This window comes from Semicossyphus pulcher, unplaced genomic scaffold (genome assembly GCF_022749685.1).
Source record: "Semicossyphus pulcher isolate SPU_LCO1_2020_fin unplaced genomic scaffold, fSemPul1.0.p SCAF_5, whole genome shotgun sequence".
In the NCBI taxonomy this organism is placed as follows: domain Eukaryota; kingdom Metazoa; phylum Chordata; class Actinopteri; order Labriformes; family Labridae; genus Semicossyphus; species Semicossyphus pulcher.
The window spans coordinates 1845842-1989057 of NW_027211726.1; the positions used below are offsets into that span (position 1 = coordinate 1845842).

The following is a 143216-nucleotide window of genomic DNA, read 5'->3' on the forward strand; positions in this document are numbered from 1 at the left end:
CACACAGAGACAGACAACCTTTCACGGGCAACTTAGAGTCACCAGTGAACCTAACAAGCATGTCTTTGGACTGTGGGAGGAAGCCGGAGTACCCGGAGGGAGCCCTCGCACACACGGGGAGAACATGCAGACTCCACACACACTAACCCCACTACGTCTGAACCGGGACTCAAACCAGGAACCTTCTAGCTGTGAGGCGACAGCGCTAACCACTGCACCACCGTGCAGCCCTTGTATTATTATTATTTAACAATATGATTTTCAGTTATGAATTTTAAAGGTTAATAACAAACAGAACATTAAAAATGAATTACCGGTAAATAAATCAAATCATTTTGATGATGTAGTTTATAAAGATAGAATGGTGTCAGGGTTTACACATTTATTATTATCACCACGTTCAAAGTTTACATACATCATTTTGTCCTAATATTGTAGAATTTAAAACCTTTATGATGCACATGAACCAAACCTCAGACGATGGCGCAGTCTCTGTTTTATTGTTTTTATATCAACCCTCAGGTTATTTATTATTTATTATTATTTATGTTTGCTTTCATCAGATTTGATCTCGTGCAGCCTCTCTGTGATTTTACAGAAAGTCACCTTGAACATGAACCAGCTGAGATCGAGCTGTCGTCTTTTCATCCTCCTCCCAGACGGCCTTTTAAACAACCTCTTTTATTTTTAATTGGTCCCAACGGTGCAGTCACTCTCACCTATCTGCTCACCAGGCAGCCAATCAGATCACTCCTTACCTGCGCTCTGAGCCACCTGGGCCTCTTGTTTACAGGTGTGTGTCTGGACGTCTCCAGGGACGGGTGCTGATGCTGCTGTCAGTTCAGATGCTGTGATTCTGATTGGTCGGAGGATGAGGTGGAAACAGATCTGACCCCAAAACCAGACGACAGGAGGCTGCAGAGACACCTGGAGGAGTGAGAGCGCCCAGGTGAGCTGTAAATCTGACAGTTTGAGACGAATGACAGGAGGACGTTCAAGAGAGGCAGAGGGACGCTTTGAGAGTTGATACAGAGCGCGCTCAGAGGAAAACCAACCAGGAGTCTCTCATCAGCACAGGTAAGCTCCTCCGTCTACCTGGATAAAAAATATAAAAGATATGTCTCTTTATTTAATTACCTTCTGTATACATGGCATCAACTTTAAGACTGCAACTTCATTTTCCTGACAACCTTTTAATTTCCCTCCTACACGTCAACATTAATCTCCACTTTTCCACATTTCCAAAACAGGCTTGTTACTAAATCTTAATGCTTTTAAGTTCTAGTTTTTTTCCACTGATTCAGGTTGTTATTCTAAGTGTGTGACAACATCACAGAAAGGATCCCTGCAGAGATAGACCTTTCTGTTACAGAGGAAGATGATTTTAATTAACCACAAACAGCTGCTCTCATGAAGCCACCAGACTCCATTCACAAAAACAGTAATTTTACCTTGCAGAACACAAGTATACTAACTTGAGCAATTAGTTCATCTGTGTTGCACAACTAATATGTTGGATCAGAACAAGATCAAACTTAAACATTTTAAAACACCAAAGTCAAACAATACCACAAACAAACATACTTATTAAGGCAGCGGTAGACTAGAAACTCCTGTGTTCTGTGAGGTAAAATTACCATTTTTATGAATGGAGTCTGGTGTGTTTGCAGAGAGCGACGTAACGTCTGTTTGTGGTTAATAAAATCATCTTCCTCTGTAACAAAAAGGTCTATCTCTGTAGGGATCCTTTCTGTCATGTTGTCACACACTTAGAAGAACAATCTGAAGAACTTTTTTAAGGACCATCAAGGATTATATTGCAGCCATTACAGCCTGTGATGCAGCTGCAGGCTGATGGACGTCATACATCATCCACAGCTTTTTGAACGAGCAACACTTTAAATGGACTCTTAAAGATGCTATAGCAACACAATGATGTTTAAACGTAGGTGATGTTTTGCATTTAAATGTATTATTGTTTCTTTTCATACTTACTGTAACATGATGCAGAAAAACAACACGTCTGTGTCTCATGTGCTACAAGTCTGCTCTGGATGTCTCTGTTGTTGTTGTTGTTGTTGTTTATTAATAGAGGCTTTAAATGAGTCTGTTTTTAGTTCCCTAATGAGGGCAGTGATTACCGAGTGGACTGATAATTACCCCCTCCTCCTTCTCAGGACAATCATGATGTCGCCAGACGACCGAGCCCTTGAGGACCTGTTGTTCGGCAGTGACCTTGGTGACGAGGCGGAGGGGGCGGAGCTGAGCGCCGGGCGGGGGGGATCAGAGGAGAGTGCTGCTGCCGACAATGTGAGCTTAAAACACACTGTGGAAACACTCCAGCACGAGTCGAAGTCTGTCACAGTGCAGCAGAATGTTCCCTGTCAGTGTTTCTCGATATGTAGGATGATTTTAGAATTATGTTTCTGTTGCTTTAATGTGTATGTTGCATTTTGTAGCATTTTGAGCTAATTTTAGCTACTTTATTTATGTCTGCTAATTTAATCTGCAGCAATTCATCTTATTTCATTAGAGCATCAAATGTTTGTAGCTTTGCTGTCCTAAGAAACAACCTATCTATCGCTCTGTTGTGATGATGCATTTTACAGCTGGTCCAGGGGTTAAATAGGACATTTGTGCCTGAGTCAAAACACATATTTTTAGTTGGATGCATTAATCTGTCCATGGTTACGTCTCAGAATCCTGCAGCCGTGTCCGTCCAGGAGCCGATGACGTGTGCCGGCTGTGGCGAGCAGCTGTGCGACCGCTTCTTCCTGTTGGCCACGGGCAGGGTGTGGCACGGCGCCTGCCTCCGCTGCAGCCAGTGTCACTGCGAGCTGCAGACGCACCCCTCACTTTACTGGAGGGACGGAAACATCTACTGCCAACAGGACTACTGCAGGTCGGAGAGGGTTTCTGTTTCTCAGAGTGTTCTTTGAGTTGGGATAAAAAAAGATGGCCGACGTGACAGCTCACCAAAAGTGAAGCCAAGCCCTCTCTATCGCCCCCTGCTGACTGGCTGCAGTATAGGTCATAAAGCCCGCCTCCTCCATGTTAACAGATGGGACATGAGTCAAACTATAAAATCAAAATACATTTTTCTCCAACATGGTTTCTGTCATTATAGTTAGTTCTTATCCTGCTGATTTATGTCCAAGTGTTAATTTTTCTGACAAGTTTACTTTTAATTAGTTATTTGATGCTATAAAAAGAGGGTGTGGCCTCATGATTGACAGCTCTCTTGACAAATGGGGCTCCTGCAGCGTTCTGTTCCCGAGTAGCAGAGTAGAGGAGGAACGGCGAGAGGAGACGTAACTAACACTAACACTAACACTACAGTCATTGAACTTTCCATCAGCGTGAATATCTGCTTCAGACCGACACAAGAAGCTGTTCTGCTGCAGACTGAGCCCACCTGAGGGCTCCAACACGCCAAGGACACCTGAGGGCTCCAACACGCCAAGGACACCTGAGGGCTCCAACACGCCAAGGACACCTGAGGGCTCCAACACGCCAAGGACACCTGAGGGCTCCAACACGACAAGGACACCTGAGGGCTCCAACACGCCAAGGACACCTGAGGGCTCCAACACGCCAAGGACACCTGAGGGCTCCAACACGCCAAGGACACCTGAGGGCTCCAACAGGCCAAGGACACCTGAGGGCTCCAACATGCCAAGGACACCTGAGGGCTCCAACACGCCAAGGACACCTGAGGGCTCCAACACGCCAAGGACAAAGGGGAAAGGTGTGTGTCGGGTAGAGGAAGGGGCGGGACGCCGATACTGCGGCTCCACCGATCTCTACTGCACACACTCTGGATACAGAGGAGCAAGATGGCAGCGCCCGCTCCGGGGGGATTTAGGCTTCACTTTTGTACAACGAGAGGAGGAGGAGACGCGTCGGCCATCTTTATATTCAGTCAGTACTTCAGACTTGTGACCCTTTTTTGTCTCTCCTCACGGTCAGGATGTTTGGAGGCGGTCAGTGCGCTCGCTGCTTCCAGCCAATCCCCGCTTCCTCTTTGGTCATGAGGTCTGGTGAGCTGACCTTTCACCCTCACTGCTTCTCCTGCCAGGTACATCAGAGATTAGATTCATGAGACGTATTCATACAATTATTTTATCTTCCGTTTTAAGTAGTTTGTCCTGTTGTTATCAAATGTACGGAAGCCCTGAAAGCAGATTTTTTGTCTTTGTTTTCTACACAAAGTTTCCCTCAGAATGACTAAAGTTCTATCTTAACTTTATTTTATCTGATCTTAAATTCAAATGTACGTTTTATGACAATTAAAATGTTTTGCAGGAGTGTGATGTGAAATTAATACCAGGGAACCTGTACTGCATGCAGGGACAGAACCTCTACTGTCAGTCCCATTACCAGGATGACGGGAACGTCCCGGTGTCGCACGATCTGCAGCCCGAAACAAATCTGAAAGAAGGTGAGAGGTGTGTGTGTGTGTGTGTGTGTGTGTGTGTGTGTGTGCGCATGTGTGTGTGTGTGTGTGTGTGCGTGTGCGTGTGTGTGTGTATGTTTGAATGTCTGTTTTAATAACAAATAAAAACGAGATTTTTTTTCTTCATGGACCATCAGGAGAGGAAGAGCTGAGGGATGTTTACTTTATTTATGCAGTCTTCGTTTCAGACTTTCAGCTTGCTAACGCTCCTGTCTGTGTGACAGCTCAGAATCAGGCCTCAGGTGAAGGGGAGGAGTCTGTCAGCAGCCCAGAGCCGCGATTGGATGACAGGGTAACAGGTGGGCGGAGTCATAGGCGGACCAAGCGAATCAGGACGTGTTTCCGCAGCGAGCAGCTCCGAGCACTGGAGACGTATTTCGCCCAGAAGCACAACCCTGACGGTAAAGACTGGACCTGCCTCGCACACAAGACCGGCCTGCCCAAGAGAGTCCTGCAGGTAAACACATGTTACCACGGGCTTTAGCTGAGCGTGTGTGTTGGTACTGCAGCCGAGTCCCCTTTTCTGTAGGCCAAAAAATCCGTACTATCCCTTTAACAAATACCTTTATGTTTTTCTTTCACCTTCTAAACACACACACACACACACACACACACACTGTCTCTCAGGTGTGGTTTCAGAACGCTCGGGCCAAACTGAGACGCTCCCTCACCGCAGACGACTCTCAGGTGAACTCTCCCTCCGCTCCCTCGAGAGGCGTAAACATGGCGACCGAGTCCCCGCCCCCAACCTGCTCCCCAACCGACCAATCAGGGCCCTTCCCCACCAGCACCATCGACCACCTGCAGCTCTCTCTGCTCACCGGCCCACTAAACGACCCACCTGCGAGTCCCACCGTCGACCAGCCACATCAGCTGCTCCAAAACCCCGACTTCTTCGTGGACTACGACTCCCAGAGTGCACCGGGGTGTGTCTCCTCCTCTCTGGAGGCCTACGAGGACTTTGGAGAGGCAGGAGAAGTCGATCCTGATAGTTCTTTTACGCCACATTACTGCTAGTTGAGGGTCCTTACACTTCCTCCAATCTGTGAGAAACTTAAGGAAATAGATTTTCAAAATAAGAGAAGAATGAGTCTTTTCTTCACTGATAACCAACTCTTACTACATTTTTAAACTGTTGCACATCACCTGAGCTCTTGTGTGTCTTCAGGTTCTTCTCTTCTGTGTGACGCCTGAATGATGAATAAAGCATCCACTGTCCCACCCACACGTCCGTTCTCATAGTTTCCTCTTTGTGCAACACAGTCAGAGACTCATCCTTCTTTTTAAACAATTATGCAAACTGTCTGACAACATTACAGAAAGGATCCCTACAAATATAGACCCTTTTGTTGAAGAGGAAGATGATTTCTTAACCACAAACAGACGTTAGATCGCTCTCTTCAAAGCCACCAGACTCCATTGACAAAAACTGTGATTTTACCTCACAGATCGTTGGAGTTATCCGTCTACTGCTGCCTTGACTGGTCAGTTTGTTTAAGTTATTGTGTCACTTGTGTGTTTAATTTATTTAGCTCGGATCCAAAATAATATTTGTGTAACAGAATGAACACAAACAAACTAACTGATCAAGGCAGAGAAAGACCAGCAACTCCCGTGTTATGCAAGGTAAAATTACTGTTTTTGTCAATGGAGTTTGGTTGCATTAACAAGGGTGATTTTAACGGCTGTTTCTGGTTACAAAAACAAACATTTAACTCTTTCAATTGGACTCAAAATGTTTTCCTTAGTGTCTGAAAACATAAAGAATATTATCTTTACAGAGGACCTTCAATATATATTTTTTTCAAACCAAAATCAGCCACTAACATCACTTTCTTCAAAGCCACCAGACTCCATTTACAAACACGCCCATTAAACCTTGCAGTACATTGGAGTTGCTTGTATACCGCTGCCTCGACTAGTTAGTTTGTTTGTTCTAATTTTTGTTGCAAAAATATTTTATTGGATCCCAACTAACTATTTAAAACACCAAAGACACACAATGACCCGAACAAGCAAACCGACTAACCAGCAACTCCCATTTTCTTCAAGGTAAAATCACTGTTTTTGTCAATGGAGTCTGGTGTGTGTGCAGAGAGCGATGTAACGTCTGTGTGTGGTTAAAACAATCATCTTCCTCTGTAACAAAAAGGTCTATCTCTGTAGGGATCCTTTCTGTCATGTTGTCACACACTTAGAATAACAATCTGAGCCTGTCAGTGGAAACAACAAGAACTGTTAGTGGACGACCTTTGCATTGCAGCCATTACAGCCTGTTTCATGGCTGCAGGCTGAAGAAATCTACTGGAGCAATTCCAAAACCTTTTGAACCTGTTAGTCATTCAGACCCCTGAATATGTAAAAATATGGCGTCAGGATTAAAAATACGTGAGCCTTTATTTACTGATGAACGTAACTACATAAATAAGGCCTCAATCGCAATAAACCAGATATGAAGCCTGTTTCTCTGATCTTAAGAAATGTGTCCTGCACAAAAACAACATGCATGAATCTTGAAAATAGCCTGAAAGTAGAAATCGTTACAGAGTCGACACTCGGACGACGCTGCAGAGCCTTTGACAGATAATTGGTGGCAAATTAAGTTGGCTAATCGCATCATTTGGTCGGAGGTTAAGAGCGAGTGATGGTTCGTCAGTTCCTCCGATCCCGGCGCTTGAATGAAATTCTTTCAGGTGTGTTTGTGTCTTCCCAGCGAGACGACCTTCATGATGACAAAAGAAGCCGCAAACTGCCCTCGTCTTCCTCTCAGTGTCACCCCCTCCTCCTCCTCAGAAACATCTTAATGAATGAATTGCCGCTCCTTCTTTGTGAATTGCCTCCCCAATCAGGCGGCGATAATTGCGGCGACACTCTGCAGTTTCTCAGCTGAAAGAATGAAGGTTACGATGGCCGGCGCTGACTTTGTGTGCGTCAGAGGAGCGAGGGGGCCAATGGGGTGACAGCCCCCTGTGACCTGAGGGGGGCCGGGGAGGGCGGAGGGCGGGTGGATTTTAAAAAGGTCGACAAGTGTTTGAGAAGATACAACAAGTTAGATCGCGACGCAAGGTAAGACGTGAATTTGAGCTGAATTTTCATGTTTTTTCTTCTTCTTCTAACAGATATAAGTCACGTATATCTCCGGGTTTTCTAGTACAAATATTTTGTGCCTTTAAAAGATTTTTGTTCCAGATATTTTGTGTTTAAAGCAGCCAGGAAGTGTTAATTCTGAGGAGGAGCAACAATGGTTAAATCTGTTATTTGTTGGACGTCTTTATGCAGAGTTCATCTTTGAATTTGCGCCTTCTGCTGTTTTCAGTTTGCTGTTTTTCCTAAAGTCCAGACTTATGTTGTTAACTCTTGAAAATTGTTGATATTTTTTGTTGTTTTGATTTTGCTGTATTGATCACTTTGTGCTGCATATTTAGATTGAGCTGATTTAATATGTATTTTTATTATATAGTCTTTTTTTCAGTGGTTTGTGTTTTTCTTTTAATTTAGTTAGTTTAGTTTTTTTAATTTTAAAGGACATCTAGAAAAAACAGAAACCAGATTTTAAGACAGTTTGGTGGAAAGTTTGGAAGTAGAGGAGGCGAAAGTGTTCGAAGCTCCCGTGAGGAACTTCTGGTTTGTGTTGAGGTTGGCGCCCCCTGTGGACAAAACCGTACGTCTCATCTCCTTGCTGATTTTGTCCTGTACATGCTTACATTTTTAATACATATGACACATTTATCACTCACGTTAAATTTTGCCCTGGAAAATGTAAACAAAGGCAGCGTGCAGTTAATCACTTTGTCTGACACCTACCCCCCCCCCAGCAGTTTCAGGCATTAAAGATAACTATAAGAAATAATCAATCTTGTCGCTGATGGTCTGGTTTGCTCTTGCAACCATTAAAAAACTCCTCACAGGAGCTTTTAGTTTTGGTGTGACTCACTGAGGTCCTTGAGGTGCAGAATCCGACAGGTATATTTTTGTTTATACGTTTATGACACATGTAAAAACACCATTAATGGCAAAGTAAAATATTAACATAGAATATGAAATGATTGAACTATTTTGTGTACAAATAGGGTGAAAATGATCCAAAGTGCAGGTCTTTATTAGGAGGACAGTGGATAGTGTTGGAAAGAGAGAGTGGGGACGACACGGCAAAGCGCCGAGGGCGGGAGCCGGATCCCGGGCTGCCGCATCGAGGACTGTGGTCTCTGTACAGGGGCCGCTGATTTAACTGCTGAGCTTGACGGGCGCCCCCTTTGACTCTATCAAAGAAGCAACAAAACTGAAGCTGCATGCGTTGAAAACACACTTTTACTTAATTTAAGCTGCATCTTAAAGTCTTCGCCTGTTTTATCAGAGCAAATTTGACTTCTTCGTCTGTTTGTGTCTTTAATTTTCTTTATGTGAACTTGTTTCTATTTCCAGATGAGACCTTCTTTCTATCTCGGCGCCTCTCAGCTCACCCTCCTCTACCTCGCTCTCCTCCTCTCTGTCCCACCCACCGTTACATCGTACCCGCACTCCCCCACCGCCCTCCTGCCCACGGTGGATGGACCCGAGCTGGAGTCCGCCCTCCTCCAACTCCAGGCTACTCTGGACGACCCGAGTGACGCCTGGCTCGTCCAGCCTGAAGCCTGGGCCAAGACCTGGCCTAAAGACTCCCGGCGAGGCCTGCTTGAGCCTCGGGAGGAGAGGGAGGAGGTTCTGCTGAGGACCCAGAGAGGAGACCTGATGGCCCGGCTGCTATCGCCCTTCCCCGGCGGTCACTCTCTGGAGAGCATGCACTATCAGGACGGAGGAGAGGGGGAGGATGGAGGGAAGAGGAACGAAGCTCTGACGTTCATCGCCGGAGGACTCCAGGCTGTCAGCAGGGAGAAAGGAGGATTCGGTTTCCGCTTTGGGAGGAAATGATGGACTGATGGAAGAAGGGAGGGAGAGCACAGAGGAGGGAGGTGTTCACACAGGAAGCTTTGAGGAGGTGATTCAGGCTTCTTTCCATATCAGAGAGGTGATACACGCAGCAATTTTCTTGGCAATGAAGATGGCTCCCAGCAACGGACAAGACATAAAGGGTGTTTACATGCTTCATGGCAACCAAATGTTGCTGGAAAAATTGCCCAGTGGATCACTCTATTTAAAGGAGCAAAGCAGCACGAGGTTTAAAACAGAAGGCACCTCGAGAGGAATTCAATGAATCTGGCCTTATTTTAAAATCGTTTGAGTCTAATTGACTAATTGGTGCAAAAAGTTTTAGAACTGCTCCACTAGATTGCTTCAGCCCGCATCAGGAAACAGGATTTAATGGCTGCAATGTAATCCCTGCAGTAAAATGCTTGTTTGAAAAGTGTTTGTTGTTCAGGCTCAGGTTGTTATTCTAAGTGTGTGACAACATGACAGAAAGGATCCCTACAGAGATAGACCTTTTTGTTACAGAGGAAGATGATTGTTTTAACCACACACAGACGTTACATCGCTCTCTGCAGACACACCAGACTCCATTGACGAAAACAGTCATTTTACCTTAAAGAAAATGGTAGTTGCTGGTTAACCGCTGCCTCAGTCGGTTTGCTTGTTTGTGTCATTGTGTGACTTTGGTGTTTCAAATAATTAGTTGGGATCCAACAACATATTTGTGCAACATAAATTAGAACAAACAAAGTAACAAGTCGAAGCAGCCGTAGAAAAGCAGCTCCTGTGAACTGCAAGGTGAAATGGCCGTGTTTGTCAATGGAGTCTGGTGGCTTTGAAGAAAGCGATGCTAACGGCTGTTTTTCGTTTGAATAAAAGGTCTATCTCTGTACAGATCATTTTCATAATGTTGTCAGACACTTAGAATAACAATCTGAGTCTGTGGCACTTTTAGTTGACATACTCGGATTGGGTGCATTTGCCCACAGGATTACGTAGCAGCCGTTACCGTACACCTCACGGCTGTCGGCTGAGACAATCTACAAGAGCAATTCTAAAAAAACTTGTTCCTATTATACACTTTTACTTCAATGATGAAAAAAACTGAGCCCAGGTTTAAATAATACCAGAATAACATATAAAGGTGGAGGAAGAAAAACAAAGGTTTAAACATGACAGCATTAAAATACATTTGAATATAAGAGCAAAGAAAAAAGAAAAACTGAGTAATTTATGGTTTCATCCTGAACTTTCCTCCCAGTGTGAAACGTTTTATTTCTACTGACTGAATGTACATACAGAAAGACAGAATAACAGATCACTCATCGTCAGCTTCAGATGTTAAAGCTTCTCTACAACAGTGAATGTAAATGTTAAAGTATCTCTGTCACATGCAACGTCTGATAAAAAATATGTACATATATATTTCTATATATATTTATTGGGAGTAAGCCTTTGTAAATGTGTTGATTTGTTGGCTTGAATGTGAGAAATGAATAAAAGAATTTGGGAGATGCAGACTGTAAAAAACAGAACAGATTTGGGGGTTTGATGTTTGATTCTTTAAAAGCCATCAGAAGCAGATTTCTACAAAGATCCTGTCTGCCTGTCAAACGAGAAATGTTCTCAAAATCATGAGAAATGTCACAGTAGGAAAAATCGTTCTTAAAATACGAAGTTAGCGTAGCAAAATGTGCTTTAGTGTTGAAATTACTTGCTACACAAAGTCATTATTATCTGAAAGTTTATTTAAAAAATGTCATGATCATGAGACACTTAAAGACCTTATTTTAAGAAACGTCTTTATTTCAAGTATTTCTTCATTTTGAGATAATTAGTCAATATTTTGAGACTGCGATTTCTGTGGTGTGTTTAACTTGAAACACACTGAACATCCTGGCACACAAGCTTTCACATGGTTTAAACCCGATGGTGCAGTTAAAGCGAGATCCGATTTTTGGTTAGTGTCAGACAACAGGCCAAGTCTGGAATCCAAATCTACCATTTCTGCAGCACCTTTAACGGATCCCTGTGATCAAACTTACTCTGAAACCTACTGACACAAACCCAAGGAAAAAGGGATGTTAATTCAAACCTTATTGTCAAAGAATTACAGCAACAATACATGATGTAATCAATGATTCATACTTCACGACTCATAGAGACAGATGGGAATACTAAAAATATAAGGCACGTCAGATCTCTATGCTAAGTAACAAATTAGCAATCCTCTCTAGACAACATCTTTATTACTAAAGCAAAGGGAGCATATATAAGGTCAAGGGTGAAACGGATCGAGGAGGGCGAAAGGGGTTCAGCATATTTTTGTAGACTGGAGAAAAAGAGGCGAGAGCGAATGCTGTAAAGGCACTGCTAATCGATGATAATGACGGTACGGATCCTACAAAGATCTACCAGTTCTACAGTAAACTGTACTCCTCCTCTTACTCATGCACTGATGCTTTCTTTGAGCACATCAAAGATCACAGTCCTGACAGAAGTGGATGAGACTTTCAGATAAGTGTGCGACGCTGATATCACTATGGATGAAGTGGAAAAAGCCATGAAATGCTTATCCTCAGACAAATCTCCAAGCTCAGAATGACTGACCAGTCACTTTTTTAGACATTTTTGGGAACATCTTAAAGACCTAATTTTCAGTATGTTAAAAGAAATAACTGATAGCTTAACTCTCCCAACGACTATGAAGCAAGGCATCATCACTCTTATCCCTAAACCGGGTAAAGATCCAACTATTAATATTTCCTATCATTAAAATTCACGGGGAAGAGTACACTTGATATACACCCCTAGGGCTATTGTTTTCTGTCGCCCCTCCCCCAAAGTTCTGTGCGGCCTGAGACGAGGACGGACGCGGTCCAGAAGTTGGACAAAACACGAGTTTTAGAGACGAGGAGGGAATCTGGTTTGAGGTGAAAATGTATTTCCTCGCAGTATTTGTCCTTCTTGGGACAGCACTGACGGTAAACAGCGGTAAGTTCGAGTTTTCGGACACGTTTATGTAACTCAGGTCAAAAGTGAAAGTAAAACGTTGTGACGTCTTTAAAATTTGGACTTTTGCTTTGAAGTTTGGTATAAATTTGTTGAAATGGAGGTAGAGTGTTTTTAATATTGGAAATGTTACGCTTTTTTTTTTACAGTCTCAGCAGCTTCAAACGAAGAAGAAGGCGTTTTAACTTGAATATAGTTTGTTCGTAATTTAGTCCTGTTTATGACATGGCGTCAGTTATGCATGTAGGCCTTCAGCAGGAAACGATTCACTGGCAACATGTTAAACATGTCTTCTGTGTCCAAAACTTTCTGAAGTGAAATAATCAGGCTTTATTACAAAATGATATAAAAAAATATTATTAATATCACCACCCGTGTTTTTTAAATGACAAATGTTTGACTACAAGGTTAAAATAGTTTTGTCGAAATAGCAATCTAAAAACTAAAAGAATGTACATAACGTAAACAACATGTTGCTGCGGGTGATGCGTGAGTCCATCGCCCTCACTTTTTATTGACGGTCCTATTGGTCAAGTCAGATTGACTGAATGGCAATCCAGCCAAACACAACCGTCTGACCATCTCACCGGGCCAGCGACGAGTAAAGAGCTGGAGCAGAGTAAAGTTACGTGAGTGCAGGAACCTTGTCACTCATTGCTGGCTGTCAGAATAGGGGTAAGAGCCAGACCCAACTCAGTGCAGAGGGTTAGAGGCGCGCAGGGCGCCACGCCATCTGTAAACAAGGTTGATATATGGATTTAGGTGGAGAAAAAAAATCAGGTTTATTTGAGTTAAAGAGCAGTTAATCTGTTGTTACAGCCTTATTATAGTAAATAAAAATATTCTTTTTATTCGTGTAAAATATGAATACATTTACTTTTGAAAAAGTAAGGCACTAACGGTAGGCTAAGTTTGTGAAAATAAACTTGTTCTTGCAATGATTACTGCTGAAATGAAGATTGATCTCACATTGTCTGGGATTTTAATCTTTTACAGGAATTACAGCCTCCTTCCCAGAGATATAAATGGTTGGTAGACTATTATGAGTGTTTATTGCTTATTGATCTTTGGCTCCAAGCCTGAGAGGCGGGGGGCTGCTAGGGGAGTCCACAAGACTGACCCCAGAAGCATAGGCAAGGGCCAAGCAGGACGCAGAGGCCAAACCTATGAACGGCGCTCACTTAGCCTGCGACGCTAAGCTGAGTAGGAGACAGTTCGAGGAGATGTCTACCGACGAGTTACGCCCATCACCCGCTCCCCGAAGGAAGGGCTGCCGGCTACATTCAGACAGTAGAACCTGGAAAAGGTAGACTGGGATGCCCACGTGGCTGCTGCACATATATTAGGCAGCCACACCAAGAGGTTATTGTATCCTGAACCCCAGACAGGGCAGTCACATCCGCAAGCCCATAAGCCTGTCGGATAGTGTCACTGACCCAGTGTGGTAGTCTAGACTTCGATAAAGGCTTGCCCAAGTGCACAGAGTCAGCTCAGCTGGTCAGTTCTCCTCATGGCCTGAGTGTGCTGGATGTATTCTGTCAAGGCCCTGACAGGGCACAGCACAGACTGGCACTGCTCGACGTCCTGGTCTGCTCCAGAAGAAGAGGGAGACTGACTGGGACAGGTTGAACAGGATCTTTGGCAGGATTGCCGGGTTGGGGGTGGAGGACCACGCTCGAACCATTCAGCGAAAACCTGCAACAGTCCTTGTGTACTGACAGGGTTCAGAGTTCGCTAATCCTTCTGGCAGAAGTCACAGCAAGCAGAAAAGAACCCCTCATACCTTGACCTGCCATTCCTGGAGGGGCAAGAGGCAGGGACCAGCAGCAACCCGGAAGCACTTTCACTTCCTGTTTACTTCCTGTTTAGCACCACTGCTAATGTTAAATGTTAAAACAGCTAATGTTAAACTCTTTCTTTATTTTTTTTATGTGTGTGGAGAATGCTATGCTAAAGTTACATCCACAGACCCTGACGAGCAGGGGGATCATTCATATGGAATATGTAACGGAGTGGAGAGATCGTCTCGAAACGACATTGTTAAGATTCTCTGATGTGCTGAGCTGAGTCAGAAACGGCTCATAAACAAAGCGGGTTAAAGTGCAGAACTATTTCCTCAATCTGTCCTCTGTTCTCTTTTTAAGCAGGACGTGATGCTGATAAACAGAACAGCTGCAACTAACTTCACAATTAATCCAGTTATCCTTCAGTTATAAAATGTCCAAAAATTGTGAAAAATGCTCGTCACAATTTTCCAAATATTTTCTTTTGTCAAACCATCAGTAAAAACCAGTCCGGTAAAAATAGTCTCATTTATACAGTCTATGTATATAATATGAATATTAAGCATTGTATAATAAGTATATGTTCGTCTTTCTACCTGTGTGTCTCAGAGAGACATTCCCTCACTTACATCTACACGGCCCTCTCCAAACCTGTCGGTCTCCCCGGCATCCATGACTTCACGGCCATGGGCCTCCTGGACAACAAGATGATCGACTACTTTGACAGTGAGAACAAGAAGAAGGTCCCCAAACAAGACTGGATGGAGCAACGACTGCCGGCAGATTACTGGACCAAAGGCACACAGTCCCGCCAGAGCAAGCAGCAGTGGTTCAAAGTCAACATCGACATCCTGATGAAACGCATGAGGCAGAACGACACGGGTAAGAGCCGTGAAACGTCAGGACCATTTTAGGATGGATCGATTATTTTCAAAAAGTTGTGTTCTTGTGACGAATGCTGTGAAGTTTCTCTTAAAGCTTCCGGAAACACAATCTGTAATAGTAATAAAACTGTGTCATTTAGGCTCTCATAGAAAGCATCTGTGAAGTATTAGAAATTTAATCCACATTTGAAATATTGTCATAAACTTTCCTGATACTTGGTTTGAATTATCGAGGTTGTGCTTGGATATTCATCAATTCTGCAAACCAATTTCCGTACAGGGTTTTGTAATAGTAATGAAAAAGTAATTTTTACTTTTTCAAGCCAAATTTCTGTGTTGGCTGTCGTTCACTTCACTAACCTGCCCTCACCTCCGGTTTCAGACGTCCATGTGCTGCAGTGGCAGCACGGCTGTGTGGGCGACACGCAGCCCGACGGCTCCATAAAATTTGTTAGCGGCAGGGACATGTACAGCTACGACGGACAAAACTTCCTGTTCTTCGAGGACGCCAACGAAGTCTGGGTCGCAGCAAGTGCGGCAGCAGAACAGACCAAGAGGAAGTGGGATAATGTTGAGGTCCTGAAAGAATACACCAAAGGCTACCTGGAGAAGGAGTGTATCGATTGGCTGAGCAAGTTCATGAACTATGGGAAAGAGGAGCTAAAAAAAGCCTGTACGTATGACAGGAAAACTTAGTTTTAATGTACATTTTTAGTCTTTAATGAACTGAATAACTGTGAGGTCATGCTAACAACAACAACTGGAACAGATGAAGCTTTGTTGAATCTGCAAACTTGTTGATTTCTGTTGACGTTTCAGCCATAACAATGAAGCTGTATTTGTTTTATGCCTCGCAAAATGTGTGATGAACACTTTTATCCTCAGAAACAGGAAGAAATGAACAACAACACTTTTTCATTTAGAAAAACACAACTGCATCTTTAATTTGATTTCAGTTTGTGGTATTTGTAGCTCTTTTTGAGTTTAAGTGAAGACATTTAAATAACCGCAAACAAAACAACAACAAGCACTAAAACGGAGAATCAAATATGAACTCACTTTACTGTTTCTCTTTGCAGCGCCTCCTACTGTTCACATGTTTGGAAAAAACGCCAAAAATAAGGAACACGTGATTCTGAATTGCCATGCCACAGGATTCTACCCAAAAGACATCGTCCTGGAGATCAAGATGAACGGTCGTGTTCTGACCAAAGCGGACGGAGTGCAGTCCACGGGCGCCCTGCCAAATGGTGACGACACCTTTCAGAGGAGAGACAGCATTGAGATTTTTAGGCATGACTCCAAGAAATACACCTGTGAAGTGTCTCACTTTGCGTCCGACTTTACTGTTTCGAAGGAATGGGGTAAGATGCTTTTTTAAATTGTTTATAACATGAATCTCAAATAATTGAAAAGACCTTTCTTTTTAAGAAATCCCCAAGACAAGCTGACCGTGAGGGAGAACTCAGGCTTATCTTTGTCCTTCGTTTCTGTCTGTTATGGTTACACATTTCAAATCAGGGAACACAGAAACAAGTTTACAAGATTCACTGGGGCAATTATTGCTCATTGTAAGACAAGTATACGATTATAAACAGGGCAGCTGTTACAAGGTCTTGGAACCAATGACTGTATATAAAGATGGCCGACACGTCTTCACCTCCTCTCGATGTACAAAAATGAAGCTAAACCCTGCTGTCCCTTGCTGTTCCAGATCAGAACTTTCTCTCCAACTATGACTAACTTCAAGTTACATTAAATTAGCAGCATTTGTAACACTTCTCCAAACAAAAACAAGAACAAATGTTCAGTTACTTTTGAACATGAAAGTAATGTGAGTTTTTTTTGTGTTTCAGATAACATCTGTCCTCCTCCTGAAGACTCTGGAAGTTCAGTTCCGATCGTTGCTGGGGTGGTGGTGGTGATTCTGCTCCTTGCTGGGCTCGGTGTGCTGCTGGTGTTTGTCCTTCGTAAGAAAGGCGTTATTGGTAGGTGACATTTATATGAACATTATCTCCTCCTCTAAACAAGATACCAGATTTCATTATTTAATGTGATATTTTGTTGAAAAAAATAAACATTTTTATCCACAAAAAAAGGCCGTCCTCCGTTAGAAGGCTGGACAAGAAAATGCACTTGTAAATCCTTTAAAATAAAATAGTTTTTAAGGTTTATACATGCATGTATTTACATATTAGGTAATGAAATAATTCTATGTTGAAAATGTTTTTATACAGTTTGAACATGGTGCATTTTCAGCAGTTATAGACGACTTGATGTCACACTCTTTTCATCTGTAGGGAACGATGTGGTGCGTCAGTATGAAACCGTTGTCGGTTATCAGGTGCAAAGGTGTGTTATTATTTTATGGTGGACTTCAGGAGCTGTTCAGAGGTCACACTGAATAGCAGTCCTGTTGATCATTAAGGGGCAGTTCAGTTCTTTATCCTTACATAAGTGAACTAAAGCCCCGCAGGCTGTGAGCTGCAGTTCTCTGTGTTTTCCTGCTTGGTACAAAAAGCTATACTCTGATTAAGTAATTAATTAAAGTTTATTTTCTAACTGATAGCTGACCATCGTTAATTGACCATTAGGCTGGACCAGTGGGAACAAAACATGATTTCATTTATAACAAATAAACCTTTTTTTTTTAAACTATTACAATTACATTTTTGCACTTTTTGCTGTAATTTGATTTATGTGGATCAGGTAAGATAATTAAGATTTTGCTTTCTAACCAATAGTCGACCGTCATTCCAGCAGGACGAAGAAAACCTGATCTTTTGATTTTATTCATTAATAATAATTAATTAAATTTTTAAACATCATTGAAGTTAGTCCTGCTCAGCCTGCTTAACCTTTTTACATCGACCTTCAAAATAAATAAAAAAACATTTTATACGTTTCAAAAAGGACCGAAGTCACTAGTTTCTGTGTTTTTAATGTTGTGTTTGTTTTAACAGATACACCACCCATGGATGTTACTCCACCAGGTCAGTGTTAAATGATCTCAAGTGTCTGTTTGTAGTCGTGTCATTTAATGTTTGTGTTCACATTTTGGTAACAATGAAATAGAAATAGAGGAAGCTAGTTAAGCTAATAGTTCAAGCTAATTGTCAACTACGTAAATTAAATGTTCTTTTTTAATCTGTTTGTGGAAACTAGACAACTTTTTAAACTGTATCAGCCTCTATGTTTGTAGTATAAACTGTGAAGTAAAACATTTCATTCATCTCCGCGGATTCCAGTGGCAGCAACGGCTCTAACCCAGAGACCCAAATCTGAATCTGAGTGAATAAGAACGGAGCGGTCTGAAGATGCAGATTAAATGATCCCATCAGAGATGTCAGGAGTTACAGATCTACTGGAGCAGAATGGAGCAGAACTCTGGACCAAAACCTCCCGACACAAGAACAGTTTATTCTCTTCTGTTGCCAGCCTCCTTAACAAGGCCCCAGCACCACCCCCCTCGGGACATGGACTCTCATCCAGCCCCTCAGTCATTTAACACAAACCAACATTCATTTGGACTATGCGTTACATAAACACACACTGGACCTTATATTGTCTGTGCTGGACTATTTTTAATTTATACTGTAAGCTCTTTGCTCTGCTCAATATCCTGCACATCTGTACAGTTTTTAATCTCACCTGTTGTACATGTTTTGTATTATACATATTGCTTTATATATTTTATTCTTATTGCCTATTTTCTTTATCTTATTCTATTTTCTTATTTTTATTTTAGTTCTGTATTAATTGTTCTGCACCAATAATAATAAACCCCGATTCTGATTCTGATTCTTATACAACCATTTTTGCCGCAGTTGATATGAGAGGAGAGCTGAACATCGTCAGCGATGTGTTTGTGAATGTGTGGCGAATCCGGCGACCGAGGCAGAAAACAACTGCTGCTGTTCAGTAAACACAGAAACAGCTGTTACGCCAGTTAGGGTAGCAATTAGTAGGGCGATAGCACCAGCAAGTCGATTTTTTTCTCCCACAATGTTCCCCCCTCATGTTCCTGGTGGCTTGGCGGCCCACTACATGGCATTTGCCAGAGTTGCCAGATTGCCAGTCCGAGCCTGGGCCAGCTGTTCAAAATTAATTGAGCTTTCATTTTGGGATTAGGTCTTCGGTTTTTGGACCCAGCACCGCGCTATGACACGTGTTTGTGGATTACCGGTGGGTTAACAAATACATCAGGACTATGCTGTTCTTGCTAATCTTTACAGTTGTGTATCACTATTATTGGCATCATAACCATAAGTATGTGTTACCTGTTTTTGTTGATGTAGCAAGGACATATGTTGTTGTTGCTCTTTTTGCCTGTCTCTATCCTGCAAGTCCTTCAATCCCACTTTTCGGCCCATCCAGTCTCTTCATATGTTCAGCATGAGTCTGGTTCTGTTCGAGGTTTCTGCCTGTTAAAAGGAAGTTTTTCTGCCAATGTGCCGAATATTGCTAAGTGCTACTCATGGTGATTCATGTTGGGCCTCTCTTTAAATAACATAACAAAGAGTCGGTCTAGGCCTGCTCTTTCTGTAAAGTGTCTCGAGATAACTTTGGTTATGATTTGATAGGCTCCTATTTGTAGCGCTATGTGAAGCACCGCATTGAAGCTCGCCCTGCAACAGGTGCTAATCTCTTTCCTTCTCTGACGTCCTCATAATCGTAACACCAATTAAGCATATGCTTACTAACATTTGCACTCTTAGATGCCATTGAAACTAGGGCTGGGTAATATTACAATATATATCATCAAATGATACGATATAGAAAGGCACATACGATACACATTTTCGTCTCTATCGTGATGTCACAAAACCAGCGGCTGAACTGCTTTACGGCATTTTCTACATCATTTTGACAACGCTTTACCTTGTAATCCTCGCACGTGGGAGGATTGGACAAATAATGTGGTTTGCCGTGTGTTTATGGAACTTTCTGGTCGTGGAAGAAATATGTGATCCAGCTTTGATGAGTTAATTTCAAGATGATACGCAGGTCATATTATTAATTTATATTATTATTTTATTAAGCAATTTTTTCAGATAGTAACACATTGTTTTGAGAGAAAATATAGTACAAGAGAGTCTTTTTTTCATTATAATGAGGCACTGCCAATAATTAATTAGTCTCCTTATTTTGAAATACTTATATAATTTTTTTCATTTTAAGAAAGCATGTCATGATCAAAATATATTATGAAATCATAAGACTTAATAATAAGAGGATGATTAATCATTATTTTTTCAAGTCTCATTGAAAAAGTGCTTTTTGATGCATTAAACATTTTAAAAAGTATTTCTCAATTTTTAGATATAAGCCTTTTTCCAGATAATAAGTCATTGTTTTGAGATAAAATATTTATTTTTTTTGCATTGGCTGTAATGGACATCAGAAGACATTTTTTTCTACTTTTAATACGATAAGCATCTGTTGCTGATTAAGCTTATAAACTGTTATTTACATATGATTTCTTTTTTTAAAAGCAGGGGTATACACCTACATACACTACACAAAAATCATTATTAATATTTCGGTAGATCTTTCACGTGGAGTTAAATCAGTACCACAAGTTCCACCACTGACTCGACTGACTGTACACTGCAGCTTTCTGACCAAACCTTGTTTGCTTTAATCTGCCTAGCAACAAGTTCTGAGTAATCTGATTGGGTGATTCTCGCACTGCAACAGTAGAGCTTGCGCAGGGTTCTGATGTCCTTTGGATATTACTCTGTTCGTTTTCATGTAACGTTTTGCCGTTTTGACACATGAATGACCAAAAACATGAATATTCTTGTTTTTGGCATTAATGGGGATGAATTTAGAGCCAACTGTAAGCGGTAAGTTTACTGTCGTCGGTAACATTTGTTAAGTAGATGAGGCTGATCATGTTCCGTCAGCCAGGCCTACACACTTATTGCAGGACGATGGATGAGACACTGAACTGTACACATCAACAACAAACCACAAACAGATCATATAACCAGGAAGCTGCTGATGTGGTGCGTTCACAGGCATCTGTAAACTAAGGACGTGGTAATTTGTTAAGTACAACGGAGGGCTGGGAACTCTTACAATCCATCGATTGATTTAATGAATGAGCCAAATTCATCCAGATAAAAAATATTACAAAAGCATCAGCACTTTTTTTTTTTTTTTCAAAATAAATTATTATTTACTTTTCCCCCTTTTAAGTCATATTTTAGCATCTCCAAATGTCCCCTCCATACTTTTGATGTTATAAATGTACATAGTTGTTTTTTAAAACATCAACTATAAAGTAGGTCAACTATGAATTAGGCAATTTGTGTTTGACAAATTTGACAATACAGAAATAGTGTATTTATATAATAAAGTGTTATTGAGCAAAATGTGCATAAACTGTTATGTAAGCAGCTTAAAATAACAAAAATCTATATATTTTTGACTCAATAAATGCTGACAATATGTAAATGTTTTGTAAATTTGTAGAACTTGTTTTTAGTGTTTAATTCCGTGCGTCAGTCACGTAAATGAAAAGATGACAAGGAGAAAAGTACTGAAAAGTTGTATATCTGTAATTTACGAGCTTCATTGAATGCACCGCATGCCAAGGCGAGACAGTCGACAGAAGCAGGAAACAGCATTCTTGTGCGGGCTGAGACGAGGACGGTCGCGGTCCAGAAGTTTGACAAAATACGAGTTTTGGAGGCGAGGAGCCATCTGGTTTGAGGTGAAAATGTATTTCCTCGCAGTATTTGTCTTTCTTGCGACAGCACTGACAGTGAACAGCGGTAAGTTCGAGTTTTCTGACACGTTTATGTGACTGTGATCAAAAGTGAAAGTAAAACGTTGTGACGTCTTTAAAATTTGGATCTTTGTTTTTAATTATGGTATGAATTTGATTAAATGGAGGTAGAGTGTTTTTAATATTGGAAATGTTACACTTTTTTAATGGTCTCAGCAGCTTCAAACAAAGAGGAACACATTTATTAACTTTAATACAGGTCGTTCGTAGTTTAGGCCTGTTTATGACATGGCGTCAGTTATGCGTGTAGGCCTACGGTAGGAAGCTATTCACCCCCTGCTGGACATGTTTTCTGTGTCCAAAACATTATAAACTGAAATAATTATATGCCAAAACTGAAAATTTTGAAAATGTATTATTTACTAATTCTATATCACTACCCGTGAGTAATTTTAAAATGTTTTGAAAATGACAAATGTTTCATTAAAAAATGTTAAAATAGTTTGTTCGGTCGAAATGGCAATCTAAAAACTAAAAGATGTTAAATATACATTACGTTAACAATACGGTGAATTTTTTTTTGAGAACTTTATTTGTATTACAATATCTACCATGAACATTTTTACAGTATATAAGAGACAACAAAGATCACCTCCTGTAAAGATTAAGCAATTATTTATTAGGCATATTTAGTAAAAAAATAATAATTAAAAAACAAAAACAAATAACAAAATAAAAGAACCAGTTAGGTCGTAAAATAGTTCTCTTCAGTTTAGTTAGCATTAGAGTGATAATCATGATTTATATCATAAATGTATTTACTGTTTGATTAAACCGTGTGCTGTTTTAGCTGTTAACAACACAAATACACATTGTTTGATTTTGTGAAAGTATCTTTGTCAAATGTAAAGAACAATGAATTATCTATCTATCTTATTATAGTAAAGAAAAATATATTTTTAGTCGTGTAAAACATTTATACATATACTTTTTAAAACCCAACATAAGGCACCAACAGGAAGTCATTTGTAAAAAATAAACTTGTTCTCGCAATGATTACTGCTAAAATGATCAGGTTGATCTCTCATTGTCTGTGATTTTAACGTTTTATGGCATTACAGCCTCCTTCCCAGAGATATAAATGGTTGGCAGACTGTTATGAGTGTTTATTGCTTATTGATCTTTGGCTCCATGTATGAGCATGATCCCTCTGACTGTCTCACGGATCTGGACAGACGACATTGTTAAGATATCTCTGATGTGATGAGCTGAGTCAGAAACGGCTCATAAACAAAGCGGGTGAAATTTCAGATCTATTTCCTCAATCTGTCTTTGGTTCTCTTTTCAAGCAGGACTTGATGCTGATAAACAGAAGGCTGCAACTAACACATTTTTAAGATGTCGATTCATCCGCTGATTGTTTTTACAATTAATCCAGTTATCCTTCAGTTATAGTCATTGTTGCAGCTTCACTTGCAAACTTCCGTACCTGGCTTGTTGGCTTGTTCAGTGTCATACATTGTTTGATCGTTGGTCAGGATGGCTGTTCCCTGAGAGAAGACGGCAGACTTTGCTTATTTAGTCTAATAAATAAACGACTCTGCTCAGCCACCATAGATAGAAACTGTGTCCCGATCCAGGGGCCGCAGCCTTCAAAGGAGGTGGTCCGCGGAGGATTCTCCATTCATAGCCTATGTAGACCATTAAAGCCGAACTGAAATGAGACGGTCTGGTCCTGTAGCCTAGCAACAGGTAGCTAGCAGGCTAGCATAACTAACATCGAGTAAGTTCACCTCTTATTTGTTTCAATGGCTGTTTCGTTTTCTTAAACATTTGTAACGCTAGCTATTTGATTGAGTTGAAACCAAAAACGTTTACATTTTAAAGTGTATTCCTCGGCCGCGTAAAAGTCCGCCATTACGTTTAAATTGGTGCGAAATGCATCTCAGGATACGTTGGGCCGCGAAGGCTGCAGCTACTGGATTGGGACACAGCTAGAATTTCAATTTATGGGAAGCATGGTGGTAAACTAGCTCGTTCACCAGCTAATCAATAAGCCACAGGCCCATATTGATTACCTTTGACCTCTCGGTGTTGGCCAACCCCGTCACTCCTCTCCAGCTCCACCCTCTCTTTCAAATATGGTCACGTCTGGATGCAGGCGTCGGCCAAAAAGCAAACTCGCGGCTTCATTTGTACAGCCGAGAAACCAATGTGTGACGCCACAGTGGCTACGTTTTATTTATACAGTCTATGTATATAATATGAATATTAAGCATTGTATAATAAGTATATGTTCGTCTTTCTACCTGTGTGTCTCAGAGAGACATTCCCTCACTTACATCTACACGGCCCTCTCCAAACCTGTTGGTCTCCCCGGCATCCATGACTTCACGGCCATGGGCCTCCTGGACAACAAGATGATCGACTACTTTGACAGTGAGAACAAGAAGAAGGTTCCCAAACAAGACTGGATGGAGCAACGACTGCCGGCAGATTACTGGACCAAAGGCACACAGTCCCGCCAGAGCAAGCAGCAGTGGTTCAAAGTCAACATCGACATCCTGATGAAACGCATGAGGCAGAACGACACGGGTAAGAGCCGTGAAACGTCAGGACCATTTTTGGATGGATCGATTATTTTCAAAAAGTTGTGTTCTTGTGACGAATGCTGTGAAGTTTCTCTTAAAGCTTCCGGAAACACAATCTGTAATAGTAATAAAACTGTGTCATTTAGGCTCTCATAGAAAGCATCTGTGAAGTATTAGAAATTTAATCCACATTTGAAAAATTGTCATAAACTTTCCTGATACTTGGTTTGAATTATCGAGGTTGTGCTTGGATATTCATCAATTCTGCAAACCAATTTCCGTACAGGGTTTTGTAATAGTAATGAAAAAGTAATTTTTACTTTTTCAAGCCAAATTTCTGTGTTGGCTGTCGTTCACTTCACTAACCTGCCCTCACCTCCGGTTTCAGACGTCCATGTGCTGCAGTGGCAGCACGGCTGTGTGGGCGACACGCAGCCCGACGGCTCCATAAAATTTGTTAGCGGCAGGGACATGTACAGCTACGACGGACAAAACTTCCTGTACTTCGAGGACGCCAACGAAGTCTGGATCGCAGCAAGTGCGGCAGCAGAACAGACCAAGAGGAAGTGGGATAATGTCCAGGTCCTGAAAGAATACACCAAAGGCTACCTGGAGAAGGAGTGTATCGATTGGCTGAGCAAGTTCATGAACTATGGGCAAAAGGAGCTAAAAAAAGCCTGTACGTATGACAGGAAAACTTAGTTTTAATGTACATTTTTAGTCTTTAATGAACTGAATAACTGTGAGGTCATGCTAACAACAACAACTGGCACAGATGAAGCTTTGTTGAATCTGCAAACTTGTTGATTTCTGTTGACGTTTCAGCCATAACAATGAAGTTGTATTTGTTTTATGCCTCGCAAAATGTGTGATGAACACTTTTATCCTCAGAAACAGGAAGAAATGAACAACAACACTTTTTCATTTAGAAAAACACAACTGCATCTTTAATTTGATTTCAGTTTGTGGTATTTGTAGCTCTTTTTGAGTTTAAGTGAAGACATTTAAATAACCGCAAACAAAACAACAACAAGCACTAAAACGGAGAATCAAATATGAACTCACTTTACTGTTTCTCTTTGCAGCGCCTCCTACTGTTCACGTGTTTGGAAAAAACGCCAAAAATAAGGAACACGTGATTCTGAATTGCCATGCCACAGGATTCTACCCAAAAGACATCGTCCTGGAGATCAAGATGAACGGTCGTGTTCTGACCAAAGCGGACGGAGTGCAGTCCACGGGCGCCCTGCCAAATGGTGACGACACCTTTCAGAGGAGAGACAGCATTGAGATTTTTAGGCATGACTCCAAGAAATACACCTGTGAAGTGTCTCACTTTGCGTCCAACTTTACTGTTTCGAAGGAATGGGGTAAGACGCTTTTTTAAATTGTTTATAACATGAATCTCAAATAATTGAAAAGACCTTTCTTTTTAAGAAATCCCCAAGACAAGCTGACCGTGAGGGAGAACTCAGGCTTATCTTTGTCCTTCGTTTCTGTCTGTTATGGTTACACATTTCAAATCAGGGAACACAGAAACAAGTTTACAAGATTCACTGGGGCAATTATTGCTCATTGTAAGACAAGTATACGATTATAAACAGGGCAGCTGTTACAAGGTCTTGGAACCAATGACTGTATATAAAGATGGCCGACACGTCTTCACCTCCTCTTGTTGTACAAAAATGAAGCTAAACCCTGCTGTCCCTTGCTGTTCCAGATCAGAACTTTCTCTCCAACTATGACTAACTTTTATCAGGGCTCCACATAAGCACTGGCCCGGTGGCCCGACGGTATGTTTGTAACCCCCGGGCCAGTAGATTAACTATTTAACTGGCCCGGTGTGCCAGTAGGATCCACAAGCCCACAATGTAGACAATACAGTAGCCCTCCCGAGATCCACAGTTCTGATGAACGGGACGAATTACTTTCTACGCAGAACTCCGCGGTAATCTCCGTCCGATGTCAGCATCACTGCAGGCACTTTGGCTGCTGCTGTCAACAACACGTTACACACTACTCGCTGCACTCGCAACAGGTCAGCTGTCATTCTAGAACATGCTAATTGACGTTAGCAAGCTAACGCGGACTCGTATAAACAGACACGTTTTAGTTTTCATACACACGCGAGGGAGATTTACTTCCCCCAGCGCTGATGAGCCACTTTACACCCATAGCAGTGTTCCCCACACATAGAACAGGAAAAGTCCATCTGATATCACGTAGTGCAGCTTTTAATGAGAGCACAGAGTAAACTGACCGCTGTGCATGCAGAGTCTGTGTGTCAGTCACCTGCCTGTAAACTGTAAACATGCACGCGACGCTCCGGCCATCACAGATGCGCCTGCGGGATGATCGAGGCAGACGGGCAGTTACGTGAGGCGGCAATAAGTGTGTGTATTCCCGTTATCAGCGGCACCTCGTCCCGGTGCACGTTAGCGCTGTGGCTACATAAACAGACCGTTCACAGAGCGGACGTGCCGCGGACTGTTTACCTTTAACGGCTACAGGAAGTAGGAGACGGTAAGATTTCGTTTCAAAAAGTTACTCTCACGGGCTGACCCCTGCTTTAAGTTACATTAAATTAGCAGCATTTGTAACACTTCTCCAAACAAAAACAAGAACAAATGTTCAGTTACTTTTGAACATGAAAGTAATGTGAGTTTTTTTTGTGTTTCAGATAACATCTGTCCTCCTCCTGAAGACTCTGGAAGTTCAGTTCCGATCGTTGCTGGGGTGGTGGTGGTGATTCTGCTCCTTGCTGGGCTCGGTGTGCTGCTGGTGTTTGTCCTTCGTAAGAAAGGCGTTATTGGTAGGTGACATTTATATGAACATTATCTCCTCCTCTAAACAAGATACCAGATTTCATTATTTAATGTGATATTTTGTTGAAAAAAATAAACATTTTTATCCACAAAAAAAGGCCGTCCTCCGTTAGAAGGCTGGACAAGAAAATGCACTTGTAAATCCTTTAAAATAAAATAGTTTTTAAGGTTTATACATGCATGTATTTACATATTAGGTAATGAAATAATTCTATGTTGAAAATGTTTTTATACAGTTTGAACATGGTGCATTTTCAGCAGTTATAGACGACTTGATGTCACACTCTTTTCATCTGTAGGGAACGATGTGGTGCGTCAGTATGAAACCGTTGTCGGTTATCAGGTGCAAAGGTGTGTTATTATTTTATGGTGGACTTCAGGAGCTGTTCAGAGGTCACACTGAATAGCAGTCCTGTTGATCATTAAGGGGCAGTTCAGTTCTTTATCCTTACATAAGTGAACTAAAGCCCCGCAGGCTGTGAGCTGCAGTTCTCTGTGTTTTCCTTTGCTTGGTACAAAAAGCTATACTCTGATATAACACTGGTTTTTATTGTAGACTTGATGACAGTGCATTCCCAACTGTTTTAAACCTAAACACCACAACTTTTGTATTTTTAAAAAGACATTTTGTAATCAGTCAAAGATCAAGAGACGGTGAAAGCAGATAAAATACTCTCTTTCCTGTCTGCTTGTTTCTTTGCACCCCCTAGTGGTGTTTTGTAGACATGGCATGCTAAACCTCAGTGTGCTTCCATGTGAATATTCTTGATTTAGCATGGCGCTAACAGTTTTTTTTTTATGTGACTATAAATACCAATTGGGAATGCTAATTCAGATTTTTTTTCTAACATTGGTGAGCAGGTCTGAAAGAAATGTGACATAGTTTTATTTACTCTTAAATACGCTGGGTTTTCATCAGAAAGACTCACAATACTGTGTGCTATATATGTAAACAACAAAGAATTAGACCATGCCAATGACTCAATCCATGATCAATAACTGTGGTAATGTTGTCTTTTATTTACAGGAGGTGGATCCTCAAAAGGTAACTACTTAATTTCTCTAAAATTATATCTGGTTTTATTTTGTGTACTTTTAGTTATGAACTGCATATTTGATTAAACCTATTGTTTAGTTAAACATCTGCAAATATTAGCATTCAACCAAGTCCTAGCGAACATTACTGCTCGAAGTCTGTGCCTTTTAGTATCGTTTCATAAAACACTTTCAAATCATAAGGTTAGCATTCCACCACCTCCTACAAAACATTTGTTTGCTGATGTGACAGGATAGGATGAGATCGGCATACATTCCTTGCCAAGTGTAAATTTAGCCAGGAAGTGGTTGTATGCTAATATTTATGTGACATCTTTTATTTTGAAAGTGTAGTGTCAAGGATCCTCACTCTGAATGCAAACACAGAGAAATGTATTCGCTTATTCTCTTTAAAATTTGACATTTTAGTTTGACATCATTTTGGAAATCAATTTGAAATTAAGGTGTTTAGGGAAAAAGCTGTTCAAACAGTTTTTTTACTGTACAAAAAAACTCCAAAAGCCACATATTATTATCAAATTAAAGTTGTGTCAATTTCTTTCCTTTCCAAATGTAGTCGTGTTAGAGTGGCTGGTTAAACTAACTCGAGTCATTAAGGTGAAAAACCTGAGCTGATTTTCTTTTCTTCACAGGGTCTGTCATCAGTGATGAATCTGATTCCTCCAGTAAGTATCTAACTGCGCAGGTTTACACGTCCTGTGACATTTAGATTTAAACATCAGAATCAGTTGATAATAAATATTTAAGTTATCTTTTGAGTTTATTTAGTACTTATGATAATAAAAAATGAGCAAATCCAACCTCATCCTGTAAGTTAGTCCTGCTCAGGCCTGAACCTTTTTACGACCTTCAAAATAAAAAACGTTTTATACATTTCTAAATGGACTAAAGTCACGAGTTTCTGTGTTTTTAATGTGTGTGTTTTACCTTTAACAGGTAAACCACTCACGGGTAACCCTACTTCACAACCAGGTCAGTATTAATTTATTTGATTTTTAATAAAATCATATATTTTGATATTCACATTTTGGTTATTTCAAGTTATTTCAGCTGATAGCTTAAGCTAATCGTCGACTCAATTACATTTTGTTTTAAATATTTTTGTGAAACACCGCCCAGGTGGAGTTTTTTGAGGGAAACACTGAGATGTAACACGGACGGCAAAATATTTTAGTTTGTTTTGTGAGTTATCTTTTAATTGTCAAAATTCCTTGTTTGGAGGGGCTCCTTTTGGAATGGTTGCCTTAGACGATGTATGATTGAGCTAATAAATACTATTTTTCCTATTGTTTTTTGAACAGCTAATTTAGCTTCTTAAGATGATACAAAGTGAGAATAGTCTTACTGGAAGAGAGAGCGGTCGACATGCAACAAAGATCCTCTGACAGGAATCAAACCAGGCTAAATTGTCCTATTGTGATGCTCTACAGTTGTAACCCTAACCCTAAAAGCAAAACCTCTCATTCATCTCTGCAGCTACAAATGGCACGGGCAGCAACAGCCCCAACCCAGAGCTCCAAACTCTGAAGGCGGATGAAGAGGTCTGAAGACTGCAGATAAAATGATTCCATCAGAGACGTGAAGAGTCACTGTTCTATTGGAGAAGAACTGATAAAACAAATCTTTATTCAACCATTGGAAAGAAATTTAAACAGGAATTTGAAAACCAACAACAAAGCAGAACATGTAAGGGGTCAATGTGGTCTTCTGTTGAGGCTCGTTGTAGGTAGGAATAGTTCTGCTTATTTTGTTAATCTCAGGCGAGGTGGCGATTCAGTAAAAAGAGATTAGAAAAGAAAAAGAAATTGAACAAATAAGAATTCAGATGGTCTGAACAGATCAAATCTTGAGAATGGATTCTGTAATCATATTAGATCAGCTAATCCAGTTTGTTTTTGTTTGGATAAAACATCCAGTGTGTGTTTAAAACTTTTGAGGAGATTTGGGAAAACTTTGATTCAAACATCAGGATTATCCTGACCCCCACAGGGAGGATTCAGGCTGGATTACAGGAACCAAATGTCATAAAACTTTTTTATGACATTTGTTTCCTGAACAAAGTATGTAACGTAGTCTCATTTAGAGCTTTTGTAATCCAAATTTGGTCATCTTGAAAGGTCTGTATCAGGGCGTTCCTATCCACTTTTACTTTGGAAAACCAGGATAACAGGAAGATGGATTAGCTGATCCTGGATAGCAAAAAATGGGACTTACAAATCCAGATAAGACATTTTCAACAACTGGCCCCTTATATATGCAAGAGGAGGAGATTTATGTTTTGTTTTTTGTTAAGCAAAGGAGCTTATTTTCACTTTCTGGAATTGGTAAAGACCAGTTTACCTGTGAGAAATGATGCAAAGTCAGAGGTGAAAGGCTCGTAGAACAGGTGCTGGACAGGTGTTTGCTCATTACACTGTCAGATCAGTAAAAGAGGTGGGTGGGACATTGGGAGGGATCAAATTGTTGGCGTTCTCTGAGAATATTGGAATGGAAGTATTTCACAAAAAGCCTCCTAATATATTGAATGAAAAATACTCAGAATAATGAAGTGAATTGAAACTTCCTTTGTTAACACTTACAAAATCCCTGATGATGATCAGTAATCCACGATGATGGAGGATAAAAAAACACAACTAATCCAGGTAATTTCTCAAATGTTTTGAAGGGAACGACAAGAGAAACTCTTACATAGGCGATGATTCTTTTCAGAAGGGAGTTAAAGCACGAGTTTAGGGGGTCTAGTTTCCTCAGGCAGGCTGTTCCAGAGTGCAGGCGCCCTAATAGAGAAAGCGCAGTCATCTTCAGTCATGCTTGATGATCTTAGGCTGCATGCTGGTCCATAAGAGTTAAAAAGTCAGCAATATACCTCTGGGCTTGACCTTTTCGTACCTAAAAAATAATAATCAAAAATCAAAATGTAAATCTTACTGCCGCTGTGCTGAGACAGGTCGTGACAACATGGCATAGTTAGTGTCACTTAAAATTCTCAGAGATATGTGATTGATCTTTCACTAAGGCAGGTGTAACCAAAGTCTTAATGAGGTGAAATAAAAGCACAAATTGAAAGTCGCTAAATAAAGCATGAGATAAAGAGGAATTTATTGAACCAGACCACAGAGCAGCTTAACTCTCTGTACCTGCTCCTCCAGGGTCAGGTGACTATCCCATTAACTAATGTGTAACTTTGTCGACAGCATAGCACTCAAACAATATTCTGCTTCTTCATTTTAAGACTACGAATAGAAATATGGGCACAGGAAGAAATGGCTGTAAGAAATACAATGCTTAAGCACTTGTGAAGGGTGAAATTGATTCATTTGCATTATTATAACCATAAAATAAAAAGCTTTCTTTTAGCAATGAGCACTTAGAAGTGAATGTGATTCTTAGTAAATAGGCTTAAGGTTGTAAATACACTGGAATCATGTAAACAGTGAAGTAAAACACATCAGGAAGCAGTGACATTTAGTGTTGTAACTTCTACTGATTTATTGATATATTTTATTGAAAATTGTACATTTATAAACGTGGAATTTCATCACTTTCTAGCTAAAATTAGATTAGGATTAAGTGTAGATTGTTTCGTTGTTGAGTCCAGGAAAAATTTCCCCAAGGGGACAGTAAAAGTTTATCTGATCTATCTTAAAAGATTAAATTAAAAATGTCTGGTGAAAACAGAAATTTCACGTCAATCTGAATAATTAGAAATTGACTGATAACCAGTGGTTATAGTGTGTCTGTAAATGGTAGGCTTTATAAATACAATCATGATTCATGAAATATTTTCTGTATTATCTCTGCTGAGCTAGATATGTTTTTGTTTTTACTCTTGTGCTTCTTGAGCTCAAACAGTTAAAGACAAAGTATTGTACTCCAGCTTTTTGTTTTTTGCTGTGATGACAAAAATATACTTTTCTGTGATTAAAAATGTGATGATGAATATAGCTGTCTGTACACCTGAATATTTCTACAATACAAATATCAATTTGTCTTTCTACAAAATTTCCTCATTACGCTCGTCTGTAATTAAAGTATTTAATTGGTCAGCGGTAACATGGATGGTAGGATGTCAGATATTTGCAGTTTGCACTTTGACTCCCGTGTGCCAAATATTAAGAAATTACATGAATTTTTATATTTTTGCGTTGTGTGTTTTTAAAGAGCAATAAACATTTGTTAATCTTTTGTCTCAGTATGCCTTTAATTTTTGTGTGTATGTGATCTTATTTAAATGACATGCCCTTTGAAAATACATAAACTATATGTATTATACTGCCTTTACTATATCACCTACTGTGCCTTTAAATAATCTATAAACAATTAAAGATTAAACAAATGAGGCAACAGTAAACAGAAGCGCCTGCACCCTGATTTAATGGAATACCCTCCACAGGAAAAAGTAGTAGTTTGAAAAAAATGCTAGCATCACAATATTTAAGTCACAAGGGCTACAGAAGGGTACATTTTTAAAACTATTTAAAGTCAGACTAAACCTGAAAAAAAAATCAGTTCATTAAATGTAAATGGTGACTTTCTTTGTTTTTGTTCCTTTTATTAACCTTAGTAAAAGGCTAACATTAGCTTAGCTGGTGCTTGTAGCACTAGCTTCTGTGTGCTACTTTACTAAGTTAGAGGAACGCTGCCGTGTTGAACTGCAGTGCAATGTGAAATGTTTTAATTATTTAAACTACCCTCACCTCACTGATACCAATTTGTAATAATGGATTATAACTAAATAATCAATAATAATGGAGGCTGGTAAAAAGCCCCAGTTTGTGCTTCTCATGTATTATGTAGCATACATTTGGTAAACCTAGCTAACACAGTTCCCAAACTTTCCAGGCTGTGCACCGCTATGTTCAAGACTACATTGCCTATATAACACTGTAGATGCTCGTTGTGACAAAGTTGCCCTGCCTATAATAAATTGTATTCGTCTTTGACCGTACATAAATATGGTTAGCCCATCTCCACCTCCTCTTTTTGTATTGGTATTGTTTATTGAATGAATTTACTGCATTTATTTGATCTGGATTTACTTCAATTTTTACGTATATGTCTTTTTTTTTTTTTTCAGTTCTTTACTTGTTTATTGAACATTTAAAGTCAGGACGATCAGTACATTATAGACATACAATTAAAGCTGTCAACATATAAATGAACATACCGGTAGGCAATTGTAATCAAATTAATACCAGAAATAAATAAAATAAAATGTCAATGTTTATTTTATTTAGTCTTTGTTTACATCCATAACTGTATATATAACATATATACAGTATATTATATTTCATACAGTCTGTGGTTTACACTCGCAACATGCGTCGTGACGTCACTGGGCGGCGGCAGAACACGACGTTTTTTAAAATGTTTTGAACCCTCACAGCAGCAGTTTGGCGGTGGGCTCTTTGTATCAGTTCATCGAGTGTGTGTTTGGGTGTGTTTGAGTTTCAGCTCTGCTCACACGGAGCAGCAGCCCGGACATCTGAGGAAAACAACCGGCAGAGACGTGAGTGTGTTCTCGGTACGCTGCTGTTTTCCCTTTTCTTTTCACTGTTTATTAACGTTAGCAGTTAGCTTGTGTGCGCGGTGTTGTCATGGTGACGCTCCGCGGTAGAGGCAGAGGGGACGCGGATCACAGCAGCGGAACGTCGGCGCAGAAGCAGCAGAGGCCGGACGGGAGCTCCAGGTCACCGCCGCGTACCCCACCTGAGAGCCGGAGGAGGAGTACGACCATCCGGCTGGAGGAACACGGGTCGTCCAATGTGAGTCTGTTTGGGTTTCGGACATAGAAACGAGACTTCGCTGCTTCATTTCAGTTGTATAACGGTTGATTTTTTAAATTCTGATATCATTATTGAGTTTTTTAAACTGTAAAATGAAACACAAAACATACAACCTGCAGCTCTGTTAAAGGTTTGCTATAAATTATAAAGATAAAAGGACACATTAAACTAGAAAACCACAGATTCTACACTTTATAGAGTAATTACACTCACTGTTTCCGCTCCTCTACACTATAATTAAGCACAATTTCACCTTATTTTATGTGTGATATCCCAGTTTTTTGTACTTCACAAAAATATACTGCATTATTTTACAAATGTTTATGTTTGAAGACAGACAAAAATGTCATTACTAACAAGTATTACTCTTTATTTTTCAGCTTTTTTTCACATCTACGTCACTCTCTCCTTGTGATTTTGACAATAAATCAGTTATATTTTTATTCTTATTTATATTTTACATACTTCTAGGTATTTAAAAATACTACTTTCTCTATTTACCTGTACTTATTTCTGTCCTTGTGCGGTAATTTCTCCTCTTATATTATTTTATCTTTGCACATCTTTGAAATAAAACAAATGTTTTTTTCTATTCATGTCTTTAAAAGTGTGAGTGTCACTGAATTCTTGTAAGATGCTGGCAAATAAATAGCTTCTGAACGGTTTGATGCACGTTCAGGGATTTAATACAGACGACAACGACGAGCAGAATCACACTGATTCAGACACACGCGAGGAGGAAGACAGGAAACGAGACAGAGGCATCATCAGGTCGGATTAATTATTTTTTGATTATCTCATTTACTTAATTAATCATGAGCTTGAAATTAAATATGTGTGATAAGTAATGTGATTTTCTTGTTTTGTGTTTACAGGAAATCTCAAAGGCTTCTGAACAGCACAGGTAATGACAGTGACATCGCCACCAGAGAGCACTAACTACGGAAGCCCTAAGCAGACATGCATCACATTTAGTTTCAACATATTGCAGACTTGCATAAACACATCTCAATCAACAAACATAACAACGTGTTTGTATGTCTATGTGTGTTTACAGATGGCAGGAGCAGTGGGCTGAGGAGAAGCACCCGGACGATCAAACAGACCAGCAGGTACGAGGCCTCCAACATGTTCGATGGCATTAGCACCAAGTAAGACAGCAGCTCAGAGCATCATAAAAGTCTTTGAGAGTGATGGTGATTGTTTTACAGAACAAAAGAGTGAAGCAAACTACACCTGAAAAGGGGCTTTGGGTATGCTGCTCAAATCAACAAACAAATATAACAAAAGGAGGAGCTACAGAACGTCTAATCTTTCTCAGTAACTTACCTAGCTAACCTGCACCTAGTGTCTATAACAATATAATCCTAATATAAGTGAATATGTAACCTGAAAAATAAACTAATCCCTGGCTCAGGCAAGGTAATAAATAGTACCTCAAGAAAAAATAGGCCAATCCGACTCCTCCAGCCGGCAGCAGAGGTGGGCGGGACATCCTGCCCAGGGGGACACACTTGACTCTCTTGCACACACACGATTGAAAGTTCACTGACTGTAGGGTTAGTGTTAGTTACATCTCCTCTCGCCGTTCCTCCTCTACTCTAGCCTCTAGATATAGCCTCTGGGGACACCGGTGAACGTGCCGTCAACACTTCCATTTCTGCGTGCTGCATTGTTACAGAAAGAGAAACGGTTTTCTTGTGATTCACTTGTTATTAACGGGTTTCACCTTTGCTCATATTTCAACATCATGGTGCAGATTAGTAAGAAGTAAAAATTCAAGCTTTGTCAGGTCTGTCCTCAAGAGGAGAAGAAAACTTTTAAAATGCTTGTTGAACGGAGGTCGGATCGATCTGATGCATTTGACGAAGTCGGGAAATCTGAACGCTGAACTATTCTCGTGACACAGCGTCAAGAGAATTTATCTCAAGTTAAATTTTAGATCTAGAACAGATTGTTAGCTGAATTGTTAGCTCGTCGTCAAATGGCGCTGATGGGAGCCGGGATGGCATTACGGCGGATTATGTTCCACCTGCTTTTTCTGTCCTCACGGACTGTTTTTCCTGCATACGCCGCAGCCTGCTGATACATGATTGGACAATATTACTCGGACTACAAGCGCAGTTCAAACGGAAACCAGAACACTTGCCTTCCCGGAAATCCACGTTCTGCCTACATATTCTACTATGTAGACTATTCTACTATGTATAATCTGTAAATAAAGATTATAAAACTGTTAAATCTCCTGTGAGGAAGTTTTGGGTTGTGTTGGTTTTGCCGTAGCTCCGTAGGCGGCTTTGTAGAGCCAAGGAAACTCTTCCTATGACCCGGCATGCTGTTGTCCGATGAACATCTACCACTGTGTTTCATGGGGGGCGGGGCTCCATTGGCATTAAACTGAGCGCAATCAGCACCTGCAGAGCGAGGACAGCGCCTGCAGGGCGGGGACAGCGACGTGATTTTGTCCAACACGTGCCGTAGCTGAGGGGAGACCTTTTTAATTAATTAAAAGTGCAAAAACAAAACGTTTCCATCAGCTCGCTGTCTGAGTAGATCTTCAGTGGGTTGGTCCGATCACGGATGACTCTCTCTCTCTCTCTCTCGTCTTAACGCCCTTTCATCAATCATCCTGTAAGTAAGTCGCACTGCTATTGTGTTTAGTTTTATGACTGTTACTTTTACCGTTTGTTTTACCTACGATATCCGTCTGACTTTCTAAACTTACGCCTGCTCCATCCTAGGTGGAATAGACACACCTGGCTGCAACACAAGCAGGTGGTGCACAGGACGTAACTTAAGAGCTTTAGGTTGGACTTAACGTTACGCCCAAGCGTACGCCACCCGGCTACTGGATATGTTGGGCCTTTCAGCGATGCTCTTGTGTAGCACAGTTTTAGAATCATCGAATCTAGAAAACTTAGTAGATTAGATTGATATAATAAGATGCAACGATTTATCTTTTTTACATAGGTACATTTAAATTCCTTTGCTTGGACACCACTTTAGCAAAACAAAACACATTTTAACCCCATTTGTTTGCTGATTTAACCTGTTTTTGATGCGTTGACTTCTGCAGGACAGCGAGTTTCATCCCAGCTTCGTGTCTTTGCAGCGATTTTGGTCCTGTGGATTCGCACACACTGGGGCTTTTATTTTCGTAATCTAAATTTCCTCTCAGATACACACTTTTGAGGCTGTGAAATAAAAGTGGATTTAATCTGAATAATGATTGTGTAACACTGTTCTCTCTGCAGCGTGGCCCGGTCGGTGCTGAAGAGGATGGACACCATGAGGAAGAAGAGGCGGCTGAGTAACAACAACGAAGGAGTGAGACATTTCTCTTTATGATTCCTTTTCAGACTGCAGTTTGATTTCTGTCTGCAGACTTGGTTTGTGTGTCTGCATGTCTTTCTGGGCTTTAAATCTCTTTATATTCAGGATATTTGATGTGTGCAAAATGAAAAAACAGGAGTAGTGTTATTGATACAGATACACATGTTGGTTTGATTTGTCCAAGTTTTCACAGATGGACTGTATTTTGTGTTGGTGTTAAAAACAGTGTTAAATAATTACAGATTAAATAATCGACAGTTTGTGCTGTTTGTCTTATTGTTAAAATATTCCCAGGGTTTCCAGCAGACAGCACCCTTTGATATGATTTGACCAGACAAACTGAACACACAGAGAACTGTCCTACAGTTTGAATAACATCCTCTACGTAGACCTTATTCCTGCGCTCAGACCGTGTTTACACACTCTATGCCTCTCAGTGGGTGCTGCCTCTCTTATCAGGCCGTGGCGAGGGCGGTGCACACAGCTGCGCCCTGCTTGGGTAAAAAATCTCTATCAGCTGGCACCACATTGGAAGGCAGCCGAAGGCCCGAGAAGCACCAGCCCTCATTTTAATGTTTATATGTTTGAGTTGAGCTCAAACAGATTTTTGTTATTGTAAGTGTCTGACGACATCACAGAAAGGATCCCTACAGAGATAGACCTTCTTGTTACAGACAAAAACAGAACAGGCGTTACATGTTTTTAAAGCCACCAGACTCCATTGACAAAAACAGTAATTTAACCTTGCAGAAAACAAGGTGCTGGTCTCCTGCTCCATTAGTTTGTTTGTGTTGTTGTGTTACTTTAGTGCTTTTACGTGTCTTATTCACATCCAAAGCAATAGCAGTGGAACACACATCACACAAACAAACTCGCACATCAAGGCAGCAGTACACCAGCGTCTCCTGTGTTCCTGAGGGGCAAAATTACTGTTTTTCTGAATGGAGTCTGGTGTGTGAAACAACAAGAACTTTTACAAGATGTGGTTTGATTACGTTGCAGCCGTAACAGCACAGTTTCACAGCTGCAGGCTGAAGAAATCTACTGGAGCAATTTCAAAACTTTTTGTAGCTTTTAGACAATATGACCCCGAAATATATTTAAAAAAAATAGGGTCCAGGTTTAACAATATTATATATTTAACAGTATTTTCTTCTGTTCTGCATGTACAAACAGTTATTGTGTTGTTACAGGGTCGTACAATTACGGTCATGTTTTATTTACCCTGTGAAAATGGCCTCTATTTGGAATAACAACCCTTATTCTTGTTCATCAGTGTTTTATGTTTGATTAATTGTAGAAGATCTACTCCAAAGCCCAGAGGAGCAGAACTCCGGTGCCACCACAGAGAGATCCCAGCGACAGCGAGGATGACGAGGGTTGGTAACAACATTAAGACTACGGACTATGAGAGAAGAGAGATGTGAACTAATGTATCCCTCTGAAAGCATCTCTTCCATAATCTGATCATTTCAGGTGCAGCTGACGAGGACGAAAGCCGACAGGAAGTGGCTGTGGATGAGGACAGCAGCTGCAGCGCCAACCAGAACTTTGATGCCAAACTGAGCCGAGCCTCGTCGCTCTACCAGGGACCCAGCAGCGGTCAGAACTGCACCTAAAACCAAAAACACAGTTACATTAACGAGGCAGAACACTTCACATAAAGTTTAATGATACTTTTGGTCCTCGTTGTGGACGTAACACAGGTATATTTAGCTTCCAGGGCCCAGTTCTTCAAAAGTAATCTGATCAGATTGGATGAAATCTTGAGAAAAAAGTATTCCGAAATGGGATCAGATCAGGTAATCCAGGTCGTTTTTATCTTAATAAAACCTCCGGTTTGTGTTAAAAGTTTAGAGCAGGATTGGGAAAACTTTGATCCAAACATGAGGATGATCGTGATCCCAGCAGAGGGAGAATTCAGGCTGGATGACAGGAACTAAAAGTGATAAAACCTTTAAACAGGTAAAAAAAACAGCATTTTTACAGTGTAGTTTAGACTGTAGACATGTTTTTTATTTATATTTAGATAAAGTCGACATTAGAGTTGTAATAGCCACCAAATAGCATCAATATCCAACAGAAAGTATTTAATTCAAAGCAGCTGTGAGGAACTTTCTTTGTGTGGATCTTGGCGCCCCCTGTGGACAAACTAAGTAGTGTGTTGTCCCTTTAAGAACACCAGTGTTGGTAATCTGTGTGGATCAGGCTGATTCTATCCAGTTTTACTTTGAAAAACCAGGAAAACAGGAAGATGGATTAGCTGATCCTGGTTTCCAAATCCGGATCATTCTAGTCAACATTAAACTCTTTGAACAGCTGGGCCCCGATGACAGGAGGCGGCTTAAACAACACCTCTGAATTGAAAGTTTTTTATGAGTTAAATTGACACAGCGTTAAGGATGTTTAATAAGTATAATGTTTCTTGATGATCTTAATTTGAAGTCCTGTTGTTGTCGTTTCCTCTTGTGTTGTTCAGAGTTCCCGAGAGGAACCTTCAGGATCAGCGCCTCAGGACCAAACACGACCCGCAGAGGAGCGTTCAGGTCAGACTGCTGGTGGTCAAATGTATTTTTCTCTTTGTATTAATGTTGTTTATAAACACCGTCTGTTTACACGTTCCTGTTCTTGACATTCTGATTAACATATTACGGGTGGGATGTAATCCTAATGCTCCCCCCTCACTAGTTTGTTTCAGATTTCCCAACTGCCCCCACCTGAGCAGCAATCAAACAAAAAAACAAACATATACAGCTGTAAGACGGCGTATCAGGGCGATCAAAAAACAAGACTAGGTCAAAACCTCGTATGTGGCTGACCGCATCAGGTCAGTGTGCGCTTTTGTGGGCAATGTGTACGTAACGTAGGTGAGGACAGTGGACGAGCAGCGGAGGAGCAGCCCCGCCTACTCCCTGAACAAAGTATCCAGAGCCGTACAGACAGAGAGAAGTGTCAGTGGAAGTCCAATATGCTCCATGATCCACCATTGCGATGTCGCAACTCTCTCTCTACGGCTCTGAAAGTACCGTCACTCACTCAGTCACTCAGTCACATACAGACCCGTGGGTAGGGCTGAGCCCGGCGGTCAGCCAAAAAGGAAACTGAGCCGGAGGAGAAGAGAAATATTCAGGAAAAAAAAGGCAAATGTACTTTTTCTTCCTCCTCTAAGCCAGAGACTTAAAAACTTTGTGCTTTGGACCAAAAAAGGACAGTTGAGGACGCCATCTTTGACTTTTGGAAACATTGATTCGAATTTTTACAAACAGCTGATGGATTAGTCCAGAAAAACAATCGACAGATTAAAGAAAAAAGAACGGCTCTATATGTTAAAATGACATCTATGACCTCATGCTGAAAAGATATTTAGTTTAGTTTACTGGTTGCTTTGAAATGAGGAAATAAAGAGTTCCAACTAGGCTGTGAAAGAGAGTTTAATGTCTGTTTCTTTTCTTCCTCCAGACCCACAAAGAGCGCCTGGTCCAATCACTCTGATGAAGACAACGACTCTGACGATGACGTGCAAAACTCGGAAAAAGTCCCTGGAAGGTCAGTGTGTTGTCTTCTCACTCAGAGAACACAACGTGAACTCTTCCTGCACTTTGCAAAGGACAAGCACACCTCCTGCTACGATGTTTTCTTGGCCTGGTCCCTCATGAGAAAGAGTTTAATGAGACTTCTTGTTAATTGACTTCTTGTAATGAGAGTGGCGTCGATCTTCTCATCCAACTCTTTGAAAATGACGCTCTCAGGATTTATGTTGTTTAGTATAACCAGGTCTGCCTTCCTCGCATGCACACGTTCATCAGCTTGTTCTCGTTCCGGTTCTTCCTGCCAGCCGTCGCCCGCTCGGCCTGCGCACAGACGATCTTCTGGGGACTCGCAGGGACACGATGAGGTTAGGAGCCGGTCTGGCCGACATCGATCCGATGGCCATCGACCAATCAGTGAGTGCCGTCGTGTCAGCATCCAGAAACCTTAAAGTGATGGTTTAAAGAGAAGTCGGCTCATGGCAGCGTCCTTCTCTCCTCAGGTGGGGTTCGATAGCATCGGGGGTCTGTCGGGTCACATCTCGGCTCTGAAGGAGATGGTCGTCTTCCCTCTTCTCTACCCCGAGGTCTTTGACAACTTCAAGATCCAGCCTCCCAGGTGACTCCGACTGATAACTCAGACATTTACAGAGGTTATGAGCGTTTTTTGAGACTCAAGGATGAAGAAAACATTTTAGTGTTTTTGGTAGCTTCATATTATGACCCTAATATTTGGTTTGCAAACCTGTCTGAACAATCTGACATTCATTTCCTAGCTTGATTAATTGACAGGAAGTACACAAAACATTTATTTACAGCAATAATTCAGAGAAAGACAAACGTTTCCTCCCTCTCTCCGCTCTCCAGGGGTTGTCTCTTTTACGGACCTCCTGGGACGGGGAAAACGCTGGTGGCCCGGGCGTTGGCCAACGAGTGCAGCCACGGCAGCAGGAAGGTTTCCTTCTTCATGAGGAAGGGAGCCGACTGTCTCAGCAAGTGGGTGGGCGAGTCAGAGCGGCAGCTGAGGCTGCTGTTTGAGCAGGTAAATTACATAGAAGAAGAAGAGCTCCCCAAAAATGAAGCCAAACCCTCTCTGTCGCCCCCTGCTGACTGGCTGCAGTATAGCTCATAAAGCCCGCCTCCTCCATGTTAACAGATGGGACATGAGTCAAACTATAAAATCAAAATACACGTCAAATACATTTTTCTCCAACATGGTTTCTGTCATTATAGTTAGTTCTTATCATGCTGATTTATGTCCACGTCTTCATTTTTCTGACAAGTTTACTTTTGATTAGTTATTTGATGCTATAAAAAGGGGGTGTGGCCTCATGATTGACAGCTCTGTTGACAAATGGGGCTCCTGCAGCGTTCTGTTCCCGAGTAGCAGAGTAGAGGAGGAACGGCGAGAGGAGACGTAACTAACACTAACACTACAGTCATTGAACTTTCCATGAGCGTGAATATCTGCTTCAGACCGACACAAGAAGCTGCTCTGCTGCAGACTGAGCCCACCTGAGGGCTCCAACACACCTGAGGGCTCCAACACGCCAAGGACACAAGGTAAAGGTGTGTGTCGGGTAGGAAAGGGGCGGGACGTCAATACTGCGGCTCCACCAGCCGATCTCTACTGCACACGCTCTGGATACGGATGAGCGAGATGGCAGCGCCTGCTCCGGGGGGTTAGGCTTCACTTTTGCATAACTTTATGAGCTATACTGCAGCCAGTCAGCAGGGGGCGATAGAGACGGTTTGGCTTCACTTTAGGAGCTGTCATATTGTCCAACTTTATAGTCTATTGGTTATCGTGATGGCTCCTTAAAAGCCTGATATGATACGTACAGTGTTGTTTTCAAAGCTTCTTTTATTAACCATGACGTTCGTGTGTCGGTACGTGTCGTCCTCAGGCGTATCGGATGCGTCCCTCCATCATCTTCTTCGACGAGATCGACGGCCTGGCTCCGGTGCGATCCAGCAGACAGGACCAGATTCACAGGTCAGACTTACCTCCTCACAGAGAATCGACCAAAGCTGAGATGATGAAGGCCGAGTGGTTCAGTTGGTTTGTCTCGCTCTGCAGCTCCATCGTGTCCACGCTGCTCGCGCTGATGGACGGCCTGGACAGTCGAGGGGAAGTCGTGGTGATCGGAGCGACGAACCGACTGGACTCCATCGACCCAGCGCTGCGACGGCCCGGACGCTTCGACAGGGAGTTCCTCTTCGGACTGCCAGACAGAGAGGTGATTTTATATGTTTTATGACATTTTTATTTATTTATTGTTGCAATAAATCAGAGGAGCGATGTTTTTATGTTATTATGAATCCTTTTTTAGTTGTCCCACATGTTAGAAACTCTATGTCTGTAATTTTTGCATTTTTTCCTTTTCTGTCTTTATTGTTTGTCACTGTTTTTAAAGTTATTTAATTTCTGTTTTCTCATCTGACTGTTTAACTTTGTTTGTGTTTCAGTCACGTAAAGAGATTCTGAAAATCCACACGCTGCAGTGGAAGCCTCCTCCGTCTGAAGACTTCCTGGATGAACTGGCTGAGAAATGTGTCGGTAAGAAAGACTGAACATGACTCCAAATGAGGAGATTTACTCTAACTGAGGATATACAGATGACCGGCGAGGAAACAACACAAAACAAAGAGCAAAATCACATGTTGTGGTGGTGATTACTCGTTTGTTGACTCTGTCTGTCAGGTTACTGCGGCGCTGACATCAGAGCCGTGTGCACCGAGGCGGCGCTGTGCGCTCTGCGGCGCCGCTACCCGCAGATCTACGGCACCTCCCAGAAGCTGCTGCTGGACGTCTCCTCCATCACTGTCAGCAGCTGCGACTTCGTGGCGGCCATGAGGAAGATGACGCCCGCCTCCCACCGCCTCGCTGCCTCACCCGCCAAACCCCTGTCCGCTGTGGTTCAGCCGCTGCTGGGCGCCGCCCTGTGTGACATCCTGGACGCTCTGCAGAGGCAGTTTCCTCACGCAGAGCAGGGGATGAAGAGGAAGAGGGAGCCAGGTGAGTCAGAGCTGAAGACAGGAGATGCTCCTGCTGTGTTTCTGATGAAATAATACAACATCTGTCGTTTTCTGTACGTCAGATCTGACAGCCGGTGTCCTTGATGACGGCCTGATGTGTGGAAAAGATGAGAGCTCCTGCACGTCCAGCATCTCTGTCCCCTCCACCTCCGAGAGCAGAAAGTTCTTCCACTTTGCCAGGTGAGACGGGTCAGCTTTTCACCTAGATCTGGATCTGTAGTTCGGGTTTAAAGGAAGAGTTGACTTATATAAATTTTCATCAACAAAATAGAAATGTATAGCTTAAATTTCTCCCACAGGAGTGCAGTCAGACACCCGACGTCCCACCGTCCCAGGATGCTGCTGGCGGGTCGTCCCGGTGCCGGTCAGACCTCCCACCTGGCTCCTGCGGTTCTTCACGCTTTGGAGCGTTTCACCGTCCACAGCCTGGACTCTGCCGTGCTGTTTGGAGTCAGCAGCACCTCCCCGGAGGAGGCCTGCGCCCAGGTAACTCCTCTGCATCACCACACTGAAATATATGACTTCAAATGGAAATTGAAGGGGATTTCAAGTCATTTTAAACCTAGTCTGTCCTCTAAAAGTTCTTTCCTCCAGCCGACATGCTCAGATTGTTCTTCTAAGTGTGTGACAACATGACAGAAAGGATCCCTACAGAGATAGACCTTTTTGTTACAGAGGAAGATGATTTTTTAACCACAAACAGACGTTACATCGCTCTCTGCAAACACACCAGACTCCATTCAGAAAAACAGTGATTTAACCCTAAAGAACACAGGAGTGTCCGGTCTACTGCTGCCACAATCTGTTTGTTTGTTTGTGTCATTGTGTGTTAGAGAATATTGAGTTGGATTCAAACTAATTATTTAAAACGTTAAAGCCACACAATCAAGGCAGCAGTACATCAGCAACTCCTGCGGTCTGCACGGTAAAATTTATGTTTTTTTCAGTGGAGTCTGGTGGCTTTGACGAGAGCGCTGTAATAGCTGTTTCTGGTAAAAATACAGAACATTATTAATATTTATTATTTCTGAATTGAACCTAAACATTTTTCATGTTTAAGAATACCCTTTAAATCTAATAGTTTTGACCAACTCGGTGGTGAGTGAAGGATTTCAGGTATGACCGATAATGTAATACAATTCAAATGCACAGGGTGACTTCCTGTGTTACGTGTTACCTTTGTGGTGTGTTCAACATGTCAGTTTGTATATCCAAGTAGAGGAAAAACACTACAGTTTAAACATTAATTATCAATTCAGAGAGATTAACATAGAACTCTTCTGTCCTTTGGGGACATCTAGTGGTGAAAAACAGCAACTGCATATTCATTTACTCCACACTCTGGGGGACGGTTTTATTTACTTTTATACTCAAATTGTTTCTGTCAACCGCTGTCCTCACCTCCTCAGGTGTTCCTCGAGGCCAAGCGGACGTCTCCCAGCATCCTCTACCTCCCCCACATCCAGCAGTGGTGGGAGACTGCGGGGCCCGCGCTAAGAGCCTCCTTTTTCAGCCTCCTGGGCAGCATCCCCTCCTTCTCCCCCGTCCTCCTCCTGGCCACCTGCAGCCTCCCCCCTCAGCAGCTGGACCCTGAGGTGAGCAGCTGGATTGATGATGATAGCAAAGAATGCATATCAAACATTTTTCCTCTATTTTATTTCTTCAGATTGTAGTTTTATGCATTTTTTTTGGTATTTCTGGAACAAGAACTCCTGTGATCTGCACGGTAAAATTACTGTTTTTGTTAATGGAGTCTGGTGCTTTAGATTTTCGTCTTTTTGTCTGCAGGCAGACATTTTATTTTGTCTTTTTGAGACAAAAAAAACACATTGAAAGGACAAAGACATCGACAAAGTGCTCTGACTTGTGTCCTCAGATTCAGTCTCTGTTTCGGGAGGAGTACGGGGAGGTTTACACCGTCAGCGTTCCCACCCGGGAGGAGAGGACCAACTTCTTCCAGGACCTCATCCTGAACCAGGCGGCCGAGGCTCCGCCCACCAAGACCCAAGCACGTATGTGACCGTCACATATGGACCATTCCTATTGAGAGCATAAAGGGGATATTTATTTCACCTCGTCCTCCTCCTCTCAGTGACTCAGGCGATGGAGATCCTCCCCCTGGCTCCCCTGCCTCCCCCACGCTGGCTGCCGGATGAGGAGCACCGCCACCTGGAGGAGCAGGAGGAGGACGTGCTGCGGGAGCTCCGCCTCTTCCTGCGTAACGTCACAGAGCGTCTGTCTCTGGACCGCCGCTTCAAGGCCTTCACCAAACCGGTCGACATCGAGGAGGTGAAGTCATTTCTGTATATTTGGGTTGTTGGAGTTGATCATGTGTTTTAGTAATTATTAAATCTGAGATTTTATAAGATGTAGTTTTTTAAAATGTTTATAGTCATGAAAAATGAGAAGAAATAATATTTTAATCTGACCACACTTAAGATGGTCGTTACACAAATATGCATATTAAAAGGAATTAAAATCAGTGCATTGACTGTGTGATGGTCTGGATTACTCATTGTTGGTCTTATGTTCAGCACAAACAGAATATCGTATAAGAGTGTCAAACTGAGCACAAACTATGCACCACCTCACGCCTCCTCCGGGTCTCCTGCAGGTCCCCGACTACCTGCTGGTGATCAGGAAGCCCATGGACCTCTCCACGCTGCTCACCAACATCGACGAGCACAAGTACGTCACGGTGGGAGAGTTCATGTGTGACGTGGACCTCATCTGGCAGAACGCCCTCGAGTACAACCCCGACAGCGACCCCATGGGTGAGACTACAGTTTACAAAATAACGCCGTGTCCTGAAGAGCCAAAAAGGGAGGACCACGAGATAAAGATGATTCTTTATTTTGGTCTCCTTTAAACACACTGAGCAGCTGAGTCCAGGTGAAAGCTGAATTTCAGTTGTTAACTTGCACTCGTAGACTTTGTGTTTGCTTCGCTCAAAGTTCAGCAGAATTTATTTCCTGATGAGTTAAAACAGAAGCAGATCTTTCACCTGGATTCTCTGGATTCATCTTCAGCTATTTTGATCATTGATAATTGACTCTGTGTGTGTGTGTGTGTGTGTGTGTGTGTGTGTGTGTGTGTGTGTGTGTGTGTGTGTGTGTGTGTGTGTGTGTGTGAGTGTGTGTGTGTGTGTGTCAGACCGTCACATCCGTCACCGTGCGTGCGCCCTGAAGGACACTGTGCGCGCCATCGTCAGGGATGAGCTGGACGAAGACTTCGAGAGAGTCTGCGAGGAGATCAGAGAGTCCCGCCTCCGGAGGGGTGAGACCACTTCCTGCTTCTTATGTGTCCTCATGTCCCGTCTGTCTATCTGTCTGTCTGCCTGTGTGTCAGTTTGGTATCTGGAGAAGCAGAAACAAAGGTTCAACACCGACTCTGTTGAACCAAATCAGCCTAAAGGAAATGAAAGAGCAGCCTGTAAATAAGCTGCTAATCAGACCATCAAACCGACTTTTTAAAGGCTAAAAAAGACTTTTATTTTGCTTTCAGCTTCTTCCTGCGGGACTGAGACCACCTCCGAGGAGGCTGACGGCGTCTGCAGCTCGGCTTTCAGCCTCAGACCTAGAGGTAAGTCCACCATGAGGGGTGACATGAATTTAAGTGAAAAAGTAATAACGTCCAGCATATTTGATATATGATTGTTTTTATTGCTCAGATTTATGACTTCAGTATTTATACAATCTCCTCCACAGACAGCCCTGATCGCTCTGTCAGATTGTCTCATTTACAAACATAACAAGTATGTTTTAAAACTGCGTCTAAGCGTTTCATTCAGCCGATGTTTTAGCTACAGAGAGGTCAAGATGTCCTCGTGTTCATAAAACAAGCGAGTGTGAGTCTGAGGTGAAGCTACACAGACAGGAAGCTGCACATTTTTTTATTTAACCATCAAAGTGTCGGAGTGAAAGAGCAGATGAGGAGAGGAAGAGAGGAGGGAGAGCAACGAGAGGGAGAGCGCAGATGAAACAAAGTCAAGAGAGGAAGAGGAGGAGATCAAGTGGAGAGACGAGGAGGTTCGAGTGCACTCAGCATCCTCCAGCTTTCACTTCCTGCTCTTTCCAATCACCTTTCCTCCTCTCCCCTCTCCTCCTCTCCTCTCTCTTTGCAGCCCGGAAGAAAAAGCGTTACAGGCGGCCGAGGAAATCCAAGTGGAGCACCGGTGTCATAAAGAAAGCTAAGAAAAAGAAGCCCCCCGTCCCTCCCTCCTCCTCCTCCTCTTCCTCCTCGATCAGCAGGGGCAACTCTGAATCAGGCCCGGAGGAGAGCGGCTCATCTGAGCTGTCGGAGAGCAGCTACGGGGAGCAGAGCCGCCTAACAAATGGATATCAACATGACTCAAACGGCGTCACTGGTATCCAAAATGGAGTCCTTGTGAACGGGTACCACCATCCAGAACAAGAGAGGGTCCTCAGGGTTCCAACCCAGACCTCAAAGACCCCCCCAAACGTGAAGAGGATGGTGAACGGGGTTTGTTTGAGGACAGCAGGTCTGTATGTGTGAGACGATGCTGTGAAATGGAGCGCTCTGCTAACTGCTCTGCTCTGGACCGAGGCTCAGCTTCGCCTCTGCAGCTTCAAAGCTCTGCAGCAGTATCGTGTGTGAAACAGGAAGTGAAAGTGAGCGAGCTGCTTCTGCTTCTGCTGACGAACAAGCTTCAACTCGCAGAGCGCCCGGGCGTCGAGCCAAGCTGACACGAAGCAGAGCTGAGGACACGAGGAGAGGTTTAGTCTGTATATGATATATGAACATTTTGGTAACAAATACGACATCAAATTCAGGATTTAAGATCTTCTTAACTTGAAGGACTCAGGGGCTAAGTACACTGACTTACAGTAAACACATTCCTCCTGCATGAACCCACCTTTATGCCACATTAGGAGGAAACCTTTAAGGGTATTTTGTGGTTTAGATTGACACAACTGCAGAGAGTCAGGTAGAAAATGTGCCTCTGTTACTGTCCGTCCGTTAGCTTTACCCTGTAGAGGGTTGCAGGCAAGCTGGGCTAGAGGTGCGGTACACCTTGGGCAGCTACTAGCAGCATATAGCCACCAATTAACCCCGTGTTTGTGGCTTGATGGCTTTTAGGAAACCAGTCTAAATGGAGATGGGTTCATGATTAATGACCTGCCTATACTGTCTGTAAAGGACTGCTAAGTTTGAGCACACCTAAGTCACCCAGTCTTTCTGAAAGTGAATTCCCCGTATGAACATTTCCTCCTCCTCCTCCTCCTCCTCCTCCTCCTCCTCAGAGAACCATCACAGGCCCGAGAGCCGAGCCAGCAAGGCGGCCTTGGAGCAGATGCAGATGTTCAGCCGATCTGAGGCGATCCTCGGCGAGGAAACACCGCGGTTGGTCATCGATCACAGCAAGCTGAGGGTGAGTCCTCTGGTCTGCGTGTGCTTGAATGGTTCAAACAGCATCATGTGTTACCTTCTGTTTCTAAGGTGTTTTCATTATATTTAGGTAGAAGTAGTCGTAGTAGTATCACAATAGACTCTATGAAAAGATTGCCGACATGACAGCTCCCTCAAAGTGAAGCCAAACCCTCTCTAACCCTGCTTGGCTTCACTTCTGTACAACGAGAGGAGGTGTCGTCCATCTTCATATTACTAGGAACAGCAGTAGTGGGATGAAGGGGGTCATTTTGATTGACCAATAAGTGGAGCCAGGCTGCAGAGGTGACCTGGTGGTAGAGGTAAAGGTTTAAGAGGCATCAGAGGTGTGATAACTGAAGGCGGTGGAGTAATTGTTTTCGCCATGTGTGTTTCAGGACCTCCTCAGCAGAGCCGTGTCTAAAACAGAAGGAGTCGAGGTGGAGCCGCTGGAGAAGCTTTACGCTCTGCTGGCTCAGTGCATCTACAGACACAGGAACAGCTACAACAAGACAGAGCTCATTCAGGTGCCATGCACAACATACTTTGCTACAGTAGCTAACGTGCTAAGTTTTTTTGTGTGTGTGTTTAGTTTGTGATCACGTCTCTTTGATATAAAGACTTGATATTGATATTACCATAAGTAAAGATAATTTCATCTGATAGAAACACTAAATAAAGGCCCGTCATGTTACAAATCAGTGTCAATGCTGCTAACTTTAGCTCAGCTTGTTTTTAGGTTAGAATTCCTTCACTGTGCATCAGTCACAAGGTTTTTATACGAGCTGATTTATCCGCAGAGTGGTCCTCCTCTTCAGAACAAACAGACCCGGATATTAAAACTGGTAAAAACACTGAAGAAAGCAGTTCCACCTTAAAATTCAGCAATGTTAGAGATGCTAACATTAGCTGCTAACATGCCTGTTTCTCTGATAACTTAAGTTAAGACATCTAATGATTAAAGTCCTTCATCTGTTTGAAAGATTTGGTTTAAAAAGACCAAGATCTAAAAGTCACAGTGACAGTGTTATCATTGTGATTGAAATGGTTTTATTGCCCGTCCGTAGCTTTAGATACTAGTCTTCTTTTTTAATCGACACACGTGAACAATGATGCCAATCATGATTCAAATGTTTCTCTGTGTTTTTAGCGGGTGTCGTGTTCATGTTATAATTTTTTTATTCTTTTGTTTCCAGGAAATGAAGAAAGAAATCGACAGCTTCTCTTGATCTCCCACACCAGAGCTGTTTAATAAAACCTCAGTGCATTCAAACAGGAAGTTCTTTATTCCTCATTTCGACATGTTTTTATCACATTCTGTTTGATGTTATTTAAAACACAGATTTTATTTCATTATTATTAGAAAGCATTTATACATGTACATTTAAAAAGAAAAAAGTGTACAGAAATATAATCACTATGACTATGCGTTATTATTTAATTTATCATGAATAAAGGTGCTTTTGAAGCTTCATTAAATTGTGTGTGTTTTCTTGATAACAGCCAAACTAAACTATTTTATTATTTTCAGGTCAGAGTGTTTTTAACTTATCTAATTCTTAATATTTTCAGTCAAATTTGACATTAATATCCAACGCTTTGTTTATTAAACTGTCAGAAAGTGACTGTATAAAAACTGTTGTACTGCTGTACAAATAAATACTGCAGTTCTGCTCATATATGAATACATCAGTAACAATATGATGTGTTTATACTTGCATATATAATGTGTTTTGAGTATATAAGAGTATGTTTGATACTTCAGGGATACTTTTCTGATAATATTGGTGCACTTTTAATTGAGTATCATTTTTATACCACTATTATAGAACTTTTACTTGTAACAGAGTATTTTTAGCCTTTAGTTTAGCTTCAGAAATAGATCTAAATTCTTCTTCTTTCAATGTGAAATACTACAGGAGGGCTTCCGTGTCCCCGGTACAGTGTGTTACTAGAACTTATTGCATAACAACATGAGTACACGGCCTACTTCAGTTTGAGAGAACACAGTTGGAACACGCTCCTGTCGGCTGTCTATGACGCAAAGGCGTACGTACGCGAACCTTTAAAAGTTTGTCAAACTTACGTCAGTACATCGACGGCCGTTTCCGCTTTACAGCAACACCTTCAAAATAATTGATTAGGAACTGGTCGCACATGAAAAAAAATTTAAAAAATTTAATTAAACAAAAGGCCAATAATATATGATTTAAATTGAAAATATATTGTATATTCCAATGAAAGAAGGACCTTATTAAAAATGTTAACAATTTGATCAAATAGAATACATAATACATGAGTACTTTTCATTTAAGTAAAATAAAACTAATACAGAATATTTACATATCGAAATAGCAGGGTTATTATACTAAAATAAAAGAAAACTAAAATAAGAAGAACTTCTAAAATATTAAAATATGGTGGTATCAAAAAAGCAAAGTCAGGTTTTTTTTTTTAAAGTCAGGTTGTTTTTGTGAAACGTTATTGCACTTTCCATCACTTTTGTCTCATGTTACTCTCTTCAGTGAGATGTTTGTGATATTTTGTTTTATTATTTGTAATTGTATATTTATTGCATAAATATTCTTTTCATTTCGGTTATATTCTTTTGTGGTTTTTCATCTGTATACTGCTTATTCAGCGAATACTTTCGTTTAAGCTTTTATTTCGAAATGCTCCATCCGGATATGTATCTCGGCCGTTGCTCGCTTGTAGCGGCGGTATGAAAAATGGCCATCGTCAGACTCGGTGAACTATCGGTGGCTTTTTTATTAAACTGTCCCCTTTATTAACAAAGCCACAGAGTTAACAATGCTAGATCTTAGCGGTGCTAGCTAAACCCGGAGTTAGCGGGCGGTAGTTGGCTTGTCCCCGGCCGTTGAAGACGCTCCGTGTCCGGCTGAAGAAGCAGATGGGATCCTCGGTGTATTTGGGTAAAAGGCGGAAGACTGCGTATCAACACACCAAACCAGGGATGCTACGAAGCTACAGCCGCTAGCCAGCTAACTATTTGTTGCAGGATGCGGGTGAACGGCTGCTGATTAACCAGGTAAACACACACCCAGCTGACAGCAGACTAATCTGTGTGTGTGCACGGTTACAAACAGCCTCATGTCTGCGGCCACTTGTGGAGAATTGACCCGTTAAACACAACGTCCAGCTAGCTAACGTTAGCTGAGGTGATGTCTCTGTTTGTTTCTAAGCTAGCTGGGGAGACACAGGACATTGTGCCTGGACTCTTGCCTGTGGGTTACATCTCTCTCTCTCTCTCTCTCTCTCTCTCTCTCTCTCTCTCTCTTTCTTTCTCTCTCTCTCTCTCTCTCTGTGTACAGGAAGTGCTTTTTCTGCTGCAGCCTCAGAGGTTGATAGCAGGAGTAGAAATAAACAGCAGAGGATCAGTTGATTCAGTTTGCTCAGAGGCTGCCAGCATCAGCACTTTTATTTTGTTTCTCTAATAGCTTATCAATTGATCTTCAAAGAAGTAAAGATTTTAGTGTCCTCATTTGCATCTACCTTACTCACCTGTAATTTACAGTCCTAATAAAGCATAAAACTGAAGACTGATAAGATCCAGCACGATTAGAAGACCAGCCAGAGGAATGTTAATATAAACCATAAGATAGCAATTGTGTGTTACCAGCTGGAAATTAAATTGTCACAGTTAAAAGATCTGGTACAGAACAGATGCATGGTATTAATGAGATAATCGAGCCAAAAATAGGATGGATACATGAGCAGCATGGACACAGAAATAGAGCCACTATACTCACTACCAGAGAAAAAGAAGACCTAAAGAGTTAACTGTAATAACTTGGCCCTGGTCATCCCCATTGTCACAATGCTCCATCCCAGCTATTTGTGTAAGTATTGAACAATATCCAATATCAGTTATCAAATGAGTGCTTCCCTTATTAATGTTTTCATTATCACAGATTCCCGTTATGGCGGCTCGTACAGTGAATGTTGAGCTGCAAAGGTAATTCTGCAGAGGGATACATCCATGTAAAGACACTATGAAGGCTACTTAATGACATAATATTATAAATTGTCTACTGATTCTTCTGCGGACCAGCCTCTGCTCAGCTGTGTTTCTCTGCCACAGGTGCTGCAGACTACGGAAGCCCGAAGCAGACATGCATACATTTTATTTTCTCAGTTTTCCCATGATAAAGAGTGATTTCTTTTCTTGAGATCTCGAGAAACAACGCTGCACCAATGTAACGTCAGATGATCTTAACTCACATCCGCAGAGTTGCAAAACAAACATAAGCCTTTTTTACAACGCGGTTCTGCCTCAGCGCCGTAACGAAGCTCCGTGCTCATGTCACCTTTGTCATTCTACACTGGACCACGCAACGCGTTGGGGAAGCAAAACGTGTGCAAGGTGTAAACAAACAGCGCATGCTTCAAACACACACACACACACACACACACAGCGCTGCTTCATCCTGCCGGCTCTGCTGTTTACACAGATGCTGTTTTGCCGGCTCAGAGGCAGAACGACTTCACCCCACCATCACGCCTCTGTGCGTTTTACATAGAAGACGGAACGTAACAGAGGCGCAATAATCCCGCCTTAAACTGGCAGTGTAAAAAGCCCAATAGAAACTTAACTGACCTCATTAGAGTGGCCGATGGCAGCATGTCCTGCTCTGTAACGTCACAGTGAGCAGCCTGTTGTTCTGTTGTCTCGAGATAAATACGTCGAGTTCTCCAGAAAACAACTGAAATGACTCGTTATCACAGGAAAACAGAGTAAATAAAACGTATGGATGCATGTCCACTTAGGGCTTCCGTAGCAGACAGTGCCGAGCTGATTGTAAACTATGGAGTCAGAGCGCCCTCTGCTGGACGAGCTATCTTATGACCCCATTCCTAAATGAACTCGAGCATTGTTTTCAGCATTTTATTTCTTATTAAGAGTTTGCATGATGGTGCATATCGGAGAACTTGTGCTGATAGATGATAGAACATGCTGATAGATACCGCAATAAAAAAACATTATATATTTATGTTTTTAAAGCTTATAAAGACATTAGTGTGACCTCAAAAATCTCTTAATTTCCTGTCTCCTACTTCCAGGGGCGTCAAGTTGTTATTTCTTCAGAGTAAGACCCGACTGATCTGAACATTGAACTTCCTGAAACTGAAGTTTACATGTTGCTTTCTTGTCTTCAGGGTTTGAGGATAACAGGAAACGTTTTGACTGAGGACATCCTTCTTTATGGAGCCACGACAGGACAAATTGAACTGAGAACGTGTTTAATACTCGGCTAGACAGCGCTCAGCGGACGTCACGATGGCGAGCAGGAGGAAGTCCACCACCCCCTGCATGGTTCCTCCTCGAGAAGCCGTCGACTCGGATCAGGAGATGGAGGACGTGACGGAGGAAGTGGAACCAGAGGACAGTAACGGCGTGGCGACCGTCTCCTCTGAGGTCTCCGGTCTGTCGGAGGAGCGCGGCGAGGACGCAGACCTCAGATCGGTGCCGGACCCCTACCTGGACTCCAACATGGCGGAGGGAGGCTACGAGTGCAAATACTGCAGCTTCCAGACGTCAGAGCTCAACCTGTTCACCATGCATGTGGACACGGAGCATCCCGATGTCGTCACCAACACCTCCTACGTCTGCATGGAGTGTGACTACCACACCAAGAGGTACCACACACGTGCTGCTGTACTTTCTGTGTGTGTATTTGTTGAACTCTTTCAGTACTTATTTGTAACTACATTCCTACATCTCTTCTCTTCTAGCTATGACACGCTGCTGGCCCACAATGCTCGGCTCCACCCCGGCGAGGACAACTTCACGAGGACGATGGTGAAGCGAAACAACGAGACCGTCTTCCAGCAGACGGTCAACGACCTCACCTTCGACGGCAGCTTCGTCAAAGTGGAAGACGACGAGGGGGAGGAGACGTCCCGCAAAGGCATCGCCCTCAGCAAGACGCCCATCATGAGGATCAAGAGCCGGATGGAGCCCAAGAAGTTCACCGCCGCGCACAAGATGGCCGTCGACGACGTCATCAAAGTGGAGAGCGACGATGACGAGGACGACGAGAACAAGGAGCCGCCCACGCTGTCTCCTGCACCCGTGACCCCCATCGCTACCCCCCGCCTCATCTCTGTCTCCACGCCGCTGCAGGTGCAGGCCGTCCCGCAGAGCATCGTGGTCAACAGCCCCAACGTGCTGCACATTAAAGGCGGGTCGGGCGGCGCCGTGCTGCCTCCCGGGACGCTGGCTCAGGTTCTGTCGGCTCTGCAGAACCAGCAGAACTGCACCCAGACGCAGACGCAGCTCCTCATCCCAATCAGCAGCATCCCCACCTACAACACGACCATGGACAACAACGTCCTGCTGGTCAGCGCATACAACAGGTGACAGCACCTGCAGGGGCGGGGCCTAAACATCTTTTGTGTTTTTTTAAATTGAAACGTGTCCTTGTGATGGATTCACATCAAGTTTTTCTGACAGCTCAGGTTGTCGATCACTCACGGTTACACTCTGATTTCCTGTCGCAGGTTTCCGTACCCGTCGGTGTCGGAGATCATGGGTCTGTCGTCTCAGACGAAGTTCAGCGAGGAGCAGATCAAAGTCTGGTTTTCTGCTCAGAGGCTGAAACACGGAGTCAGCTGGACGCCGGAGGAGGTCGGTGCTCCACAACACGACATGTCCACACCTTGTTTACACTTTACACTGTCCCTCAGGTGGCACACAGCTGATCAAAGAGGTGCTGCTACTTAATTTGATTAAAACTTATTTGTCACGTTTTATTCTGAGACGGCTTCATGCGACGAGGATAAGAATAAAAGCAGTAAAAGAAACCCTGAAAGACGAGTTCCCTCAGTGTGTAGTTGAGTCATGTTGGCAGCAGATATGAAGTGAATTCTGTAAAACGTTTGTTGGATCGTCCAGTCGACTGTGTTTAATCAGAGACCCTTTAACACCACGAGAGTCAGATAACAACATAACTCTCGTTTCATCTCTTCACACTTTGAAAGAATCCCTCTGAAGCCGGCAGACGAACATCGCTCTGCTGGCTGTAATGAAATGATCTCTTTGATAACGAGCTTCTGATTGGCTTTACTTGTTAAACACATTTAGCTGCTCATAATTTCATCTGGTGTTTGATACTCCATCAGTTCATCTCATTTTATAGTGTTTATCCCAACACAGGTTCTGCACCTGTTTCCAGAGATAACCAGCCACAGACCGAACACCATCATGTTCTGTACTTGTCTGCTTCACAGTTCAGATGAAATGAATGCATCAGTAAACTCTCTCTGCAGGTGGAGGAGGCGAGGAGGAAGAAGTTTAACGGCACGGTGCAGACCGTCCCTCAGACCATCACCGTCATCCCCGCCAACCTCGCCGCAGCCACAAACGGCCTTCAGTCCATCTTTCAGACCTGCCAGATCGTCGGCCAGCCGGGGCTCGTCCTCACTCAGGTGGCCGGTAACGGCGGCACCCTGCCGGTCGCTTCTCCCATCACGCTGACAGTCGCAGGCGTCCCCGGCAATCAGCCAAAAGCCGCCGAACCGTCAACGTCAGAATCAAAGACTGAGCTGTCGGCCTCGTCTGCGAGCACGGCGCTCAGTTTGGATTCAACAGCGACCAAACCGAAGAAGTCCAAGGAGCAGCTGGCGGAGCTGAAGGCGAGCTACGGCAGGAGGCAGTTCGCCACAGAGGCGGAGATATCACGACTCATGCAGGTCACCAAACTGTCCAAACGAGCGATAAAGAAGTGGTTCAGCGACACGCGCTACAACCAGAGGAACTCCAAGGATCACCACGGAGTCCTGCTGAGTGAGACCTCACCTGGCAGAGCTGCAGCGCCCTCTGCAGGAGGAGGCAGAGGAGGACGGAACAACAGCGGCAGCCTGAACGACAGCATCAGCAGCGACACCACCAACACCACCACCATCGTCATCGACTCCAGCGACGACGCCAGCGACTGCTCCCCGACTTCTGCCAACGCCCCGGGGTCATCGGGCTCCTCCAGCGACCCGCGGGTCAAATTCCGTCACGCTTTCCCCGACTTCACGCCTCAGAGGTTTAAGGAAAAGACTCCGGAGCAGCTGCTCATCCTGGAGGCCAGCTTCCAGAAATCAGACACGCCCTCGGACGAGGAGCTGAGCCGCCTGCGAGCGCAGACGAAGCTGACCCGGCGAGAGGTGGACGCCTGGTTCACCGAGAGGCGGAAAATGCCTTTCGGAGCGCTGTTAAAGGAGGAGGACGGCGAGGGGGACGGCGAGAAGGTGAAACCGGCTGCTGTTTCTTCGTCCTCGGCTTTGGAGCGGCAGACCTCTTCGTCTGTGGGAAGGAAGACGATGAAGAAGACGCCGGAGCAGCTGCACATCCTGAAGAAGGCCTTCGTCCGCACACAGTGGCCCACGTCGGAGGAGTACGACCAGATGGCGGAGGAGAGCGGTCTGCCGAGGACGTACATCGTCAACTGGTTTGGAGACACGCGCTACGCCTGCAAGAACAGCAACCTGAAGTGGTACTACCTCTACCAGAGCGGGAAGGTACGCATTCTTCTGAATGCAGAATTTTAGAACCACTAATATTTGTACATTTATGCACTTTGACTTGGACTATAAATAAATGAATGAATGTCTGTTTGAAGGTGGACGAGGCGCTGAACGGTGGAGCTAAGATCCAGAAGAAGTCCAGGAAGCGTTTCCGTGGTTGGTCCAGGAGGACACGCCGGCCGTATCCATGCAAACGCTCCCCACAGGGGGGCGCCAGCGCAATCAAGGTCTGTGTGTGCAGCATACACTCCGTCTACAGTGTGTTAGGCACATACAGCTTAAACTAAGACAGTCCTGCAGCAGCTCAGAGTTACCCTTACACTGACACTGTTGTCCTGTTTGTGACGGCTCCCCCTGCAGGTGAAGTCCGGGAAGACGTTCCTGAAGGAGTACTACCTCAAACACCGAGCCCTGAGTGAGAGAGACCTGGACGACCTGGTCACAAAGTCCAGCATGAGCTACGAGCAGGTGAGGGACTGGTTCTCGGAGGCGGCCAAGAGGGTGGAGGAGGGGAAGGAGCCCTTCAGCGACGAGGAGGTGGAGGGAGAGGATGGGGAGGAAGGGGACGAGGAGGACGAGGACGAAGAGGAGGAGGAGGCGACGGTCGCGGCAGCAGAAGAGCACGCAGACAGCGAAGGAGAGATGGAGGTGAAAGAACAAGGAGAGGAGGCCACTGATGATGACTGCAACGAGGAGGACGAAGAGGAGGAGGAGGAGGAGATGGCTGAGGAGGAGGAGGAGGAGGAGGAGGAGGAAGAGTTGGAGGACGAGGAAACGATCCAGGAGGAATCTGAAGGTGTCAGCCAATCACAGCCCGAGGCACAGGAGCAGACATGAGCAGACAGGTGAGCGTCTTCTGCACTTCCTGTATCTGAAAACGGCTCAAATGCAGCCAAACGTGTTGGATCAGGTATCAACGAGTCAGTGCGTTAATCTGATACCCGAATTAAAGAGACTCAATTCACTGGAAATAATTATTCTTCCCTGCTCCAAAACAAAAATCAGGTTGTTTACCTGAATGTGATGCATCATGGGTAATGTCAGTGTGTCTTTGGGAGCTGGGTGGATAGGGTGTCTCTGTGCAGCGTCTCTGTTCTGGATGTCTGACGTGACGCTGGAGGACGGGCAGCAGCTCGTTCTTCCTCTCGGCCTTCACACACTCATCATGCTGCACTTTGTTCTTTCAGCTGCTTCAACAAGTTAGTCGTGTTGCTTTGCGGCGCAGACGCAGGTTTCATGACCTCTCTACTGATCATTGTTTCTTCTTCACGTCACTTAAACCTGAAACACCTCCAAGGGAGCGCTTGATTTGATACGCAGCACAGTTTTCTACGGGCGGAGCATTTAAACGTCAACATCACCGTCAGTCATGTTAATTTAATCGTGGGACAAAATCGTGATTAATGTTCAATTAATTGTGCAGCCTGAGCTTCAGCAGACACAGCAGGTCCTAGCAGCTGCAGGACTAGCCGCAGCTAACGTTAGCTTGTTTGTAGGGGGGTTAGTATCCAGCTGTTACCGAAACATCTGTACTTCCTGTTTATTAACGTTTGGATTTGCTTTATTTAGATTTAGCAAACAAGGCAAGCACACAAACGTAAAATGAACATAAATGATAAAAGAAAACTTTATTTATACTGATTAAAATATAAACAGCTTTGTTTCGCTGCCAGTTTTCAAAAGGTAAAATATAAATAAGACGTTTTATGCTCACAATGGTCTTTTTTCTGTCAAACTTTATTGACAGATGTTGAAATCCGTGTTAGTGAGCATCATTTACAGTGTTTCTCGGCTGTTCAGGAGGAGCTGTTTTATTGTGAAAATCTGAAGGCACACCTGTGTAATAAAGAAGCTGTTCATCATTCAAGTATTTTTTGAAAGGACATTTTACAAACACTCACTTTGTCTTCTCCTCCGCAGCGTGGACGTCTCCCCCCACCGTCGAGACAACATGGAGGACGATATCAGTGTTTCTCAGCTGGTGGCTCGGGACCCAAAGATGGCCGCAGGACGCTCAGACGGGGTCACCGCTCAAGACGGATGATGACGTGTTTCTTAAACGACATGTTTGTGCCTTCGAGATGAACTTTGGGTCCTGAAGCAGCTGAGAAGCACTGAGCTGCCTAACGGACAAGAAGCTTCATGAACTGTGGGGACCAACTGTGCAGGACGACGCCTCCCACCCAACGCGACACCGCCAGAGTAAGTTCCAGCTCTGCTCCTGCACAAACAAGGCTTTTATTTTGGTGGGAATGACAGGGCTTTTATTTTGGCCTTTCTTAAAAAAGAAGTTTTAAGGTAAACTTTGTATAAAGAAAAAAAAATCCAAATCATTTCTTAGAGGTGAGACCTCGCGTGGATTTCACATTTTTCAGAATAAAGGACCATCTGAGCTTTTCTCCAGGGAGCGTCCTCCCCCCCGAACCCATCGACGAAACACTTTGCTGTTCTGACGAGAGGTTTTTAAAACCCTCCTGTTGTTTTCTTGTGAATAGAAAGCTCAAATTAGTGCCATTCTGTTTATAAGATTTTGTTTAAAAAAGAATCAGAGCTGGATTGAATTCCACGTCGACATTTTAACCTTTTTGTATTTTTTTCATTTGTTAAAGTCTGAGTGACATATAACATAATGGGGACTGAATCCATTATACTGTTGTTATTATGCTATTATGAGTTACTTTGAAGATGGTGATAATTTCCATGTTAGCAGGTGTTTGGGTCCATTCAGTTTCAACGACATCAGTTTGTGAATTTACCTCCAAACACACCAAACAGGTGAAGGAAAAATCCACCTTAAAACTCCTCATTTAACAACTTCTGCATTTAGGTCAATATCACAGATATGTTTGTGTTTGTGTTTTCTGATTTTTGCCAACATAACGTATAAAACAGAAAACAATGCTGGAGCTGACTCAGAAATGGTGTCGTTACATAGTTTGTCCAGCAGAGGGCGCTCTGACTCCATAGTTTACATCCTCTCCACACTGTCTGCAGCTCATGTAGCAGAGCATCAGGTGCTGCAGATGCTGGTCCACACTAGAATTGTTTCACAGTCTGTAATCATGTTAAATATTCTTTAATAAAGTTATTGATGGTACCTTTTATAGTTGGAGCCGCAGTATTGACATCCCGCCCCTTCCTCTACCCGACACACACCTTTACCTTGTGTCCTTGGCGTGTCGGAGCCCTCAGGTGTCCTTGGCGTGTTGGAGCCCTCAGGTGTCCTTGGCGTGTTGGAGCCCTCAGGTGTCCTTGCCGTGTTGGAGCCCTCAGGTGGGCTCAGTCTGCAGCAGAACAGCTTCTTGTGTCGGTCTGAAGCAGATATTCACGCTGATGGAAAGTTCAATGACTGTAGTGTTAGTGTTAGTTACGTCTCCTCTCGCCGCTCCTCCTCTACTCTGCTACTCGGGAACAGAACGCTGCAGGCGCCCCATTTGTCCACAGAGCTGTCAATCATGAGGCCACACCCCCTTTTTACAGCATCAAATAACTAATGAAACACTTGGACATGAATCAGCATGATAAGAACTAACTATAATGACAGAAACCATGTTGGAGAAAAATGTATTTGACGTGTATTTTGATTTTATAGTTTGACTCATGTCCCATCTGTTAACATGGAGGAGGCGGGCTTTATGAGCTATACTGCAGCCAGTCAGCAGGGGGCGATAGAGAGGGTTTGGCTTCACTTTTAGGAGGCTGTCATGTCGGCCATCTTTTTATACAGGATATGCAGTTCAGTTTGTGGTGTCAGTCCTTCAAAATAAAACGATGTGATTCCTTCTGGAGCAAATTCTTTATGGAGAATTTTAAATACGATGATTTCATCCGACAAACCCGACTAAAAGTTTTTAAAGCGCTCCAATAAAACTCTGTTACATCACCACCAGCTGTCTTCATAACAAGATCAAGAGTCTCTGATTGTTGCTGAAAGGCATTCTGGGAAATGTAGGAAGTCAAGTGAAAATAGAATATGCACAAGTCGTGAACTTTTACAAAATAAATGACGAGTTTTTTGAAGGTGGATTTTCCCTTTAACAAGCAGGTGATTCTTCAGTTTGTTACAGATTGAACGAAAACATTCTTATTTTGGGTCTTTTTTAAACGACTTCTCAGAGTTGATCGACTTGAAAAGGAGATGAACCCAAATACTGTTTGTGTCCAAAAAAAAAGCAAACAAAGGCATGTGTGCTCTTCTTCAGGAAACAGGCAACTTTACCTCAGTCAGTTAAGCTACAAACTCGGTAAGATTGTGACATTTACACTTTACGACAGGTTTCTTTTTCAATACTGTATGCATGAAAATACAAGTACACCAGAATAATTATGTCTTTAAGATGGCGTCTCGTTTTGTTCTGTCCTCGCCACCAAAGTAAGTGAATCACTTTAAGAAGAAAAAAAAGAAGACATAGTTATTAGTGCTTTTATTTGCTTCAAATACGGGTGAACTAGTAAACAATATCTTTCAGGTTTTCATGAGAATTACAGACGATATTTTAGGGACAAGAAACCACAAGCACTTGGTTCCTGCAGGAACTTTTTAACTTTTCATACGTGGGGTAAAAAAAAAAAAAAAAGCTTTTATTTTGCTTTTTTCTGCTCTCTTCCTGTGTGCACCGAGCATAGTCGGACTCTGTTAGCATATGCAAACATCACAGAACAATCAGCAGGCGGAGCGGCGTCCAATCAGAGTCTTTGATTTGGGTTTTTGATGAGTTCAGATCCTTTAACGAGCTCTGTAATTTTGCCTTTCTGCCGTCTTTAAATTGCTTTAACAGCCAACAGTTTTTAGTAGTTAATTTATTTATTATATCTGGACTTTCATGGATCTTTTTTGTCTGCAAGCAAAGAAATAAAAAGTGAAAACTGGTTTGATTCAGAGGCTGTTGTTGTTTATAACCTTTATTATCGTGTTTTCACATTTGGAGCAACATCAATAGAAACCTGACGAATTTATTCTAACTTAGATTTTAAGGCTGTTAATGTCTGAACTGTATCATTCATCATTTAGTTATTGATCAACACAAACACCAAATATTCTGTTTTGCAGTTTTTCTTTGTTTTATGAGAATTAATGAAATCATTTTTAGTGGGGATGCACGATATTGGATTTTCTGCCGATATTTTCCAATTTTGATACCGATATATTAGGCACGTTTTTTTCATCGTCCAGCCTCCCCTGCAGTGGAGTTGATATCATGCCTGCTCTTATTGTCGTGGACACATTCACTGGGCAAGATCGAAGCGTTGTTTTATCGGCGAAAAATATCGGCCGAAAAATGACGATAACGTGCCGATAATATCATGCATCCCTAGTTTTTATAACATTGACTGTTAGGTGACTTTATATTATCTGAAGATCACATTTGAATAAGTCTGGATATTTCTCACTTTTTCTCTGATATTTAAAAACATATTTAATGCAGAAAATTTGAGCAGATTTCTCAATATTTTAAAGTTTATCCTCTTTGAAAAAACGTTTTTGTATTTTCCAAAAATCTTCATGTTTTTATATGAATTGTTTTAATTTCTCTGATTTAAAACAAAAGAAACAGCAAACACATCTAAACACACAGAACGTTAACTTAAAGGTGTTCAGTATTTCTAAAATGCTTCTTTTATGTTACATTTATTTAAACATGAAAGTACATTAAAAATAATAAATAACCGTGATCATCGTCTTGGCCGTAACGTGCAGCCCTCGTTGCATCGCTCTCTCAGTGTCAAAGATCAGAAAACATTTTTCATTATTTTATCACAAATTAATTGTAATGATTTGCTGATCATCACCGGGTTTGACATTAAATAGTTTAAGTTCTATAAAAAAATAACGGTAGAACAAAACGTCCTCTGAGACGTGGTGAAGTTACGAGCCGACTGTTTCCACTCTGTTGTTTCCCACTAAAGCAAAGAGTCACATCCTCACTGTTTTCTGGCGTTATAATAAAAGTACTTTTAACACAACAACGACACCTGTAATATTATAATCAAAACATAATATAACAGTGTGACACATGTTAATACTTTTACACAATACATTTTTAATACAGGACGTTTATTTGCACTAGTGTATTTAACTTTATTTTTTATTGAGCTCATATTTAAAATTATACCAATAATTTTTATTCACTATTTTCTCACATTTTACGACAGGATTATATTTTAAATATGAAATGCGCATCATCCAGCTGCTGTTATTTCGCTTTAAAGCGTGATAAACTGTTATTACGTCGACCTTTGACCTCCGTGCAGGAGCCTGTTTATAAACGGTGACATTAGAAGCTGTATTTTTCTCTCCTGCTGCGTCACAACCTTTAAATATTTCACGTTTTGAACATTTTAACGACCTTTTTACAGAAACATCTTCGTCCTGTTCAAACACCTTCAGTTTGTTGCTCTGCAAACGTCCGCAGCAGCTTCGTTCCCACACTGAGCCGGTATTTCTTCGTCCTCTGTGACCCGCCTCAATCATTCAAGGTATTCAGAGCCTTCGCCAACTGCGCCTGGTGAAATGCCATTGAAACCAGCAGCACCATAGAAACCAGTCTAACCAGTCCAGGGAACACACTGTTCTCCTCCAGATTAACACCGCTGCCTTTGAAAAGCACTCTGCACCTTTTTCCCGGCCGATTAAACACACTCAGCTTCTCATTTTGGTGCCTTTATTTTGGTGTTTTAATCAAACTGAGTCTTAATTTGAGGGTGAATTTTTCGGTGACGCTTTCAGACATTTCGGGAGCCATGTTGGGGCGTTTTGGCACGTCTGTGTTGAAATAAGGGGTTTAAAATGTTATGTGTTCTTTCTCCAGCAGGTGGCAGTGTGAGCTCACACTCCCGCCTCTCCTAATTCTACTGTAAATCATGTAAAGCTGGCCGGGGTTAGGTAATACACCATTTGTTCACAGATCTGGGCATTATCCAGCTTTCCTGGAAGTTCACTGGCTGGAAACCCGCTGAGTTTTCCCCCCTGTTCCTCTTTTTTTGTGCATCTGTTTGTGGATAAAACATCAGGGGGAAAAGGTTGATTTATGTCCTTTAAAGCGCCGAGCTCTGCCTCATTTTGTGGCGTCGGGTCTCCCTCAAAAACACCAGTTACACGCCGCAAATGGTCTGGCAGCAGCCTCTGTGGAAACACGAGCAAACCGCCGGCCTCAGGGGAGAGAAAAGTTGACTGTTTTGAGGATAAAATGAAGGAAGAGAGGCGGCGAGTGAAGAGTTAACCTGCACAAGACCCGTCTGAAGCAGGGGTGGGACCTGCTCCCCTCCTAATCAGAGAGAAAGAGATGAAGAGGAGGAGGAGGAGGAGGAGGCGGAGGAGGAGAAAATGAGAGTCGACACGAGTGGTGTGACGGCCGAGCAGAGGCCGTGTGAGGACAGCAGAGAACCCTTTCACTACTGACCTACTTCCTCTCACACACACTCTGCTCACGTGTGTTTGAGTCTATATGGCAGCTCGATGAGACTAAATCTCCTGTTTAATGCTTCACACACACAAACACACACACACACAAACACACACACCAACATGTTCTTAAAAAAAAGGGTTGTTTATTGAATGTTTTAAGGTTTTACCGTAAACCCTGGTGCATGTAAACACTGCTGCCATGAGTTTACAGTCAAGTAAAAGAAGCAGAACAGCAGTGTAGAAACACTCGGATGGATGAAAACTAACACTAATAGTTATGCAGAATAATGCATGTTGTATACATTGATTATAATTATTGATGCACTGATGTGTTGGGATCATTGTTACTTATTTATGCAGTGTGTTTCATCCCAAAGTGAAGCTACTTTCTGCTCAATTGTTGCAATTAAACACCAAGTCGATGTGAAAATACAGGTACACAAAAGTAACGTGAATCACATGAGATTAATTTTGTCTTTCGACTCAAGTGAGAAACTGAAGTGATGCCGTGTCCTGAAAGTATTAGCTTGAGAATCTTCTGACATCCTGAAGTTGCATCAGAGATCTGCAAACCAAACCCCATTCAAAAAACAAGCATTTTAAACGTTGTTTGCTTCTCCTCTTGCAGACCAACCTGACAAAGCTTGAATTCAGACTTTTTACAAATCTGCATCATAACGGTGATAATTCAGCATCCTTTGGACACGTTTATTTCAATAAAATCTGTTCATTTGGGGTTTATAGCGCTGTAGAAGCGCTTAAAATCCACTTTACTTTCAGTCTGGGCACAGAAGGAAAAAACATACTCTGAAGTTCAGGTTTAAAGTGGCAAAAAGGGGAAATACCAGTAAAATTTTAAGTTAATCATTTAATACATTTGTGCAGTTCATCCACCGCTGCATTCATGGGACCCTGTAACGGTCCAACACAGAACCGCTTCACTAAATTCTTCCTGGAGAACCTTTAACCTGTGCTTTAATGCCACATTTCTGGGAACAAAAACAACAGAGGAGTAAATATTGTGTCCGTGCAGCCAAACATACTCAGGCTGGTTAAAAAACAGTCAGAGGCGGATTTTTCTCTGATGTGCATTTTTTAAGAGCGATCGCTCTCGACACTGACGCGTCATACTTCCTGTCAGCCGGCGTATAAAAACGTTCAAAGTCATAACACCCTTAAAAATCTGATGTTGGACTTTGTTTGACTTGATTGATGAAACTCCTTTTTCAACCTTTGCAGGAGGATTTTTTAAGAGTGCAGACGTCCCGGACATGCTTTTCTCTTTTCCCCTTTTTTTCAGATGATTACGCAGCAAAGAGCGAGCGAGCACACACAGAGAGAGAGAGAGAGAGAGAGAGAGAGAGAGAGAGAGAGAGAGAGGCCGAGCTGTCTGGTGCTGCTGTGGGTCGTTCTGAGGACACTCTCCTCTCTTCACCTCGCCTCTCCACCCCTCTCTTCATCTTCCTATACCCTCCCCTCAACCTCTCTCTCTCTCTCTCTCTATACCTCTCCACACACACCCTCCTCCTCCCCTCCTCCCCCGTGTCTGCAGCTTGAGCCGGCGGTCCCTGCGTGCTCGCTGCAGCGGCCTACATATCCAAACGCTGGATGACTGGATGACTGACTGCACGCGATGCATAGCTTTTTATTTGCAGCTGATCTGACAGTTCATTCAGGCATTCATTCATTTTGTATTATGGAAACAGAGAGACGGTCACTGAGGACCTGTCTGTCTGCACGGGGATATTACAGGTGAACATTAATGTTGTGGTTATACCATCATAGCTCCTTACAGGTGTCACGACAACAAAATGACCCACAGGGGAAAAAAAGTAATATAATTATTATTATTATAATATAATACACATAATAAGGATCTTTTATTAGACTGCCAGTGTCAATCATAGCCTGAATAAAAAGATGGCCGACATGACAGCTCCCTAAAAGTGAAGCCAAACCCTCTCTGTCGCCCCCTGCTGACTGGCTGCAGTACAGCTCATAAAGCCCGCCTCCTCCATGTTAACAGATGGGACATGAGTCAAACTATAAAACCAAAATACACGTCAAATACATTTTTCTCAAACATGGTTTCTGTCATTATAGTTAGTTCTTATCATGTTGATTTATGTCCAAGTGTTCATTTTTCTGACAGGTTTACTTTTAATTAGTTATTTGATGCTATAAAAAGGGGGTGTGGCCTCATGATTGACAGCTCTGTTGACAAATGGGGCTCCTGCAGCGTTCTGTTCCCGAGTAGCAGAGTAGAGGAGGAACAGCGAGAGGAGACGTGACGAACACTAACACTACAGTCATTGAACTTTCCATCAGCGTGAATATCTGCTTCAGACCGACACAAGAAGCTGCTCTGCTGCAGACTGAGCCCACCTGAGGGCTCCAACACGCCAAGGACACCTGAGGGCTCCAACACGGCAAGGACACAAGGTAAAGGTGTGTGTCGGGTAGAGGAAGGGGCGGGATGTCGATACTGCGGCTCCACCAGCCGATCTCTCCTGCACACACTCTGGATACAGATGAGCGAGACGGCAGCGAACGCTCCCGGGAGGTTTCGGCTTCACTTTTCAACAACGAGACGTTAAAATTCTGGACTGCAGGACTGATGTGAACCCTGATGCACGAGGAGGCTTCTTATTGTGTTTTATTTTGTTGAATTTAACTATTTATGAGCCTTTTTGCAATCTCTTGTTAAAAAAAATATTGCTTCGCGACTCCACTTTGCAGAAACTTTTAATTTAATGTTATTGTTTTTTATTTCAAATGATGGACGCGCCTCTAAGAAGCCAACACGCTGCTGCGACCTGCTAACAGTCGTCACACCTCTCGCTACATCTATTCAATCGGAAAAAAAGGGATAAAACAAGACGTTCTCTCCCCCGACCCTCCACAATAAGACTCCCCGGTCTTCTAATAACTGTCAGAGTGCTCCTCCTCCTCCTCCTCCTCCTCCTCAGTTTGCTGATAATCCTCCAACATGAGAATAAATAATTCACCGCTGTCGGCTCACAGCCTCATCACTGCGGCTTTTTTGTGTTTTCTCCTCCCTGGATTTGAAAGTTTACATCCTCGAGTTATGTGCGGCCTTCCGACTCGAGAGGAGGAGATAAATCTTCCTCTCCTGGTTCCTAAACTTAGAGGGAAAGGTTTGTGTCCCTCCGCTGTGAAATATAGTCCCAGCAGGATAAATGAAATGTCAGAGGTGCTTTCCGTCCTCTGTTCTGTGTTAATCCCTCTAGCATGAGGACATTTGCTGAGTCAATCCCCCCCACCCTCACTCTTTTCATCTGAACCAACGGCCTCCTGTCTCGGATGCCTCGGCTCTGACGGATCGGTTAGTTGGTCGCACGTGTCCCGAAAATCCCCTGACAGGTTGCGATCGCACAGACGGGCCTCCTGATCAAACCTCTGCACGTGTGAAATGTTTAAACTCAAATCTGTGTGTGCAGTTTGTGTCCGTCTTCTCACATGCAATCTTTGGACTTATCGGCTATTGTCTGACGGCGATACATCCTTTGGGGCTTCCGGTGTAGCCAGCGGTTAGCGACTAACGACTTCCGGCCAAGACTTCCTTTTACAACTTGTCCGACTGGCAACTTAAGAAGTGAGAACGGAGTTGAAGTTGAGTTACGACGCCTACGAGCAGATTGTTAGCTGAACTGATAATCAGATGTCCGTTTATAGAGAGAAGGCCGCGGTTCGGAGACGGGATGTCGTTACGGTGGATCGTGTTCCGCCTCCTTCGCTCTCCACACGGACTGTTTTTCCTGCATACAACCAAAGCCTGCTGATACGTGATTGGTCAATACTACTTGTGCTACAAACGGAAACAAGAACACCCGTACTAAAATCTGTTGTGCATTTTAAAGCAGAATTATCTCACGTACCAGCGCTGGGTTTACTGTTACTTTTGTCTGTAACACATTGCTGTTTTAAATTCAGTTATCACATCACCGTTACTGATCAATCATGTCGTTACTCGTTACTTGTGCTGCAGAAGTTCTTGTGCCTTTCATGCGCATGTCTCCCACAGTGCGCTGCACGCTCGACCTCACGTCACGACTTGGCTCGAGTCCAAACAGGGATAGGACAACATGGCAGAGCGACCTACAACCTTTGAGGGATGGAGATACTGGATGGACTGTGTCCAGGCCAGGAGCACCCATCCACTGCTGTGAACACCCCGACACTCGTAATAACATGTCAGAAAAACAAAGACATTTGTCGGCGGACCTGGAAACCAGATGTTTCAGAGAAAGGTGGAAGTACTGAAACCCTAAACTCAAATAAAAGCAGAATTACTCTGTTAAAGGAACATCTTACCGTGGACGCACAGGTGACTCACCTGGTAGAGCGTGTCGCATTAACACACGCTTCCATCATCAGCTGTCCTATAAAGGCATTACAATGACCCTGATCACCTCGTCACCGGCCAACCTATCAAGTTTCACTTTACATCCATCAGTGTTTCTTACAGAACTAAAATGTAGCTGTGGCAACGACGGAGGAAATATTTGTATATTAAAAATGTTTCAAAGAACACTCGACCCTAAAAGTCGTCTCATAACAGAGGAAGGAACAGCTCTGCGAGAGCGAGCGATTGTCTAATCCTGGAGGGATGGCATCGTTCCATCGGACGATTAAGAAAATACAAAACATTTCCTGCAAGAGTTGCTGAGATGGCACGTTCACAAGAACGGGACGGACATGAGGTCACAGTCACATTGACCTTTGACCTTTCAACAAAAGTTTAATTAGTTCATCTTGCAGTCAAATTTGAAGATATCACCGTCGAGAGATGTCAGGTTCACAACAATAACAGGAAGTAAAACAAGACGTCTCTGTGCTCTCAAGTTTTAATATATTTTATTCACATTAAACATCTAACAACACGAAACATGCTCTCTGACTTTATTATAGCACATAATCACGCTCCAAAATCTCCTTTAGTCACTTTACACCTTTAATCAAACTGTTTGAGATGCTTTGATTTAACTTAACGTTAAGTTTGAGTTAATCTCAAGATTATTTGTGACAGAAACGTTACATTTGTCATCATTTTACAAAGTTTGTAACATGAAGTTTTTGTTCACAGGAAGTTAAAAGATTTAGTTAAACTTTGAGCCTCAGTGAGAACAGAGAGCAGCGTCAGGTCACAGAGAGAACCTCGTACATGAACGTCTGTTCCTCACCCACACAAGACCGCACAACTCCTCTGTTTGCCTCCTCTAATGCGGTGGAAAGCACCGTGTGTGTTTGTGTGTGTGTGTGATGTGCTGGAAACCCGGCCTGTGTGACGGGTCTTCCCAGGATACCAGGCAGTCAGCTGAATGTACACACCGCCTCGTGTGCTCTCACGTTTGAGCGGGCAAACACACTCCGGGCCGGCACGTGTGCTCCCGCCGCGGCTATACGACCCTCCTGAGAAAAAATAAAGAAATATAAAAAGCCGGTGAGTCACCTGGTCAGAAGAGACACGTATGCATGAATGCAGGTGGAGACGCACGCGTGAACGCACACACACACGCTCTGATCCGGCAGGGTGAGTGGGTGCGTGTCCTCCGGTGACCCCACAAACGCTGCAGCTTTAAATAGAAAAGCTTTTATGTCAGTGACCGGCAGACTGACACGCTCATCACACACGGACTGATTCAGTGACAGGGCAGAGATATTAGGTGCTCTCACCACAGACTGTATGTGAGGAGGGGAAGGATCCACTGGGACATCACGTAATGGTTTGTAGGCTACTGTTCTGAAGCCTTGTGTTCGGCATTTTGACCCCCGCCATCTTGAACCAGAAGTGACCATATTTGGACAAGAGGGTGAAAAGGTTCTGCTATGCTATCCCTATCATGGCAACCTGTCAATCACAGGTAGCCCCGCCCTAAACCCTCCCCTCTTCCTGGTCTGTGTGACTCTCAATGGGAGCATCAGTGACTAAATGAACATCATGCTGTGTTGAAGAAGACTTGAAACTAGAGACTGAGACCATAAACTCATGAGGAACATGTTTACTGAGGGGATACATCAGGAGAGGAGGAGGAGCATTTTCTCATAGACTTCTATAGGATCAGACTTCTTTTAGCAACCAGTGGCCCAACACTTCAAAATATGAAGATCTTGTTACCACTGTAGCACACTATGAAATCCAGAATATAAAGCCCTATTCACACGGGACTGTGAGCCCGTCACGTTTGTGTTTCTCGCGGCGCATTTGCCGGGATAAACAAAGTCTGTATTTTACCACAATTTACAGACACGATCAAGCCGGATATGATTGATTTCAAGGCTTCTTGCAACATCTGCTTAAAGCCTTGAGCCTGTTTGAAAGATAGAAAAACGTCCTGCCACCGTCTGTCCAGATTTCGCTCATGTGTCTATGCTATGTAGCGACATGAGCCTCCTGAATTTCTGTCAAAACTTTTGTTCATAATTTTGACAGCCTCTTAATTCTCGAGGCAGGAAAACGGCACAGAGATAACAAAACATTACAATAAGAAAAGAGATTCATTTGAGCTTTTAGCTCTTTTTTAAAAGATCAACTTTAGCTTCGTCTCGCCGACTGGCGACAGCACATGTCCGTGACGAAGCTTTAGCTAGATTATAGCGCCACAGTCTGGGTAAAATACCGTCACATAATAAAACACCTCCCTCTGCATTTTATACCGGTAAGTGCGTCTTACACACTGAATTCAACGGTTATTTCCAGACACTTTCTCCTAGCTCACAGGGTTGGCGGAGGCCGGCGATGTTTTATACAGGAGACAGTTTACTACTTTAAGTTACTTAATCTATTTCATGTATGTGACATACAACATTAGGAGCATATCTAATGTATGCTCATTAGCTGCTATTAAAACCTTAAACACAACCTTTTTCCTTAATGTACTCTTTGTTGCGTTCAAACCGTCACCATGTGTTAATTGTTGTTTCACATCCAAAACTCAAAATGTGAAATGTTAACAAACAAGATGTTTCTTTTTTTATTTGCATGGATGCTTTATTTTGAAAGGCTCTGATAGGAGGAGAGCTCTGCTAAGGTTACCTAGGTCCTCAAATTTGAAGGAATATGGCCACCGACCTGCACCTGTGCAACTGGACAATATAGCTTAAATAATTCATGGATTCATTGATAATGAAGTCTTCATTACATGGGCTGCATGTGGTTAGCGCTGCCTCACAGCTAGAAGGTTCCTGGTTCGATCCCCGGTTCAGACGTGTGGAGTCTGCATGTTCTCCCCGTGCATGTGTAGGTTCCCTCCGCGGTCTCCGGCTTCTTCCCACAGTCCAAAGACATGCTCGTTAGGTTCACTGGTAGGGGTGAACGTGAGCGTGTGTCTGTGTGTCAGCCCTGTGATTGACAGGCGACCTGTCTAGGTGTAACCCCGCCTCTCGCCCAATGACAGCTGGGATAGGCTCCAGCCCCCCTGCGACCCTGAACAGGATAAGTGTTATAGATAATGAATAAATGGTTCTTCATGACAGCGTTTGTTCTAGCAAAATGAAAACGTTCTGGTTGATAGCTGTAGAAAAGGACGCGACTGAACAGAAACCGTCTCGACTTCCTGCTTCCTGTCTGTCATCTAAATTCATGAAGTGTAGAAGCTGTCGCCTCTGATCCTCCTCCGCTGGATCTCCGTCTAATTTCTGCAGCCGAGAAAGCAGGACGACAAAGATCAGGATGATGATAACCTGTCATACATTCTGTACATACACACACACACACACACACACAGATATATGACCTCGATACAGGACGACATGTAAAGACCTCAAACACGCTGAGGAACTCTGGAGTGTGTGTGTGTGTGTGTGTGTGTGTGTGAGTGTGTGTTCAGTCACATCTCTCATCTATTAGTATTCTTTTTGTTTCTCGTCTCGCTTCATCGTCTCTCCCTCCGCTCGGGTTTGTTCTCCCTCCATCCTGTCTCCTCTTCCTCCTCCATCACTCGCTCTTTTACATCCTACACTCCTCCCTCCCTTCCTATAACCTGATCTCTCTCTCTCTCTCTCTCTCTCTCTCTCTCTCTCTTTCTCTCCGTCTGCCCTCATTCTCAAACCTTTCATTTCACTTTAGCTCACTTACTGTTTTTCTGACACCGAACACGGCTTTCTAAAAGTTTGGTTCATTTCTTACCAAAGCAGAAGTTTCAGATTAGTTTCAAACTTCCCTGAAAACTGATGTTTGTTTAAAAGTCAAACATCAGCAGATTAATTGAGGCGATCGAAGTCAGCTGCTCCATTTAGTCCTACCTTTATGTGTTGCTTCCTTTTTAAAGGGATAGTTGAGCAGTATGGTAGGAGGTACACAGAAGCTAAGCTAAGCACAGCTGCAGACGGGGCCACGAGTACCACGTACTTTAGCCACTTTAAAAAGTTCTACATTCAGTTGAAGTGTATTTTTTACACTTCAACTGCAACTGTCTCGCTCTGCACAACGACCCTGAAAACCTACGCATGCAGCTCACGGCATCACAACAGCTGTCCGAGCAGTTCGGTAGCGACTCCTTCCTCGGCACAAACTCTTAAATCTTCAGCTCTCTTTGCACAGGCAGAAGAGAGTCGCCTTCTTCTCTATATGCCAGGAAGCAAACCAACAAGTTGCAAAGACCAAAAGTCCATGGAAGATAGGACTTAAAATTCTGCTACATTTACCGACAAGATCTCGACTTATTCATCTCGAGATAACAACGCTGCACCACCGTAACGTCAGCTGATCGTAACTCGTATCCCCAGAGAAAACAAGCTTTGTTAGAAAACAACTGAAAATTAATCGTTATCACGGGAAAACACAGTAAATAAAATGTATGGATGCTCGTCCATTTAGGGTTTCCGTAGACAAGAGCTAAAGCTAACCATAGGAATAAGACTGAATCTTAGAGTGTACTCAGTAAGGATGCTAACCATGGGTACACACTAGGCCTGTATGTTCAGAGTGACATCATCTACTTTTCAAAGTTTGTCTCAGAGGAGACTTTAGAGACTTTTTTACTGGTTACACTTTTGTACAACGAGAGGAGGTGGAGCCACGTCGGCCATCTTTATATTCAGACAATGGGCTGCACATTGCGATTTGTGCCTCCTACAAAATATGGCCATTAGATCTCTATAAAAAGAACTATTGTGATCATATTTTTTGCCAGCCCTTATGTCGGATGCTTCTTAGGCTTAGTGCCCCCAAATTCCATCGTGATTGGTTTAAAGAAAGTGTGCTTGTCCCCTTAGTTTGGATCCATGACAGGTTGAGCCAGAACTTTCTGCAGCATCGGCTATACAAGATTAGAAACACCTTGACCGGCCTGCACAGAGCCCTGATGTGAGCCTGACTCTGAATGGGAGCAAATCCCTGCAGCCAGGATCCAACATCTGGTGGAAAGACTGAAACCAGGAGAGCGGAGGCACACATGGGTGTAATGTTCCAGTGTCCACATATTTTTGGCCGTCTTACTTCCCCAGCTCTCTCCTCTTCCTCTCGTTTTCAACAATTCCTTTTTCTACTTCTCAATCCAGCGTCTCTTTCCTCAGTTATGATTTTTCTTTAACCTCCTCATTCTGACTTGCTTTCTAGTTCTTCCTCTCTTTCCTTCTCTGACTGGATCTCCCTCCCTTTCTCTCCAGTTACTCTCTCTCTCTCTCTCTCTCTCTCTCTCTCTCTCTCTCTCTCGTTCTATCGCACTGAAAGGAGGTCCGTTACACAATTGTATCGAGGCTATTGAGGCCTCGGCCGCACAAAGACTGTATTCAAACCTCTGTGCTATTTTTCAGGAAGGGGGCTCGGTGTACAATCACACTTACCATCTGCTGTGTGCACTGTGTATATGTTTGTGTAATGTGTGTATATACGTGTGTGTGCCCTTTCTCACCTGAATACAGACCCCATTTATATCAGACGTGGACGTATGCAACGGGGTCGAACCCTTTCAAACAATCATGAAAGAATTGTTCAACGTTAATGAAAAAGGTACATGGCTGTGAAATTGGGATGTGCTGCGCCTTTAAGTGGAGCACTTAAAGGCACCCCCCCGCACACACACATTTATATGCACACACATTTCACCCTACATTTCCTTTTTTGTTTTTGCTCCTTTTGATCTCAAGCAAACCTTGTTTCTAACCTCAGAACAACAAAATGTTTCCTTAGGATGCAAGACCTCACAAAACCAGTAAAAACATTCAATAGACGTCAAACAAACACATATGCACACATTTGTACGAGGACCTCTCTGAAACTTAGAAGTATAAAAACAGCCTCTGGAGGCCATAACAGTGAAAAATATAAGGACCGGCCTGAATGTCCTCACTTTGCAAAATGGTCCTCACTCCAAAGGTTAATAGCTGTAGGTGGTCCTCACAATGATAGCTGTACAAACACACACACATGTTGGTGCTGTATCTCCATCTGCAACTGCATTTAGTACCAGAACACCTCACCTTCATCCTAAACAAATCTGTTCCTTATCTCAGACCTTCAAAATAAAGTGATTTCTTTGCTCTTCACTCATACACACACACACACACACACACACACACACACACACGCACATAGAAACCCAAACACACACATTTTGCAAGTGAATTATGTACCCAAACGCCTCATTTTCATCCCAAACAAATCTGTTTCTAACCTCAGACCTACAAAATAAAACATTTCCCCAAGCTGTTAGACCTCACATATTGAGTAAGACTATGGTCATCACACAAACACACACATACACACACATGGAAATATACATTTTTTCCCATTTTGGCATTTTACTGGGACCTCTCTGAAACTTTAAGGGAAACATATTAACAGCCTCTGGAGGCCATAACAGTGAAAAATATGAGGACCGGCCTGAATGTCCTCACTTTGCAAAATGGTCCTCATTTCAAAGGTTAATAACCCTCGGAGGTCCTCACAATGATAGCTGTTCGAACACACACACTTTGGACCCATATGTCCATCTGCAAATCTGTTCTTTATCTCGGACCTTCAAAATAAAGCGATTTCTTTGTTCTTCACTAATACACACACACATAAAAACTCAAACACACACATTTTGGTATTTGGTCCTGCCATTTGCAAGGGAATTAAGTACCTGAACGCATCATTTTCATCTCAAACAAATCTGTTTCTAACTTCAGACCAACAAAATAAAACATTTCCCTAAGCTGTTAGATCTCACTAATTGAGTAAAACTATGATGGTCACACACACACGCACACATAGAAAAATATATGCGTTCCTACTTTTTTCATTTTTCAAAAGGACCTCTCTGAAACTTTAAGAGAAGCATATAAACAGCCTCTGGAGGCCATAACAGTGAAGATTATGAGGACCAGACTGAATGTTGCAAAATGGTCCTCAGTCCAAAGGTCAGTCCTCAGTGAGGTGGTCCTCACAATGATAGCTGTACAAACACGCACACAATTGTGTACCTGAACGTCTCACCTTCATCTTAAACAAATCTGTTTCTAACATCAGACCTCCAAAATAAAACGTTTCCTTGGGTTGTTAGACCTCACGAATGAAGTACAACTTTGTTGTTAATGCACACACACACACACACACACACACACACACACACACACACACAGACTGTGCCAGCCATGTGGGTCTATTTGGGTCAGAGCTGAAATGAAAGTGTTGTCGCAGGAACAGACAGTTACACTAGCACAGCCTCCCTCTCGGTGCTCCTCTCACTGTGTATGTGTGTGCATATATATTTACATATTGTGTGTGTATATGTGTCTCTGTGTGTGTATATAAGTGTGTGTGTCGGTGCTCCTGTCAGCTCCACTCCTCTTGTCAGGCCACATTTGGACAAGTGCGTCAGCGTTCGGCTCCTTTCTTGCTGTCATGTTGATTCTCGGCTGTATACCTTTATGTTCTGCTGTCGTATTAACCTATATTAACACCGCACAGAAACCATCTGACTCCTCATCATCAAAAGACGCCGCAGCCGTTTGAGTCTGTCACTTCTAACTACGCTAACGTGTTTTCCTTTACATTCCCAGCGCGCTGACGGGTCGTCGGAGCAGGATGCAAACTCCCCTGTGTAATGTCTGCCAGTTTGAAGAGCGGCTCTGCCGTGCGACGCTGCATTAAGGAGGCAGATCTGTGAGTGCTGCTGCAGAGACTTTACACTGTATAATGTTTGGTTTTAACCTCAGCAGCTTGGCAGGTGGGTGCGGTTCAACACGCCAAGACAAACACAAACATCTGCTGCTTAAAGGAGCAATACATCAGCTTTTACTGCTGCGAATAAAAAATGTTTCATCAGTGACAAAAACACTTCAGTGTGTGACTCTGAAAATGCATTTTTTAAGCCTGGATTCTGTTCTGGAGAAACAAACACTTCACATTCGTAGAAGTGTCGACACTCTGCTTTGTTTGAGAGATTGAACACGGTGCTACAAGTGAGCAGCTGCCATCACAACACATCTGAGCTTCAAGGCCTGAAATCTAAATTACACTTCTGTCACAGTGAGGCTGCATGTGTACTCAGGTCAATGTTAACTATGGCACTTGATTCAGTCAAAATAACAAAATTGCACATAGACAGTACGCACATTTTTACAGGTGATTAATTACCTTTACAAGGTCGGTGCAAACAGCTATGACACCACTTGTCATGCCGAGGCAAGACTCAAAATGTCTCAATCTAAGTGAAATTTTTGCCGCCAACCCCGTGGCTTTATCATTCATGAACATAAAGCACTAAGAAGAAAAGGAAGAGGCCTGACAGATCACAGGCATACACATCCATCCATCCATTTTCCTTCGCTTATCCACAGCGGTGGCAGCAGGTTAAGCAAGGTGACCCAGACATTCCTCTCCCCAGCAACATTTTCCACCTCCTCCTGGGGGATTCTGAGGCGTTCCCAGGCCAGACGGGATACATAATCCCTCCAGCGAGTCTGCCATGGGATCTCCTCCTGGTTGGACGTGCCCGGAAAACCTCCACAGGGAGGCACCCAGGAGGCATCCTAATGAGATGCCTGAACCACCTCAACTGGCTCATTTTGCTGCAAAGGAGTAACACCTCCGAGCTCCCTCCGCATGTCTGAGCTCCTTACCCTATCTCTAAGGCTGAGTCCAGCCACCCTGCAGAGGAAACTCATTTCGGCCTCTTGTATCCGCGACCTCATTCTTTCGGTCACTACCCAGAGCTCGTGACTACAGGTGAGGGTTAGAACGTAGACTGACTGGTAAATCGAAAGCTTTGCCTTCAAGCTCAGCTCCCTCTTCAACACGATGGTCCGCTACAACGCCCGCATTACTGCTGCCGCTGCACCGACCTGCCCGAACACAAATCTGTGTTATTAAAGATACTTCATTCTCAGATTCATGTAAATACTTTTCAGCTACTTTTCACTTACTTTACTTTTTATTCCAGACTTCTTTTACTTCCACGTAGGTGATTGTCTTCCTGTTCTGACATTGACTGTCTGTTAGTCGAACATTTCACCTTTTACTGAAGCTTTTTTTTTTCATCCAAACGAGACAATTCAGCTCTGAAAAGTCTCCGAGACAAGATTAACAAAAGGTGCAGGTGCATTCAAACAGCCTTCACAAAGCTTTCCTATACACTGAGGTAAAAAGAAAAGAATCCGTCTGCAATCCAACACTGCAGACCTGTAATGAATCGAATACATTTACAAGCCCTGAAGGCTGAGGAGAACATTTAAACAAATGTGCAGTGACTGGCATTACGTGTGAATTTCTATTTTTCATTTGTCGAATATATTGTGTGCTTGTAATTCTTTCTAAGGAAATGTCTTCTTCACAAACGTTCCCTGTGCGATCACTTATTTTGTTTTGTGTGCACTTAAAACATTTCTATATTTACTTGTGTTTTCTCACTTTGAAGCAATTTTCTGCTTAATTTTCTGTCTTTAATTCTTAAATTAGAGTGTTTTACAAAACTAATAAATAAGCTCTCAACAATTGATTTTATTTTAGGCTGATTTATTCATCATCGACTTGTGTTTCTATGTTTTGTGTTCTCAGTGTGTGATGGCATTCGCTTTCAACCCTTAAAAAGATAAAGCGGAGCATATGACACAAAGTGTATTTTAATGCTTTAACAGGACCATAAGTTGAGCCATTGATCTTTAACAGCGACAGACTGAAGTCTTCTTTAAAGCAACTTAAAACAAACCATAGAGAGGAGTGTTTTCAAAGAGTATTTGATCAGAGCGCGAGACATTTACCCAAATCCCCAAATATAGAAAAGTTACTGCAGCAGTATGGGACAGATAATCCTGTGAAACCTCGAAAATCAGCAAGTTCAGCAAACCGAAGAGTAAATATGTGTGTGTGAGCGTTTGCACTCCTGTGTGTGTTTTCTTTTTTGGTGTTTCTGACACCTTCTGCAGCGCCGCAGCCTGTCAGATGTCTCGTCTTCAGATACTCTGACAGATTGGGATGTTAAGACTGTGATTTCAGCGCGGTTACATCAACACCCCTCCTCCCCCTCCTCCTCCTCCTCCTCCTCCACCACCACCCTGTCTACGCGCTGCAGCAGCTGAAAAAATCAGCCACAGCCATTTAAAGATGTTGTCAGAGGAAATTATAGCATATCCCACCCCTCCCCCTGCTACCCCTCCCCCCTGGCTCACCTGGGGAGGAGCGGAGGGAACTACAGGAAGAGGTCAGACGACGTTTCGCAGTTCACTTTACCGTACTTTCAAATCAATTCACATTTGTCTCAAGAACAGAACTGACAAAAACGTGTCTGTCTATTCCTGGAAACCTGCGATAAAAGCCATGTGATGTTGTTTTAAACGACTTTGACGGAGCAGGTTCGAGGTCAGGCCGATTCATCAGGGCTGATGTTTCACCTCCTCACACTCACAGTGTCACAATTTGTCATCAATTTGACGGAGGTGAGAAAAGCAGGTTTTTAATCTTAACTCTGACAAGAATACCGTTGTAAAGTTTAATCACTCATTACTTTTAATTCTTTTGGATTTGTTGGGAGTGAATATGAATACGTTTGGTGCCTCGCTCTTAGCTTTCGACAGACTGGAAAGAATCAGAAGAATTAACTACATTTTAGAAACACTAAAGGTCATAAATCCAAGCAGCACACCACCCACGGGTAATTTTGACGTGGCAGTAAAGTTATTTAATTTTGTAATAATTTGTGCATTTGTTATTTTCATTTTTCAGCTCCTCTCAGATGTTTCTCCTCTACTCTTTAATGAACCTGCGCCCTTTCACCCCCGTTCAACTCTCTTGATTGCAAAACTTTTATAATTGTCGTATTGTTGTATAAGAGTTCTCCGTCTCCACCTAACTTATACGTCCAGTGTTCTTTTTTTGCTCTGTTTTTTGTCTCTTCCAACTCGGAGGGCATTAACAAGTTCATAAGCTCTATTATGTTCACAGGTTTAAAGGGGACGTATTTTAGCTATGCAGTCAATTTTCTATTATTCTAACGTTTTTGAATCACGTTGGTAAAGTTCGTTTCGTTTTAAAAATTGTGTGCTGATCAATCAGATAACTGTGAAATTAAACTATTTGATCAAAATCCAACGTTTTTACTGTTTGAAAACCTGGTAACATTTCAGCTTCTGTGAAAGGGAAAATGGCCGCCATGGAAGCTCCGCCCCCTTTCAATTCTACAGGAAATTTTAAAAAATCAGCTTTCAGAATGTTTCTACCTGGAGTGGGTCTGATCTATTTAAGCTCTGATGTAAGATATGCCGTGACATGACCACACACCATAACTACTATCAACCACACGTGATCTCTAGAGTCAAGTGGATCTACAAGAGACAACACAGTCTATCACAGACAACCAGAGTGTTCAACAGACAACCAGAGTGTTCAACAGACAACCAGAGTGTTCAACAGACAACTACAGTCTACAACAGACAACCAGACTCTACTGCAGTCTACTACAGAGATGGACCTGAGACAGAATCTAGGAACAGAGGCTGGACGTGCTGCTTCTCAGAGCACTCCAAATCCTCCTGCTGAGGTCCGCCAACTCAAGAATCCCTTCAAGGTGCTCACAATGTGATTGATAACCTACATGAGCAGATAGGCAAGGATGGCGCGGCATGGGTACATGAAAGGCTGAAGCTGTGCCACAAGATTCATAACGGACGGTACTGGGTGAACAGGCTGGAGGGGCTCAGGGAAAATTGGTTCAAAGATGAACTTAAGAGAGCATCGAGACTGTCTCCAAACAAATGTCTGAGATCTCCCGCCTCCAGACCAGGCTCAAGTTTAAGGAGGAGCAGATGGAGGCCACCCAGCGCTTGAGCCAGGAGCAGATGGAGAAGATGGCAGCCCGTCTGGAAGCACAGAAGCAGAAAGTCTCTGAGCTAAAAGATCAGATGTTTAAGGCATCTTTGGAGAGCCAAAGGACTGCTTCTCTGCAGAAGGAGAACCAGGTGAAGTTGGAACACCTGAAGCAGCAGCTTCAGCAGAGGGACACATTGATCCTGGACCTCAGGAAGAAGAAGGCTGTCTCCCAGAAGCTCGTGGAGACATCAGCCCAGCTGAGGAGACAGGAGAATGAAGTCCTCTGGTTTTCCTTCCTTGGACCACTTCTGGTAGCTTCTGACCACTGCGGACCGGGAACACCCCACACACAGCAGATTTGGAGATGCTCTGTCATCGAGCGTCACAATTTGTCAAAGTCATTCACATCCTTACTCTTGCCCATTTTTCCTGCTTCCAACACATCAACTTCAAGAACAAAATGTTCCCTTGCTGTCTAACAGATCCCACACACTGACAGGAGCCGCTGTAATGAGATAATCAATGTTATTCACTTCACCTGTCAGCGGTCATCATGGCTGATCGGTGTACGCTCTGGATGGGAATTGTTGGGAAGTGTTTTAAATTTTCTGTATTTATTTTTTCCCCAATTATTAAAACAAATGTGATCAAACCTTTACAAATATTTTAAGACCCTCAAAATAGTTGCATATAAAATAATAAGTTGCATGATTTCTAGCAGTACTGCTTGTTATACAAACCTGCCACCAAATGAAGGTGAACGTTAACTTGAAAATTTGATGCCGTCTTGTTTGCACTGACATTAACGGCCTCGGCTCAGTTCGATGTTGCACAAAGACCTTATATGTCCATTCGGGATTCACCGATACCGATACCAGTACTCGTAAAACTACGCTGATACAACCGCACCCGATGCCACTTTACTGCTTTACTGCTTACTGCTAGCCTCCCGTTAGCTAAGCAGGTAGGCAGAGAAGGAGCAATGTCACTTTCCAGATAAAGGCTTAGTCCTCACAGACAGCACTAACATGTACACTCACCAAACTGAAGCTAACAGAGTGTAACATAAACATTAAGGCAAACTAACTTGCATATTCATGGACGCACACGCGATAAAAAAGAGTCCGTCTGTCTCCGTAGTAAGTGCAGTAAACACGTCCGGGCATGTCTCCCTCACTGCTGTGTTTCAGGGGGATGCGCTGTATAGTGCTGCATTCAGGTGCACTCAGAAATGGGAGTGCTCATCACGTGACCTTTTTTAAAAACATTTTTTAACAATATGTGGTATGTTGTGTTCTACTGAAATCCAAAACGAAAAGTAAACATGCCTTTAAAGAACTGTAATGATATTATTAAGTACTCATATTAGTACTAGGTATGTAGATTCTTTCTCTGATTTGTCTTCCAGTGTTTTAAATTCATTTTCTTCCTACTGTTTGAGTCACTTTAAAGAAGCATACGTTCTCTGCTGTTGATATATTGAGCGCTGATATAAAGAAGCAGCCGATGAGAGCAACAGAGAAGCAGAGAAAATAAAACGATTGGATTTTCATCTCTCTGCACTGACATCAATATTTAAAAAACAATGAGCGAGAAAGCTGCAGAGACAAAATCAGATACTTGGGACACATTAAGAATAAAACCCCACCCAGGTAAGACGCTCTCCTTTATTATTACAGCCTCACCACAGAAGAAGAAGAGGAGCAGCGGCGGAGCTTCTAAACGCTCAGCAGGATAAACAGTCGGCTGCACAATCAGCAGCGAGCGTCGGTTTGATCCCTGCCGAGGGACGAAACATTATTACTGTGGTGGGCTGTTTAATGTGCAGCGTAAATACACCAATACAGCTAATAGAAAACACAACACATGAGAGGAAATTCATTAAATACAGCTGCGATACTAAAGAGAATAAATTACAGGTCAAGTCGTCAGTTTTGTGAGTTAAATATGTCACATTTTCTTTATGAACGACGGACTGTTTGATCGTGATTTCAAACAAACGTATATTCTCACTCAAGGCTTTTATTTTGAAAGAAAGTGACAGATGAAAAAAAACCTGAAGGATTCAAACGAGCTCTGAATCATGAAAAACATCTTCACCAGCGAGAGCTGCGGCAATCGATGCGTAGCAGAATAAACCTGAGTTTTCATCACAGCTTTCATCCATGTTGGTGTGTTCACACAATACCTGATCAATACTGCGTTACAGCTGAATCAGGTGTGCTGCTGGTGGAGCTTAACAGGTACAGAAAAAGGCTGCAGAGACTCGAAACACGCACCTTTGGCTAATAAAACAGATACAAGTAAGAAATGATTGCTTTTTTAGTGCCAGTTACAGACTTTTACAGGAACCTGGATCATCCATCCATCCGACCACAGGTAGGTTAAAGCTGCATATAATGTATAGAGAGAGGCTGTCAGCACACTGATGTTAGCGAAGAGGAACTTTCTAATTTTCTAAGAACGGATGGAGAACCCTTTATTGTGTTCTCACTGCAAGATCTGGGAACACTAAGGAAAGTTGTTCTGAACGCTCTTACCTCAGAGTTGTTACTCTACCAGCACAAGAGGAACCATGACTGATGTGATGTTCGTGAAGACGTAAGTGGTACAGAAGGTTGTGCACCTTAATCGACTGAGAAGAAAGTGTGCATTGATTGATGCTTATGTAAGTGTACGTTGATCGGTCAGGACCTTAGTGACTCGTCCAGATGTAAGTATGTGTTGATTGATCACGGCATAAGTACATGTTGACTCATGAAGACGTAACCAAAAACTGCACAAATAATGAACACAAAAAAAAACGTACTTTCGAACTGTGTTCAGAGGTTGTTTGAAATTACAGTCAGTATGAACACAGGGGAACAAAAAAAAAACAATGGCATGGACAGATATAATCATCAGGTCATGGTAATTCTAAGATCAACCCTAAAGGCAGCTGGACTTGGTTGAAGTTCTTGAAGATGTCTCACCTCATCCGAAAGGCTTCTTCAGATGTAACTGACTGGTGGACAGAGCTAGAAGTATAAGCCTCTGTAGGTCGTTAGTATACTAATAGGTGTGTAATCAGGGGAGGGTCGTTAACCTGAGCTATAAAACAGAGTTGTGCATCTGTTAGAGGGGTAAACTTGTGGAACAGGTGTGACGATTGTTTAGGTCAATCTGTGCGTTTAAAAAATGTAAATGATCGAGTCCTGACGAAACACTTTTGAATCTTTGTTTTGTTTTTGATGTTTGAAACTTTCTTTTTGTTTTGCCTTTAACCCTTTAAAATGGAGTCCTATCCATATGTTTTGTAAAAAAGGGAAGTAAAATAAGCTTCAGCACCGTTTCAGTCACTGATTTGGTTTTTCTTCTCATTTTATTTAAACCCATAATTTATTATATTTTTGTGTTTAATATCCAGTAAAGGTGTCTGTAGCACTATCACAACTTGTGATTTACACTCTTGTCAGTGCCAGATTGTCATAGCTTCATGATACAATATGTTTCCTACATTTCTATCAGTGTCAGATGGTCATCGTCAAACACTTATTTTTCCTTTTTTCCTATTTAATGCTGAAATGCTGTCACTATCCAAGGACTCGACATTAAAGAAACATTTACCGGTAAGACAAACTGCTAGCGTTAGCTGCACAGAACCTTTCGTTGTCTTCTTCTACTACAGAAAAATAGTTTGTGACTCTGGTGACGGCCGGGATGGTGTGGGTAAAAACAGAAGATCCAGACTGGAATAAGTTTATGGCAGTTTACTTGAAGTTAGAGTGTGAAGTCGTTTGAACTGCATACTTAAAGTGTCACGGTATGAGTTTTAAACAAAAAGGTAAAGGACTCAGGTGCAGACAGTGGTAAAGAGTTTAATTAACTGAGGCAAAAAGTGCAAAAACAAAATCTTAGATCCAACAAAAGACAAAACAGAAAACCAAACGGTCGAACAAAAAGTCTCACAGTCTAACGAAAAGCCGGAAACACACAAGAGCAACAACAAGGAGCCACAAGGAAACAGGGAAATCCACAAAGATATCACAGGACAGGATGACAAAAGTCCACGACAATGAACCAGCATTGAGCCAGGGGAGCACAGAGACTAATTAAACTCAGGAGGTGAGGCTAGTCAGACACAGGCGAGACAATCAAGGGCAGGTGAAAACAATCAGAGCAGGGCACACAATCAAACAAGCGGGAAACACACAAAGGCAGGAAGTGGATCAACACGAGAGACAAGGTGTCAAAGTAAAACAGGAAAAGTCTAAACCATGAAAACTAAACTAGAATAACTCATGACTCAAAGAACATTTAAATGCAGAATCACTGCTTTAATTTAAACGGGCATTCACACATAACTACAGTATTTAAAGTCTTTTCTCATCTTTATTTGCAGATTTAGTTTTGAAGTAACCAAAAGGAACTGAAAGTAATCCGTTACGTTACTTTAATATTTTGGATTAAGTTACTGATTACATTTTCTAGCAGGTCATTAGTAACCGTATCGGATTACATTTTTAAAGTAACCCTCCCAACGTACTGTAAGGTAACAGTTTCCAGTACCCCAAAAGTACTCAGTAATATACTGTAATTGATTACTTCTTCATGTTGCTCCACTGGACCGCATAATCTCGCTTTCTTCCTTCGTACCTCCGGGACAAGCAGGAACCGGTTAAGTGTCTTTAACCAGAGTTTATCTTAAAAAATCGCAGGATGTATTTTAACATTTCACCGGAATGTAATTATAATTTTTTTTGGCTCTTTATTCAGACCGTCTTTTTGTTTTCGGTTATTACTGTCAGAAAGGAATCAAACGTGCGTCTGCCGTACGAGAACATACCTTCTTTAAGCGCCTTTCACTCTTTATCCCGGCTGTTTGTTTTAAAACGTCCTGAGTTTGAGGCTGTAAATGAGACTCAAACCTTCAGCGTTGATGTTTTTTAGCTAACGGAGATGCAGTCTCTACATTTCTGCAGCTGCTTCGCTCGTAGCTTTTCAGTCTTTACACGGCTGTTGGCTTTTCAAACAGCCTTTTAGAAGTAGAGATGTGACTTGATCCCTTCACCTCTAAACCTATCTGCTTTGCTGATTGAGCCATTGAGGCTTCATATGCGAGAGCTTTTTCAAGTTTTTTCTTTAGATGCTGTCTCTTGGTTGTCAAAAGCAAAAGCGATGTGTCAAATCTAAAAACACCACAACTCAGTGCAGCTGCAAACCGCAGCGAGCTAATTCTTTGCACAGCCTCAACACTCTTCTCTTGAAGCCTTTCAATGTTTCTACTACATGTAAGCTTTGAAAACACATTTGCAAATCACAAATTTGAAAGGGAACTTGAACCTGCGACCTCCAGTTCAGCCACTGAGTCTAATCATTCTCTGATGTATTTTCTCTTTTGGATGCAGGCACTTAAATCACAACCCGAACATTTACCATCGGCACATAAAGGACTCTATTCAGGGTCTGCATGAATTAGTGGGCAGCTTTTCCTCTGTAGGGTGAGTTAGAGGAATCTCTAGTTCTAGTCTGAGGTCATTTACTGTGGTGAATATTATTACTGTACAGTGAGAACAATTTTGAGAGTCTTTACTGGAGTACTTCAGTTTTACAACAACTCCACTACAAATAAGATAATATTCTTAAAGCTTACCGAATAATCTAACGTTCAGGAGCTGTTGACTCCTTACATTACAGCTGTAATGTAAGGAGTCAATAACAGCAGTAAATTAATTATTTGTACTAAAAAGTGACTCATCTGTCTTATTGACTCTGTGGCGTATCGTCTGGTTTTGACCTCCTTTTCCACAGAAGACAGGCGACTAAATGAAATGCACTTTTACCTTGAATCAAATTACACATTTCTCTGGGTTTTTCATCTATACCGCTTAACCTGTTCAGGGTCTCATTGTGCGAGAGGCAGGGTTACACCTGGACAGGTCACACAGACAACCTTTCACACTCACAATTTAGAGTCACCATTGAACCTAACGAGCATGTCTTTGGACTGTGGGAGGAAGCCGGAGTACCCGGAGAGAACATGCAGACACCACACAGAAAGGCCCACTACGTCTGAACCGGGGTTTGAACCAGGAACCTCCTAGCTGTGAGGCGACAGCGCTAACTACTGCACCACACAACAATGTAGATAGTATCAAGTTGTTTTTCCACATTTATTGTTACATATTAAACTTCTGAGTAGGTTTAAGGTGCAGGACTTTGACTTGTCATTCTTACATTGTGATATTAGCGTTTCTACTTTAGTGAAAGATATGATAGCTTCCTCCAATTCAGAATTTTTTTACCGCCTTTTGATGCCGAGTTGCAAAACAAAACCTTCTGATGTGCGGGCCTCAGAACTTTAAACATCTGGGTTCTTGACAAGGTTCTAATTTCCTTCTGCTACAAGCTCTGATTTTGTTCCTTTGCTGCAGAATAATCAAACTTAGTAGCTAACGTCTGATACAGCAACAAAATAAAGAGTCAAACAGCATCAGGTAACGTGGCAAAAACTGCCTTTAAAGCAAATATATAAAAACAGGGTGTTTGATCATTTTCAACAAAGAGGACTTTACTGAAGCCTGCTTTACAGGCCACCGTCCCTAAACACAGCAGGACGAATGTCTCGGCAAAACTACTTTATCAACAAACGATCAGCTGACGCTTTCGTCCCCCGGAGCGCCTAATTTCACTGACCGAGCTGCTCCTTGAAGGTTTGGATCGAGCCAGTGTCAGGCTTGTTATTAGGACAATATATGACTGGTTATACTGGTTAATTATTAAAATGACAAGTTGATGAGAAAGAAGAACTATTGAACTACAATAAAACCTGTTGTGGAAGTAAGAGTTATTGAGGTGAACAAGGAATCAATGTTCCACCTCCTGTTTACACCTTTACCTCGGCTAACACATGCAACACTCTGACATTTCCAAACATGACCTGAAGGCAACGTCAGAAAAGAGAAATCTGTCCATTCATATTAAACCAACAAGAGGTCAGACAGACCTAAAATTACACCTATTGGGCAGTGAAAACTCACGTGGTGACAGAAATACTCCATGGTGGTCCTCCAAGACATTTCAGTGGCTGCTAAGATAATAAATGTCCCATGAAAAATAAAGTTTAACTGAAATTATACCAAATTCTGCAGGATTGGAGAAGTTTTGTGCATGTTTATCCAGAATATAGACACAGAAGCATTTTCCTATTTCATCTTCTGGTTCAAGATTTAGGAAACAAATAAAGTAAGTTACTTAAAAAACGTTCACATGATGTCGCTACTGAAAGCAAAACCTAATCAGTTCTTTCAAAGCCAGTGAATAGTAAATGGCAGCTTTCAAACAAGGCTTTCATACACACAAAAACACCCACACTGATGGCACAGAGCAAAGTGTCGTCCAAGGACACCTCAAACAACATACCGGGTTTTTGGCACTTTCCCGTTGGCTTCATTTTTACGCCCCTGAAATCTGCGTGAATGTCCCAATAATAACAAACCCCTCAAAAAATTCACAAAGACAAAAATTGATAAAGTAAAACAACAAAGATTAACTACTGACCTTTTTTTAAGGAAATATTTTGTAAATGCTATAAGGCCTTATTTCCTGAGATAGAATGGGGCAAAGCCAAAAGCAATGTTCTGTAACAGCCCGCCATGTTGGCTCATTTGGTTCATTAGAACCACAGCCATGGACAGGTCGATTAACAGCAAGATAGACCGGTTGGTTTGTGTACAAAATAAACTTATCAGAGTCAACATTTAACTCTCTCAAAAAGAACTTCTCCTCTGGGTAACTCTAATTTCTTAAATCACTCAGTTAAGTTGTGGTGTCCCTCAGGGCCCCATTCTTAGCCCCTTTATGTTTTCTGTAAACACTCTGCCTCATTGGCAGTTTATTCAAAATCATATGTTTTAATCTTTGAGGACCAAGCCAAATGTTGGTCATGTTTCTTCTAGCTCAAGTAAATCTCAAAATGTGGGTTGTATTTTTGTTGTACACTAACATGTTTTTATCTTAAATGTGTTGTTTTGCATATTATTTATTTTACTTGATCTTATCTATTTCCTTGTCTGGTGCTATTTTGCAACAATTAATGTAACTTTATTGAGGAACATGCAATATTAATAAAGTTGCAAATATTATCAGTGTTAGAGGTAACATGTTATAAAGTAATCCCTTAGAGTACTCAGATTCTTTCTTTTCTGTAATGAGTAACGTAACGCGTTAGTTCTGCATTAAAAGTAATCTGTTCTTTAGTTACTTCTTCATAAAAAGTTATACTGGAAGATAATTTGCTCTTTTCCTTTTGTCGCCATAAACAAAGAAAATTCCTGAATAAAGAACAACATCTAAGTTGTGCCTGGAGGCAGGGTTGCCAGGTCTGTGTGACAAAACCAGCCCAATGGCCAAATAAAAACCAGCCAAATACTAGAACTCAAATCATAGTACTCCTGCCAAACCACATACACTGCTTTTAAAGTCCAGCAGCATTGCTAGTATTGCCAAATGCATTATAAAATACTCAGATTGATTAAACTCAGAGGTATTATTTATAGAGGTGGGGGAGAGGAGGATGTTATCAAAACTGGCATCCATCATGCACAACCCCTCCCACCCCCTGTATGAGACTGTCGGGGGCCTCAAGCAGCTCTTTCAGCAGCGGACTGCTACACCCGCGCTGCAAGAAGGAGCGCCACCGCAGCCTATTATTCATGTGATTTGCGTGCAAAATAGGTCGACCCAACCAGCCGACAAAAATTTCCACCCGCAGCAACACTTTACAAAAATAGCCCAATTCCACGGGAAAACCGCGGACCTGGCAACCCTGCCTGGGGGATAAGTGTTTGTCAGCTGTGAAGAGTTCTACTTCAAATTTATAGAACAGTGTTGGGTAACGTTACTTTTACAAGTAACTTGTGACGTTAATGCGTAGTCAGCTTTGCGACTTGTTACACATGTGGGTTATATTGTCAGCACGGCGTGTAGCCTGCTGTACGTCTACCTTTGAATGCACTGCATCGCCTGGTTTACGGCCCATAGTCTGTAACTCTGCAGCCTAAGAATGACAGACGCAGTATAACCTTTACAGCTCTTTATGATGCTAACAGTCTGACAGTGAACTGGGCAGAGGCATACAGTATTAGGCACAGCTGTTTCCATGGCAACAATACAACACAGGCTCTTAGTCCCACCTTAGTTGTAAACGAGGCTCTGCAACGACAACAGAGCCGATACAGTCAAAGGTAGACGTGCAGCAGGCTACACGCCGCCCTGATGATATGACACACATGTGGAACGAGTCGCAAAGAGGGGTTCATTTTTGGTAACACAAACGCGTTACTTTTCTCAGTGAGTAACAAGTTACTTTTTAAAGTAGTGTTACCCAACACTGATTATCACAATGGTACGACTGGTATAATCATCATCATCATCAAGCTTTAGAACTGTTCAGCCTGACATCAGGATGTTCAGAGTTACAGCAGTGTGTTTTATTTTTTAGGTCAGGCAGATGACTAAACATCTGTTCAACATGAAACCTTTGCTGTTTAAAGCTGCAATTATTTCTGGTTTAAGTTTACCGTAGGACATTTAGGGTTTGAGTTTGTGGTTAGGGACATGTGTCAGCACACAGAGAACATACAGTAGGGTACATACAATTTCTAATTGTGTCCCGGTGTTTTTTTTTGCGTGACCCCGCTGCTGTCGTCACATCAGATTTCCCAGAGGCCTTTTGGATCTGAACACCATCTTTGTTCCAAAAGTTTCCATCAGGGCAACTCACTGCACAAACCCACACATTTGTTTTCCACAGCTTGTTGCGCAGCAAAAACATATTAATTCAGACCGTCTCAGTTTTTGTCCTGTTGTACTCTTAAAAGGAAGTGAGAGTCATGTAAAAAAGAATCTGAAACAAGCCGAGCTGAATTAAAACCACAGTAAACGAAGTGGAGACGTCTTGTGATCAGGCAGCTCACACTTGATTTAAAATACGCCCACCTCACCGAAAAATGAATCACTGAGACGATTTGCGATGCAATTACAAAAAGGGAAATGAGTTCTCCTGACGAACACGTTTCAGTTTGTTTAAAAGCTGAACTGAGCAGGAGTTTAATCCAAAACATTCAAACGATGACACAAAAGAAGGCGACACACGATGACTCGTTCAACCAAAACACACGCTGTGAACCCGAGAGGGCGAAAAACTGTCCAAACATTTGTCCATACATACTTTTGTTTTCACTGAATTTAACAGCTGAAATCTGAGGATGCAGAGACTCAAACAGACAAATCAAATTCTCATTTTAAAGTCATTTTATGTACAAATTTTATGTGATAATATAAGAGATGCAGGATATTGGATTTTTTTGCCGATATCCGATATGCCGATATTTTCCAACTCTTTCTGCCAGTTTCCATACCGATATATCCGGCACATGGTTTTTTCCACTTCCTTCCTTCCTTCTTTACACTTGACGGAAGAGGCGTTGTACAAAAGGGAACTCACGTTTCTAAACGCACCTGAATGCAGCATCCCCCCAAAACACGGCAGTGAGGGAGACATGCCCGGACTTGTTTACTGCAGCTACTACGGAGACATCAGTGATCGCAGACGGACTCTTCTTATGAAGATGTGAGTTAGTTTGCTCTGATGTTTATGTTACTCTCTGTTAGCGTCGGCTTTGGCCGCGAGTGTATTTTCGACATGTTTGACGTTAAGTCGGTAAAATGAGCAGAATGTGAGCTAACTGTGAGCTCGTTAAGAGCTGTGAAAGTTGTTTAACTTCTGTTCATCGGCTCGAGTTTCTGTGACTGTTTAGTCTTTATTTGCATATTGTTGACAGCTTTGTGCAGGCAGTGCGTGCGCACACTCATGCTGAGTTGATGTCGTAGCATTACGTCAAGCTGTTTTAGGGAATCATCGAGTGTTTAGGCAGAATTAAAATGTTGTTTTATTGTCGTAAAATATCGGCACAAAAATTAGGTCTGCTAATGCCTATATGTCATTTTCCTATGCCTAGATAATATTAACTCTAAATTAACCTGATAATAGGTTTATCATGTAGCTGTCATGTCGTCCATCTTTTTATACAGCCTGTGGTCGGGACTCAATGAAAACATGGTACAGTCGCTGTGTCGTTGCTGTATCAGAGCTGCAGGTGTGACGGAGGGCGGAGCAGACACACAGTCGACTTCGGCCTATAAAAACAAAACCCTGTCCCTTCCTGCGGGTCGTACGGAGGTGTAGGCGTGTTAGTTTGTTGTTTAACCGCTGTGAAACAATCAGAACATAACGTCTCATTTCTCTGTTTCACTGCTTTATTTACATTAACGCTGCTCTCGCTCTTCACTTCCTGTCTATGTCGCTCGACCACAGCTGCTCTCTCTTTGGGTTGAAAATCAGACTGTAGATCTGTTGTTGTTTTAAAGCTTCGGGACCTTTCGGTGCTATCGAACGTAAAAGTAACAGAGATCGTGTCGTTTAAAATCTGTAGCGCTGCCTCATTAGAGAATAATGCTGAATATCACATTTTACAGAAATGTGTCGAGAGATTTTAGAAACTCCACAGCTCCAGTTTCCAACATTGACTCATGAAGAGATAAAACCCGAGAAAATAATATCACTCAGGCATTTGATTTCTGTTTTTACAGGTTGAGCAGTTCTCACAGTAACTGTTAAACTAACCTGTATACTTTATGTCGAGTCAGGGGAGGACTCCTTTAAATATTTCCACCAGGAATTAAAACTCCGAGAAGACAAAAAGCATGAGAGGCCCTGCTGCCCTCGAAGACTAAACTCTGTGTCCGGAGCCCATTCACAGAAAAGTGTGCACACAAATGTTTGTATTTTTCAGTAATTCACTGTGTTGACTTGTGATGAGAAGGAACTAGATGACCTCTTTAATTCTCATGTCCAAAAATACCCATCTGATAACCAGGAGAAAACGGCTTATTTATAATGTTGTCACAACAAACAAATCATCCAGCAGCACACTGAGCTGTCGGGACAGTTTTTCTAATCGGTTATAATTGAAACATGACGATGAAAAGTTAAAACTGGTATTTTCATCAGTGCAGAGCGCGTGTGGCTCCACATTTGTCATCAGATAAGCTCCAGCTGTGGGTTTCAATACGTCTCGGTGTTGGTTTTTCAGACAACCTGCCTGCAGGCCTGTAAACGCTGCAGTCATGAAAGCAGGAGGACAACGGCTCGCTTGTCGATTTCACCGTCAAATGAGGACAAGGCGTCCTCGCGCTGCCTCTGACATTTCGGCTCCTCCTGTGGCGTCGGATCTGGGTCGATGGAGGTCGATGGAGGTCGAACATGATTTCAGATGCTGATAAAGATACAGAGGCCGTGATTCTGGCATTCAGCTGCTACCAGACGCTTCACAGTGACCCAGTTGTCTTTGCTGCTAGATACGACTCCTCTACGTCTTAAAAAAAGGAAGAGTCTACTCCCGTCGGACCTCTGATTATCCATCTAATACTTTCCTCTGTCGTTTTTCACTTCATACCTTTTGTTTCAGGTGTAAACAGGTAACAGCTGTGTCAGAGCCCTTAAGGAGATAAACTTGCTTTTAACTACACGTACGCGTGCGCATGATGGCTGCCGTGCATTCCCTGCATCTGTTTGGAGCGTCAGCTGTACACGTCCTCAAAAATTAACGCTACGTGAACGTGACATGCAGTCTGCACATGAGCAGTAGGGGATGTGACAGGGTGGACACAGCAGCAGGGACATCAAGCAGAAAGTTCTGAAGACGAGCTGATAGACCGAGTCCTCAATGATCCACATCTGTACGATGTGTCGTTGCCGCTGCACAGAGACAAACATGCCTGTCAAACAGCTGCAGACAGACAAGTTCTGTTTTAGAAGTCAACGTGGAAACCTGCAAAACTAAATGGGAACAAGTCCGGGACCGTTACGTCCGAGCACGGAGGAACATGTTGGAGAGACGGAGCGGGGACGAAGCAGACGGTGTGTTCTGTCACTGTTTCTGCCGTGATCTCAGAGTGAACATCACAGTAACCTCCTCGAGTGTCACCATGTCTGTTGTTTACATCCAGCACATACAGTAGCTGCATACGGCCTGAGCTCTCTGCTGTGCACTCATGAGGTATCCTCCAGTAACACGCGTGGTGCAGAGACAAGTATGTGAACAATTACGTTCATGATGCTGCCGATTGTGTACGTGAATGCAAGGCCAAGCAGCAAGTATATCTCCAGCTTTAGTGCAACTTGTGGATTGCAAACATGAAACAGGCTTTACGGACAGTGGTTGAGGTAGTACTCAGACCTGCTTAACAGCGTTCATGTCGTTAATGAACTTTATGACGATAAATGTTCACCAACAACCTTTTTTCCACGACGGAGACGAGACGTTGACGAGCTTAAATAGATCGTTGATAATAAAAACTCTGACGACAGATGTTTTGTTTTCGTTATCGAGACGAGAGGGGACTAAAATGTTCGTGTTGCTTCAACTCTTCAGCTACGTCAATGTCTGGTGAACAAACTCACATGTTAGCCAAACTCCGCAGATCCGGTTGGACCTGTCGTCTTTGGATCTTTGACAGCCACAGGTTTTTACTCTGAGGTTATTTTAAGTTTTCAAAGAGCCAACAGTCGGCACCAAATGGTTGTAAAGCCTCACCAGGCAGGATTCTTTGTTCTGGGCGTGTTCCTCTTTAACTTTCTGCCAACAGGAAGTGATGACTCAAACATTTAACCCCCAACTGTCAGGGACATGAGCTCACCAGCTTCAGATCCTGTTTGGCTTCGACTCGGCGTCTCAAAACCAGACCAGGCGTGTTGGTGCCTTTTGGCGATGTCACCTTACAGGATTTCTGGGTTTATCTTTTGCACCTGCAAGAAAAGAAAAGGAACTATTGAGACCAAATGATCCCCGTCTCTTCATGCCTAAATAAGAACATCGACGCTCACCTGAAGTTGAGGAAATGATGGTTCAGGCTCAACCCGTGCATTAGTTACATAACTTGAGTTACCTTACATAAACAACTCCATTTCGTCTGTTAGATAAAAGAAGTTCAGCACATAAAAGCAAATAAGCAATTGTTGACTTTTGGTTGACACACAGGAGCAAGTCTGTGTTTGACTCATCTTCCTTTCATACATGTATCATCAGAGTATGATTCAGGTGCATATTAGCTGCAGTACATATCAGTAGATGCAACAGGTAAAGGTGGAGCCCATTTTAGTCTCAGTATCTTGTGATATCTTTTCCAACAACACTCGTTACTAAAGTTACTAAAATGTCCTTAAAAGTAGAAAAACAATCTTTCTCTAATGAATTGCGATGGAGCAGAAGTGTACAGTAGATATTAAAATACAAGCAGTCCTGCTGTAAAGTTAGGCTTTTAAATAAGGGCCTGATGGGGATCCACTCGCTTTTGGAGCCAGCCTCTTGTGGCCACTCGAGGAACTGCAGTTTTTGGCACTTACACATTTTGCTTCATTGTATTTGACCTTTTGAGATAACCTAAACACAGAGACATGTGAGTGGGATTTTGCAACATCTGAACACCAGTTTAGGGTCCCGTATAAAACTTATAGCAGCATTTTGTGGAAACTGAATCCTCAAAACACTATAAAGATATTTGGAAACTTTTTGTTCATCCCCCAAAGCAAAATATTTTTTAGATATATCGTAAAATATATATTTGAAGGACTGTTTTATTCCTCTTAATTTTCAAAAAGAAATTCAGTTATTTAGTACGATTTTTATTCAGTCAGTCGGGGGTCATAATATGAACTTTGGATGGAGTTAAAGGGTCATCCGGTCTTTAGGCGTGCAGAAAAAACATTACACATTCTTTGGAAACCACTTTCGAGGCTTAATTTCACAGTTAAAACGAGACAGAAATGTTTGGAGAGAGAGGCAATGAAATAACTGAAAGACGCCCAGATGTGCGACTTACTGGCCGTTATCTTCGTTTCCTCGGGGCAGTGAACCAACTCGCCCCTCTTTATCTGGCTCTTCACACCATCAGCTGACTTATTATTGAAAACGAATCATGTGGCTGCTGCGACCTCACTTCAACTCTTCAGCTACGTCAATGTTTGGTGAACAAACTCACATGTTTAGCCAAACTCCGCAGATCCGGTTGGACCTGTCGTCTTTGGATCCACAGGTTTTTACTCTGAGGTTATTTTAACACCATAAACACTCATTAAAGTTTTCAAAGAGCCAACAGTCGGCACCAAATGGTTGTAAAGCCTCACCAGGCAGGATTCTTTGTTCTGGGCGTGTTCCTCTTTAACTTTCTACCAACAGGAAGTGATGACTCAAACATTTAACCCCCAACTGTCAGAGAGATGAGCTCACCAGCTTCAGATCCTGTTTGGCTTCGACTCGGCATCTCAAAAGCAGACGAGCCGTGTTGGTGCCTTTTGGCGATGTCACCTTACAGGATTTCTGGGTTTATCTTTTGCACCTGCGAGAAAAGAAAAGGAACTATTGAGACCAAATGATCCCCGTCTCTTCATGCCAACATGTTGTTGTTTAATGTTTGTTTGTTTAACTTTACTCTTCTGCTGGTTTTTTCGTCTCGTGCGTTTGTAAAGATTCAGGTTTTTTAGCCGTGAAATATATACAAATATGTTCAACATGGTCAACATTAGACCTGCTTAATCAGCGTGTAAACAGTTATTTTGAGCAACTTTGCACGCAGAATGTTAGCATTTAGCTCAAAGCACCACTGTGCCAATTTACAGCTACAGACAGCTGCTAGCATGCTGCGTTCAGGTGCTGTAAATTCAGGTGAACTTCCCCTCAAGTCTGAACAATTTGAAAAGTCTGAGAAATCTTTTGCACTTGACTTGAAGAGTTTACTTCGTTTGACTTTATTGCAGAAGCAGTATGGTGGCAGACAACAGCTAACATGCTTCAACGGCCCGAACAGTTTCCATGAGAAGAAACAGGCTGCAAGTTCAGGAACGATGCAAACTCAAAAACACACAAACCCAGAAAACACGTGCAGAACTGCAAACCCAGTCATCACAACGGAAGTGCTCCAGGCCTGTAGGGGGCGCTCAGAGGAATCATTTTTTTAGTGGTGGGAGAGAGAGGGAGACGAGAATCTATTAATTATCAGACTTTGTGACATCAGACGCCGCTGGAGCGGAGTGTCTCGATTGTTCATGTACCACTGGCTGCTGTGCAAAAACACAACTTTACAACATGAGCAAAGAAATAAGAGTTTTGTTGAGAAACGGCTCCTGATCGACAGATAGCTTTGCTAAAGTAACCGCTGCTGAGTGTAGCTTCTGTTAGCCTGGCATTAGCCGTCTAGCTAGCGGTAGGCTACTTTAAGATGACTCTGTGCTCTGAGCACAGTGAAGTGATGGTGTTAACTCCTCTCACTATAAGGGGCTTTCAGAGCTCGGCAGAGACAGCTGACAGTGCCGTTAGCTGCCACTGCACAGCTAACTTAGATCCATAGCTAATGGAAGCAACACTTACTGTAGGTGTTGCTCCGAGCGGTTACACCGAGCGCCCCCTACAGGCCTGGAGCACTTACGCAATGATGACTGGATTTGCAGCATGTCTTCTTTTGCAAATGTTTTCTGGGTTTGTGTGTTTTTGACTTTACCTCGTTTCTGTGTTTGCAGTGCGTTTGATATTAATGCATTTGTTTCAGCCTTGTGTTTATTTAATTTCACAGCGCGTTTCCGGTGTTGCATTTTTTTGGGACTTTTGCACGTGTTTCTGAACTTGCAGCCTGTTTCTTCTCATGAAATCATTTGGGCAGTTGCAGCGTGATTGCTATTGTTGGTCACCGTGAAATAGGGCCTTTGACAGTAACAATTAGATCTACAACTACATTTTTATGTCATGTTTTGCACATACTTTCTTGCTCCCATATAATAAGAAGATAAGATGGCATTTTAAGCGTATCTTGTGGTTTTAGGGACTTTTCTGTTGCAGCAACATTTCAGGGACAAAATCACAAAGACTGGAAACATGTATCCACGATAAAGCAATTAAATACAACAAATGTTCTTTGTAGAGTCCATGTTGTCTCTGAATGAAAACGTGAGAAGGACTTTCAAACTCAAGAAGTGGGATCATCCAAGGGGCACCTGAATGCATCATTTAACCTTTTTGCAAAGTGCTGTGGAAAAAAGGATTTTAATCTACAAATAAAAACACATATATGTCCAGATTAATCTCAGAACAGTTTTATATATGAACGTCAACAAAGACATTAAAGTGAAAGAATACAAAGAGAAAAAGAGGCCACAGCGTCTCTCCTGCAGAGCAGCTGGTTACTTAAACACTAACACGGATTCAAAGATTGTTTTTCTTCTTTCTTGTAAAAGTCCAGATCATTGATACGAAGTTAAATTGATGAAAAGTGTAAAAAACAAACAGACGAGGTTTGAAATGAGTCCTGGAGACGTCTGAGTCCTCTGCGGGACTGAAGCTGAAGTGAACCGACGTCGGTCCCGACAGAAAGTTTCACATGTTGAACGCTCCCAGGTCGCCTCCACGTTTCACTTTTAATTTAGATTTCAGTTTGATTTAATTACGTTTAACGAGGAACAATAAGATACTGAGTCAAAGGTTCTTCATATCACACAAACACGCAGCAGCAGCAGCAGCGGAGGATCCTCGTGGGGACGCAGCGTCTCACTCCTCATGAAAAACAGGAAAATAAAGTCTGAGCGCGCTTGTGTCACTTTGTACGATTAAAGTTATTCTGAGACGCGGCGGCTCGGCTCTCCTCTGTTCTGACAACAGCGTTAAAATATGAGTTTATAAAAAGCTGTGTTCAATGACATCATGTGCGTCTGAGGACTGAGCAGGTCTTTGTTTTCTCCTCGCTCCTGCTGCTTTTACAGGTAAAGAAGAAAAGGAGAAGTCACCTGATTGATTTCTTCATTTCTCGTTTCCTTTACCTCGTTGTTTTATCCTCTTTTTATGTGTTAATCAACTCAAATAGACATTTTTAATTTCACCCATCAGCTTCACGTAGTTCTTTTGAATAACCGAGAGTCTGACTGAGATCTTGCTCAGAGATCTCATCACACGTCTTTCAGAGGCCTCAGAGAAAGAAGAATTTGAACATTTGATGAATCTGATAATGTGATAAAATCTAAAGCTGAAGAACAGAAATGTAATTCTTTCTCCGAGGTCAAGAATTAACTTTAAACAATGAGAAATGTCGAGACGTAATTAAATCTGTTTCAAATCTTATTCAAATAAACCTGAGTGAGATAAAAACTCTTTTTGCACTTTGTTTTGATACATTACTTTTTTTATTCATCATATTTTATTGAATTTTAATTGAAAGTTTAAAAAAATACAGTTTTACCCACAGAAAGCGTGGTGCACACGACCACACAAACTGCTTCAGACTAAAGTCCTGATGTGTTGATGCTTCTGAAGATGATCTCTCCAGATGTTCCTCTGCTGTGAGGGATGTTAGAGCGATTGTGCTTCCCCGAGCTGAACGTCCTGGCCACACCGATTTCAAATCGTAAATATTGTAGAGTTGCGGGGTAGCGAGACGGATGGAGGAAGAACGAGGAAGAGGCGATGCTTGCTCAGCAGAGCCCAGATTTATTTCCTTGTCGCAGCAGCAGCGAACCCGAGGTCAGGTCGCTCTCGCTCGCTCAACACACGTCTTCCCAGAACTTCCATAAAAGAAGCTTTAGAACAAGAACTCTGCCTTCCCTCCCCTGGAACTACGTCTCAGCCACTCAATACACAACTGCAACTTATACCACAATATTAAACATGTTCAATATTTATGATCTGATATCCTGTTGTGTGGGGGGAAACCCTGAAGACAGCCGAGCACGCGCTCTGTGGATCCTCACGTTGAAACAAACGATTGGCCAATCAGGAAGTGAGCTGACTGAAGGAGGAAGCACAACAACTGCAGCCATGGCGACAAAAGCAAACATGCAGCATAAAGTAACAACTCTCTGCTCTTAACTCTCTGCAGGTGTTCACGTGTTAATCAAGGAACCAGTGTAAACCAGACACTACTTTAGCTTCACTGTCTGTCAGCTTTCTGTGGCATTGAATAAGTGTTATGTTATGCTAGCGAGCGGCTACTTTAGCCTTTTGAAAACGTGTCCATTTAAGCCCTCAAATCGCTGACTCAAACGACATCACTCGAGGAAGTAGAGACGCATCTCTTCTTGAAGATTTTAACTTTAGAAAATATGCTGGACTGCTCCCAAACACCTGGACACACCTGGAAACACAGGTGGAAATCAGCTGAGCTCTACTTTAAGTACAATAAGGAAGTGTAAAATTTAATCCAGATATTCACAGAAAGATGTTAAATTCTTTTGATTCTGTGGAGAATGAGGACGTTTCTTTGTGTCTGAGCTCGTTTTCACTTTCTGCTGTGAAGAACGGCTGGACGACCTTGACAGAGAGAGAGAGAGAGAGAGAGAGAGAGGGAAAGAGAGAGAGAGAGAGGGAGAGAGAGAGAGGGAAAGAGAGAGAGAGAGAGAAAGAGGGAGGGAGTGTACCTTCATTTGATGTTACTCTGTGTGTGTGTGTTCACGTCTTTTCTGGCAGGGTTTCCAGTTTCTGCTCCACACACACACACACACACACACACACACACACACACACACACACACGTTGGCATTTTATCTGTTTTTACACACACGTTCATGTTTCCATCACTTCAGAGGACCTTTACTTTTGCCTTCATTTCTATTTACAGACTCTAAATGAAAATGTAGAATCTGTGCAGGACCGGACTGCTCTGATTTACGTTCGTAGTTCGAGTAGTATTGACCAATCACGTATCAGCAGGCTGAGGCGTACGCAGGCTCTCGGTGTGGAGAGCAAAAGCAGCACCGTAAAGACATCCAGGCTCCCATCAACCACATCTGATGATGATTTATCTTCTTATTGATCTTTATAAACATCTGCAGCAAGTTCAGCAACAATCTGCTCTGCAAAATTCAACTTGAGATCAATTCCCTTGACGCTGTCACAAAAGTTGTTCAGCGTTTAGATTTCCAGACTTCCCTGAATGCATCAGAAATGATGGCTCCTCCGTCTCATGTTAAAGTAGTGTTCTTCTCCTCCTGAGGACAGACCTGACAAAGCTTCATGTTGTTCCTAATCTGCATCATGATGTTGTTCTTTCAGCAAACTGAAGAGCCGTTAATTAAAGTCGATCACAAGAGAATCTGTTTCTGTTTGGGCTTCATCCCGCTGCAGTAAGCCAGAGTGCAGCCTCTGTGTAACTTCCTGTTTACAGTGAGACTGAGACTCAGCACAGACAGATGAACGGGCGCTCCTCCGGGGGATGGGACGAACCAAGAGATGACAGCGTTTATTTAGCAGACGTATCTGGAGGGAGAATTTACCTTCACTTTGATCTGAACACACGGTCGCTGCTCGAGCTGCTGACTGGACTGTAAACGATGCAGCGCACGGAGAAGGAAGTCGTTTATCATTTAAACTGGAAACACTGAGAAGTTGATGATAATTCCCAGAGGCAAATATCATCACGAGACAATAAAGATGTGGTCCGAGATCGATTTCCTTTTAAACAGTACATGAGCACTTATTCCCTAGAATTAAATGTACTTACATGATCTGGACTGACAAACTTCCTTCCTTGATGGTCAGATTGAGAATCAACAGTCGGGTAAAAGATGTTATCTCGACGATCTCAGTTTCCTTCTCTTTGGCGCCACCTGTGGTGATACACTGTAATTACGGGAGCACACTTCCCAGATATCCAGACAGCGCTGCATGTGTGACGTCCACGGTCGGCTCCGGTTGTAACTCTTGATTTTCCATCTTCCATCCATCTTTTCTTTGTTTGTTCAGCCATAGTAGATTACTGTTTACTCGCAACACTTGCAGAGAGCGGAAAAGCAGCCGCTTAGCTCCGCCTACCCTCTCTGGCAGACCAGCCACTGCTGGCTGATGGAAAACGCGTCACTAACTGGGCACATGGGATTTTTTCCGCCCAGTCCATAATAATACTTTATACTGCAAATGCAAAGGCTTTAAAAATCTGAGGTTACGGTTTCAGCCTGACAGATAAAAAGTTTCAAGCAGCAACAGTCAGAGAGTCTCTTCATAAACAAACAGAATCAGATGTGTGTGGAGTCACAGCCAGGCTGAGCTCTGCTGGAGCTTTCAAGGTTAAACAAAGACGAGGTTAGAATACTTTTAGCTTTCGGTTTCGCCAGCTTCAGGACAAATTCTAAGAAACATTTTAAATGCAGGATGTTTAGATATTGCACAGTTTGTTTTTAGTACTTCTGCATGCGTCCTCCACTGCTGATGAACTGTGTGTGTGTTTGTCTGACGTTTGCAGAAGGTGACACCTTTTTAAAGGAACCAGCGTCTGTGGAAAACTTCAGATCCGTCTTTTATTATCATTGTTTTTAGCTAAAACGACACCGATTCTCTTTGTCCTGGAAAAGTGGAGATTTGGGCGATTCAAGGTGCTTACCCAAACACACACACACACACACACACACACACACACACACACACACGCACGCACACATGGCAGCGTGTGACACCAGAGAAACACACCTGTACGTCACATAGGTTTGTGGGTCTCGCCCCCGTGTGTGTAAGAGAGATTCGCATCATCTAACGCTATCACAACCCTCTCCTCCTCTCTCCCCCCGCCCCCCAGGACGTCCCGGCATCTGCCAAGAGCCTGGGACTGAGTGTGTGTGTGTGTGTGTGTGTGTGTGTGTGTGTGTGTGTGTGTGTGTGTGTGTGTGTGCGTGTGTGAAAGAAAGAGAAAGACAGAAAGTGAGAGGAGTCGAGTAAGTGAGTAAGAGTGTGTTCATGTTGTGAGATTGAGAGAGAAAAGGAAGTGTTGGTGTGTGTGTGTGTGTGTGTGTGTGTGTGTGTGCGTGTGTGTGTAGGCAAATAAGAGGAATGTGACAATGGGAAATGTGTGAATATGTGTGTGAAAGAGATGCAAAGTGTGACTGAGTGTAGAGTGTGTGTGTGAAAAGAGGAAAAACTGTGAGTATGAAGGAAGATTAAGTTAATGCGTGTGTGTCAGTGTGTGTGTCAGTGTGTGTGTGTCAGTGTGTGTGTGTGTGTGTGTCCTCTCTGCCCTCTTCCAGCTGTTGTTTCTTCTCTTTCTCTCGGCGGAGGAAGAACAAAACTCTCCTGCAGCAAAAAAACGAAACAGAAAACTCCCAAATGTGGCATCAAAAACGTAAATTTATCGCATTTAAGGACAAAAACATTCACAGTTCCTCCCCGACGCTCCCACACTGTCAACTGGAAACCGAAAAAGTTTGTCCGGAGCCAGATGGTGTGCAACGTTAGGAGACAATAAGAAAAATTAAAATGCTGAAACTGATTCAGTTAATTAGACCGAAGAAGAAAAATGTCCTAAATTGTGTTTTTTTTCCCACTTTTTCTCTCATTTATTTATGGAGAAGTCACATTTCAGCGAGTGTTAAAAGACAGAAAATCAAGAGAGATCGCAGCAGCGGAAAGTAAATCAAAACATCCGCTCGAGCCGGAACATTAATCACTACATAAATCATCACTCGTGTTCTTATAAGAAAATCAGACGACGGCGTGAACTCGAGAGAAGAAAGAGCGTGAAGACAAAGTTAGACGACTGCAAACACTTTTTCTGCTTCTGTTAAACGTGATTTATGTTCACTGACGGCTGCATGAACGTGAAGTTAAACCACGGACGACGTGACAGCTCCCAAACCCTCTCCATCGCCCCCTGCTGACTGGCTGCAGTATAGCTCATAAAGCCCGCCTCCTCCATGTGAACAGATGGGACATGAGTCAAACTATAAAATCAAAATACACGTCAAATACATTTTTGTCAAACATGGTTTCTGTCATTATAGTTAGTTCTTATCATGTTGATTTATGTCCAAGTGTTCGTTTTTCTGACAAGTTTACTTTTAATTAGTTATTTGATGCTATAAAAAGGGGGCGTGGCCTCATGACTGACAGCTCTGTGGACAAATGGGGCTCCTGCAGCGTTCTGTTCCCGAGTAGCAGAGTAGAGGAGGAACGGTGAGAGGAGACGTAACTAACACTAACACTACAGTCATTGAACTTTACATCAGCGTGAATATCTGCTTCAGACCGACACAAGAAGCTGTTCTGCTGCAGACTGAGCCCACCTGAGGGCTCCGACACGCCAAGGACACCTGAGGGCTCCAACACGCCAAGGACACCTGAGGGCTCCAACACGCCAAGGACACAAGGTAAAGGTGTGTGTCAAAGGGGCGGGACCAGCCGATCTCTGTTGCACACACTCTGGATACAGATTGACGAGATGGCAGCGCCCGCTCCGGGGGGTTTAGGCTTCACTTTGTACAACAAGAGGAGGAGGAGACGCGTCAGCCATCTTTACATACACATTATTTTTCCTTCTTAGAAAGTTTAGTTTGACTATTTAACACTTTAAAAGAGAAAAGGCAGAAAAATTATTCTCATTTTTCAAACACATTTTTTATTCTTCACTAAATGCTCTCGAGACAATTTAACAAAAACATCAGTGTTAATTGTTAAACTTTGCTTTTATTTCTATGTGAAATTCAAATGTTTACAAAGAAACCGAAACATGTGGAGGTGAAGCTGCAGCAAGAATCTGTGATCGTCTCAGAGATCCTTCAGTTTGAATCCAAACAGCGATAAACTCTCTGCAGCCGTTGTCTTTGTGTCCTTGCTGCTTCACATTGTTCATCACCTGTTTCCTCTTCCTGCGTCCTTAGAGTCAACAAGGTGCTGTTTGATTTCTGCCCTTTAAAGACAGAAAGTTAAGGAGGATTTATTGCAGATATTGATTATTGTTTGGTGAAATGGGAGAAGAGAAAATCCAGACTAACAGGCCAAAGAGGGACAGGATGCTCCAAAGGCCTCGTTCACACCTGCTCTGCACTCCTGTTGATGTCCTGACATTGTCCAGGTGGGCTGCAGGTGGGAACGCAAACATCTGAATTAAAGATGAACCATATTGGATATTTTCCAACCCTTTTTGCTGAGTGCCAATATCAATACCGATATTTAGTCACATGTTTTTTTTCCACCTAACTGCAGAGAACATCGAGTCTCTCCTGTAGTGGAGGTGATATCACGCCTGCTCTTATTATAGAGGCCAAAAGCTGCCACACCGCAGACATCTTGCTCCCTTCTTCACGCTTGACGGAAGAGGCGTTGTACAAAAGGTCACGTGTCTGATCACTCATGTTTCAGTGCGCACCTGAACGCAGCATCCCCCCGAAACACGGCAGTGAGGGAGACATGCCCGGACTTGTTTACTGCAGCTACTACGGAGACATCAGTGATCGCAGACAGACTCTTCTTATCGTGTGTGCGTCCATGAATATGTGAGTTAGTTTGCTCTGATGTTTATGTTACTCTGTTAGCGTCGGCTTTGGCAGCGAGTGAATTTTCGGCGTGTTTGTTAAGTCGGTAAAATGAGGAGAATGTGAACTAGTTAGCAAGTTAAGAGCTGTGAAAGTTGTTTAACTTCTGTTCATCGGCTCGAGTTTCTTTTTAGTCTTTATTTGTATACTGTTTATAACTTTATGCAGGTGTGCACGCACACTCGTGCTTAGTTAATGTCGAAGCATTACGTCAAGCTGTTTAGAATATCATCGAGCATTTAGGCAGAAAATTAAAACGTTCCGTTGGCGGAAAATATCGGCAGAAAAATGACATATCTGCCGATGCCGATAACGTGCCGATAATATCGTTCATCCCTCATCTGAATTATTCCCCCTGACTTGACGCAGACTGTTTCCTGCAGCCTCCTGTAAAATGTCTGCATGAAGTCGGGGTGAGTCGATGTGTGAACGCAGCAGGTAATAGTCAGGAAGACTCCCCGTGAGCGAGGGGGCGGGGTGATTGCGTTTATGTCATGTGACCGGCGTAAAACCAGAAGAGCGACACACAACAGGACGATTAAGAACATCCGAGGCTGAAGAAGAAGGATCGTTTACAAGACGACAGCAGAGACGACAGCGGACTGGAGGGAGGAAGAGAGTCAGGAGCTTTCATGCTCATGTCCTGCCTCGTGAGACCGCCACGCCTGTCCAACAGGGAAACTCTCCCGCTGTGAGGGGCACGTGTGAAAGGGCAACTGGAGTTTGAAGAACAGATTTTAGTCACGTTGGAAATATTTTAGCTCATTAGCTGTTGTTCTTTTATTCTGGTCATGTCAACATTTGAATAGATATAATTATAAGTTCATTTAGTGATATTCAGCAGAGACGTGTTCAGCAGCCTTTTGGAATAAAAACCTTCTTTTGTTCTTTTCATATTTTAAAAAAGCTCCCGAAGCAGCAGAGAAAAAACAAGCTTTTAGTCAAACGATGTTTTTACTTTGTCTCATAAAAACTCACAATGTGGCACCTTGATATCCTGCGACGAGTCTAAAAACATCTCAGGCTGTTTGTGGGAGGAGGGGAGGGGAGGACGGGGGGAGGACGGGGGGAGGGTTTCCACGTCGAAGCATCACCAGCTGCCAAAAATACTGATGTGTTCAGAGTTTTCTGCTCCTTCTCCTGAAAGAACGGGTTGAAAAGTTCAGTGTGAAATCACATTTCCGCGCGATACAGAGCCGCAGTCAGGAGTGAAAGCTGCCGTGCCCCCCGAAAAACCTGCGTGTGTGTGTGTTTGTGTGTGTGTGTGTGTGTGTAAGTGCTTCCAGTGTACAAGTGTGTTTATCGTTCTGCCTTTTAGCTCCATATTCATGCAGATTGTGTGTGTTTGCGTGTGTGTGTGTTTCCCCTCACCAAGCCGCAGATTTTCTTGTGAATTGCTCCATTTAACAGAAGGCCTTGTGTGTTTGTGTGTGTGTGTGTGTGTTTGTGTGTGTGTGTGTGTGTGTGTGTGTGTGTGTGTGTGTGTGTGTGTGTGTGTGTGTGTTCTGGAGGCTGCAGATGAGCGTGTTTCCGCAGATGCAGTAACACTCTGCTCCCGTGTGGGTGCTGACACTCGGGGGGAGGAACTGTGAGGGGTTTCTTTGGGTGAAGACGCTCCTTTTGACAGACTCGACAAACACGCGCTCAGCTCGCAGGTCGAGTTAAATCTGCACAAACACGAGGGGAGGGCAAACACGAGGGTGGAGGTGGGCGGGACTAACTGCTCCGTGTCCGTCAGGAGCACAAAGTCCAACTGAATATCACAGATTTGAAGCATTTCGTGAATTCTTTCTTATATATTTTGAATTGGCTGATTTGTCAAATGTGCCTTTAAAGAAGCTACAGTCATATCATTATAACAACTTAGTGAGGATACGACTGTTAAGAAAGAAAAATAGAGTTCTTGCAGGTTTAAATACAAACTTGAATCATGTCATTTGCATAAATGTGTTCGTCCAAAATATACAACTCACATACAATAATATATATACAGAGGTTACGTTCAGTGACTGAATTAGCTGAGGTGACACCTAGCAGACAGCTAGCAGCTCCCACCTGTCACTCAAAGAGGCCACGCCCCTAATGCTGCGTCACTTTAAGCCTTAATATGATGTAAACAGGTGAGCTGTATAAAGATTCTCCCCGTACAGTTGTCATGAAGAGAGAAATGAGCTATAGAGACCCAAACTGTTTTTTGTACCAGGCTGTAAACATGTTTATTTCTGCTGTAAAGTTTAACATGGGGCTCTATGGGGACTGACTCACTGCTGGAGACAGCCTCAAGTGGACACCAGAGGAACTGCAGGTATTGGCACTTCAGTGTTGTCTTCAAGGTTTCCCCTTGAAATTGAGACACAATAGAGAAACTTATATAAGCGTATATAAGACAGTTTATTATATAAGACAAAGTATATGAGACGCTGGCTGTTTATTCATATCCCATTTTGTGGAGGCTGCAAACTGTGATCTTACAAGTTCACCTGCACACGTATCCTGCAGACCGACATTAAATATTACCCTCACTCCCTGCAGGCTGGGTTACAATAATAACTGTAATAATAAGTCATCTGAATCTCTGTGCAGCTGGATCTGAACCCTCTGTGGTTTAAAGGCGTCGAGGGACTCGTGCTCTCCGAGTTTCCACTTTTCAGTCTCGTTCAGATGTTTGAACAGAGAGTTTAAAAAACCTTTGTGCTGCTCGCACGTCAGTGAGACGACAGCTTTCTGTGGGTACGAGGCCGGCCTGCTCTCTGCCTTTGAGATTCTGCCTGCTGCATCACAATCTGTACAAAGTGATGAAACACACGTCACAGAAGAAGAACCGGTCGGGGAAAATGTGTGATTATCTGTAGAAGTGTCTCGAGTCCCAGAAACGCCTCTCGCCTGCAGTTTGTTTGTGATGATTCGAGTGCTTTAAGAAGCTGTTTTGACCATAAGTGAATATGTTCTTTGTTGAATGGAGTGGTCAACTTCCTCCAATGTTTTCCTTGCCTTGGACGGGCGATCGACGAGCTGTGTGACGAGAAATTTAATCAAAAGTTTAACTGACGTGCGAATCAGCTCTAACGGCCGGCTGCTCGTCAACAGAGAGGCGGTTTCCTCCATCAGATGAGATATTGTGGAAACCTACGATGAGCCATCCTGCTGCACTTTATTATTATTTAACCTTCGTGCAGCACATTCGCACAGCTCCACACTGGGAAGCTCCCATTAAAAGCACAGCTTCATGCTGGGAGGCTCCCATTATAACCCTAGCTTGTTACTGGTCAGCACTGAGCGGATCCACCGGAGCAGCTGTTAAACTTTACTAACCCCTGAAGCGGCTCCCTGCTCTGAGCTTGAGCTGTCATAAATATCCAGGCTGTAATATCGGACTTAAAACGTCTCTCAGGTGAATCAATCTCACTAATTAACGAAAAAAAGGAAGCGATTCTTTTTTTCATGAAGGAACGGATTCATCTCTGCCTTTTTGTGAGGCCGAGTGCAGGCGGGAAGGAACAAGACGTCTGAGGCACAGCTTTGAGCTAAATGCTACAAACATGCTAACTGCATTTACATGCTGATATTTGAAGGGTATATGGCGCACTATGAACACTAACAAAGGACATCACGCTAAGACACTGGTTAACAACAAGATGCGTCAACCCACGGTTTCTACGAGTGCGTCAACATTAAAGGGGCAGAGTCTGCAACGTGTGACCAATCACACAGGGTCTGCCGTCAGCTGAACAACCTATGATTTTAGAAGATATGAACAAGTTAATTCAGACTGAATTGAAGGACATCCATCTGTTATCTATCCGGCTTATCATGTTCATGGTCGCGGGGGGCTGGAGCCAATCCCAGCTATTATTGGGTGAGAGGCGGGGTTACACTTGGACTGATCGCCAGTCAATCACAGGGCTGACACATAAGCCCTTTTCCCCCTGGTCAAAAAACCCGCTAACACCCGGGTTTTTTGCTTAATGGCAAAGGCTATGCTCCGTCGGTAACTTGTGCAACGAGAAGAAATAAGGCGACAACGCGAGCCTGTCTCTGGCGCGTTTGTGACGTCACACGGCGACGCAGCAGAAAAGAGACCGAAAGGAGGATACTTCACTGGCAGTAGGAAAAGAGACAATCGGCGGGTCTTCCCGGGTCTGAAAGAAGGGGTGGTAGAGACGGACAACCTTTCACGCTCACATTCACACCTACCAGTGAACCTAACCAGCATGTCTTTGGACTGTGGGAGGAAGCCGGAGTACCCGGAGGGAACCCACACATGCACGGGGGAGAACATGCAGACTCCACACAGACAGGCCCACTGCGTCTGAACCGGGGTTCAAACCAGGAACCTTCTAGCTGTGAGGCGACGGCGCTCACCACTGCACCACCGTGCAGCCGCAGAAAATCACAGACTGTGTAAATATCTATAATATCACTGCTCCATCATTAGAGCACCCGTGATAATAACACCTGTGTATTAGCCTACATGAAACTAATACGTTGCACAGATGTGTTTATAAGGCGACAGATGTTTCCTCTAAGTATCAGTACTTAGTTCTCAGTATCAAACGGATCTTTAGAGCAGATTAAATAAATATAAAACCACAATTTAAAGCGGTTTAAATCTGACTCTCGTGTCTTATGAACATAACACGTACAAGGCTTCAGTGCTGTGATCAGATATCAGAAAAGCACGATCAATATATTTAATAAAATCAGACCGCTCTCTCTCCCTCCTCCCTCGCAGCTCTGAGAGCTCCTGAATCAAGACTCCTGATTGTTCAGCAGGTGGTGTTTAGTTAAGGTTGGATGTCTTGTCTCCAACATCACCGGCTCCGGAGCAGCTCAGGTGTTCAGCATTAGTTACCGTGGTGATCTGCAATGGTAAAAAGTGAGTTAACCCTGAAGTTACCTCGTTAACCACAAATCCTGCTTCGTAGTGTTCCCCCGGACAAATTGATCATCCGGGGGGGCCTGAAAGTTTGTACCAAATATCAAAACATCCGAACATTGTTGCTCAGCTGCGAGAACACTTTATATTTTATTTTCTTACTTGTCATTAAATTTACTATTTATTTTAAATCTATTTCTCTTTATATTTACATATTTTTATTCCTCTTTTTCAACATTTTTCTAACGCACTCAGGCCTGTTTATTCTCTTATTTACTCGTCTTTATATTTGCTCATGTATTTCTTATTCTCCACTTAAAGCTCTCGTCTGAAACAGCATCTGTGTTTCCTCCAGAGCGAGCGGGTTTATTGTGACTGATCGTTTCCTCTAACTGCTCGCTTTAAACACTTCTCAGGAGGAACATTTCTTCATTAATTTATTGTTTTTAAACTTAATTTACCTGGAGAGCGTTCGCAAAGACGGCTGCTGTTGTTTCCAGAAAGCGTCTCAGACATCCACACATTCACACCTGGCGGGGCGGGATGCTGTAACAATTTAAATATGAGATAACAGTCCATGATTTTTGGACGTTCTCTCCTGGAAGACGTTCGCGGTGTAGCACTCGGCTCGGCTCGCGTTCACAGGAGAAGTGGCAGAGGAAGTTGTGTGAAGAATGAAAGGAAAAAAATGGCTGCGGGTTCAAACGCCGACCTTCTCTTTCTCGGCTCCACACATCTGGCCGTCTCCGTGTGAAGTGGGAGTGAAGGTTGGATTCGGAAAGTTTAACAAATTCTCACAAACAGCCTCCGACGGAAAGGTGTGAGGAGAGGAGGATTCATCTGACAGGCACTTCAGCTGGAGTGCCAACGCCAAAGGCCCTGCTCAAGGGCACCCAGCAAAGGTAGAGAGTAAGTGGACAGGTGAGCTCTTTCATTGTTGTCGACCAAGATGTATCGGACTGATCTGGGATCAGGTGGTAGTTTTATAAGAAGCATGTTTAATGCTCCGAAACTGCTGGATATGTGATCATTGTTAGAGCCCCAGAACTTTACAGCAGAAGTGAACATGTTTACAGGCTGGTACAAAACACAGTTTGGGTCTGTACGGGAGAATCTTTATGACTCACCTGTTTACATCGTATCAAAGAGCTACTTGGTCACATTTCTTACTACATTAATGCTCAATCTTGGCTGCGGAAAAGGTTAATCCTTGATTTCATATTACTTACAAGAGGAAAAAGTGTCTGTGTTCAGTAAAGCTGCTGAAAACATGGCGTCATCTGCACATGTTTAGCTCAGCCTAGCCTTAACAAGACACCGTCAACACCGAGTATGTGGCTGACCGCGTCAGGGCAATGTGCGCTTTTGTGGGCAACACTGGAAGCGTGGCGTGTGTGTGGCGTGTGCGTGACGGCTGCGGGACGTTGTGTGTTCATTTTCATTTGGAATGCATGAAAACAGATGATAGTGCTCACACTGCTGGCGTGACTCACGCACCGCAAAGGGAGAGGATACCGCAAGCCGTGCGCGGTTCTCGGCCAAAATACACGGTGAAAATGAATTACGATGAGTCCTATTGATCTCTGACAGCAACATTAACATCTCCTTCTGCAGTAAAAGTCACAGGCATGCAGAGAAAAGTAGGACCACACTTCCGGTATGCCTTTTCAAAGTAAAAGCCCGATATGGATTTCTGACTCCCCTCTTTTATTTTGAAGTGTTTCCTGGCCCGTTGTTGTTATTTTTTTTACTTTATCTGGCTCTGAAAGTACCGTCACATGACCCCGGTGGTCAACCAAAAATATGATTTAATACATATGTCAGTGTGACCCTTTAAATACTGTTAAAAAGCGAATTGCGTGTAACTTAAGAACTTTGCCCTTTTTTATCTTCACTGTCTGGCTATTTCTTGACCTGCAAATAACCAAATAATTATCAGGCTGCAGGGGAATATTATGGCAAAGTTGTAATAAATGTTATAAATCAAACATGTTCATTCATGTTATCGCTCACTGAGGATTTAATCTCATAAGTGAGGGTTAAACTCTGCTGTTTGATCAGGGTGTAAAATGGTTAAAATTCAGAGTATTCAGCTGTAAAATTGAGAGCTACTTCCCTGCAGTAAACCTGGAAATGTTTGTTGACAAGGATCTCTTGAACACACCTGTGGTTTGGACTTCACCGTCTGAAAGCTCCGGTTAATTGGAGACTTCAGGTCGTCTGAAAGGTCGCACCTCTCTGGACCACATCCTTCAAAGGAGCCGCTCCTGAATTAAGATGCAGCAATCCTGAGAAAAAAAAAAAACAGAACGACACGAGACTCTGAATCCTCTGCAGCCTCGGGGTGGCTCAGCCTGACCTCTGACCCCCCGTGTAGACGAGCATTTCTTAACAGGGATCGATAAAGTATCTGATTATTATTCAGCACGGCGGGCGAGCTGCAGATCTGCGGGGTTTGTGTCCCTGTTAATACGAGGATGAAGATGAACACCCACCTTTCACTACTCTGTGATTCACTCTCCGTATCTCCGCTCGCTCCGCGCTGAAGCACGCTCGTTTTGTGACGAGCTTTGGTCACAGGCACAAACAGCTCTTTTAACGTCTTTGAAGGCATTGAGACAACAAATCAAGCTGCCATGTTTCATATGCTGATTCATGTTCTGCCCTTCAGATGGAGGTCAGAGGTCAGCAGCAAACACAAACAACTCTTCACTCTCTCTCCTCCTACCTGCAGGTTGTCCCTGCTCACAGTCTCTATGTGTAGTGTACGTTTACAGCAGTGTGAAGTTGGTGCACATGTTCGGAGTGAAACATCTTTGTAGGCTCTGTGAACGAACACGCATCGAGGGAAGTAACAAAACACAAACACTGAAGGAGTTTCAGCTGTCTGAACTTTACTGCAATATTTTACTGTCAGTGTGTTCTCCTGACATTTATCAACACACGTGTTACTTCAGCTTTAATGCATTGGAAAGGGATTTATTGATTATTATTATTTGAATCATTACACGCCCCCTTCCTTCTGTCAACACTGACTCAAACCTAAATGGACGGAACAATCACACGAAGAAAAGAGACACAGAGACGTATTCACATTCTGTAACCCTGCACAGTGTGTATCTGTGTTTTATATCTGAACTGTGTTCTAGTATTTATTTATAGTTTTTTATTATTGTTAGTGTTTCATAATGAGTGTACTTTCTTGTATGTATTTATTTTCTGTCTTTTAGTGTTTGTGTATTTATTATTTCTGTGCAATGCCTGGATAACCTACCTACCTACCTGTCTGTCCATCTATCTACCTACTTACCTACCTACCTACCTGCCTGTCTGTCTATCTACCTACTTACCTACCTACCTACCTGCCTGCCTGTCTGTCCATCTATCTACCTACCTACCTACCTGCCTGCCTGCCTGCCTGCCTACCTACCTACCTACCTACCTGTCTGTCCATCTATCTACCTACTTACCTACCTACCTGCCTGCCTGTCTGTCCATCTATCTACCTACCTACCTACCTACCTGTCTGTCTGTCTATCTACCTACTTACCTACCTACCTACCTGCCTGCCTGCCTGTCTACCTACCTGCTTGCCTGCCTACCCGCCTGTCTGTCCACCTACCTACCTACCTACCTACCTACCTACCTACCTACCTACCTACCTACCTACCTACCTGCCTGCCTGTCTGTCTGTCCATCTACCTACCTACCTAGCTACCTACCTACCTACCTACCTGCCTACCCGCCTGTCTGTCCACCTACCTACCTACCTACCTAGCTACCTACCTACCTACCTACCTGCCTACCCGCCTGTCTGTCCACCTACCTACCTACCTACCTACCTGCCTGCCTGTCTGTCTGTCCATCTACCTACCTACCTAGCTACCTACCTGTCTCTGTCTGTCTATCTTTCTATATAACTGTCTGTCTGTCTGTCCATATACCTACATACCTACCTACTACCTGTCTGTCTGTCTGTCTGTCTGTCTGTCTATAAGTAGCATGAACTCTCGCGTGGAGACGAGGTGTCTCGTGATTGTGCTGTCCGTGAGCGACAGCGAGAACTCGGAGCCACATGGATGAAAGTGAAGCAGCCAACATGGCCGACGAGCAGCAGCGACACGTTCAAAGTTAATGTTCATTATTTTCACTGTGTTGTTCTTTGATCTGAAGGTCACATGATTTCAGTTTAATAGTCTCCAGATGTGAGTTAGCTTCAGTTAGCTTAGCACAGAAACAGCCTGTAGACACGTCCTTCAGAGGGACACGTCTGACTTTATACTGAGCCTGGACGCTGCGCTGCTTCTGCTTTTACTGCTCAGGTGCGTGCACTTCTGCCTGAGCGAAGACTGTGTGAATCTGCATGTCGGTTCAGATTACAGACAGATAACATACAGAGACACCACACTGCTGCATGACGCAACCACTCATTAAAAGCCGAACAGCAGTGTGAAGAGACAATTACACAATGACCAATTGCATAAGTCTTTCTGAGAGTTTACGGTCATCTCCGGCCGCCGTCCTGAGCGCGTCTGACGTGTGAAGAAAATGGCGGGTGCGTCTCGTCAGCCAATTAAGACACAGACGAGTTATGTAACGGTGTTTGCTCCATACAGCAGCAGCTGTCTCCCCGCGAGCTGCCTTCTGTTTGGTAATTTGACCGCTGATTTCTCCACTTCCTTTTGATTTCAAGTGCAGCTGAAGGTTTTCAGGACTCAAAAGTGAGACGCTCGCTGAGCACCCGAACACAGCGGGGTGTGTGTCGAACATTTTGAGAGAGAGAGCGGGGTAAAGAAGCCGGTTTGAATCCCTGGAGTTTCCTAGGTGTATATTTCTCACGGGACTCTCTTTGGTTTTTATTCATGCCGGGGAGCTTATCTGAGCGTGTGCTGTGTTTCACAACAACATCCTGATTCACATTCACACACTTACGCTCGCTCACACCTGGGAGCTGCAGAGTACAAACGCAGGCTGCTGCTGGAAAGCCTCAGAGGAGAGGGTGAGGGGGGGGAGGCCTCGCTCATAGTCCCCCAGGCGGAGGGGGATTTAACCCAGCGGCCCACCATGCCTGTGGATGCAGGTGTAAAGTAGAGCTCATGTTACAACACAAAGACACGGGGGATGAAGTTCAGCACACTGACCATGTTATAAAAAGATACTTAAAAAACGCCTTTTCTTTGACTAGAGATGAATCAAATCACTTTTTACTTTACTTTCTTTATACAAACGGTTTTTTTCAAATGTAATCACAAGAAATTCTGAGATTAAAAACCAAAGCAATTTTAAGAGATTACAAAGCTTATCCTCTGAAAGCTAATTCCACTTTTAACATGTTCACACAAACTGATTTAGGATTACTGAACTTTGTAATTGATGACGTGAAAAGTTGGGTGATAACTTCAGCAGTCAGATTTCAGCTCTGTGATACATATTTTTATTCTTTGCAAAACCATCATCTTTGCACCGGTCACCAGCCCGGCTGTCCCAGTAATGCCGACCAATTGTTTCAATCAGGAGAGGCTTCATTATGAGCGAACAATTATTTGTTTCCAAGTTTGAAAAGATTAGAAATGTGCTTTGTGGGTTAGACGCTGCTGGTGGTGAAGAAAGGATGCAGGATGAGCTGAGGAGCTGGAGGTGGACGCTGATGAGATGGACTGAAGGTGACAACAAACAGTCTGAGGAAGAGAGAGCGGCTTTAAGGTCGACAGACGTCGAGGATAGCTCTGGTTGGTTTGTTGCCTAAAATAGTAAACGCCCACAATCAGCTGATCACCGGAGCCGGAAGTGACAGACAGGGGAGGAGAGAGAGAGAGAGAGAGAGAGAGAGAGAGAGAGAGAGAGAGAGAGAGAGAGAGAGAGAGAGAGCAGCTTTTTTGTCGTTGTTTTCAATGAGAGGGACTCTTTTTGCGCGCTGCTTTAGCTTCGCAGAGCGCCTCGTGTTTCTCCGCTCTGAGCGCCTCGATAAAAACTTAAACTCAAAGCAGGAAAGCGCCGACGTCATTGGCGTGTTTTCCTCATTGTCCAATCAGATGAATGTAGAGGCGGGCCTTCTGTCAGTTTACAAAATAACAGTTAGGTTAATGACAGCTATCTCAAAGTTCTAAGTGTTGTTCTCTTTTGCGCCACCTGTGGTGATACACTGTAATAGCAGGAGCACACTTCCCAGATATCCTGACAGTGCTGCATGTGTGACGTCCACGGTCGGCTCCGGTTGTAACTCTTGATTTTCCTGGCTGACGGTCGCTTTCCTTTTCAGACTGTTTGCTTCATCTGAGCGTCGAGTTTGTTTCTTCTTCTTTGGATTTTCACTTCTTGTTGAAGTTGTATCTGTAGTCATCCATCTTTTCTTTGTTTGTTCAGCCATAGTAGATTACTGTTTACTCGCAACACTTGCAGAGAGCGGAAAAGCAGCCGCTTAGCTCCGCCTACCCTCTCTGGCAGACCAACCACTGCTGGCTGATGGAGAACGCGTCACTAACTGGGCGCCGCTTGTGATTTTTTCAGTCCATAATAATACTATATACTGCAAATGCAAAGGCTTTCATCAGTGGACCATCAGCTCAGTCACCATCGTGTTACCTCACTGGGCGACAGGTAGAGACTGGACAGACATTTATTTACATGAAAATGTTCCAGATTATCCCTTTAATGAAGCAGTGAAAGAAACATTCGTCATGCTTGAACTTACGCTGAGCTACATTTAAGCCGACTTTGGTTTCATGAGCGAAAACAGACCGGGGAGCAAAAGATGTGGAAACTCATCAACCATCCTCTCTGTGCAGAAATCAAGTAGACAAGAAGGTCACTGCGAAGTTATTCCCAGGAAACATTTCGAAAATTACAAGAACATTAGTTAAATAATAATAACTGCACTTAATTTGTGCAAACTGGAGCAAATAAATGTTCATTTGTTTTTTTTTACATGAATAAAAACAAAACTTTATCAAGGCTTGAATTCTGAATCAGAATCACAAACACTGGGAAGGTGACGAAAACAGTGTTTCAAGTAGAGAACTCATATTTACCTGATTTCCCACGGGACTCAAACGCAGCGTCGTACACAAAAAGTGTCTTCTGTTGAAATGTTCATCTTCCGCAGGTCGATTTATCTGCTGAGACTCGAGCTCAAACCCCAAACACTCAACACACACTCACACACACACACACACACACACACACACACACACACACACACTCACACACACACACACACACACACACACACACACACACTCACACACACTCACACACACACACACACACACACTCACAGCGAGCGCTCTGAGGTTTCGACAGCTTTCACTCCGCTCCGCGCTGCTATCAGCCCAGAATATGATTCCTCACCTTTATTCTTATTCATTTTTAATTTTTTTTACAGCCCCCTTCGTTCTCATTGTGATTCCAAAGGCAGAGCTTATCTTAAATTAACACCAGCACCGTGATATCCTCTGAGAATACAGACCTGATATTACAGCGTGCCTGGGATGGGCTCAGCGACGTGGAGAACATCCAGAATGAGCGGGAACAAAATGCCGAGCAGGAAACGCCTCCCTCGTCTTTTACAGTTAAATCAGGAATCAACGGCTTCAAGACCGCACGAGTTTCAACCCTTTTCCTTCCTCTCATCTCCATCGCCTCTTCTTGAGCCTGAAGAGGGTTTAACAGGTGAATCAGCACAGGCTCCCAGCGCTCACCTCACTTTGGCGGGTCAGTCCGGATAGTGGATGGAGAGAGAGAGGGGTCAAACGTGTTTTTCTTTCTTGAGATCAGATTGAGCTCTGAAAATCACAACAACAGTTTTTCTTACTTTAGTCCAAACCAGAGAGAAATAAATGTTGTGATTGGTTTGTGCTGAAGAAAGAAGTTTGTCCGCTTTGTGTTGATCTGTTGCTATAAGACTGTTGGTGACTAAAGACGGAGATAAACTTGCTTTTTAAAACACGTTTGCGAGCGCATGATGTGCACGTCCTCAAAAACTAACGCTACGCGAACGTGAGCTGCAGTCTGCACATGAGCAGTAGGGGCCGAGCGCGGAGGAACATGCTGGAGAGACGGAGCGGGGACGGAACAGACGGTGTCGCTGTTTCTGCTGTGATCTCAGAGTGAACATCACAGTAACCTCCTCGAGTGTCTCCATGTCTGTTGTTTACATCCCGCACATACGGTAGTTGCATACGGCCTGAGCTCTCTGGTGCGCCCTCTAGAGGGATCCTCCAGTAACACGCGTGGTGCAGAGATTAGAGGAAACGAGCTGCAAATTCAGAGACGATGCAAAGTCAAAAACACACAAACCCGTGATGTTCGTGTGTTTGTTTTGGCGTTTTGCAGCACATTTCTCTCGTTGCATTTGTTTTGGACTTTTGCATGTTTGTGAATTTGCAGCTCGTTTCCTCTAATCCAAATCGTTTGGGCTGTCTCAGCGTGTTTGCCCTTGCCGGCCACCGTACATCATACTTACCATCCTTTGTAAATATCACACAGTATTACATTGCAAGTAAAAACAGCAAACCTCACATATATTAACACACACAGAGAGAACAGGTGTACCCTTTGAAAAAGGCTGTGTTTTATTGAAATACAGCAGACATCAACAGATTGTTTTGCTGACCTGGGCGACAGAAACAGAGTTTGAACACTTTTCAAACCGTGTAAAAACAAATATCGATGGCTATTTTTGTCTTTCCAAGTCATGACACCACAAAGACGCTCAGCGTGGAGCCCGAAGTGAGCGAATACAGCGTCACTCTGAGCCACAAGCTGATCGTCTGAAGCGTCTTTGCCACGTCGGGAGCTAAACTTAAAATTTGGGTTCTGATTCGGACTTTGAAAAATGCTGGTATATGAATTTAAAAATGAAACGCACCTCGAGGTCTGAAACTGCGCTCAGGCCTGTTTCTGTGCCCAGGGCTGGTTGTTTGATAGTAGCAGTAGTAGAAGAAGCAGAACCTCAGTTATGAAGCAGGGCTGGCCTCAACTCCCCTTAAAGACATTTAGTGCACCTGGTTTCCCCAAAGACGATCGTACAGCGACCTCCTGCTGGAGTACAGCAGTCCAGTTAGCAGCCCAAATACCTTTAAATCCTCTCGTCATGAACACTTATTGGTGTGTAGAAAACGTCTCTTTGTTGTGTCTTTATCAGTCGCGGTTTAATCTACACTCCGATCTCAAGGGAAACACGTCCGACTTCAGAGAGATCTGAAAACAACCGTACCTTCTAATCAGAATGCGGCCGAATGCGGGCCTCCTGACTTGTCTTTTTTTATCCTGCTGTTGATGTTTGAAACCTTTTGAAGAGCTCGAGGTGTCTAATCAAACTACAAGAACCGAGAGAGACTTTTGTTCATGATTGTGATAAATCAAGATTATACACGAGTTGATTTGCAGATGCAGCCTGTGTTCAGCCTGCTCGAACCCTGTCAACACCGAGAGCGTGAGGATTTGTCGTTGCAGAAAGTTTGGGTGCAAATCTGTGAGGACGACCGAACAGCTTTTTATTTAAATGATTTAAATATCTGGAATGTTTTTCTAATAATTCTTTATTATGAATCACGTCTTGATTTATTCGAGCCTTAAAAAACCTTTAAAGCTTTTAAAGTGACGAATGAAAGTGATTAAAAAATACAATCAGAGCGTTCACCTGTGACAGCAGGTGTTTTTACATCTTGTTCTGTCTCCTATCGGTACGGAAGCCCGGAGTGGACATGCAGCCACACGATAACTCGAGATGTCGTCTTCGTATTAATACGTCGAGAAAACAACCAGTTAACTTGTTATCACAGGGAAAGTGCTGAAGTGGATCAGGTGAACGGCGTAGCAGGAGTTAATCCAAGTTTGAAAATGGGCAACATTCACCTTTTCTTCATATTCATCATAAAATGGTGCACTTCCTGTTGGGTTTGAGGTATGGGTGCAAGAGGCTTTTTTTTAAGTCTAGGCATGATAACTATGTGTACCAAATTTTATACACCTGGGTAAAAGTAACCTCAATGGGGACCCCTGTTTGAAAATTTCAAGGTGGCGCTATTGAGCCACTTTGCCGCGGCTGTGTTGGAGACCAACATTTTTCGCCACTTCTGATGTTCCTGCGAAGTTTCATTCATTTCAAAAAGTAAAGACCGTTGGTGCTCTAATTAACTCTTTATCACAGGAAAACCAGCGTTTTTATCTCGAGATAACGAGACAAAAAGTCAAGAGCTCCAGGAAAACACAGAAACTCATTATCAGGAAATCACGAAATAACGGGAAAAATAAGTCGAGATCTCAAGAAGCCAGAAATGAAGTCGTTATCACGGGAAAACGGAGTAAATAAATGTATGGATGAATGTCCGCTTGGGGCTTCCGTATATCGGTTACTGAAATCTAAGAGCTAAAGTGCAATTTGCAAACTGAAGACGAGGACGGATAAAGACTCCTGAATATATCGTGGACTGTGGATGTATGTTTGCGTCTTGTAGCACCAATGACTCGCTGCAGTCACAGCTGGGAAAAATCACTGATGAAGGTTTTTATGTTGCAAATGAAGCTCAAACTAAATTTGGTAAATTGATAGTAAGATGTCAAACTGACAGATGCAGTCCATATTATCAAACACACTCCTCTGCTGGAAAGGCTCGATCGACTAACTCCTTTTAGGGAAACCAGGCGCACACAATAGATTTATTTATAGCGAGCAAACAGAGCAACTTTAAATGAAACGGAGGAAGGAGTCGAGCACACCGGCCGTTCTGTGGAGCGTTCTGCTGAACAAATGTGGAAGGTTTGTTCGTCCCAAAACTGTGACCAGACACTCAAACGTACTCGAAGCAGGAAGTGAACACAACGCGCCTCTACCTGTTCTCACACCTCATGTGGTGACAGAAGCTTGGTGACTTCTCGGAGGCCCAGTTGGTGAACTGCTGCAGCCACCTGCTCAAGACAGCTGATGTTTCAAATAGTCCCAAGGATACGTCCAAGGATAATCAAATTTCTCCTGTTATTTGGTTTACATTTCGTTAGCAGGTTGTTAGCCACTAAACTGTTAGCCTTGGTGGCCTCCAAACACCCCAGTGGTAATGTTAATTTTGCCCGTGTTGGCAGCCATTAGCGGTGGCGTTCTTAAGACTCAACCACTTGAACACCGAGCTAAAGAGTCCCATGAATCAAACTCAATCCTGCAGATTTTCTTTGCTGAAGTAAAGTTAATGGGATGCACTTATTTAGCACCGATACGTCTAACCACGACACGACATGACAATATTCACCCAGTCATACATCGATGGGTTGCTGTGCAAGGTGCCAACCTGCCCATCAGGAAATAATCACATGCGTTCACACACATTCAAACGCAGACGCGTTTGCGCCTTCGGGGCCGTTTGGGGTCTGGGACTGACGATCTTCTGATTAGTGCAGAGCTCAAGAAAAGCCAGCAGTCATCACGTCACAGTTTTCAGATGTCTGAACTCGTTTCTGTCTAAGAACTTTTCCCGACAGATTTTCCTCGTGAAATAAGTTCCTTCCAGGTCCTTTTCTGCCGTTTCAGAAATCCGACCCCTGACAGATCTGACACGTGTGCTCGACTCGTCCCTCCTCGAACATTCAGACGTTAAACCCACAACGTTTACTGAACTCCTCAAAGCAAATACATTCAACATTCATCTGTAAAATATTCACTTAAAACTATACACTTGCAAAAATAAAAGTCTCTTTGAAGCTTTCTAAGGCTGAGCGTACAACAGGAGCGTCTCTTTACAGCGCTGCGTTTCTCGTTTTGCAGAAGGACGTGCAGCAGAGAGCTTTAGTGATGCCGAACGCTACGGGTTTAAAAAACTATGAAGACTTTCAGCGAGAGAACAAGCAGTATCGACAGATTTAAACCAGCCGTGGACGGAGTTGAAACCCCCACCCCCCCTTTGTTGTTGTTTGTTGTTGAGGCCAGCCCTGGTATGCATTTGTAAATACAGTATTTCAGATATATGTAGTATTATCTTTAAATCTGACCAGGACACTACAGCGGCAGAAGCAATACATAAAGAAGCTCATATTTGTTTTTACTATTATTCTTTTTTGTCGGAATGGAACTAGTTTCGACTAAGCCTACCAAGCCAACATGTAGTTATGTATTGAATAAAAGGCTATTTATCTTTTTTTGTAGCTTTTTGTTTTATTACAGGTGTGTATGATGGTGTGCAGGACGACAAAGAGAGACCGAGAGAGAGAGAGAGAGAGACAGAAAGAAGAGAGAGAGAGAGAAACAATCAACAAACGAAGAAAAGGAACGACAGGTGAGAGTAAAGAAAGGATGAAGAGAAGGGACGAAGTGATAGAGCGAGGGAGAGAAACAGAGAGAAAAAGAGAGAGAGATTAAAGTACAGGCAGCATGATTCTGGATTGTGGTTTTTACTGTCGAGAGTGTGTTGTGTGATCGTTACCGTTGAATCCTTCTGCGCTTTGCCACCATTTTGACAGTTTCTCAACTGCTTTTTTTTTTCACGTTGTTGTTTGTTTTGTTCCTTATCGGTTTTGAACAAAAATCCACGACAGTCACTTGGTCATACAAGCATGTTCGTCGGAACAAGAAGTGCAGATTGGCTTAAGTTTCTTTTTTTTTTTTTTTTTTTTGTCTGTGTGTTTTTTTTTTCCTTTGCTTTTCTTCAAAAAAGGGTTCCAGACAGAGTGGCTACGATAATAATAATAATATAATAATATAATAATAGCACTTGACTTCACTTCAGCACAGTAAAAAAAAAGAAAAAAGGTCCAAAGGTGCTTTTTTGTGTTTTGTTTTTTAAATCTGATTAGATGTGAAGCGATGTCCCCCCTCCTCCTCCTCCTCCTCCTCCTCCCCCTCCTCCTCCTCCTCCCACCTCTCCTCTCCTCTCAGCGGGGAAGTGGCGGGCGGAAGTCCAGTGCCGGTGAGATGAAGAAGAAGTGACTGAAGTATTGCCAACTGGTCCGTCTTTTTTTTGTTTTTTTTTGTTAAGTTCTGTTTTTCTTTTTTTTTTGTAGTGGTTCCACTCTGGTTCAGTACAAAAAGAGAAAGAGACGGAGAAATAAAAAAACCAACAAAAAAAAAACACATACCAATGCTGGCACCGTTTTTTTTTCTTTTTTTTAAAAGTCCATCAAAAAAAAAAAAAAAAAGAAGATGTAAAAGAGCCGAGAGAACCGAGAGAGAGAGAGAGAGGGGGGGTTTAAAAATGAAAAACCAGGAGGGCTTCGGGGGGACGATTTTGCTCCCATTTTACAAAATGTAACAAATTTCTTTTCCGCAAAATTTTACAAATCTGTAGCAATACAGGAAAAACAAAACAAACAAACATATATATCCTATTTACAAGAAGAAGAAGAAGAAGAACCCTTTTTTTTAAAGTGTAGTGAGAATGCAGCAGATCCCAGCTTTGGCACTCGGCGTTGTTGTTGTTTTATTTCTTGTTTGTTTGTTTGTTTTAAATCCACCCTGTCTGTCTGTCTGTCCGTCCGTCTGTCGATGTGTTGCTGTGTACAGTCAAGACTGCTGCTGCAGGCACACATTCAGTGCTCCGGTTCACCCTCCTCCTCCTCCTCCTCCTCCTCCTCCTCCTCCTCCTCCTCCTCCTCCTCTGTCAACACGGGTCACGCACAACATCACCTCCGACACAAACATCCGTCCATCAGGGTTCACGACCTGAGACGCGCGCTGCCTCCTTCAGGGAGACTTAGAGGAGAAGTTCAGGGTTTTATTTTAGGATCTTAAAGTAAAGTGAGGATCAGAGTGTTTAAAGGACATACATCATTTAACAGGGAATGTTTGGATCATCAGGCTCCCGCTTGAAGGACATGTTGGATCTTTTAAAGGGAAAGTTTTGAATCTACAGCTGTGTCCCAATCCTGGAGCTGCATCCTTCAAATGACGTATTTGAAAGCCGGCAGCGTCACAAAGGCGTTCACATTTTTTGCGGCTGAGAAATGGATCCATCGAGTGAATCCTTCGCGACCCAGCGTATCTCGAGATTCATCGTGCACTAATTCAAACGAGATGGCGGACTCTCAAACGGCCGAGGAACACACTTTTGTTTCAACTCAGGCGAATAGCTCACAGTTTTGAAACTTCAAATGATCTTTAAAATAAAAGGTTAATTACGTGATGTAAGTTGTGATGGCTGGTTAGCCGGCTAGCTACCTGTTGCTAAGTGACGGGAGCTGTGTTTGGTGACGCAAGGTTAAGGGCGGGAACAGCCGGTGGAAAAGCCTGCGTCTTTCAAAGGATGCAGCGAGCCTTGCATTGCATGAGACACAGCTGATGTCGACAACAACTCCTCCTCTTAAAGGGAAGTTTTCTAGACTTAAAAATACAAATCAAACCTTTCCTTTAAAGGGTTGTCAAGTTTTAATACAAAATAAGAGGGAATTTTAACTTCCCAAAAGTGCGTTTCAATCTCTAATTTTGAACGTTTCATGGAGAGAAACAGCACGTTTAGCTAATCCTGCAGTTTGTTGCAGAGAACTCGAAAACAAAGTGGAAAAACAAAAGCAAAATATGTTATTTGTTTGAACCTACGCACCAACTTTAACACCTTATACTATCTTAGAAACGATGGCAATATTTGGATCTTCTTTTTCAAATATTCCGACATTTCAATCAACGTAGTAACGAAATAAAATCAAGTTAAAAAAGCAAATAAAAATAAAAAAAGCTGAATTTAAAGGGAAGGTTTAAGCTTTCTATTAAATTAATTCCCATAAATGGAGCTTTTTTAAATAAAAAGTTGACTTAATATTTAATAAATGTAAATAAAACATCCAGGATTGATCATAAACAATCTTAAAGGGAAGGCTGATGTTAAAGGGGCGCTGCTGTTTGTTCATGAACATGAACCTTCTGTGGCTCCTAAAGAAGCTCTGATGAAACAGGATGTGATTTATCAGACATCAGAAAGTTCAGCGCTTGTACTGACACACGATATTTCCATCTTAAAGGAAAGTTTGGGATTTTAAGAGCTTCTGAATAATCCACCTTTCTTACCTTTGATCACTAACAATAATTTTTTACAGCATGAGCTGCGTCTCAGGTGGTGTTTGTGTTCTGAGGCTCGTCTCTGCAAACACAAGGTGCAGACTCTCTCTGGTGTTGTATTGTCACACTATTGTCAAACGCAGTGAAAAGGAGAGAAAAGAAAGCAGCAATAGGGAGGGAAATTTCAATTATCTCCACAGATCGTGACCCTGAATTTCTCCTTGCACTCCTCTGAATTTAATTCGGTGGCGTGTTTGCGCAGAGCTCGCTCTTATTTAAACTCATCTTTTTGTTGTGAAGCTCACATCTGTGGAGGGGGGTCGCTTCGGGTCGAGGCTCTGACGAGATTAACGGGACGGAGGAGGATGCTGTGCGTGATCTGGGCTGCGACAATCAAGAGATAAAAATCGGTAAAAAATAAAAAATAAAGAAAAAAATACAATATCTGATCATTAAAAAAAACTCTTCTTTTTGTTGCTCCGTTCTGCGTCCACCACGTTTTTCTCTCCTCCAGCAGCAGGGGCGGCCATGGCGGCAAATCCTGTTCGCACCTGAAACAGACAGAAGGGAGGGAACAATGTATTAAAAACTGTCAAGCGTTTTTCAGCACGAGAACTCAGATCATTCCCACATAGAAAAAACAAAACAAAAGAGAGAGGGATTAAAAAGCAATCGTTGTGCCAGGAGCCGTGTTCCTGGTGGCCCGGTGCTGCTGGGAACTGGGACACATTGTGAAATAACGACGACAGACCTGCCCGGCCCGCGCTCTCTCTCCTAATCCATGTAAGAGGGAAAGTGTGTTAAAGTTGTGTTTGTGTGGGAGTGATTAAAACGAGGCCGTCGCTGTGATTACACAAACAGGACAATGGATGGTAACACACACACAGATGGACTCGCTTTGTTACAAACAAACAAACTACTGTTAATTCTCAAACAGTGTCCTTAAAGGGACCCCAGCGGAAGCTCCTTTACTCCCGATTTCTCCGCGTTCAGATGCTTATTTATCAGTAAGAAGAAACCTTTGGGTTTTTCATATGGAGGATTATTAATTAAAGGGATGGTTTAAAGCATTTAGGCCGGTCGAGTGTTTCTGCAGCAGAGTGTCGCTCAGTCTTTCTCCTCTATGAAGTCTTCAGTTCATTTTGGCAGCTAGTTCAGAATTACTCTTCAGACCAAAATGTTTATTTGTTTTCGTCACATTTTAGTCATTTCGATCCAAGATGGCGCCGCGGATGTTTGCCTCGGTGTGTTGGTGCGCATTGTTTTGTCTTCTCTCGAGGACCTGTACACCTCCAGGACCCTGAGGCGTGCAGGTAAGATTGTGGCCGACCCCTCTCCCCCCGGTCATAGTCTCTCTGAGACCCCCCCCTCTGGCAGGAGGCTGCGCTCCATCAGGACCAACACCTCCCGACACAGGAACAGTTTCTCCCCCTCTGCTGCCAGCCTCATCAACAAGGCCCTGCCCCCCCCAGGGGGGCCCGACCACCAACATTTTAGTCTCGTTAACGAAAACAAAACATACGTTTTTATTATCTAACATCTACATACAACAACATGCCATGCACGCCTGTGTGAGCAGCAGAGCCAACAGGGCAGAGAAGAGAGACAGGTGAATCAGAGGGAGGGGGCCGTCAACCCCGACCTCCTCTTTGGCGGGTCGCTGCTCTAAAAGGTTCCTATAAACACGATTTTACTAGTTTTTGTTTCTCGCAAATGTATGACTTCATCATGTCATGAATTTGCCTTTTTTTCAGGTAAATTTACGACTTTAATCTTTAATCTATTTCTCTTCTCCTCAGGCTCCGTTAATTTTTTTGCATCGGCCCTAAAATGCCGTCGTAGAAACGCACGGACGGAAAAGGAGAATTTTTCCTTTGTTTTCTTTTTGCATCTGTTTAGGTTGAAACCAGTCGTGATGTCACGAAGGCGGCAACGATGCAAAATCAAAATAATCAATAACTCCCCTCAAAAGCATGAAAGGTGAAGTAGGAGCCAGTTTTGACAGCGTTCAGATATTTGTGTTAAAGTGCAGAAAGAAGCGTTTGAATGAACACTTCACTAAAGAAAAAAACTCTCCTGACAGAGTCGGATGTTTTCAGTCGCTGTCTGTGATCGACGAACTCACTGTTCATATTCTGACACTCAACACTGATGAAATCATCGTCTCCGAGCTGAAGACACATTTGTGTTCAGCTGGACGAGCTGCGAACAGCTGTTCCATCAGCTGTACAGTCTGACACTGTTACACAACAGCTGACGGTCCAATATGGCCGACAGAGGGGGCGTTTCGTCCCCCTCACATACACAATCTGCAGCGTGGACGGGATGACAGGAGAGGTTTTATCAGGTTTTAAACTTTTCAAGACCAAAACAAGATGTTTTGATCAGCTGTTTATTTAAAGCCAGGATCTCACACAACAGTAACAAGTCATTTGTATAAAGATATTTTAGAGTTTCTAAATTTCACATTGAAACGCTTCTCCAGACTGTTCAATGAAACACAAGCCTCCTCCATGACTATAAAACCTGCCAGCTACCGTCCAGAGCTGAAGACTAACTAGCTCAGTAGCGGTTAGCCTCCGGTGCTTCCTGACCTTCTGCTTCTTCAGAGGTTTAAATGAAATGTGGAGGAAGAGTTGGTGCAGGTGGTGTTTTTTAACCTTCATCTAAACAGCTTTGTCTTTATATACGGCGCTGATTAACACGCACATCTCATCATCACATCCCCGGTAACATTGTGCATCTATTTGACAATATAGGCCAAAAAAAATACAGAAAATCCATTTCTTCGTATTCTTATATCAAAATCAGATCATTTTTTCTTCCAGTAAAACTAAATTTCATGCATGTTTACGTAAATTAGCACCAAACAGTTTCAACCAATCAATCTGCAACATTTAGCCGCAGAGCACCAAGAACGCTCGGTCAGTTAGCTAGCTACTGCGCTGTAGAGAACGTCTGTCTACGCCCACTTCTCAACGATCCAATCAAATCCCTCCAATGACATGTCCCGCCTGCACGTCCTGTTTCACTCAGAAACACGTCACGATACGGAAGCTAGATACTCTGGAAATGCCGTTTCAGCTCGACTTTAAATGTTTTAAATCTAAATGCAGAGTGCAGCCATCCCTTATTTGGGATGCACGATATTATCGGCACGTTATCGGCAGATATGTCATTTTTCTGCCGATATTTTCCGCCGATAAAACAACGCTTTAATTCTGCCTAAATGCTCGATGATTCCCTAAAACAGCTTGACGTAATGCTACGACATTAACTCGGCACGAGTGTGCGCGCACTGCTGGCACCACGCCTCTTCCACCAGGCGTGAAGAAGGGTGCACGATGTCTGCAGTGTTTCTGAAACGGACAGCAAGGTTGCTGTTTGCAATGGTTGCTCAGCATGCGAGGAGGGTCATGTCTGCATCTGCCAGCGGGCCACTATAATAAGAGCAGGCGTGACATCACTTCCACTACAGGGGAGACTCGATGTTCTCTGCAATTATCGGTATTGAAATCGGCAAAAAGGGTTGTAAAACATCGGCAGAAAGTCCAATATCGTGCATCCCCACTATTTATGTAGTGTAACATCAGGCTGCTGCTCTGAATGATTCTGGCTGCAGGGCAAACGCTTTCAGGAGGAAAAATAACCTTTGTATTAAAAACGATGGTATAAAATTAAAACCAATTATTATATCTTTAATTTTCCCCCCATGGAGACCTGAGTACAGGTAGCTGTCAGTGTGCGCTCCTCTGTGTTTTACATTACGCTGATGACAGGAGGAGAAGCACTGCAGCATTTTGGCAATTAAGCCCTCATCTATAAGCTACGACGGTTGATAAGTTATTATGGGACGCTGCGGCGCGCTCTGCTGATTAAATGAGGCCCCGAGCTGCTGTGATTAGTGAGACAGGACAATGGATGGCGCACACACACACACACACACACACACACACACACACACACACACACACACACACGCACACACAAGCTGGAGACATCATACTACATCACTTTGCGCTGCAGGAATTTGTTTTGCTCCATCAATCGTTACGACTCCTTAAAGTAATCTGGCCGATATCATCGCTCTTTATCGCCCTTTATTACTCTGTATCACTAACGGTAGTGGTGACCTCTGACCCCTAACCTGACACACTGTGCTCTAAGCTTTGTAGATCATCTGCGATTTACAACACTTTTCGAGTGGACTTCTGTTTTGCAACGTGTCGCCCCCTGCTGGCCAATAAATGCTTAAAATTTCTGCATCGGATTTACTTCTTCGGTCCCTCCAGGAAGGTGCAACGATGCGACTGCACGAATTCACACAAAACAATCCCTGCACATTTTTCACGACCTTGCAAATTTGGCCAATCACCACCGTCGCAGTCGCTCACAGTGGACGTATCATGTGATAAAAAGGCCTCAAAACATCACAACTTGCACTGAAACTATTTGAAATAGCTGCAGAACAATCAGATAATTTTGGCCGGTCATGGGGAAAGCTCCTGGAGGGACTGTTACATTTATGAACGGCTCCATAAGGATTTAGTTTTTGGGAATAAGAGCACAAACACTGAATATTCTGTGTATGTAATCATAGTTAGAAACAGAAAGTCTTTTGTGATCCTTTGAACAACACAGAATTAAAGAAAGTGGATCCACAGATCTGTTCTGATGCAAAGGTTTAGTTTTAACCCAAACATGGAAAATAAACCTCGATTGAAAAAAACAAGTGCACTCCTGTTAATTAAGGATCTTTTGACAGCAGCCATGTTGGGAACTTTTTCACAGGAAACCGTCTATTTAAGACTTTAATTGCTTCATTCACAGAATAGAATGTCTTGTAATTTTGTATGTTTTCTGCAGCCGCCTCTTGATAATTAATTTCAGAGATATTATTCCTCAGATATTTGTCTTTTATCTCCCACAAAGCACACAGCTCTGATTAATGGAGAATAATTCCGGGAGATGTATATTTCATTTTGATAATGTTTTACTTAATGGTTGAATAACTTTTTCATGAGGAGAAGTTATGAAGATTTAACGGTCTTAACTCCAATTACGAGAACTGAATACGAGATGATCTTCTCTTTTATGACGGCAGACACTGGAGCAATTGTTGCTTTCAATATTTCTCATTAATCCGTTTTTTTTTTTAACTTTTCCTTAAATCAGATTTTGATTGTGTTCAATTCTCTTCTAATGAAACTGTTTGTTAAAGCTGCTCAAACCGGAGTGTTAAATTGAACGACAGATACGCAGGTGTGATGTAAAAGAATTATCACCTGACTTATTTTATGTTGCTTTAAGCTCTGTGAAGCAATTTAGCTTCTTAGCGCTCTTAGCTGAGAGACGCAGTTACACCCCTTTCACACCCACATTTAGCTTGTTGACGCAGGTTTTTCAGACCCGGGAAGATCCGCTTTTAGATGCTGATTGTCTCTTTTCCCACTGCCAGTGAAGTATCCTCCTGTCGGTCTCTTTTCTGCTGCGTCACCGTCTGACGTCACAAACATGCCTGAAGCAGGGTTAGTGACCAGTGAAGATGTTACGGTGGTTAGGTCTTTATTGTATCTATCAATCATTCAGACTGTGTATCAAACTCGGCAGCGACAAATTAGGAACGATGTTCGAGCGCTGCTCGGACAGAGACGGGCGGAGTTTGTAGCTGAGGGTCGCAGAAGTTACCGACGGAGCATAGCATCGCGTCAGAGAGGGGGTGGAGATTAGCGTGTCGACACGGGTTTTGTGTTCCCATCAATGCCGATCGGAGCCGAGGCAATGATTACCCGGGTCTGAATGCTGATTGTCACCTTTCCCATTAAGTAAAAAAGCCGGGTGTTAGTGGGTGTTAGCGGGTGTTAGCGGGTGTTTTGACCAGTGGGAAAGCTGCTTAAGAGACTAGCTGATGAACAAAGTGAGATATTGCAGATATGTTGATTAGAATCGGTGGAGACCAAAGAGCTTAAAGAAGGTGAATATTGGTCTCACACAGGTGATCCCAAACACGACTAAACTATATTCCTAATGTTTTGAGGTTCTATTTCTCTCTAATGTGATTTTATTTAATGTTATTAAATATTTGTTTAATGGTGAATTTCGATAGAAATGATGAAGAATCTGTGAAACGAGCAGGAGAAAGTGTAGATGTGACGGGCAGAAAAAAGCTAAACATGAAATAAATAATTTAATACGCACACATTCATGTTGGTTTTGCAGACCGGTTTACACAAGTAAAAATTCTCTTTTGTGTTCGGTGAAATACAAACAGAAAATTGCAGAGCTGAAGGGAGTTTTGTGAGAGACATTTTTTCTCCCTTTTACACAAATTTAATCTTTGAGGTTTTGGTAAAAAGACGAGGTTAGTGCGCTACATAAACACATGCTTACACACAGACTCAGTCATTTAATCACATCTATACAAAACAAAGTTCTATTCAACATCTCTTTTTCTTTCAGCTCTGAAGCAAACGTTGCACTGGAGTTGGAGCTGAATAGCACCTCAGAAGAACACGTGATGTTTGATTTATTCCCTCTGGTGTACCAGGGGTGGGGGAGACTTCTCTCGCAAGATATTGCAACACGGATAGTTTTTCTGGCAAGATTTGGCAACACAAATATCTCTTTTTATTGTAAGATCTGGCCACACATATATCTCTTCTTTCACGAGACCTGCACGTACACGGATCTCTCCTGTTACAAGATCTGGAACATATGTATCTCTGACTTGTAAGACCGGGCAACACAAATATCTCTACTCTTGCAAGACACGGCAAAACAGATATCTATTTTTCCCCCAAGATCTTCCAACACCAATATCTCGTCTGTCGCAAGACCTGACGACACAGATCTCTCTTCTCTCGCAAGATTTTGCCAAATACAGATATCTCTTTTCCCGTAAGATCTAGCAACACTGATATCCAGTCTCTCGCAAGCTCCTGCAACACAAATATCTCTACTTCCTTGTTTTACAAGATCTTGCAACACAGATATTTCTCGCAAGATACGGAAACATATTTTTTTCTCTGGTAAGATATCTCTTCTCTTGAAAGATCTGGTAATGAGATGCAAATATCTTGCCAGACTTGGCTAAACAGATGTCTCTTTATTATTTATTTTCTCGCAAGATTTCTCGCAACACTATATATCTATTCTCACGCAAGCTTCTGCAACACATATCTCTACTCTTGCAAGATCTGACAACAAAGATATCTCTTCTCTCGCAAGATTTTGCCGATACAGATATCTCTTTTCTCCTGAGATCTGGCAACACTAAATAACTGTTCTCTCGCAAGATATCACTTGCAAGATAAATAAAGAAATAAATCCCATGTGAACATAGCAGCATTTTACTCACAGAGAATATATTTGTGTTGACTCAATCAGAAAGGTAATAACTCTACCTTGTGTTTATTATTGAGCTTGTAGTGGGCGGTGCTGTTGTACTGGAGGGCTATTTATTGAATGCCACATTCCCCTGTATTAGTTACCAGCACATATTGAAATTTTCGGAGAGTTTGAGTGTGACTCTTAAACTGGAGCAGCTTTTCCATCAACAGTGTTCGTTGGATTCCAGCATCCACCTGCCACAGTCAGTAATCTGTGAGCCAAACTGATCGGGAGAGCAGAACTCAGCCCGCGATGATAACTGGCACCTGAACAGAGCGTCTGGCAGAGCAGACGAGTGTGTGGCCACAGTCACAAAACTGCCAGAGTTTAGATAGCAGCTCATGGTAATTTATCATCCTGCTCACAAACTGAATCAGAGCGACCAAAAACAGCTCACCACGCTCTTTCTTTGCCTGCTAAATGTACCGTAACGCCGCTTTTTCTACATGCCTTAACTACTGCTCATACTGCCATTAGATTCAGGCCTTAATGTGATTGACAATACAACTTAAATTGCCTTTTCTTTCTGTAAAGAATGACCCATATGCAAATACAGGACAGTGATTATGTTTTCAGTGTTTTTCAGTCTGATGTGTGGGCTGGAGCAGAGAGGTGGAGAGTGGAGGAGTTTCTGAGAGCAGCTGCAGCAGACGGAAGAAATCCAGCAGATAAACACTCGATCTGCTTTTCTGTTCAACATCAAAGCAAAGTGTTTGTATGAATTTAATATGATCTAATATTATATTACAGTTAGGAGCCCTATACAGCCTGGGAAAAACTGTTGTAGTCAGTGTTCGGTGGCTGACGAGGAGCTTTGTCATTCCTGAACGTAACCCTTGTGACGTCACAGTGATGTCATCTCAGGTCGGGTTAAGAGACCAACATTTTACCCAGAAGTTGTAAGTGAACATATTTTCCTTTTGTGTTTTTGTGTGTAAATGAATGTTTTGTTTAAATTGCCCAAAAGTGATGTCAGATTTCAGCAGAAAAAGCAACACAAACACGGCGAGACGCCCCTGACAGGAAGTTGTTGTTGGTTATTCGTAACGCTGCATATTGATTACTAATTTTAGCTGTCAGGAGTTGATTCTGAAGACGTCCAAAAGTAGTGACAATCTCTCAAACGTGAGGATGTCAGAAGTTGAGTCTCCACCTTGTTTGCGTCTGTTTGTCTCGAGGAATTCATTTGAACAGATTCTATTTTGATAAGCAGCGAAAGCCGCGTGGAAACATTAAAACTTTCAATCTTCTGTCAGAACAGACAGCAGAGGGAAGAAGCAGCAGACTCTGTCGTCACACTTTGCCCCAGGCGGAGCCTTTTATCTATCAAACTTTACCACACCGGGGGGTCAGCTGCTATTTTAGGCCTCCAATAATGTCTCTTTTTTCCCTAAATTTTCCTGAAGTTCGTGTTTGTTGCTGAGCAGTCGGAGCCAAAACTCACACAGCTACACACACAGACGGGGACTGGCTGGAGCAGTTTTTGTTTGTTGCCTGGGATCGAGGTGTTGGCTTCAACACTAACAGACTGGGGAGTGTAGGGGGGGGCACTGGGGACCAGCAGGGCCGTGCTGAGTTAAATCACTACTTCTACAAACCTGCAGCCACAGACTCTGTTATAGTGAACAGTCTGCAGACTTCAGCCGGCTGCATTTAGATAAAGACAAAGATAAAGAACTTAAAGACTGATCATAGACAGAGCAGTTTGGGTTTTAAAAGTTTAGGAATCAGTGGTTATAAAATCTGTTTCCTGACATTCAGGATTCATTTTTTATTAACGTCTTTTTAATAAAAGCTAAAACCCTGTTGATTTTTTGACAACTAGCATATGGAGCAAATTTACAGCGCCTGACCATGAAACCACCGACTGCAAACAAGATAAATTATCACTAGCTTCCCATCATGCTTTGAGTCTGATCCTCACACCCCATTGTTGTTGCTGTTATTGGCTTTGGGCTGCACATCCCAGGCCCAGAAACATCCAGACGACAGGAACACATCTGAATATGCACGCAGAGGGCGGTCTTTGCAGACAGCCACACAGCTGTCGCGGGTCAGAAGTGATTGTGAGTTTAGACATGATCGTAATCATTCGGCCTCTTTAACAGTTTGTAAAACTTTCCACAAAAAGATGTTAAAGTGAAGAACAAAGGCCAGCAGGAGCAGCACTGAGCATGTGCAGCCCTCAGTGACTTTCATTCAAGAGATTTTGGCTCCATCTTTAAATCCAGATCTAATAACATCATCTAATAATCATTCATGGATTTAAAGAATCCAAGAATCAGCTTTCAGTCGTCTTTGATGCAGAAACATCAGATTTACCGTCTGAAAAACATGATTCATGCTTCACTTAATTTCCTGACAGGAGGCCGTTTGTCACGTCTGACATTTTATAAAATAAGTTATTAATCATTTGATGATTAACACTTTCGCTGATAGTGAATTTAATTCAGTTGCAGGTCTAATTAAAAGACACCGCCCTTCAAACGCTTTATGTTTTACATGAATGTGGCTTTGTGGGCTCAGGGTCTTTGTCACACTTTTTACAACTATTTTACCTGCAGGAACACAAACTGTAAACATGAACACAAAACAGCTCCAGCGAGTGAACCAAGGACAGCTGTTGCTAAGCAGACGACGCACCGTGAACCAAACGCCTCTCACCGTTTATCCAGTCAGCCTCCCGGACGAGTCCTCCGCCATCTTCCTCTCCCGGTCCAGGAGCAGCTCCCGTCCTCTCTTCGAGTGTCCGTCCTCCAGCCAGCTCCCAAACATCTCCCGCGCTCCTCCCATGACTCCCCCGTTCCGTCCCCCGTTCTTCAGCTCCGCCACGTTCTGCTGCCTCAGTCTGCGGAGCCGATCAGAGGTTGAAACAGTTAAGACTCAGACAGACGGGAAACTGAGCAATCATGGTGACCAAATCAGGAACACTCTTACTTACAGAGCAATATTCAATACTACTGAATCATCACTGGTGATCAATAAAAACCTGTATGTTCATTTCTTTAGGTGAAAAATATTAAACCTTTGTTCTTATTTAAACCGTGCTCTGTGTTCAGGGGAAAGCTAAGGCTGCTGTCTGTCGCATCATCACTTTGTTTCTTCCTTGATGACATCATAACTTTACTTCATGTACGGTTTAAGACTTGGTGACAAACGCTCGTGGCAGAGGGGCGACGGCATCTCGCTGGAGGTTATGTGTTTGCATAATCCTGTTTGAATTGATCCAAAATAAAAACTAGAATAGTGACAGAACATTTTACAAAGCGTACACAATCTTCAGGGTGAACAGATTAAGTATTTGAAGATACTCTAACAAATAATATCACAATAAGCAATTGCAATATTGCAGATAATATAACAATATTGCAATATTTAATTTTTGGGGGCTTTTCTTCAGAGCGAGGACGGTGGAGAGTGTCGGATACAGGGGAGGAGAGAGCGGGGACAGAGGGCCGAGGGTGGGCGTCACACCTAACCCTAACCCTCTGTTTATGGGACGCACAGTTTGACCGCTGAGCCAAACCAGCGCCCCAAAATGAGCATTTATTAAAAGACTAAATTGGCACCAAGTTCAAATAACTTCTAATAATTTGTTGATGTTTATACATTCAGAATAATTAATGCGTTTTGTGAGTTTATTTAACAAAATTGGCTAAAAAAACGATTTTGGTTTTTTTTCTAATTATGACACAATATGAATCTTTTAGCAAAAATAATGTTTTATTGACTTTCATTACTTTTTCTCTCAGGTTGTTTAGATTCTAAGGATATGAAGCATTTTAACATGCTGTAGGCAGTCTGTAAAATTCAGCGTTTGTTCTCTCGATGGCGTTCCCCGAGCTCGTATCAATAGAGTTTGTTCTGTTTCAATGCTTTTAGTTCTTATAGTATTAAATCTTAATGTATATCAGAGTTTAGCTCAAGAACAAGATCTGATGTTACTTCACGTCCACATTAAAGATGATCCAGACGATCGGTTATTGTGTCTCTGCCCACCATGTTTATGAGTTCACGTTAAAACGTGTGGATACGTTTAATTATATCAGACAAATAACGAGGAGTTAAAATAACCAGATTCATTCCTGAAGTCTGTTTTTTCTAAAGATTTTGCAGAATGAAACTGTCAATCATCTTCACAATAAAGCGACTGTTTTTCTAACTATCAGGGGGTCAAAAGTGGGACAACTTAATTATAATGAGGAGAAACTAATAATTAAAGTACAATTTAATTTTGAAGGAGGACATGAACTCAATGTAACAATCGAGAAGGAGCCCGAGGAAGACAAACTGTGTCAGACACTGGGGTGAAAACTGGGACAAACTCAATGTCAGGCTTCAGTTTCTGTCAAAAACAACAGAACATTTTTACTGCAATGAGAGATGAAGCTTCTTTAGCAGTTTAAACGACTTACGATGATTAACAATGACTCTGAGCTACACCTTTTCATTGCCACCTTATGAATGTTACTGCAGAAATCATAACAGCACCGAGAACCAGCAGGATTTGAGCACGCCGGTGTCGGTTCATACTGTGGTGCTTTCCAAATACTGGGCCTAAACGCAGAGCTGACTCGTGGGAAGAATAAAACTCCAGCCCAAATTATTCTGGAGATATTGGTTTCCCGTCTAATGGCTTTGTTATTTGGTGAAAGTTGTCCCAAGCTCCTGGAAGGGAAGGTAGACTAAATAAAGTCCCGTAGATTTCTAGGTTAATGTTCTGAAAACAATGTTAATGTGGCAACTAGAAAACAACAACACAAACCCTCGAGGGGGAGCGGAAACTTGTTCTGGATGCGCAGGTCACCACAAAGGTGTTAACGGGGAGAAAATTAGGCTGAAATTGCCGCGGCTGCGGTTAAATTAACAATGAACGCACAAAGTATTGAAGGGACGACTGTTTTGGTGAACAGGAAACCAAAGGACGAAGGAGGAGGAGGTCGAATATTGTGGAGACTTTATGATTACATGAATAAAAACGGCTTCATCAATAAAATGTGGTTCCCTCATGAGAGGACAACACGTGGTCAAACCCACTGTATGGTATACATTTCTATCATCTCATCTAGAGCCTGATCAATATGTCGGGTGGCCAATATAATCGGCCAATATATACCAATATCAATAATATCTGCGTGTATGTTTTGTGCCAAATGAAAACTTCTACACACAGAAAATATTTTGCTCTGTGACTCCATTGTTAACAATACTCTCAGCACTGTCTGTAGCAAAGATTTGTTTGAAAACTGATAATAACGTTAAATATTCTTTAATAAAGTTTTTGATTAAGAAAATTTGCCTTCTGACCTCCTGAATTCCCAAATCAGGGTGCCTAGAGGACAAGCCAAAAAGGCTGCGAGATTGATGATATCTTTGGTCTTTTATGGTTAATTTGTAATAACATTAACAACATTAAAAACGATCAAATCATAAAAAAGTCTTTAAATATCCGATGAACACATTACCTGCCAGCAAACCGGCCTTGGAGCTCATCATGGTGTTGACTGAGACTGTTAGCGCGCTGCTCCATTAGCCATCCCAACTCAACCTCCAACACCTTACTGCTGTTGTTGTTGTTTGTTGGGGCTCCGTCCTGATAGCGCTGGATTATGCTGGGAATAGCGTTTTCAGGAGAGGACAAAGGCGGCCCCTGGCCTCCATTTACTCCATTGTTGTGAAAAAGTTCTGTCAGTTCCTTATTGCCGCTCTGCAGCCTGCCGTCGTTGAACCAGCGGGCGAGCTCGGAGCGAGCCAATCCTGTCCGACCCTGTAGTTGGCTGATCTCCTCAGGGGAAGGCCACCGCGTTTGAGCAAAATCGTCCTTGAGGAGCGCCAGGGATTGGCTGTCAGGAGGCACTAAGCATGAATTCTGGTTGGGGAAGGAGGAAGCAATGCTGCCGGGAGCAATGATGGGCAGAGTGTGGGAGGGTGGGATAGGGCTCTTAAGAAGGCCCATACCGATGCTTGGTTTGTGAATCCCATTCAGCTGTAGAGTTTGGTGTTGCTGTTGCTGCTGATGAAGTCGTTTCTTAGTGATGGCAGCAATGCCACCAGGGCCCATCCTCTTTGTGCCCATTGAGTTAATAAGGGCTAGCTCAAGGTTGTCGCGTAGCGCACGGCGCTCCACGAACCAGCTGTCGATTTCCTGTTGAGATAGGTGGGTGGTGGCTGCCAGATTGTCCACATCGCTGTGTGTTGGAAAGCTGTTTCTCAAGAAGTTCTCCTCCAAGATCTTTAGCTGTTCCGCCGTCTTTCCTTTCATCCTTTCCAGTAAGGGGAATTGGGTCAGCACAGAGGACTTTTGCTGAAAGTCTAGTTTTGCTGCTGCTTGCTGCTCAGCAGCATCAAGATGCATGACTCCATTGTTGGGAGCAGGGGAGGATTGACCATGGGACCATTTGCCGTCCATGCGAGATGTCCCGTTGGCCTCTGCCAGAGGAGTGAGTATCCTGTCACCTCTGGGGAAGCTGGCTTTCAGCTCTACTCCTTGCTGCTCTTTTAGTTTCTTGCTATCCAAGGGAAACCCTGGAGTCTGAGAAGGAGCTTTAGCTGGAGCTCGAATGGATTGGATGATGGTTGGCCTCCTTATCTGTGGAGTAATAAGAGGAGGGGAGTTTGGCAGCTTTCCTGGCAAAGCATGGGTATTGTGGTGTATTTCTTTGGAAGTGATTGTAGAAGCCATAGGAAGAAGTAAAGGGTTTTTAAATGGAGGGGCAAAGATAGGCGGGGGAACTATCAGTGGCCTTGTTAAAGACTCTGGAAACACTAAGGAGGGAATTGACACCACCGGCTTTGTTTTGGGGTTTCCAAACGTTGAAAGGATCTTCCCTTTGGACAATGAAGATGGTGATGACAACGATGATGGGGGTGGCATTAAAGGCACAGTAGCGGATGGCCTCCTCATCTCTGTGTTCACAAGAGGAATTGCTACAGGTCTCTTCATCTCCATGGGAACAGGAGGCGGAGCCATTGGGTGGCGATCTTTCTGTGGAGGGGGTGGAGGAGGTGGTGCCATTAGGATCTTGTCTTTAGGGTCACCAGAATGAGGGGCGACTGCCATGATTGGCCTCTTAGACTCTGGGCCGAATACTGTCGTCAAGTGTGTTCGTTTTACTCCTGCGGGAGAGTTTGTGGTTGGGACTGCACTTAACCCATTGGACATGGTTGTCCGTACATGACATGGATGTCCAACTGTGGTGTGGACAATGGGCTGCTGGGAGGATTTGGCAGATGGCTGTGAGACGGGGCTTGTAGGCAGGACGGTGAATGTGTGATGGGCAGGAGGGATGGAGCCATTGAACATCTTCTTCCTGGCTTCTTCCACCTCCTCGGGGGACCACGTGATACCTTGCTTCAGCCGCTGGGTGGTGAACCAGACTTTGATCTGTTCCTCTGGATGCTTGGAGGCAGCTGTCAGCCAGGACAGCTCAGCATGTGTAGGATAAGGAAATTTGTTAAAGGAAGTGATCAACGTCAAGTTGTCATCTAAAGAAGGGTTATATTTGGTGGTGTTCAAGGGAACAGCTATTTTTGGTACAGAGTTAAAGTTGGGCGGACGCTGGAGCATCGGGGTGACATGGGAGAGCCCTTGAAGGATGGTGGGTTCAGGGATGATGACTGTTCCGTTGATGTTCACTGCTGTGATTTGATCCTTCTGGATCAGGCCATCCAGCTGGCTCTTCAGTTCGCTCCCTTGGTAGAACGGCTGAATGTTGTCTGGGCTTTTCACTGTGGTAGATATGCAAGGTGGGAACACAGAACTGCTTTCACCCTGCTCATTTGTCACTTCACATTCAGCTGAATTGTCCTTGCCTTCGATTGTCTGCTCTAAGATAGTCTGATTGTTGTTTTTTATCCTTTTAAACTTGAAGTTTGTCTCACCTGGGTGCTGGTTCTCATTGTGCTCTGTCAGCGAGTCAAACTTCTTTGTGTTGAAGTTGCAGACAGCACAGAGGTACAACGGATTGAGAATGACGTTAGGGTGGCTAGAGTCCACATGCTCTTTAAAGTCACTCAGATTCTGCGTTGAGAACGGGCAATATTTGCACTCGTAGCCTCTTGGCTGCTTCTTCTGGGATGCCGGGTCAGAATCCACCTCTTCCCTGTCCTTCTCCTCTCTGGATTCCACATCTTCAATGACAGGGAGTTGGTTTTCTTTACCCGACTGCTCCTCTTGTTCTAATGGCTCAGGATCCTGGTTTTCCACTGTTTTTGGAAATGTCTGCTGGTCTGGATTCTCTGGACTCTCCTGCTGGAGAGCTGGACTCTTTTCTGTAGATTCAGATGATTCTGAATTTTCTTTTTCTGTCACATCGGTTTCCGTCAATATTTCCATGTCCATTACCTCCTCAGGGTCATCTTGCTCTTCTGGCAGGTCGCTGATGACCCGGACCATGCAGGGGGTGGAGGACTTTCTACGACTGGACATGATGACTGCTGCTGGTGTGGTAAAAGTGGTGGTGCTGGTGTTGTTGATTGCGTTGAAGATACTGTGGTTTTTGGCTGTTGCTGTTGCTGCTGCTGGTGCTGGCCGAGGATGTCAACGTGTCGTTTTATTTTGAGCGGACCTTATCGTGGTACGTCAGAGCTGATGGTTGTGGATACTGGTAGGTGGATGGAGTTTGAGTCTCCAGTGTGCAAGATGGAGGGCGAGAACCGGCTGACGGTGCCGGCCCAGGACCGGTTGTGCAGTGGCGTCTCCCGCTCACTGGCAGTGTCAGCTACCGACCTGGGCGTCATGGGAGGGCATCACAGACAGCAGTGGCACTCAAGCTGCGTGGAGACAAACAGAGAGAGAAAATTACATGTTAATATTGTTTGTGTTCAGTGAGCTGTGGTGCAGCCACTTGGGGAAAGACTAAAAGCACAGAAAAATACATGTTAGAAAAACATAGAGAGAAGTCATGTTGATATTGCGTGTGTGTGTGATGTGATGCGCCGCATTCACCCAGAATAAGACAAAGAATGGTAAAAAATGCATGATGGGTAATGACAGAAGGGCAAAAAATAGAAATATTGCACTTTTATAAACATGCAAACAAAGCTTTTGGATGAAACGATCTTTTTCTTTGACAGATTTGAGATGAACATAGAACCAGGGATGAAACGCAGAAACATCTTCTTTATTCTCAGGTCACTACTGAAAATATAAGCGCAGCAGTGTTGTTGTATTATGCGCCTTGGATTAAAATGTTTCTTCAAAGACAGGAAGTTAAATATGTAGCAATAAACTTAAAGCCCCTGAAAACTGAAGTATTTCTCTACAGCATTAAATATGTATGACTCAATAAGCAACAAAGCGTCTAAAGTTTTGTGGAAAAACATCTTAAGACTTAAAAACTCGGTTGATCAGAACTGGGAAGCGCTTTGATTAGATTCAGGAGACAGTGGTCTGACAACGTACGCACAACATCGACCAACATCAGATTCAGATTCAGAGGTTACCTTTAAACTAGGGTACATTCAAACTGTGTTTAAAAAGGTACATTAGGAGGGACACCCAAAACATACATGAATTTGACATTTAAGGGTTACTTTTAACGGACGCTAACCAGGTGCTTCCAGTGTCTGTAAGAGCTGCAAAAAAGGAACTTAAAATAGATGCTGAAGGGTTCCTCCAATCAAACTCTTAACTGTCCTTTGAAACTGATACTCAAGGGTACTTAAAAACGACACTTAAGAGTTCCTTGAAACCAATGCTGAAGGCTAACTTTTATCAGAAGCTAACCAGTTGCTACCATTTGTGCGTATAACAGACCTCATCCAGGTCTACACTCCGTCCCGCCCTCGACGCTCTGCCAATGAAATGCTAAAGAGTTCTTTTAAGAGTCAAATGGTAAATTAAAAGTGACACTGAGACTAAATGGAACAGGAAAAGGGTTTTAAAGGGTACCTAAAAACAGATTCTTAAGGGTACCTTGAAACGGAGGCTAAAGAGTACCTTAAAACTATGCTAGAGGTACCTTGAAATGGCCGTTACCTTGTGAATCTGTATATCACTCTGCTTCCTTGCGCGCCAGTTCAGCTTAAAAAATTGTGGATACATTTTTGTAAATATAAGAACGGCTGTATTCCAGGAATGTGACTGAAG

The 143216-nt window shown here is 43.0% G+C and overlaps 7 protein-coding genes across 9 annotated transcripts in view; 6 read left to right on the forward strand and 1 right to left on the reverse strand.

The window, feature by feature from the left end:
* The first annotated feature begins 2184 nt into the window (after window positions 1–2184).
* LOC138608338 (LIM/homeobox protein Awh-like) lies at window positions 2185–5473 on the forward strand. The gene is made up of 6 exons (XM_069680903.1): window positions 2185–2310; window positions 2700–2902; window positions 3970–4078; window positions 4306–4441; window positions 4681–4913; window positions 5084–5473. Exons 1-6 carry the CDS (start codon window positions 2185–2187, stop codon window positions 5471–5473), a joined length of 1197 nt encoding a protein of 398 aa, XP_069537004.1.
* A 3405-nt stretch (window positions 5474–8878) lies between these two features.
* qrfp (pyroglutamylated RFamide peptide) lies at window positions 8879–9364 on the forward strand. The gene has a single exon (XM_069680902.1). The coding sequence runs from the start codon at window positions 8879–8881 to the stop codon at window positions 9362–9364; it is 486 nt and encodes a 161-aa protein (XP_069537003.1).
* Window positions 9365–12226: 2862 nt separating this feature from the next.
* On the forward strand, window positions 12227–17485 carry LOC138608959 (H-2 class I histocompatibility antigen, L-D alpha chain-like). Its single transcript, XM_069681558.1, has 5 exons — window positions 12227–12355; window positions 14767–15039; window positions 15424–15714; window positions 16121–16405; window positions 16898–17485. Exons 1-5 carry the CDS (start codon window positions 12301–12303, stop codon window positions 17035–17037), a joined length of 1044 nt encoding a protein of 347 aa, XP_069537659.1. The 5' UTR covers window positions 12227–12300; the 3' UTR covers window positions 17038–17485.
* A 4173-nt stretch (window positions 17486–21658) lies between these two features.
* LOC138608879 (H-2 class I histocompatibility antigen, L-D alpha chain-like) lies at window positions 21659–29811 on the forward strand. The gene is made up of 9 exons (XM_069681463.1): window positions 21659–21823; window positions 24100–24372; window positions 24757–25047; window positions 25454–25738; window positions 27049–27180; window positions 28221–28238; window positions 28882–28914; window positions 29186–29221; window positions 29726–29811. Exons 1-9 carry the CDS (start codon window positions 21769–21771, stop codon window positions 29794–29796), a joined length of 1194 nt encoding a protein of 397 aa, XP_069537564.1. The 5' UTR covers window positions 21659–21768; the 3' UTR covers window positions 29797–29811.
* A 4035-nt stretch (window positions 29812–33846) lies between these two features.
* LOC138608480 (ATPase family AAA domain-containing protein 2-like) lies at window positions 33847–50731 on the forward strand. The gene is made up of 28 exons (XM_069681076.1): window positions 33847–34014; window positions 34715–34806; window positions 34911–34939; window positions 35093–35186; window positions 37290–37362; window positions 38672–38747; window positions 38851–38970; window positions 39848–39914; window positions 40828–40914; window positions 41204–41312; window positions 41399–41514; window positions 41763–41937; window positions 42803–42891; window positions 42976–43135; window positions 43365–43455; window positions 43600–43914; window positions 43997–44114; window positions 44234–44420; window positions 45344–45529; window positions 45811–45946; window positions 46027–46223; window positions 46549–46708; window positions 47088–47210; window positions 47439–47516; window positions 48058–48435; window positions 49199–49326; window positions 49721–49849; window positions 50519–50731. The coding sequence occupies exons 1-28, from the start codon at window positions 33847–33849 to the stop codon at window positions 50549–50551; spliced, it is 3714 nt and encodes a 1237-aa protein (XP_069537177.1). The 3' UTR covers window positions 50552–50731.
* Window positions 50732–52054: 1323 nt separating this feature from the next.
* LOC138608481 (zinc fingers and homeoboxes protein 1-like) lies at window positions 52055–62715 on the forward strand. Of its 2 annotated transcripts, XR_011309446.1 has the most exons (9): window positions 52055–52371; window positions 54501–54980; window positions 55077–55700; window positions 55845–55971; window positions 56613–57851; window positions 57953–58084; window positions 58218–58702; window positions 59778–60059; window positions 60965–62715. XR_011309446.1 is itself a non-coding variant. In XM_069681077.1 (8 exons), exons 2-7 carry the CDS (start codon window positions 54622–54624, stop codon window positions 58692–58694), a joined length of 2958 nt encoding a protein of 985 aa, XP_069537178.1. In that variant the 5' UTR covers window positions 52055–52371; window positions 54501–54621; the 3' UTR covers window positions 58695–58702; window positions 59778–62715. The 2 variants fall into 2 exon arrangements, 1 of the variants encoding a protein (XP_069537178.1); XM_069681077.1 differs by having other exon boundaries at window positions 59778–62715.
* Window positions 62716–125440: 62725 nt separating this feature from the next.
* Window positions 125441–143216, reverse strand: part of LOC138609534 (zinc fingers and homeoboxes protein 2-like) — a 120435-nt gene continuing 102659 nt past the window's right edge. For both annotated transcript variants that reach the window (XM_069682163.1, XM_069682164.1), the window contains exons 3-5: window positions 138592–141898; window positions 135791–135974; window positions 125441–126288 (exon numbers count right to left, since the gene is read on the reverse strand). In XM_069682163.1, coding sequence (XP_069538264.1) covers window positions 135794–135974; window positions 138592–141554 — 3144 coding nt within the window. In that variant the 5' untranslated portion in view covers window positions 141555–141898 and the 3' untranslated portion in view covers window positions 125441–126288; window positions 135791–135793. The remainder of the gene's footprint in view (window positions 126289–135790; window positions 135975–138591; window positions 141899–143216) is intronic.

What these genes read in the sequence shown, in the direction of transcription:
- LOC138608959 (XM_069681558.1), top strand. Translation starts at nt 12,301, where the DNA reads ATGTATTTCCTCGCAGTATTTGTCCTTCTTGGGACAGCACTGACGGTA. An exon ending in CATGAGGCAGAACGACACGG is followed by an intron (nt 15,040 to 15,423) that starts GTAAGAGCCGTG and finishes CTCCGGTTTCAG; the next exon opens with ACGTCCATGTGCTGCAGTGG. An exon ending in TACTGTTTCGAAGGAATGGG is followed by an intron (nt 16,406 to 16,897) that starts GTAAGATGCTTT and finishes TTTGTGTTTCAG; the next exon opens with ATAACATCTGTCCTCCTCCT.
- LOC138608338 (XM_069680903.1), top strand. Translation starts at nt 2,185, where the DNA reads ATGATGTCGCCAGACGACCGAGCCCTTGAGGACCTGTTGTTCGGCAGT. An exon ending in CGAAACAAATCTGAAAGAAG is followed by an intron (nt 4,442 to 4,680) that starts GTGAGAGGTGTG and finishes TCTGTGTGACAG; the next exon opens with CTCAGAATCAGGCCTCAGGT. An exon ending in TGCCCAAGAGAGTCCTGCAG is followed by an intron (nt 4,914 to 5,083) that starts GTAAACACATGT and finishes ACTGTCTCTCAG; the next exon opens with GTGTGGTTTCAGAACGCTCG.
- qrfp (XM_069680902.1), top strand. Translation starts at nt 8,879, where the DNA reads ATGAGACCTTCTTTCTATCTCGGCGCCTCTCAGCTCACCCTCCTCTAC.
- LOC138608481 (XM_069681077.1), top strand. Translation starts at nt 54,622, where the DNA reads ATGGCGAGCAGGAGGAAGTCCACCACCCCCTGCATGGTTCCTCCTCGA. An exon ending in TCAGCTGGACGCCGGAGGAG is followed by an intron (nt 55,972 to 56,612) that starts GTCGGTGCTCCA and finishes CTCTCTCTGCAG; the next exon opens with GTGGAGGAGGCGAGGAGGAA. An exon ending in GGGGCGCCAGCGCAATCAAG is followed by an intron (nt 58,085 to 58,217) that starts GTCTGTGTGTGC and finishes CTCCCCCTGCAG; the next exon opens with GTGAAGTCCGGGAAGACGTT.
- LOC138608480 (XM_069681076.1), top strand. Translation starts at nt 33,847, where the DNA reads ATGGTGACGCTCCGCGGTAGAGGCAGAGGGGACGCGGATCACAGCAGC. An exon ending in AAGGCTTCTGAACAGCACAG is followed by an intron (nt 34,940 to 35,092) that starts GTAATGACAGTG and finishes GTGTGTTTACAG; the next exon opens with ATGGCAGGAGCAGTGGGCTG. An exon ending in TCGGAAAAAGTCCCTGGAAG is followed by an intron (nt 40,915 to 41,203) that starts GTCAGTGTGTTG and finishes TCTTCCTGCCAG; the next exon opens with CCGTCGCCCGCTCGGCCTGC.
- LOC138608879 (XM_069681463.1), top strand. Translation starts at nt 21,769, where the DNA reads ATGTATTTCCTCGCAGTATTTGTCTTTCTTGCGACAGCACTGACAGTG. An exon ending in TACTGTTTCGAAGGAATGGG is followed by an intron (nt 25,739 to 27,048) that starts GTAAGACGCTTT and finishes TTTGTGTTTCAG; the next exon opens with ATAACATCTGTCCTCCTCCT. An exon ending in TGATGAATCTGATTCCTCCA is followed by an intron (nt 28,915 to 29,185) that starts GTAAGTATCTAA and finishes TACCTTTAACAG; the next exon opens with GTAAACCACTCACGGGTAAC.